This window comes from Rhinatrema bivittatum, chromosome 16 (assembly GCF_901001135.1).
Source record: "Rhinatrema bivittatum chromosome 16, aRhiBiv1.1, whole genome shotgun sequence".
NCBI lineage: Eukaryota > Metazoa > Chordata > Amphibia > Gymnophiona > Rhinatrematidae > Rhinatrema > Rhinatrema bivittatum.
In genome coordinates this window covers 28,101,488-28,242,666 of record NC_042630.1, presented here as the reverse complement: position 1 = coordinate 28,242,666, position 141,179 = coordinate 28,101,488, and the positions used below count along the sequence as shown (strand labels likewise).

The 141,179-nt window shown below is 50.9% G+C and overlaps 5 protein-coding genes and 1 long non-coding RNA gene across 10 annotated transcripts in view; 3 read left to right on the top strand and 3 right to left on the bottom strand.

Moving 5' to 3' along the window:
- Positions 1-7,480, bottom strand: part of RUSC1 (RUN and SH3 domain containing 1) — a 21,000-nt gene extending 13,520 nt beyond the window's left edge. The window contains exons 1-2 of one of the 2 annotated variants that reach the window (XM_029581078.1): positions 7,296-7,480; positions 2,719-4,971 (exon numbers count right to left, since the gene is read on the bottom strand). In XM_029581078.1, coding sequence (XP_029436938.1) covers positions 2,719-4,441 — 1,723 coding nt within the window. In that variant the 5' untranslated portion in view covers positions 4,442-4,971; positions 7,296-7,480. The remainder of the gene's footprint in view (positions 1-2,718; positions 4,972-7,295) is intronic. The other variant, XM_029581079.1, reaches the window with a different exon arrangement.
- Positions 7,481-9,867: 2,387 nt separating this feature from the next.
- On the bottom strand, positions 9,868-18,032 carry FDPS (farnesyl diphosphate synthase). 3 transcript variants are annotated; one of them, XM_029580323.1, is made up of 10 exons: positions 17,971-18,032; positions 16,186-16,332; positions 13,663-13,803; positions 13,345-13,425; positions 13,090-13,212; positions 12,633-12,721; positions 12,466-12,538; positions 11,681-11,758; positions 11,374-11,508; positions 9,868-11,210 (listed from the first exon to the last, which is right to left on the bottom strand). In XM_029580323.1, exons 2-10 carry the CDS (start codon positions 16,321-16,323, stop codon positions 11,010-11,012), a joined length of 1,059 nt encoding a protein of 352 aa, XP_029436183.1. In that variant the 5' UTR covers positions 16,324-16,332; positions 17,971-18,032; the 3' UTR covers positions 9,868-11,009. The 3 variants fall into 3 exon arrangements, with proteins under 3 accessions (XP_029436183.1, XP_029436184.1, XP_029436185.1); XM_029580324.1 differs by lacking the exon at positions 17,971-18,032 and adding an exon at positions 17,102-17,964; XM_029580325.1 differs by lacking the exon at positions 17,971-18,032 and adding an exon at positions 16,458-16,651.
- Positions 18,033-22,885: 4,853 nt separating this feature from the next.
- Positions 22,886-43,687, top strand: PKLR (pyruvate kinase L/R). Of its 2 annotated transcripts, none has more exons than XM_029580320.1 (11): positions 22,886-23,127; positions 31,225-31,404; positions 31,556-31,647; positions 31,798-31,929; positions 32,188-32,374; positions 34,172-34,442; positions 36,732-36,882; positions 37,153-37,305; positions 37,544-37,710; positions 38,237-38,418; positions 42,675-43,687. In XM_029580320.1, the coding sequence occupies exons 1-11, from the start codon at positions 22,911-22,913 to the stop codon at positions 42,779-42,781; spliced, it is 1,839 nt and encodes a 612-aa protein (XP_029436180.1). In that variant the 5' UTR covers positions 22,886-22,910; the 3' UTR covers positions 42,782-43,687. The 2 variants fall into 2 exon arrangements, with proteins under 2 accessions (XP_029436180.1, XP_029436181.1); XM_029580321.1 differs by lacking the exon at positions 22,886-23,127 and adding an exon at positions 30,568-30,706.
- Positions 43,688-52,418: 8,731 nt separating this feature from the next.
- On the bottom strand, positions 52,419-78,396 carry HCN3 (hyperpolarization activated cyclic nucleotide gated potassium channel 3). Its single transcript, XM_029581620.1, has 8 exons — positions 78,293-78,396; positions 63,085-63,514; positions 61,956-62,117; positions 58,250-58,468; positions 57,651-57,797; positions 57,052-57,292; positions 55,506-55,670; positions 52,419-53,602 (listed from the first exon to the last, which is right to left on the bottom strand). Exons 1-8 carry the CDS (start codon positions 78,379-78,381, stop codon positions 52,419-52,421), a joined length of 2,637 nt encoding a protein of 878 aa, XP_029437480.1. The 5' UTR covers positions 78,382-78,396.
- A 10,314-nt stretch (positions 78,397-88,710) lies between these two features.
- On the top strand, positions 88,711-89,992 carry LOC115077381. Its single transcript, XR_003852974.1, has 3 exons — positions 88,711-88,844; positions 88,994-89,050; positions 89,803-89,992. It is a non-coding gene; the product is annotated as an uncharacterized LOC115077381 (long non-coding RNA).
- A 6,067-nt stretch (positions 89,993-96,059) lies between these two features.
- On the top strand, positions 96,060-137,366 carry CLK2 (CDC like kinase 2). Its single transcript, XM_029581419.1, is given in 14 exon segments — positions 96,060-96,214; positions 97,727-97,896; positions 112,733-112,943; positions 114,604-114,697; positions 115,200-115,266; positions 115,797-115,913; positions 133,135-133,301; positions 133,413-133,507; positions 133,808-133,934; positions 135,535-135,617; positions 135,897-135,976; positions 136,164-136,254; positions 136,736-136,871; positions 136,874-137,366. Coding segments are annotated over 13 exon segments (1,482 nt in total). The 5' UTR covers positions 96,060-96,214; the 3' UTR covers positions 136,918-137,366.
- Positions 137,367-141,179: the final 3,813 nt, after the last annotated feature.

The window sequence follows — 141,179 nt, the reverse complement described above, 5'->3', positions numbered from 1 at the left end:
AGGGTACGGCCTATTGCGCTCAGACTTCTCCTGCCCTGCGACCCTGCCTGTGCCATTAGAAAGCCACCGCAGACCCAGCCAGGTGCAGATCTGAGGGCCTTGGAGGTTTTTATAGAAAGAGAGTGAGGGTAGAGGCTCAGATCGCATCCCGGTATATACCGCAGGACTCTCCTGCGTATGTCCGGACGGCAGAGGTCATTCCAAAGGTCACTGCTGGGGGACATTTCCCTGCCCGTTCCTGCAGCCTCGGCACAAATGTTTTAAAGGCAAGAATTAATGATGGCATCTCAAAAAAACAAAACAAAACATGAAAGGGATTCCCGGTTCTGTTCTAGGTTCTACAGAGGTTGGGGACAGGATTCGTTCAGTTCAATAAAACAATTTATCGCATGCACCCGAGAGCCCATGTTAAACAGGAAAAATCTGTAAAGCAAGGCGATTCATACAGCCCCCCCGTACCCTTGGGTTCCCCTCTGCCATACAGAACACAGCTCACGTCTATATCTCTGACCATAAACAGAAGGAAGGCAGAGAGATGCCAGCAAATAAGGACCCAATTGCCCCTGCCTGCCTCTGGTTATAATCCTACCTTCTTCTTACCATCCTGACCAAGTGCAGGAGGCTGCGCCGTATCCTGCGTCCTTAGTCGGGGCGTGGAGCCGAGTCATCCTTGGCGTGTAGCCAAATGACCAGCCACCTCCCCTACGGCAGCCGCCTGACATAACCGTCCCACTGCCCTGTGCCGGTCAATTTTGTTCTCCTGGGCATTTCCGTTATCTACACTAAAAGGCACCCTCCCTCTCTCCCTCTCCCCCCCCCCCCCCCGACTCTATCTGCCCATAGCAGTAAAGCTTCCTTCCCTGCACCTTGCAGCTGTCCTGCCTCTGTCCAGGCAGGTGCGAGGTGGACGTAGCACTATCAAAGTCTGTTCATGAATATACAGAGGAGAAGTGCTTATCCTCGCCCTCCCGCTCGGGGGGGGGGGGGGGGGGGGGGGCTCAGATCAGAAAGCAGACCGGGAGGAAGGTAGAGGAGGGCTAACGGGATCCGTGGAGCGAGAGGGTCGGCTTTGCTCCCTTCCATCCCTGCTGCCTTCTTGGGCTTCTCTGTGCCCCGCCCTTATCTCATCCCCGCACCCCTCCCCAGCATTGGCGCAGTGTAAAGATAGATTTGGCAGGATGATGTATGTGGCATTGGCACCTACCTAGACACTGTTTAATTTAATCTTGGATTGCTGATGTGAGGAGGGGGTGGGGATGTTTGTTTGGGGTTTTTTTTGCCCGTTTCCTTTAGACCGATCAGAATGACTCATGCTCCACCGGGATCCCGGAGCGGCAGCTGACTGGCACCAGCGAAACTGCCAACCGGTGCCTTCTCGCCCCTCATGTGAGGGCCCCTGCCCTAAATACCCCAGGCATTCCTTCTGCCCTCTCCTCTCCTCCTCAAACACCTGACGTTATCGGGGTCCGGGCCGAGGACCGGGAAAGGGCATCCTCCCGCGTCCTGGGAACCGGAAGAGCAGGCCCGGAGCCAGGCCAATGCTGCTGCCACTGCTGATTTGGGTGCGCAGTGTAATTCCCCAGAAGCGTGTGTACAGCCGTCTCTTGGAAGGAGGACCCACAAACCTGTTTGGTTCCCGAACAACAATGGCACCCCCCCAAAGGGGCAATGGACAGGGAAGGCAGGCACTTGTTTTGAATTTTTATCACATCCTGGCTATTAACTGAATAGCCAGGTCCTATCCTCCGATAGGACGAGCACTGGCCTTACCGTGCCCCCAGAAAAATCCCTGTGTTCCATCACAGCATCCTCGCCCAGGCCCCCCACAATAAGGTCTGTCGGGCTCTGTCCATGGGGCCCTGGCAACTTGGGGGGTGTGGGGGGGGAGGGGAAACCTCAATCAGCAGAACCCTGAGAGGGCCCTGGTTCCTGGACTTCTGGCTGCTGTTGGCTGTGTTCTTGCCCCCATCCTGCTTTCCTCCCCTCCCCCCCCTTCCCCCCCACCCCGCTGGATACCTGATCTTAGCTGGTGCCAGGGTCCCACTTGTCTCTCTGCATCTCCTGAATATTTAAGTCCACAGGGGGCTGAGAATGCTGAGACCCGGCTGTGAGTTCCACAAGCATCCGAATTCCGTTTGCTTATGACATCGGCGCCGCGGGTCCTCCTGTTAGCCTCAGCTTTGGGTCATCGGTCTGGCCCAGCGCTCGGCCGTCAGGTGCGCAGGAATGAATGATTTTTCTATTGCCTCAGGTGCCCATCTCTGAGATGAAGGCCGGCTGCCCCCCTCGTTCTCTCCGCGCTCTGCTTTCCTCTTGCTTTTAAGGCCGGGTTTGTGTTCCTTTAATGTCGCCTCAGACTGCCCTCTGCTTTCCTTTCCTGCTCTCTTCCCCTCTTTTCTGCCCTCCAAGGCCAAGGGCCAGAAGGACTAAAGCTGATTTTCCCAAGACACAAAATGGGGGGGAACCTCTTCAGTATGTCCGGCTCAAAGTCAGCTAATTTGCCACCAAAACCTCTGAACACGGGACCAATAAATCTCATTTTCCTGTAGACCAGATCTTCTGGCAAGGTTCTTACACTTCCTACCATCTCATGCAAGCCTTCCATTTGAGATCTGGCTCTTAATAATAAAACTCATCTCATCAGGCAGAAACTTCTCTGAAAGTCATTTCACACCAAAGGGAAGCACAGTGGACCAGGGAGAGGTTAGAGCTTCTTACCTTCCATACCCAGCTTGTCCCCTCCGTCTGCCTTTCCTCGCATCCAGGGACCAGCACTGGGCACCAAGGGCCTCCAATCTGGCACTGGCTCAGTCCTCTCTTTCATCCGGAGGGCTCCTGTGGCAGGCACCACCCCCCCTCCTGCTTCCCCCAGCAGGCCCTCGGTGATGGGCTTCAGACCTGACTTGCAGACCTTCCTTCTTGCTGCGTCTGCCAAATGGGCAGTGCGTTGTGGAGCTTCACTGGGGGCCCGGAGCCCCTCGGTTTCCAGAGGACTTCCCAGCTTGTATTCGACGTGTGGCCCCAGAACGCCCAGCTGCTGCTGCTGGTGCTGGTGCTGCGCCTGGCCTGGGCGGTTCACTTCTTCGGGCTTGATTTTGTACTGTAGGCCGGCGTGCTTGCTCAGACTGTGTCTGTATTTCAGCTCCTTAAAGGTGGTGACTTCCCTCAGGCTGCCTGCCGGGTCCGGCTGCTGGGGCTGGAATCCTTGGGTCTGCTGGCCCCAGGTGGAGAGGGTGAACCCATTGCCGGGGGGCAGCTCGGCATCGGGGGAGAAGATGATCAGCCAGTCACTCCTGTCTTTCTTGGCTTGTTGAGGTGCCAGTCCAGCAGCACTCCTCTTCCTCCTCTGGGCCAGCTCATGGAAAGAAGTGATGGTCTTTTTGGTGGCGTTGCTGGCCCTTGGCTCCTTACTTGCATCAAAATGTCCAAGCAAAGATTTATGATCCTTCACTCCTGGCTCCTCGGCGCCATTAAAAAGGGCTTGTAGTGTGGTAGGCCTCCCAACTCTTTCTTTGCTACTCAGAAGGTTTGCTGTTCCCCTAGCAACTGGAAGAAGGTCTTCAGAAGCACTTGGAGCAAAAATGGAATTGGGCTGGATGACGGTGTCCTGATTGGGTTCCAAGTGTTCTGATACTGCAGAAACCTGGGGAGCTGTGTATTGGGCTGCTTGGGTAGGTAGGGCATTATGGTTGGAGTCCAGCTGTTCCCAGTTGCTGCTAGTGGCTGGTTCCTTTGGCATTTCTGGAACATTTTCTCGCATTGACGTGGTTCCAGGATCTAATTCTGCAGACCCGCTGAAGAGATTCTCCAGTGTGTCCTGGGCTTGCTGCCCTGAACTACCAGACTGCCATTGATCTTGGTTCAGACAAACAGAATATCCTCCATTAGATGAGTGGTTAACAGGCTCCAACTGGCTGGAAAGCAAGATGGCATCAGTACTGTTGTCCTCTAGAGGAAAAATTTCAGGTTGACCCTCGGAGGTCTGAGAGTCATCAAGGGGGAACTTCTTGGAGTAAACAGAGACTGGGGTGTCATCCAAGGTGAAATCAGAACAACTGCTGATGGAGGAAGAGGAGAAAGAGGAGACTGAAATAGGACTTATGGCTGGGTCTGATGGGGAAGCTGCATCTTCATCAGCAACACACGGCACCTCCTTCACAATTTGCTGACTGTTCCCGGGACCCAGTTTCATCTGTGGATGAGATTCACAGCACTTGCACTGCAGGAAAGGGTTGTTGGAATTAGCATCCACTTCTAGGGTAACAGAACCCATCTCTTGGCAGTCTCTGCAACCTGCTGGCTGGTCTTCCACATCTCCAGGGGCCCTGGTGATGGGGCCCTCCTGCACCTCAGGTCGGAGGGCAAGGTGGATCCCCAGAGAAACGTGCTGAAGATGAATGTGGTTAAGGTTGGAAAGTATACCTTTTTGTGGGGACAACATGTTGCCGGCTCGTTGACGTCGGCCTCGTTCCTCAACCTCACGACAATTCCTCCGGCTTGGATATGGGGATGTTCTGGGGAATTCTGGTTGTGGTAATCCAGAGCAATCACTTTCCAGGTGGAAAGCAGGAATAGTGATATTTCAGTCAGCCCTGATCCTCTGCTGCTAGTATATTTCGGACCCCTCACAGATGTTTGATTTGCATTCTGTATTTATGACCCACTGATATTGGCTGATTTTCCTGTGGTGATGATGGGTTGCTTACAGATGATTTTTTTTTATTTTTATTTTTTAATGATTGAGGTGTTCTTCATTACTTTGCAGTGATGGGATGTCTCAGTTAGGACGGAATTTTCAGGGACTGCCCCTTGCTGCTCGTTAACCACGTTCTGTTGACTGCAAATGGTTTCTCTTGCATTTCTTGTTTTGGGCTGTCTGTCTCTGTCCACTTTCATGCAGGGTTTAGATTGGGGTTTGCTGGGCTCAGCCGAACTGGATTTGGAGCCGGTCGGTGCCACGAGCTCTGGGACCTGGAACACATTAAGGAGAAAGTCTGCAGTTCCTGCTTCTTAAATCCATGCCCCACCCCCCACCCCAAACTAAATACATTCTGAGGCACTGAGACATGAGTCTGGAAGCTCTGGGTCTCAGTCATACGGGCATCCGGGGAGGGGAAGGCCCCAGAATTTCTTCTGTGATGCAAATACTGCCTATTAAGGACATATGGACAGTCCATATAAACAAACAAAAAAACCAAAACCAAGCCCTTCCACATGTGGAGCCCACAACTCTTGCTAGAACACCCTTCCCCCTCCCAAGTTTTGGCACAGCAGATCAGGACTTCACAGCCAGGTCACAAGATAAAGGGGGTGAGGCTGGCAGAGAGAGAGCAGGAAAGGATGAGGAGGAGGCAGGACAAAGTCAGGAAAGAACAGGGGAGCAAATAAGGGGCTACGGGAAGTGAGTACTGACAAATTGTGTGCATGGGTGTTGGGGAGAGGAGGGGTGCTGTTGTTGGGAGGATTTAGGATTCCCAGCAGTAAGCCTCTGAGCAGGCAGCCTGTGATGATGATGATGATGACGGCCTCCTCCAGAGGGGCAGGCAGACACCATGAGCTTTTGTTTCAGAAGAATGGCTTTTGACCAGGCTTCTGGTTCTGAAATATTAAGGTTAAAGCTGGGCTTATTATGCCCTGAAGGATGGGGGATTCATGTCTGCAGGGAAGGTCCTCTTCTCTTCCCCCATCGCTCCTATCTGATTTCATGTCTTTTCTCTTTCCCCTGGTTCGCCTCCTTCTTTCAGCCCTTTTCTCTGATCAGTCTCTTCCCCCCAGCTCTCCACTCTCTCTCCCTCCCTCCCTCCCCTGTACTCTTCCCTGATTAATAATTCAGGCCAGAGACCTGCTGACAGGAGCGGTTCCCATCACACACTCCTGCCCCAGCCCCCAAAACAGCTCCGCAAGGCCAGAGAGAGGTTTGTGCGGCAGGAACCGGTTGGGGATCTTTGACAGCTGTCTGGGTGGGTGAGAGAAGAAAAATCCAGCGCATCCTCCCAGATGTTGCTCGCTGTAGTGCCTCCGCCCAGCAGTACTGAGCATTGCTAGAAATACAGTTTCTGATTCTGAAGTGGAAAAATTCTGGGGTGCCCAGAATCCAGATGTTTTCTCAAGTGGTAGTTTTCCAAGTTTAATTTTTTAAATACCTTTTTTTTTTTTTTTTGTGAAAAGCTCTGAGGTGAGAGGAAGAGGTGAAGCCTCTATGGGCAGCAGGGTGAGAGTTAGGAACCTGGGGGTGTCCCACTTATGAGGGGGGCAGCACTGACAGGGATCCTCCGTGCCCTCCCCTCTGGAAAGGCTGCCACTCGTGTGCTGAGATTTGACGGTTCTCTTTCTCGCTGCAATGCGGGCAGTGTCGATGCCTGCAGCACCCAGCGGATGCCCCGGGGAGGGGGAGAGATCGGTCTCATTCAGGCCTGGGCTCTCTCTATCTCTCTCTCTCTCACATACACACACCCCTGCCCTGCTGACGAGAACGGGGGTGACTCCTTCGCTTTGCATCCAAGACTGAATCCATCTAAGGGGGTGATGGGAGGGCAGAAACTGGCTTTATAAATCTGCCCTGCTCACTCCGCTGCCACCGGGACAGGGCCCAGAATGACCACACCCCACCCTGGACAGGGGAGGGTTAGCGGCTATAGGCAGCAAATGCCCTTGCTATATTGGTGCTAAAGAAATGCCCGAGCTGCTTGCATCTGAGCTTCCTGCTTCCCCGAACCTCCCTTTGGCTGCTACTAACAGCATCTACTCTCTGGGAAGGAGAATGGATTAACCCTTTTTTTTGTCTTTGTCACCCCCCCCCAGGACAGGCTTTCCATCCTTCACTCCACAGCCTTCCTTTCCCTCCACCCCTCCCGCCCCCGCAACTACACCCCAATCACCCCCCCTCCAAGATCTCAGGACCCGGTGGGTATAAAAAGCCCAGAATAAGGAGACAGAGAGACCCCAGGCAGTGTCACCTCCACCACAAAGGGCAGGCCATCCATTGTAATCCGTCCAGAACAAGTTTCACTGGATTATGCAGAATAGAAATATTATTTATAATACATAATGTGGCAGCCAGGGAGCAAACTTTGTTTTTATCAAGCGGAGGGCATGTCCTCTCCCGCTGGGAGGGATCAGAAGCACCCGCGTCGCCACCCCTATCACCGCCTAGAGTTAACCTGCCCCAGACTGTACCGAGCGCTCGCTGGAGAGCCCGGGGATGTTGTGGATAAGGCTGGGGGCGGGGGGGGGGGGGATACCCACATTATTGCTCCCCTCTTCTCTCTCCTGCCCAGCTGAAAGAATTGCCCTACCTGCTGGCTGGCAGTGCCTGCGCCGCTCCCTCCAGCATCTCCCCGCAGACAATGGGCTGCAGCCTTTCCTCCTGCTGCCGAGCTCTCTCCCAGCTCACAAGCTGCAGAGGGGAGGGCACCAGAGCCAGCATTAACCCTCGCACAGCCAGCCTGGACCCAGCCCCTGCCCGTGCTGGGCTTGGCGGGAGAAACCCAGGGCTGGAGTCAGGTTGGCAAGAGGATGTCTGCTGCCCAGCCCACAATGCCACTCCAGAATTAACACTGTCTGTGCCAGCCTCCTGGCTGTGGAAGAGGGGATCCTTTCTATGAGGTGAAAAGCTGGGGGGGCTCAGAGAACATCATGGCCAGAGTTGTCCATCTTCCTTCCCTTTATCAGAATTTTGATAGGGGTTTTTTTTTTGTTTTTTTTAATCTGTTTTATTTTACATTGTTATCTGGGCTTTTTTGTCATTTTTATTGCTGTTTCTGCTCCGTTGCCCTTTTGTCTGCTGTTATCTGTTTCTTTTCATGTTGTTCCTCACTAGGGGTATTAGCAAGTGAAAAATATGAAAAATAAATGTCTTGAACTGGGAACCATCAGGTATAAGCTAAAGAAACCCCAAGCCCATAAGAACATAAGAAATTGCCATGCTGGGTCAGACCAAGGGTCCATCAAGTCCAGCATCCTGTTTCCAACAGAGACCAAACCAGGCCACAAGAACCTGGCAAGTACCCAAACACTAAGAAGATCCCATGCTACTGATGCAATTAATAGCAGTGGCTATTCCCTAAGTAAACTTGATTAATAGCCATTAATGGACTTCTCCTCCATGAACTTATCCAAACCTTTTTTGAACCCAGCTACACTAACTGCACTAACCACATCCTCCAGCAAGAAATTCCAGAGCTTTATTGTGCATTGAGTGAAAAATAATTTTCTCTGATTAGTCTTAAATGTGCTACTTGCTAACTTCATGAAATGCCCCCTAGTCCTTCCATTATTCTAAAGTGTAAATAACTGAGTCACATCTACTCGTTCAAGACCTCTCATGATCTTAAAGACCTCTATCATATCCCCCCTCAGTCTCTTCTCCAAGCTGAACAGTCCTAACCTCTTTAGTCTTACCTCATAGGGGAGCTGTTCCATGCCCCTTATCATTTTGGTTGCCCTTTTCTGTACCTTCTCCATCACAACTATATATTTTTTGAGATGCGGCGACCAGAATTGTACACAATATTCAAGGTGTGGTCTCACCATGGAACGATACAGAGGCTTTATGACATTTTCTGTTCTATTAACCATTCCCTTCCTAATAATTCCTAACATTCTGTTTGCTTTTTTGACTGCCGCAGCACACTGAGCCAACGATTTTAAAGTATTATCCACTATGATGCCTAGATCTTTTTCCTGGGTGGTAGCTCCTAACAAGGAGCCACTGTGTAACTATAGCATGGGTTATTTTTCCCTATATGCAACACCTTGCACTTATCCGCATTAAATTTCATCTGCCATTTGGATGCCCAATTTTCCAGTCTCACAAGGTTTTCCTGCAATTTATCACAATCTGCTTGTGATTTAACTACTCTGAACAATTTTGTATCATCTGCATATTTGATTACCTCACTTGTCGTATTTCTTTCCAGATCATTTATAAATATATTGAACAGTAAGGGTCCCAATACAGATCCCTGAGGCACTCCACTGCCCACTCCCTTCCACTGAGAAAATTGTCCATTTAATCCTACTCTCTGTTTCCTGATTTTTAACCAGTTTGTAATCCACAAAAGGACATCGCCACTTATCCCATGACTTTTTACTTTTCCTAGAAGCCTCTCATGAGGAACTTTGTCAAACACCTTCTGAAAATCCAAGTACACTACATCTACCAGTTCACCTTTATCCACGTTTATTAACCCCTTCAAAAAAGTGAAGCAGATTTGTGAGGCAAGCCCAGGCTTTCTTAACTGCTTCTCTTCTGTTTATTTGATGATTCTGTCTTCAGAATATTGGAGAATATTATGTTTGAGTTGTAACATGCCTGGAGCTCCTCCCTGGCGCAGCAGCCTTATAAACACGAGAAAGAAGAGAGGAGAGACCCCCAGGCATGCAGGGGGTCTCTCCTGGCTGTGGAATCATTGGGACAGGTTTGGGAAGCAGGAGAAGGTTGCAGAGGGGCAGAGGACGCTTGTGGCAGGACAAGTCTTTCAGAGGTGTTCTGCCTTCCTTCTAGGGGTGCTGGCCCTGGCCTCAACCTTTCCTGGGGTTTTTCGGGTGCCTGCCTAATCCCCCAGTCTCCAGTCGTTGTCCCAGATGTTCCCCCTGCTGTTGGCGGATTGGGTGGCACAAGTGTCTGGGACTAGTAGCTTTATTTAGCAGTGAAGGGGCAGAGATCTCTCCCAGTACATGACAGATGGGGGGTGTACTGGTTCCTGTCTCCCCACTACAGCAGTACATTGGACCAGCTGCCCACGGAGTCCAACGCGGGGGACATGGTAAAAGCCCACTTGGTTACTAGCAGGCACGCGGTGGTAAGGATCCTCGCTGCCAGGGAACAGAGACAAACTTTACAAAAATGCAACAAGAATGCAACCATTATTTACAAAAGAAAAAAGCACCGGAGGTGGGATTTTTATTCAACAGCATTTTCACACAGCTCGCGCCTGCAGGTTCTCCTCCACTCAGGAGGTCATGCACATTCTTACCCCAGTACCTAAGGCGGGAGGAGAACGGGACCCAGACGGGGGCAAGAGGATGGGAACTGCAGTGAGGCTACGGCTTGGGCCAGAAAGACTTTAAAGCCGGGCTCTCACGCTGGCGGGGGGCGCTGCTGGGCCACGCGTGCTCTGTTATAAACCCAGATTCCTTCCCGCCTCACGGGCTGCAGAACGTCAGTGATGCTCAGGCCCAGTCTGCTTTCCAGAGAGCTGGGATGGGCGGAGACCAGGAACCAGACTGCTCCTTGCAGCCCTGGGCTGAGACCAGACCTAGGTTAGTAAGCAGAGGTTGAGCAGCTGGAACCTGGAGAGCAGAGATGTGTGCGTCCCCCCAGAGGGACAGCAAGAAGCCCCACTCCGGCCAAGGGACAGGAAGAAGCCCTGGGCCATTACCCTCAGAGGAACAATAGCACCTCTTAGCACTACGCTCTCCTCTTCCTCTACCCCACAGCTGCACTTTTATCCACAAGAGCGCAGGGCAGCATAAACAGAGCATGGCGCCAGCCACGGAAACGGCACAATCCTGTCACCCATGGCAGTGCCTGGGCCAGAAAGCCAGGCTTCCCCCGACTAAAGAAAGGCACCTGCGGCTGCTTCTAATGCCCCCGCCCCCTGGCCAGGGAAAATAGCTTTACCTCTCTCACAAAGGGCACATAGCCCTAAACCATAGCAGGCCACAAGGGTTACAGGTGGAGAGCGGGGGGATTGCTGGGAGAAGGTCCAGGCCAAAAGCTTCAAGAAGACTCAGTAACATTTTATTTTTAAAGAGAGAATCAACTTGCCTCAGAGTAACCAGGGGGGTATACGACAGGGAGAACAGTTAACAGGGGGGGGGGGGGAAGGTGTAACAGGCCTGCCCCTCTATATCCCTTCCTTAAAGGTGACAGAAGATTAGAGCTGCCTCGTGCTGGAGGGGAGGGAGGGAGTGTCCTTTTGTGAGAAAGGTTAGTCCTGCCCTTCCGAGAGCAGCCCCTGCTAAGAGACTGCTTCTGTCTTCCTCAGCCCAGCCGAGGCGCCCTTTCACTTCTGCCGCTTGTAGATCTTCTGGACTAAGTTCAGGAAGATTTCCTTGGACAGGGCGTTGGCGTGGAGGGCGATCAGCAGCTGCAGCTGCTGGTAGCTCTGCTCCTCGTACAGGTGGTAGAGAGCTGGCAGGGCCAGGTCCTCGTACAGCTGCCTCACCTTACGGACCTTGGCTGCGTCACGCTGGCCATAGTTCTCCTGAAAACACAGACAGACAGACGGGCAAGCTCTGTTCAAGAGGTGGAATTGGGACCCGGTGCCTAACTCGGGGGGCGGAGAGGGCTGGCGACAGTGCTCAGAGGAGTTTAACCACTGCCGCGCTTCACCTCAGCCGCACAGGTGATAGGCCCCCCACCCTTACCTCTAGAATCTGTCGCTGCTCAGGGCTCACAGCTTTCAAGGCCTGTACCACCAGCCAGCTGCACTTGTTGTCCTCTATATCGGTACCAATCTTTCCCGTCACACTAGGGTCACCGTAACAGTCAAGGAAGTCATCCTGGGAGCAGAGAGAAACAGACAAGACACTAACACCGGCAGCAGCGCTGTGTTCTTCACCGATCTGTGCCTGTGACCAAAGCAGGTAGCTACAGGGCTCACCTCAATACCCAGTGCATTAACATCCCCCCTCCCTCGCTTGTTTATACCCACATCTTCTGCCAGCCCCGTACCTGGATCTGGAAGAACTCCCCCATCTCCAGCAGGATGGTTCTGGCGTGCTCATGTTCCTCATCGCTGTCAATGCCAGCCTGGAGAAATAAAACCGGAAACTCTCATCATGCACAGCTTGCAGCCTAGTGACTATCCCACAGCACCTCCTGCTGGGAGAGGCTGGGACTGCAGGAGCGCTCAGCTCCCCCTTCCCCAGCCAGCATGCCCGCACCATTCCCTACAGCACCTCCCGCTGGGAGAAACAGGGGCTGCAGCAGCAGCAGCTCTGAGCTCCCACCCAGCACTGCTGCTGGGAAAAGTCACTGTAGGAGCTGAGATCTCACCCCCATCGCCAGTGTTCCTGCCCCATTCCCTATAGCAGGGTCCGCTGACAGCCGGTACATCTTCTCTCTTCAGCCACCGCAGAGCCACTGTCAGGCAACTGGTGACAAGAGCCACAAGATCGTCCCTGCGGCAGCACGAGACGAGGTTTGGCTAAACCCAACTCCTGCTGCCCATGGCGCGATGCTGTAGGCCCCAGGGTAGGTGGGATGCCATTGATCAGATTGGTGAGCGGGGGGGGGGGGGGGTTTGGTTGATCCCTGCCCGATCCGGTATTTTAAACTGGGGGGGGGGGGGGGGGTCACACTTGCCACCCTGTAGCGACAGCTATGGGCTGGGGATTCACCGCATCCCTTGAAATGCCCTGGCCGCACGCCCCCGTGAGCTCCTCCACCAGTCCCAGGAGCCCTGCATGGCTGCCAGGCCTTCGGTTTTTTTCCCAGAGGCGTCCCCACCGACTCACCATGTACATGGCCGCAGCCACAGGCAGATAGAAGGAGTAGAAAGCCGTCTTGTATTTAACGATGGTCTTGTACCTGAAAACAGAAACCAGTCAAGTTTAAAGGAGGCCGGCAGCTACCATGCAAAGCACTCGGGGATCCCCCTGCACTGGGGCCATGGACCGCTCACCTCTGCTCGGTGAATCGGCTCAAATCGATCTTTTCAGGCTGAGCTGTAATGAGATCCAGTGCCTGGCCCAGTTCCGTCTGATAGGAGGTCTTGGAGGGGGGAGAAACGGAGAGATCCTGAAAGTGAGAGGCACGGTGCCCTGAACCCTCCCCCCACCCCCCAGGAAAAACCCTGCTCAAATAGCTGCGTGCCGCACGCTGCCGGTGCCAGGGACCACAAGGACAACCCAAAACACCAGCACCCTGGAGCGCCCACCCTGATACAGCAGTAACGCAAGGCCAGCCAAGGGTGGGCAGTGGTGCCGCGACCTGGAAGACTGGCACCCTAGTCTCATGACACAAAAAATCCGAACCCCAGGCTGGAGAGCCCTGAAAACCCCAAGGCCGAACCCACAGACTCATAAGCTAAAAGTTCAAGGAGCATCCGAGGGGGGGAGGGGGGGTGCCTCCGCGCTCACCTGTAGAAAGAGCTCCAGCAGGTTGAGATAGTAGGGCTGCTCCCGGCAGTACTTCTTCAACAGGCGGTAGATGGAGGCCTCCAACAGGAAAGCGTCGTTCACTGCATCCAGCCCCACGCCTTCCTGGGGAGGGAAAGAAACCCAGACGATAGCAAGGGCTGCCCTCTACATCCCCAGCACAGATATCCAAAGAGACTACCCCCCCCCCCCCCCCGCCCTCGGTGTTACAGGTTGTGTCCCCCCCACCCCCATCACCTTCTTATACCAGCAAGGATGGCCGCGTCGGGTCTCGGAATAGTCCATGATGTCATCAGCCACCAGGAAGAAGGCTTGAAGCTAGGGGAGCAGGAAAAAAACCAAACCCAGACATCAGTGAGGAAGCAGAGCAGACGAGAGCCCCAGCTCCTCCCGGTATCTGCATCTTATTACAGACCGCGGCATGCTTCCCTGCCCCAGCACGTTCTCGCTTTCTGTGGAACGAAGGACAAATATCCCCATAGCAGGAGACTTCTCCCTGCCCCCCCCCCCCACCCCCGAGCCATTCCAGGCAGGTAAGGGGATGGCGCGTCTCACCAGCTCGATGCACCAGCCCACAGCCAAAGCTCGCTGGAAGTTTTCTCCTTTCTGTACATCGGGTCCCACCAACTCCCGGAAGGAAGCCACGACGGTTAAGCCCCGGTTGTATTTGCCCCCTGGGGTGTTGTATTCCAGCACCTGTAGGAGGAGGAGGAGAGGACGCGGTTACTCAGAGAGCATACAGGCTGCCTCGCTTCTCGGCAAGGGAGGGGGGGGGGGGGGAGAAGCACACGCAGGACCAGACAAGTTTATAGCCTCTGAGTGATCAGTCAGGGAATGATGCCTCCGGTTCAAAATGGGGCTACAGGAAACTAGAGGGCACAGCCCCCAACACAGCTCCTCTTAAGTGCCTGCTGCTCCGAACCAGTGTAGCAGGTTCTTATGTTCACATTCTGGGTACCACGGATCAGCCCAGACTCCTGTGTTTTGCCTCCCTGCCAGCAGATGGAGACAGAGAAAGTTTCACCGACATCGCCTCTTAACCAGGTGTGCCACCTGCAGTCCCTCAGTATTGACCTGTACCCAAGCCAAGATGGAAAATGTCCCCAAAACTCAGTAACCAAACATCTCCTGCCAAACGAGCAGCAGGAAGAGAAAAGCACTAAATCTGAACGAGCCTTACAACCAAAACGAAAAAGGCACGTACAGCCATCACCTGAGCCTGAAATGCCAATGGAAATACTTCAGATTATGTACAAAAACCACAGTTCGAGCGGACTCTCCAAACCCGGGCAAGACTCTGGAGTGATCTGTGGTACTGCAGGCAAGAACCTTTCCCTGGTCGTACCCGGATCAGTCCAGACTCCTGGGCTGTCCCAAAGCTTCCCTAAACCGGGTGGGATTGCGAGAGTCCCGCTCGAAGTACACGGTATCCTCTTATCTTTTTTCTTTACTCCCTTCAGTCTGCAGGTTCTGCACCACCTTTCATCTGCTGGAGACAGAGAAATACTCAGGGACTGCTGGTGGCACCTCATGTTAAGTGTCAGTAAAACTCTCTCTGTCTCCATCTGCTGGAAGGGAGGCAAAACCCAGGAGTCTGGACTGATCTGGGTCCGTACAGGGAAATATATTGTATGTCTCCCTTTCTTGATGGGTGGCACGTATCCTGAAGGCCATAAAAGAATTTATAGCTGGGGTTTCTCATTTCCCTTTCCTGAGTCCCCAAGCTGTGGGGGTGAACGCTAACCTTCTTGGCCCAGGCAGTGGTGTTCTCCCATGTATGTGCGTTACCATAGCTCTTCGGGACAGGTACACTTAAGCCAGGCAGGACTCACTGTTCAAATTAAATTTTACTGAAATGCCTTGTAAAAGAATCAATAGTTTCAAAACAAAGTATCCAGAAACTTCCAGCGTTCTCAGATTTGCATGAGACAGAATTTGAATAATTCTGTGGAAATGTCCCTCCAGGAAGGGGCTTGGAACATGGGTATCCTCCACGGTAAGGAAAGATGAGGAATCCCAACCGTGACCGGATCCCTTCCCCCAGTACCGGAGGTCCACGTTGAATCCTGAACTTCACCTGGCAGCATCAAGGGGTGGAAACTCCGCTTGGGGGCTTCCTGATGTTTCTCCCCTCGATTCCGCTTCAAAAAGACAGAAGCTGACCTCCCAGAAGCAACGGCCTACGCCGGAAACAGTTACCAACGTCTCCAGTTCAGGGGGGGGGGGGAACGAGGCCGGGGGCAGAAAAGTCTCCCTTTCCTCTAAGATGGAAAAATACAAAACTTGCAAAACCGTGAATCAAGGTCTCTTCTCACAGCTGGGGGCTGCAACCTCCTCTTATGCTGGTCAAAAAGGTGGAGAGTCCCTCCGGCCAGGAATGGACCAGGTCAAAAATGTAGAAAACCAGAAAAATATCCCTCATCCTTCCAGCTCTGTTACAGGAACTGGCAAGGCCTATGGCTCTCTGCTCCTATGTCAGCCTGGGTGCCTAACTCAGAAAGCACACATGAACACAACCTTCCCTTCTGAAAGCAAACTACATCTGCACTCCTCTCTTCTAAACTTAGCCCCCCCGTGCCTAAGGGACATCCAATTCCAGACAAACTCTGGGGGAGATGCTGTAATGAATGGGTTGTGGTGCCAGGTCTGGTGAGGAGACCAGCTGAAGTTGGAAGAAGCCATGAGCCACATACCCACGAGGACTGGGAATGTCATTCATATGCATGTCTTGGACAGTATCGGGGAGTCAATGACACTACCACCACTACCATGCTGCATGTGTAAATAATGATATAAAGTGTACACCCCCTGCAGCTGACTACCCAAGGGCTGGGACTAGGGACATCTAGTGGAGACCCCAAGGGGTTTTCCTTGTTAAGCACAGGCAACATTAATTAAAAGCCACCACATTCCTGTTCAGCTCAGGATTTTTGACATTCCTGACCCTCCTATCAGGGTTACTTTTCCCATCCCACTTCCCCAGTTTCACATCCAGTTTTTTTCGGGTTTGTTTTTTTTTTTGAGGGGGGGGTTTAGTACCATTACACCACACCACCCCCTCCCCAAGGGTGCTCTCACCTCTTTCAGCCGCGCAATGGCATCTCCCACCTCAGGGTGCTGGAGCCCATCCGCCGTGAGATCCCGAACGATCTGCTGGAAAAAAACAACAAACTCCTGCCTGTCGGCCGCAGCCTGCTGCTTCCCATCACCGCTCATCCTCGACACCTAGAACAGAGACAGCAGATGACTGGGTTACCTGGGTTGTAATTGGACTCTGGGTATACTCAGCAGCAAGGGCTCCCTTCTAGCCTCTAACAGAATGCCAGGACAGGTTAGGCTCGCTGTCTTACCTGGAGGGCTACTATATGACTTAGCCCCAGGTGGCCACATATTACATCTATTAAGAGTTCTCTGCCCTAACTCTTCCTCTGTTGGTTTCTCTGGTCAAGGCAGGACATGTCATACCATACCCCCCTCGCAGAACACCTTGATCTGTCTTTAGAGGGGGTGGGTCAGAAGAGAGCTTCAGACACAGATCTGCATGAATCAAAAATAACATTCAAGCATGGTGCAAAGAGCTAACGCAGGCAAACACGATCCAGGGGCCAGATGGGCTGGCCACAGGCAGCAGGAACCTAATATACTTTACAGGGCACTGCATACAGAAAGCCACGTGTGTACTCAGCATGACTGCGTGGGCAGGGGCGACACAATGTTTAATAGACTGGTCCCTCTTTACAACAGCCAGAGCATCAAGTCTGCCACAGCTATGACCTGTGGTGGAAAAACTCTCTGAAAACCTGGACCGGTAGCTAACAATTTTCTCCCAAATAAACTGGTTAGTATTTTTGCTTTGCTCTGTGTTTTTTTGCTTATTTTGTTGGTTTAAATTTTTTTTTATTTCTCTTATTTTGTTCATTTTTTTCACTTTTTTTGCCTTTGTTCCCCGCCACCCTCTTTCCACCCTACCCCCTTTCCTCCCCTCGTCCATCACCTCTTTTGATGGCCAGGGACGGTGGTGGCAGCAAAGTCGCTCCCCAGCCCAGGTCAGCGGTGGTGGCAGCGGTAGCAGCGGTGTCTTTTGCCAGACCTGCACCGGTAGTAGCAGCAGCTCCCGTCGGGCTCGGGATGGTGTTGGGCGCCAGGCCCCAACATCTAGGTGCCCGGGTGACCTGGCGCCTGGAATTCTTACAGCCCTGGCTATGATGATATAGGAGACTTTTTTTTTTTTCGGGGGGGGGGGGGGGGGAACTCGAGGTAGTTACAAGTTTCTTATGAAGATGGATCTCCCTATAAACCAACCACAGCTGAGTAAATGGGAGTAGGACGGAGAACTCTTACTCCCTTAGCGTTAGTATCAGAGGGGGAAGGTTAGAGGTTTCACTCCCTAAGGCAGGCCAGAAGGCTCCCAACCCCTTGAGACAGATTTTGGGGGGGAGAAGTAGTGCGATTAGAAGACTCACTCCTGGGCTACAGTTGGGTAGGGGACTCTCGCCCCAGTGCGAAGGGATCAATGGAGACCGGGGTATGGGACTCTCACGCCACCATCACCACTCCCCCGGGATGAGATAGGTGGGACAGGTTTGGGGGTACACTCTCCCCTTTCGGGATGGGATCAGAAATGAGATGGGGGTGGGGGGGAGACTCGCGCCCCGTATGATGGGATCAGCGTGGCAAAGGTTGGAGAGGAACTTTCATCCCACGAGATGGAGTCGGGGGGACTCTCGAGTCCCCCCCTCCCCCGGGATCAGAAGATACAAGCTGGAGGCACTAACCCCCTTGGGGTAGGGACCAGGGTAAGGGACTCTTGCCCCTCGGAGTGGAATCAGTGGAGGAGCCGGGATAAAGGACTCCAGTTCTTACCTCGTCCCTGCTCTGCCCACAGTTGATACTCCTCCTCCGCCCCTGCTCTTTAAAACCCTGCTCCTGCCCCCGCGCGCGCCGCGCTGGGACTTGTAGTCTACTCCTGCGCTCCTCCCTGCGCTGTCGCGCCTGTGCTTCACTAGCCGGGACTACACTTCCCACTGTGCACTGGGGCGGCCTGTCCCCGCCACAGACGTGCCTTTCGGCCGGCGTTTCGGGTAAATGTCACAAACTCCGATTGGCCAAGCCAATCGCGCGAGGATGGGCTCTGAGAGCAGCAGTCAATAGGAAAGTGATGAAGGCGGAGCTAGGGGGCAGTGAAGCAATATGATTGGTCCCCGGTGAAATTAGCCGAGTGAGATCAGGGGACGTCTGTCATCTCTACTGTAAACATGCAAAAGACTTTAGTGGCACTGATTGAAAAAAAAAAAAAAGCAGCCTAGGGACGGGCAGAGACTTGTCACGTTACAGAGAACTGCATTCCGGTGCATTTCTCCTTATGAAGCTGCTTGCTGATATTCAGTATGTTTGTTACTCAGCGCATCATTGTGCTCGAACCCACGTGCTAAGGTTTAGGATTGTCAGTGCTAGCAAACAGGGGTGATCCGGGCCTGGTTTTGCCCCGTTGCAAGCATGGAGTTGTAGTTCTAGTTATCTATGGGGGAGTCAGCTCGCGGATTTTTGGGAACAATGCCTTGAAACAGGTTCATGGGGCAATCAGAGCTACAAATCCCTGCAAAACCAGGACCGGATCAGCCTGTTTGGTTGATCTGGGATGAGTTAACAACCCTAAAGTTGGAAGTGCTCCACAAACCCTCCACCTCCTCTCTGGGCCCCAGGGTGGGATGGGGGCATCGCTCTATTGATATCCTTTAGTGGGTTTAGAATCTGGAAGCCATGTCGAATCCCTTCCCTCGCCCATCAGCCCTCAACCACCTCATTCCAGGCCTCCTTCATGCTGTGCTCAGTCAGCTCTTTGCCTGATTCTTCCCAACAGCTTTCCCAGTATTCCCCGTGCTGCTCTTCTCCCACAGGACTGTCGAGTGACCCAGTTCTAGACGGCAGATTTATTTCTGACACCTCCTTCCCATCCCAGTGCATTCTGGTACCTGCAGCAGCACCAGTTCCAAATGTGGAACGAGGGGCTACAAATATCAGAATGCACTGAGATGCAGGTTCAAAAACCAGACCTGGTCTAAAGTCTCCCTCCTGCACTGTGTCACTTGGCAGCTCTGAAATTGTGTTATTTGTGGCCTACATAATGTAAGGTACTAAACATTTCTTTTGTTTTACATTTCTTTATTTATACGTTTTTAGACTGCTATACAGCAGTTTCAACATAATCAAAAGACATCAGCCTAGGCACTGAATTACATAAGCTGGGGTCTTCTACCTCCCTCCATACTAGAGTCCCTTTGTCTCTATCCCATACTCTCCAACTTCTGCCACCGTTTTGGTTCCTATAACTGTGGCTGGAAGGCTGTGCCAGGAATAAGAACATAAGAACATAAGAAAATGCCATACTGGGTCAGACCAAGGGTCCATCAAGCCCAGCATCCTGTTTCCAACAGTGGCCAATCCAGGCCATAAGAACCTGGCAAGTACCCAAAAACTAAGTCTATTCCATGTAACCATTGCTAATGGCAGTGGCTATTCTCTAAGTGAACTTAATAGCAGGTAATGGACTTCTCCTCCAAGAACTTATCCAATCCTTTTTTAAACACAGCTATACTAACTGCACGAACCACATTCTCTGGCAACAAATTCCAGAGTTTAATTGTGCGTTGAGTAAAAAAGAACTTTCTCCGATTAGTTTTAAATGTGCCCCATGCTAACTTCATGGAGTGTCCCCTAGTCCTACTATCCGAAAGAGTAAATAACCGATTCACATCTACCCGTTCTAGACCTCTCATGATTTTAAACACCTCTATCATATCCCCCCTCAGTCGTCTCTTCTCCAAGCTGAAAAGTCCTAACCTCTTTAGTCTTTCCTCATAGGGGAGTTGTTCCATTCCCCTTATCATTTTGGTAGCCCTTCTCTGTACCTTCTCCATCGCAATTATATCTTTTTTGAGATGCGGCGACCAGAATTGTACACAGTATTCAAGGTGCGGTCTCACCATGGAGCGATACAGAGGCATTATGACATTTTCCGTTTTATTCATCATTCCTTTTCTAATAATTCCCAACATTCTGTTTGCTTTTTTGACTGCCGCAGCACACTGAACCGACGATTTCAATGTATTATCCACTATGACACCTAGATCTCTTTCTTGGGTTGTAGCACCTAATATGGAACCCAACATCGTGTAATTATAGCATGGGTTATTTTTCCCTATATGCATCACCTTGCACTTATCCACATTAAATTTAATCTGCCATTTGGATGCCCAATTTTCCAGTCTCACAAGGTCTTCCTGCAATTTATCACAATCTGCTTGTGATTTAACTACTCTGCACAATTTTGTGTCATCTGCAAATTTGATTATCTCACTCGTCGTATTTCTTTCCAGATCATTTATAAATATATTGAACAGTAAGGGTCCCAATACAGATCCCTGAGGCACTCCACTGTCCACTCCCTTCCACTGAGAAAATTGCCCATTTAATCCTATTCTCTGTTTCCTGTCTTTTAGCCAGTTTGCAATCCACGAAAGGACATCGCCACCTATCCCATGACTTTTTACTTTTCCTAGAAGCCTCTCATGAGGAACTTTGTCAAACGCCTTCTGAAAATCCAAGTATACTATATCTACCGGTTCACCTTTATCCACATGTTTATTAACTCCTTTTGAGTTTCCCTTTCTCCCTTTCCCTCTGTGGAAGAAGCCCTCATCCAGTGAACAAGTTCCTCCCCCTGTTTTCGGTTCCAAACCAAAACTCACTTTTTCCAAGGGACTTTGGATAGAGCCAATAATGCTATGAGGTCTAGATAGATAGATAGCGAAGGGGTCACAAAACTGTCATCCCTTATTAGTTGCATCGATGTCTATACAGACACTGCAAGAGGGTGAGGTCTGCGTGGAGTAAGAGTGGTAGGGATGGTTGACATTCCCCAGTGGGAGATGTAAGTGTTTTAACAAAACTCCTGCGGCCTCATGATTCAGGGCTTTTTTTTTTTATTATTTTCAAGAGCCAGGAACTGGTGAAGTGGTTTCCCCAAGGAGAGGGGGCTGCCTGTCTTGCCTGCTGTCCTGGAAAAGTGACTGGGCCTTCAGGACTAGGGAGACGTTCTCTTGGGGTCTAGGAGTCCCCTCATAGCCTGAAGATACTAGGAAGAGGTGTAAAAGAAACAGGGAAGTTAAGCCCATGCTCCTGTCCTGTCCAAGAAGGGATTTCTTTAAGAGAGATTTCAGAGAGGATTTCGCTTTGTGGAGAGTCAGGGGGGAAGGCTGCCCTGCAAGGAAGTGTCCCATTGAGTTTCTCTCTGAGAAAAGCATGCCGTCTGCTTTTATCTACTGGATTTAGGTGAGCAGCATTCAGAAGTGCAGGTACTGGTAGGGGAAGTGCCCAGGGAGGGCACTGCGATATTCAATGGACTTTGTTTTTCTGCAGGCACACCAAGCCATGCCGTGCCCACTGTGATCTTTCCTGCAACCAAATCACCAGTAAAGGGTTTTATTTTTCGAGCAACACTGGCAGTGGTGGCGGCTGTTTTGTTCTTGCTGCTGGATTTGTTGCAGAGGACCTCCAGAAACCCCCCCCCCCCCATCACCACAAAGGACTGATGTTGAAAAAAAAAGCTGAGCTCCTACATTTAGGACCTTAAGCTAGGTGCCTATTTTCAGCCGAACATAGGGCCTAAGTTTTCAGCTCAAAAAACTGACATACAATTTAGAGGCCTAAACGTTAGGCCCCTGCTATTCATTTGCCTAGATTTAGGCTCCTAAGTTAGGTGGCTAGTTCTGAAATTATCACTGCTAAGCTCCTAACTTTGTTTGCCTCCATAGCTGATTTTTAGCCTCCTAAATTTAGGGGCCTGGTGAAACTAAGAGCCTAAATTTAGGCACTCTTCCCCAATACATTTTCAAAAGTGCCAATTTAAGAGCCTAACTGCAAACGTTAGGAGCCTAAATGCTCTGAAAATTGGTCTATAAGAACCTTGACAGACTGTGCAGGAAGACCCCCAGGAAAATGACCCATGGACCTCCCACAGGCGCCCCAGTCACTGAGGGGGTTGCATACACATATATATAGATACAAACACACACAGCATATGACAAATTCCAGAGAATATACAACACACCCTGCCTTGGAATGGATAGATATTTAGTACAACAGCCATGAAATGTGTACTGAATATCACAAACTACACCGAGCACAGAATATCACCGAGCTCTTGGCATAAGACCCAGCTCGCAGGCAACATATAACAACATTCCCTATGGCCTGACAAGCTCAAGGGCATCACCAGATGTATCCAGTTTATCCGTTGTGATGTTGGCTCCAGCCAGGATCCGTTGGAAAAAAACCACAAAGGGGCTGAGGAAAGTGAGTCTTCAGCTTGGAACAGAAAGCAAAGGGATGGCAGCTTATTTCAGACAGAGAGCAAGGGGCTCTGAGAAGGCAAATGAACAAGAGAAGCTGGAGGGAGGGAAACTCAAAAGGAACAGCCTTCCAGCTCAGGTTTATAGGAGCCAAAGCAGTGGGAGAACTTGAGTGAATAGGATTGAGACAAAGGGAGGTGGAAGAGCACAGACTGAGTGGCAGGTGCTAATGGGCAGACTGGCTGGACCAGCCTTCATGTTTCTATATGTACCCTCAGTGGCTCAGCAGAGTGAGTGGGGAGAGAGAGAAGGGATACGTTGCTCCGGCTTTAGCAGCCCAGGTCTGGTGTACGTGTAATCTTTACGGATCAGTTGTCTGGACCTCCTTACTGACTAAAAAGAGACGGTTACATTCGCACCACGCCATGGAGTCGCTGAGGCCCTGCTGACACAATGGGAGGCCAGGGAGAGAAAAAGCTCAGCCCCCATTCCTCCTCCTCCTCCTTCCTTTGGGTTGGAAGGAAACGGGAGAGCCCCAGCCTGGCCCACGGCCTCGCAGGCTCCTCCTCAGCCACTTCCTGGTTTCTGCAAGCCGCCCCGCACACAGAGGAGACAGGGCTCAGAGAGAGCCCCGCCGGGTCCCGAAGAACCTCGAAAGCAAGCGCACAAGGTGGGTGCCCGGGTGGTTATCCGGGGGGGGGAGCGAAACCTGCCCTGTGCGGCCTCCTGGCTCCCTTCGCCTCGGTTCTGGCTGTGGCACAGCATCTTGGAAGTCGTTTCTTTGGCAGCCCCTGCAGCCCGGTACTCAGCCTGGCATCATCGCTGGCCTCCCTCTGCCACCCTCCTCCCCTCCCCCGCCCTGCATGGCTCCTGCTCCGTTTTGCCCCCCCCCCCCCCCCCCCGGGTACCGGCCCAGATTCTGACTGCAGTCCTTTCATCCTTTTTGCAGGAAGGGAAAGGTAGTGACTGCCAGGGGACTCGGTGGCACTCCAGCCAGATCACTGGACTGGTGCACAGCCCCCCTATGCGCCTGAGGGTTCCTGGAAAAACTGTGCTTCTGCCGTGGCCACCTGGGCACTTCGGCCCTCATTATTGTTCTTTTGCCCCATGAAAAGAAGTCACCTCAACCAGTAATGCTTTCCATAGAAAAGGAAGTTAAAATGTGACAGATTTGAGCCTTGTTCCTGGGGAGCAAGCTTTACGCTGGGCATCCTGCTCCCATACACACTGGGTCTAGCATGGTGTACGTTGAACTGAGGACAAGGATGGGGGTGGGAGATGGATTGAGGCTTCAGCCCAGTCTCTGCTGCGCTGCAGGACTTTGAGGGAGTTTCTTAAGCTTCCTGTGCTTAAGTGTCTCCTGTGGTACATCTCATCTGTCCCTGGCACAAGATCTTCAGTGCTGACTCCCCCCCCCCCCGCTTCTCTCCTCCTGCCAGCAGGAAAGAGGGAGAGCATCATGTCAGGGCGGGGGTGGAGGGATTGGGGAGGGTGGTATCCTAGACGGTGCAGGCTCAGTACGAACCTCGTGGGAAATCAGGCCCTGGCCGGACTTAATTCCTCTTTCCCATAGGTACCTACCCGGATCAGTCCAGACCGTGGGTTATGCCTTCCTTCCAGCAGGTGGAGACAGAGAAAAACTCCAAGGGCACCCTCACTTAACCCCGTGTGCCTCCTGCATCCCTTCAGTGTTTCTCTGTCTCCAGCAGATGGAGGTGGTGCAAACCCTGCAGTCTTGCCCTGTTTCTGGGGTATAGGCTATCCCTTTTAAAAAAAATTTAAAAAAAGAAGAAGTTGCAGAGCCAGGCTTTTGGCTGTCTGCAGTAAAGTTTTGAACCAAGCAAGAAAAAAAAAAAAAAAGTTGCTCAGTGGCAGTGCTTTACTATTCCCCTCTGGTGGCAGCTTCTTGGAGCTGGGGTTGGTTACCCCGCGAGGCTCCAGCCAGGTAAGGGGCTGGGGACGTGATTACCGGTGGTCCAGTCCCTCTCTACCCGTGGCCGTTTTCAGCGTTTTTTCAGCGTTTAAAAAAAAAAGAATTTTTTGGAACGTTTTCTTTTTTGGTCGGCTGCAATCGGGGACAACTCCGCTTACGTTTTGCCGCGTTTTTGTTCGATTTCGCCACATTTTTTGCCGTTGTTACGCTTACCACGATGCCGTGGCCATCTTTGTGTGTGGCCTGTGGGAAGTCCTCCTTGCGGCTTTCCCGGGCCGGCATTTGCCCCCGCTGCCTCCCTGTGGAGGGGGAGGGCAGCTCTTTTTCTGGGTCTGCAGCACTGCCAAAGCCCAGAGGGGCTCCAAAACGATCTGCTGCGTGGAATTCTCGGGCTGACCCGTTTCCCCTCAGTGCGGGGGACGGCAGCCATTTTGAACACTTTTGCTGAAGCTCAAGCACGGGCGATGGGGGCGGGGGGAGCTTCCCCCAGCGCTGTTGCCGGTCCCTGCCAGTCCTGTGGCTACTTCTGATCCGGATCCCTGGTGGGGATGATGTGGATTCAGACTCTTTTTCTTTAGATTTTGTCCTCCTAATGCAGAAAGCCTTTTTGGCTGCGCGGTCCGCCCCCCCCCCCCCCCAAGGTTGCCAAGCACACAGGATGGGCCTGCGTCTCTGCAGGTCGCGAAGTTAAAAGGCTCTTTGCCTTCGGGAGGAACGGCCGCCCTGGAGGTTCTGGGCAGTGCGGCCGCAGGCGCAGCAGCCTCTCCTCCCCCTTCAGAAGAGGAACAGAGGAAACAGGCCCCATTGGATGGGGATGATCCGAGAGTGGTTCGTCTGTTCCAAAGAGAGGAGTTGGAACCCCTTAGTCCTTCGGTCCTTGCAGAGCTGGGGGTGGAGATCCCTCCGCATGCTCCGCCCCAGGACTCGGTGGATCCGGTCCTGGCAGGGTTGCAAGTACCAACCCGGGCTTTTCCCTTTCTTCCCATGCTGGTCTGAGGGTTGGTCGGGCTATGGATAAGCTTTATCCCTTGCTCGACGAGTCGTGGGAACTTCTACGATCCTCTAAAGTGGACGCTTCCGTTTTGGCAGTTATCAAGCGGCCCACTATTCCGAGGGCTGGGTCGGCGGCTCTCAAAGGATCTTCAGGATCGGGAGCTCGAGGCCCTGCTGAAGTGCATTTTTGAGGTGTCAGCCCCGGGTATTCGAGCGGCGGTCTGTAGTAGTTACGTGCTGCGGGCCAGCCTGCGCTGGGTACAGCAACTGCTGACATCCAGAGATCTCCCTCCTGGGGAGGCAGAACAGGCGGAGGAGCATCTGGAGGCTGCGGTAGCCTATGGCTCCGATGCACTGTGTGACCTCCTCCGCACTTCTTCTCGCCCCATGTCGTCGGCTGTGGTCGGCAAGGCGCCTTCTGCGGTCGTGCAACTGGTCAGCGGATGTTTCCTCCAAGGCCCAGCTTGGGGAGCTTCCATTCAAAGGTGCTTTTCTGTTTGGTGATGATTTGGAAAAAGTCTCTGGGTGAGAATAAAGTTCATAAGTTGCCAGAGGACAGACCAAGAGCCTCCAGAGGGTTTCCGCCCTCCCGCTCTCGCTTTAGGGGGCAGCATCGGTTTCGGCAGAACCGGCCACCATCGGTGGGACAGCATCAGCCTTTGGCCAGGTCCCAGCCCTGGAACTCGTCCTTTCGCGGACGCAGGCTCTCCCGGGAGGGAGGTTCTTCCTCCTCTCTTGCCTCCAAGACTCCGCAATGAGATGGGGCCGGCCCATTCCTTGTTCCCTGTACGTACCCGGAGCAGTCCAGACAGTGGGTTATGTCCCCCTTCCAGCAGGTGGAGTCAGAGCAAAACTCGAAGGCTGGCCTCTTATAAGCTGGAGCGCCCTCTCTGTCCCTCCAGTATTTCTCTGACTCCTGCAGGTGAAAGGCAGCAGTCCCTTCGGTCCTCCATCTATCTTACAAAGGGGAACTTTTCTCTTTTCCTTCTTATTTCTATTGACATATTTATTTCTTGGATGGATCTCTTTAATTAAAAAAAAAAAAAAAGAGAACTTTATAACAAATTTTACTCTCAGCAAATTTTCAAAGATTCACTCCCTCAGCTCTAGGCTCCAACTTGCAAGCGGAGCTAGTGGTTCTTTTCTTTCTGGGGGTAAGTGCTGTTCCTTTTTTGATTACTTTCAGGTCCAGCTTTTTCTTCTGGAGTGAGTTCAAGGGCTCAGGAGTGCACGCTGGTGGTCCAGCCTCTCCCCCCTCCCCTTAACATCATAGTGCCCTGCCCTGAGAGGTCGTTGCCTCGGGGCAGTGTTTCCCCTGTTTTTTTCAGGCTTCTAAGCCTTGTCATTGCTCTGCTAGCGGATGCCTGCTTCCCGCTCCAGACAGTCGGCGGCTCTGCCAAGCAGCCATGCTGCACCCGTCTCGTTGCTGCACCTGTAGAAGGCCAGGTTCGCGCCTCTCCAGGGAGGGTATTTGCGTGAGATGTCTCCCCGGCGGGGAGGGTCCCTCACGAGCGGCTGGGAGGCTTCATTCGCGCTCGCAGGCATGTCTTGCAGCGAGGCTGGCCACGTTCCCGCCCAGTGCGGGAACGGCGGCCATTTTGGATTCCCTGCTGCCAGTTCCCGCGCAGCCAGGCCCTGACTTGGACCTCGATTTTCTGCTGAACCTCTCTCCAGTGACTCCCCCGGACCCGGAGCTGCAGCCTCCTTCAGCTCAGCCTGTGGGAAACCCCACCCCGGCGTTTGCTCCGTTGGGCCCTCCCCCTGGTCCTTTTTCCACTGATTTCATTTTATTGTTACACAGTGCATATTTGGCCAGCATGAGCCACCAGCAGGGATCTGCTGCGGGGCCTCTACCTCCCAAAGTAATTCATTGGTCAGATCCAGGCTGTGGTCAGCCTTCTGGATCCCAGGGTGACGTGGGGATCTCCCAACCGGGGGGGTACTCTAGGAGCCAGTCAGCCCCCGGTTGAGGAGACGTGGCTATCCAGAAGCAGTCATCTCCACGCTCCTCAAGACGCAAAAGACGTCCACCTCCATTTCCTATGTCCGGATCTGGAAAGTGTTTGAGGCTTGGTGCACTTCCATGGACATCTCTCCATGCTGGCTTTCCATTGCACATGTTTTGTCTTTCCTACAGTGTGGCCTGGACAAGGGCTTGGCATACAATTCCCTGCGGGTTCAGGTCGCAGCACTTGGGGCTCTGGTTCGTCATCAGGAGACAGCTCCTCTTTCTGCACATCCGGATATTGTCCGATTCTTGAAAGGAGTAAAGCATGTCAGGCCACCGATTCACCTCCTTTGTCCTTCGTGAAGTCTCAACTTGGTCCTTCGGGTGCTCACCGGCCCACCATTTGAGCCTTTGCGGAGCGCATCTCTCAAGGATCTCACCCTTAAAGCAGCCTTCCTTGAGTCCATTTGTTCTGCACGCCGGATCTCGGAGTTACAGGCTCTATCCTGCAGAGAACCCTTTTCTACGTTTTACGGACTCCGGGGTGTCCCTGTCCACAGTGCCCTCCTTCTTGCTTAAGGTGGTTTCGCCTTTTCATCTGAATCAGTCGGTGGAACTTCTTTCCTTCGCCGCTGAGGATCGGCTGGAACTTCGGAGACTGGATGTCAAACGGGTTCTTATTGGTTATCTGGAGGTCACCAATGAGTTTCACTTATCGGACCACCTGTTTGTTCTCTGGAGCGGTCCCAGGCGCAGCCACCAGGCGTCCAAATCCATGATCGCACGCTGGTTGAAGGATGCCATTGCCTCAGCGTATATTGGTGTTGGCCGTCGCCCTCCGGAAGGCATCAAGGCTCATTCGCTCCGTGCTCAAGCAACCTCCTGGGCTGAGAGCCGATCTGTCTCGCCGCAGGAGATATGTAGAGCTGCTACATGGAAATCGTTGCATACCTTTGCACGGCACTATCGCTTGAATCTGCAACCTCCTGGGTTTGGCTCCTTTGGCGATCAGGTCCTTCGAGCCGGGCTCTCCGGGGCCCACCCTACATAGGGAAGCTTGGTACATCCCACTGTCTGGATTGATCCTGGTACGTACAGGGAAAAGAAAATTGGTTCTTACCTGATAATTTTCGTTCCTGTAGTACCACAGATCAGTCCAGACACCTGCCCTCGGATTAGGAGTGGGTGGCATTGGGTTTCAGTATTTCAGGAGTCCGCGCGCGGGTATTTGGTTATTTGATTGCAGGATACTAAGAAAGAACTCTACAGATTGTTTTCAGTGTTATCCATTTACTCCTGCAATTGCTGTTCTTGCTTGATTCATTACTAGTATGTGTTATTATTTGTGATAATTGTGGGTGGATCCTTGGGCCGGTGGCAGATGACCACGCCCACGGGGAAGATCCCGAGAGGGACCACCGGTCAGGCTCAGAGGATGGAGACAGACACACACTAGTTCATTTATTAAACAGTATAGTGAATCACCAGAGGGGGCAGTAGTGAGCTGGAAGCGCCCGGCTGGGCTGTAGTCCCTCAGGCACTGGAACAGCGATCCCAGGATGACTGAGCTGTACAGAAACTGAAATATAGTGAGTAGGCAGGGTATGCAGAGTTCAGGAACAGAACCTGGGTGGTAACACTCACACAATAGTCTCTTGAGGCAGCCCAGAGGCTGAAATGGAGTAGGCCCTCGAGGAGCGAGTACCTGGTTCCAGGGAAAGCTCTGAGAGAGAGATGGTAACTCACTGGTGTTGTAGGCAGCAGTTGTATTCAATAGCAGGTCCGGGAACATGGGCCCTCGAGGAGCGAGTACCGGTTCCAGGGAAAGCTCTGAGAGAGAGATGGTAACTCACTGGTGTTGTAGGCAGCGGTGACTTCCTGGCAGAAGTTGTATTCGGTAGCAGGTCCGGGAACGTGGGCCTCGAGGAGCGAGTACCGGTTCCAGACTGCAACCTGAAAAGCAAAAGAGAGAGCGAGACCCCCGAGGAGCGGGTACCCCTGGAAAGGTCCGAGGAGGCAGAGTAGCAAGGTTTGCGGAGAGCGAATCCCGTCCGCAGCGATACCTGGAGGAAGCCCTTGTTAACTCGAATAGCTAGCAAAGACGAAGACCTTAAGTATCCGGTGAGGATGACGTCATCTCAGGGGACGCCCCTGAGGTTCGCGCCACAGCTGGTACTTGAGTCGGGGCCGCGCCACAGGCGCGCCCTTAGGCCTCAGGAGAACATGGCGGAAGGCAGCGACTCTAGCCGGTCCGGGGACGCCGGAGGAGGTCGGCAAGATGACGCCGCGGCAGCCAAAACTTCCATCAACCAAAGAGGGAGTCGCCAAAGAGGTAAGGAGGGCGGAGTGGAGACGTCGGGCAGCGACGGTTGCAGCAGTAGGGTTATTTATTATTCTGCTCGGTTATTCAATATACTGAAGGGATGCAGGAGGCACACCGGGTTAAGTGAGGGTGCCCTTCAAGTTTTTCTCTGTCTCCATCTGCTGGAAGGGGGGCATAACCCACGGTCTGGACTGATCCGTGGTACTACAGGACCGAAAATTATCAGGTAAGAACAAATTTTCTTTTCCGTGGCACCATAGTGGCCTAAGGTTTGGAGGCGTATGCTATCTCGTGGCCCATTGCACTCCAGAGGTGGCTGTGCCACCGAGCGGTAATGAAGGGGGGGTTTGGATCCCCGGTATGAACTTCCTTTTCCCCCCCACATGGACAGCAGCTCTGAGATTTTGTGCTGGAGCCCCAGTTTACTCTTCCCCCCTCCCCCACCTCACTTATGGTCAGCGACGGCGCACGCTTCAGAGCCTCACTGAAACGCTGGCATGTTGAAACTGGCTTCCTTTTAAAAATCGCTGCAGCAGGCCGAGATAAGGGCTTAACGGAAAAGGTTTTTGTTTTTTTTTCCTGAGCCAAATCAAACTCCTTCTGCAGATCTCCCCTTGCACAAACCTCTGGATTTAGGCATGACATCTGGGGCGGCCGGGCCAGTGTTCCCTCCCTTCCCACCTGCCAGCACTTGGGGATAGATCGCGGTCCTTGGGGTGGTGTGTGGGGGGGGGAGGGGGGGGGGAGGGGTGTAAATCAGTCCTAGCATTCAGGATATCCCTCAGGCCCACACAGGAGAGAGATTCACATTCACAGCTTCAATTGTTTGTAAAGAAATCTCATCGCGCTTGCTCATCAGGGATAGCCTGGCAGGCTGTACGGCTTTGAGGTCACGGGAGGCTGGGTGACTGTTTAACCAGACTAGGCCTGGCCACAGGAGCAGGCAGTGCTCCTGGACACGTGAGCGGCTGCCGGAGATCCAGGTGGAGTCGGGTGGCGGATAAAGGCTTTTAGGGACTCCGTGCGACCTCGGTGATTCCCGATCATGGAAGGTGAGTCCGTGCTAGGAGAGCAGTCACCTTCCGAAATCCTGTTCAGACATACACAAGGTGCTTTACTCTTTTTAGGTTTTGAGGGCAGCGGAGGCCGGCTGCGGACAGGTTAGGATAGAGAGGCAGAGCAACAGGACAGAGACAGCTGTCTCTGAGGCAAATGGATGCCACCTGGGCAGGAAGGAACAGAAGCAGCTTGGGATGTTCGGGAGAAATATGACAGAAGCCAGGAAGAGATTCAGCTAGCAGGAGAGGGACATAGGAGGTGGGGAAGGAAAGAGACAGCCTACTTTGATCATGGGGGCAGGCAGTGACCAAAGTGTCAACACCCAGGAGATTTGTTGCCAGGGCTGTGCTGGTGATTCATCCTCTGCCCCTGTGGGACAGGAGGCACTGAAAGTCATTAGCAGGCCGGTCACGCAGCAGAGGTAAGGGCACCCCAGGGGTATCCCCATACATAGGACTGACAAAAGAGGCCCCCAGAGACCTTGCTAAAGGAATGCCCTTGTTATCTCTAGCTGCTAGCCGGAAACTGTCGGACAGCATGGCGCAGCTCATGCAGGAGCTGGGGATTGCCTTCTTCCAGAAGCAGCAGCTGAACGCCTCCATGGCTGACACCTTCCTGGAGCATCTGTGCCTCCTGGACATCAACTCGGAGCCTCTGACTGCCCGGAATACCAGCATCATCTGCACTATAGGTAACCCCGGCCCTCCTTCTTACCCCATCTGACCTCTGACCTAGAGGTATCACTAACTCAATCCCTCGTCGGGCTCTACACATAACCTCCTATCCCCAGCTGGACAATGTTCTGCCCTGTAACGAGTTTTGTCGCCCCCTTCTGATTTCAGGGCCTGCCTCTCGCTCTGTGGAAATGCTAAGGGAGATGATCAAGGCTGGAATGAATATCGCCCGGCTAAACTTCTCCCACGGATCCCACGAGGTATGACTCTCTTCTCAGCAAGGTTCAGGGTGAGCCGCCCTCCCTCCCCCGGGGATGCCAGGAGCTTAAGAGAAGCCTTCTGCATCTGAAGCCGGCCTCCCTGCCAGTTCCTCACGCTCGCTCCCTGGCGTTTTGATTTTATTTTTGCAGTATCATGCCGGCTCCATAAAGAACATCCGGGAAGCGACAGAGAGCTTTGCCCCGAATGCAACCTTCTACAGACCCGTGGCCATCGCTTTGGATACCAAGGGCCCGGAAATCCGCACTGGGGTGCTGAGAGGGGTGAGTGCGGGAACCACGCGCGCTGACACAGAAGGGGGGGTGGCTGGTATTGCGAGTGTAAAGGAGTCTGCGAGGCGGGAGCGTCCGCAGAGACGCCGGAGGGGCGTCCCCTAGTCGATGGCGGGCTGTCGATCGGGTGCGTGGCCTTGGGTGACAGATTTCTGTCCGTCTCTGGGCCGCGCGACCGTTCCCGCTTTTGAAGTTGCGTTCTCTTGCATTTTGAAATGTCGACTCACCCCCCCCCCCCCCCTTGTCCAGGGTGAGCAAACTGAGGTGGAGCTGGTGAAGGGCTCCCGGGTGAAGGTGACCACGGATGACGCCTTCAGTGACAAGTGCGACGAGCAGCTGATCTGGGTAGACTACAAGAGCATCAGCAAAGTCCTGAAAGTGGGCAGCAGGATCTTCGTGGATGACGGACTCCTCTCTCTCCTGGTGAAGGAAATCGGTGAGCGAGTGGCCGGTGGTGGACACTGTGGTGGGTGCAGGAGTCTCTCTCAGCTCTCGCCGAGCCCGGGGGTCAGGCAGTGCCCGTACTTGCATGGACAGATGCAGGGCCCTGGGATCACACGTCCACCAAGACACTTTCTTAATTTGGTCACTGAGAAAATTTGACTGAGACAAATGTCTGTCTTTCAACTTGGTTCCGGGACTTAGGGTAATAAAGGGAGCTGTGTAAATCCACACAGAGTCAGGGGCAGAGCCGGGATTAGAACCAAGACACAGGGCGATAAAGTGACTCCCTGAGGTCACATGGAGTCAGGGGCAGAGCCGGGATTAGTACTAAGACACGGGGTAATAAAATGACTCCCTGAGGTCACACAGAGTCAGGGGGCAGAACCGGGATTAGTACTAAGACACGGGGTAATAAAATGACTCCCTGAGGTCACACAGAGTCAGGGGGCAGAGCCACGATTAGAACCAAGACACAGGGTGATAAAGTGATTCCCTGAGGTCACACAGAGTCAGGGGCAGAGCTGGGATTAGTACTAAGACACGGGGTAATAAAGTGGCTCCCTGAGGTCACACAGAGTCAGGGGGCAGAGCCGGGAATAGTACTAAGACACGGGGTAATAAAATGACTCCCTGAGGTCACACAGAGTCAGGGGGCAGAGCTGGGATTAGAACCAAGACACAGGGTGATAAAGTGACTCCCTGAGGTCACATTGAGTCAGGGGCAGAGCCGGGATTAGTACTAAGACACAGGGTGATAAAGTGATTCCCTGAGGTCACACAGAGTCAGGGGCAGAGCCGGGATTAGTACTAAGACACGGGGTAATAAAGTGGCTCCCTGAGGTCACACAGAGTCAGGGGGCAGAGCCGGGATTAGTACTAAGACACGGGGTAATAAAATGACTCCCTGAGGTCACACAGAGTCAGGGGGCAGAGCCTGGATTAGAACCAAGACACAGGGTGATAAAGTGACTCCCTGAGGTCACATTGAGTCAGGGGCAGAGCCGGGATTAGTACTAAGACACGGGGTAATAAAGTGGCTCCCTGAGGTCACACAGAGTCAGGGGGCAGAGCCGGGATTAGTACTAAGACACGGGGTAATAAAATGACTCCCTGAGGTCACACAGAGTCAGGGGGCAGAGCCGCGATTAGAACCAAGACACAGGGTGATAAAGTGACTCCTTGAGGTCACAGAGTCAAGGACAGAGACGGGATCTGAACCAAAGTACAGGGAGATAATGCGACTCCCTTTAGGTCACACATAGAGGCAGTGGCAGAGCTGGGATTAGAACTGAGGCACAGGGAGATAAAAGGGTACATTATCAGCACTGGGGGTGGGTGGGCTGCCTAATTTGTACGTGTTGCTTGCGGTTTTAAACCTGCACAAGCCAACCTGGTATTCAGCCACGAAACATCCACGTCATTTGTGCTCGGAGATCGGGCCATTTTGTGGCTTAAGAAATCCAGGCTAAACTTAACTTGTTTTAAATGAAGGGCGCAAGGCGCGGGTGTTAGCAGCAATATCAGAAATTCCCAAGCATGTGCGTGGCTTACAAACACCTCCCTCCATCCCCTGAAGAAGGCCAAAACTGCCACGAGTTGTGAACGCCCGCACGCGCCGTACCTTCAGGCAGCTGATAAGCCACTTGCAGGGATGCAGCTGATCTGCCCACGGGACCGCTCGTGGGAGGGGCCGGGAGCCCGAAGGGGCTTCGGAGAATTTTCCCCACAGTGACTTGGGCCCACGGGCCACTGCTGGGCACTTAACCCTTCCCTCTCCTTGTTGGACCAGGTCCTGACTTCTGTCTGACGGAGGTGGAGAACGGAGGCGTTCTGAGCAGCAGGAAGGGGGTGAACCTGCCCGGGGCCGAGGTGGACCTGCCGGCGCTCTCGGCACGTGACGTCCAGGACCTGTGCTTCGGCCTCCAGCAGGGCGTGGACATGATTTTCGCTTCTTTCATTCGCAAGGCGGACGACGTGCTGGCCATCCGCCAAGTGCTGGGGGAGCAGGGAAAGAACATCAAAATAATCAGCAAGATCGAGAACCACGAGGGAGTGGAAAAGTAATGCCACGCGCCTGCCTTTCTGTCCGCGCGTCCTTCCACTGTCCCTCGTCCCTGACCGTGTGTCCTGCGACTGTCCCTCACCTCTGTCTATATATCCTCTCACTATGCCTTATCCCTGCCCACATGTCCTGTGTCTGTCCCTCACCTCTGTCTATATATCCTCTCACTATGCCTTATCCCTGCCCACATGTCCTGTGTCTGTCCCTCACCTCTGTCTATATATCCTCTCACTATGCCTTATCCCTGTCCACATGTCCTGTGTCTGTCCCTCACCTCTGTCTATATATCCTCTCACTATGCCTTATCCCTGCCCACATGTCCTGTGTCTGTCCCTCACCTCTGTCTATATATCCTCTCACTATGCCTTATCCCTGCCCACATGTCCTGTGTCTGTCCCTCACCTCTGTCTATATATCCTCTCACTATGCCTTATCCCTGTCCACATGTCCTGTGTCTGTCCCTCACCTCTGTCTATATATCCTCTCACTATGCCTTATCCCTGTCCACATGTCCTGTGTCTGTCCCTCACCTCTGTCTATATATCCTCTCACTATGCCTTATCCCTGTCCACATGTCCTGCGACTGTCCCTCACCTCTGTCTATATATCCTCTCACTATGCCTTATCCCTGTCCACATGTCCTGTGTCTGTCCCTCACCTCTGTCTATATATCCTCTCACTATGCCTTATCCCTGCTCACATGTCCTGTGTCTGTCCCTCACCTCTGTCTATATATCCTCTCACTATGCCTTATCCCTGCTCACATGTCCTGTGTCTGTCCCTCACCTCTGTCTATATATCCTCTCACTATGCCTTATCCCTGCTCACATGTCCTGTGTCTGTCCCTCACCTCTGTCTATATATCCTCTCACTATGCCTTATCCCTGTCCACATGTCCTGTGTCTGTCCCTCACCTCTGTCTATATATCCTCTCACTATGCCTTATCCCTGTCCACATGTCCTGTGTCTGTCCCTCACCTCTGTCTATATATCCTCTCACTATGCCTTATCCCTGTCCACATGTCCTGTGTCTGTCCCTCACCTCTGTCTATATATCCTCTCACTATGCCTTATCCCTGTCCACATGTCCTGTGTCTGTCCCTCACCTCTGTCTATATATCCTCTCACTATGCCTTATCCCTGTCCACATGTCCTGTGTCTGTCCCTCACCTCTGTCTATATATCCTCTCACTATGCCTTATCCCTGCTCACATGTCCTGTGTCTGTCCCTCACCTCTGTCTATATATCCTCTCACTATGCCTTATCCCTGTCCACATGTCCTGTGTCTGTCCCTCACCTCTGTCTATATATCCTCTCACTATGCCTTATCCCTGTCCACATGTCCTGTGTCTGTCCCTCACCTCTGTCTATATATCCTCTCACTATGCCTTATCCCTGTCCACATGTCCTGTGTCTGTCCCTCACCTCTGTCTATATATCCTCTCACTATTCCTTATCCCTGCTCACATGTCCTGTGTCTGTCCCTCACCTCTGTCTATATATCCTCTCACTATGCCTTATCCCTGCTCACATGTCCTGTGTCTGTCCCTCACCTCTGTCTATATATCCTCTCACTATGCCTTATCCCTGTCCACATGTCCTGTGTCTGTCCCTCACCTCTGTCTATATATCCTCTCACTGTTCATTATCCCTGCTCACATGTCCTGTGTCTGTCCCTCACCTCTGTCTATATATCCTCTCACTATTCCTTATCCCTGCTCACATGTCCTGTGTCTGTCCCTCACCTCTGTCTATATATCCTCTCACTATGCCTTATCCCTGCCCACATGTCCTGTGTCTGTCCCTCACCTCTGTCTATATATCCTCTCACTGTTCATTATCCCTGCCCACATGTCCTGTGACTGTCCCTCATCCCTGACCGTGTGTTCTGAGATTGTCCCTGTGTCCAGGGGGAGGTAATTATGAAGGGTATCCACCTGGGCAGAATGACCTCACATGAAGCTGCTCCTTCTCAAATACGGAAAACGTCTGTGTTGAGTCCCACAGCCCCTGCACGGCTGCCACAGGAAGAAGAGGCATTCCTGCTGTTGTACATTTGCGTTTCAACTGTACGGCCACTATTTTACTCCCCCCCCCCCCCCCAAACTGAATACAATGCAGGACCAGAGTACATGGATGCTTTTAAAGGACGTGTGGTCAAGACGTCTGTCCGAAGGTTGCTCCTCTTTTGCTCTCTCTCAATGTATCCTCTATCAGCTCACGCCCTCTGTCTCTTCCTCGCTCTCTTCCCCATGCCCTGTCTCACCCCCTTCTCCTCTCTCTCAGGTTCGATGAGATTCTGGAAGCCAGCGATGGGATAATGGTGGCCCGTGGGGACCTGGGCATTGAGATCCCAGCTGAGAAAGTCTTTCTTGCTCAGAAGATGATGATTGGACGGTGTAACCGTGCCGGGAAGCCCGTTATCTGCGCCACGCAGGTGAGAGGTGGACGCCTTCTGCCACCAGCTCCCAGGGCGGGGGGGGGGGGGGGGCGCGTCCCTTTGCAGACCTGTCCCCCTCTATAGCAGTGACCACTGGGTCGCCAAGTCCCTCACCAGATCCCTGACTCCTGAGTTCCTCACTCTGTCTCTGGGTCACTGAGTCCCTTGCTCTGACATTGACCCCTGGGTCCCTGGATTCCTCATTCTATTGCTGACCTCGCTGTGGTCACCGGGTCCCTTCCACCTGTCTCCCGTTTTTTTTTCCAGATGTTGGAAAGCATGATCAAGAAACCGCGGCCAACCCGTGCCGAGAGCAGCGACGTGGCCAACGCCGTGCTGGATGGGGCTGATTGCATCATGCTTTCCGGGGAGACTGCCAAGGGGATGTACCCCGTGGAGGCCGTCCGGATGCAGCACGCGGTAAGAACGTCAAACGGAAGGAAGCGGCCGGACGCGACTGGAGGGGTGCAAGAGAGAGAGAGAGAGAGAGAATGTGGCTACGTGTGGGAAAGCCAGGACGGCATAGACTTAGCGTGATGAGAGCGGGGGGGGGGGGGGGGGGGGGGAGCGCAGAGCTTGTAGGGACTGGCGGAGGGGGTTGCACATCCTGGGCTCGTGCCCCGCCGCATGGCGTCACCGGGATCGTTCCTCTCCGTAGATCGCCCGGGAGGCCGAAGCCGCCATCTATAACCAGCAGCTGTTTCAGGAACTGCGTCGGCTCACCCCACTGTCCCAGGACCCCACCGAGGTGACTGCCATCGGCGCCGTCGAGGCCTCGTTCAAGTGCTGTGCAGGGGCCATCATCGTGCTGACCACGTCTGGCAGGTGAGGAGGAGAAGGTTCTCGGCAGTGCCCCCGGCAAGGTGCGCACATTCCCTGCGGTTAGAAACCTCCTTCCCGGGCCAGCTCCTGGGCCCTCCCCTGTCATTCCTAGTCAGGTCCTCCGCATCCTGGGAGGCAGCGTTCATGGCCCCTGGGGGGGGGGGGGGGGGGGGGGAGGGAGTCACGCTGCATCCTTAAGGGCCACACCGTTTGGCCAGATTTAAAGCCCATGATATGGCAGGAGCTCTGGTGTGTGTGGCCCCCCCCCGGCTTCAGGGCCCCAACTGCAGTGACCCAACTAGGAAGAGCGGGAGGATCCCATTGAAAGAGGGGGGCAAAATCTCCAGCTTTTGCCCCCGATCCTAGCCCTGATGCTGAGGTGCGTGTAAACTCCGGGTCGCTGTCGCCAGCTGATGGGTCTCTTCCTCGGGCGCTGAATTTCCGTCACGGTTCGGATGGGGGGGTGGGGGGGGGGCTGCCGATGCGGAGGCTCTCTGTGGTCACTGACTCTTCTCTCTCTCACCTGCAGGTCGGCCCAGCTGCTGTCCCGTTACCGCCCTCGGGCCCCCATCATCGCCGTCACCAGGAACGAGCAGGTGGCACGTCAGGCCCATCTCTGCCGGGGGGTCTTCCCCGTCCTGTACCGCGAGGCTCAGCAGGAGGCCTGGGCCGATGACGTGGACCGCAGGGTTCATTTTGGCATCGAAATCGGTAAGCGCCAGGGTGGGTGAGGGGGGTCCTCCTCCCTCCCCCCCCCCCCCCGAGCTTCAGCTTCCTACCCCTAACCTCTTCTCTTCCTCAGCCACCCCTGCACTCTCCTTATCAATTAAACCATCCTATCCCTGCCTCTCCTCCCCGTCCACCCCTGCACCTTCATGTCAGCTGCACTATCCTATCCCTGCCTCTCCTTCCCGACCACCTCTGCATCCTCCCCCCTCCCCCCCCCCCTCAATGAAAGCCTCTTCATCTAGTCAGACCCGGTCAGGCGAGAGGGTCATCCGTGCCAGCCGGCAAATGGAGACGGGGCCCGCTGATGCCGCTCCTTCTGTCAGTATTCTCTGTCCTCTGCCGATGGTGGACCCTGCACACCCGGGTCGTGGACCAGGGCCGGGTAGGCCTGGCTCCTGAGGCGAAAGACTAAGCTCTCCCTCCCTCGGTTCAGAAGGAATTGGCATTAGTGATGGCGGCTCCTGAGGGACACAGCCCGGGGCCCCCTTCCCTCAGCTGAGCGCTCTTTCCTCCTCCACCCCCCGATGTCTCTCTGATATTGTTTGTGGTCCCCCCCCCCCCCAAAAAAAAACCCCTTGAGACTGAGAGAAGACCAGAGGTTGTTTGGAAAAAGAAAAGAAAAGGAGAGAGACTGTGGAGGTCAGAGAGCTCTCCTGCGGCCCGTTTTCAGGTCAGGGAGGCGGCAGGGGACTCGGGCTGGTCGGCGGCAGCCTTGGGTGAGATTTTGTCGCGAGCTTTCTGCTCCGGCCCACGGCGGCCACGCTCTGAGGATGCTGGGGGGGGGGGGGGGAGTATGGCGGTCTCCGCGGGGCACGAGATTGGAGCTCCTCGCTTGCGGAGCGTGCAAACAGCTCCCGGGTCGCAGGGAGGCACAGGGAGCTTTTGCGGAGCTCCTCAGATTTGTGCACTCAGTGGGGGTGGCTTTGGAGGTGGGCACTCCCGTGGGAGAGGCGTCCATCCTAGCTCGGCAGGGAACGGATGTTTTATTGGGGGGGGGGGGGCGCCCTCCTCTGCTCTCTACCACGGCGAAGGTAGCCGGCACGTAAAAGCATAGCAGGCTTCTGTTCTCCCTGGGGTGGTTTTGTATGGGAGAGGCTGCTTGGGGGAAGCACGGCAGGAGAGCTGCACTGTTGCCTTCTGCTGAAAAGGGCATATATTAGGTGCCGGGAAAGGAAGGACTCATTGACGGGGAGTGTGTGTGAGGACTCTGCGGGGAGTGCTTGTGATCCTTCAGGAAGGACTCTGCGGGGAGTGTGTGTGTGATCCTCCAGGAAGGACTCTGCGGGGAGTGTGTGTGATCCTCCAGGAAGGACTCTGTGGGGAGTGTGTGTGTGATCCTCCAGGAAGGACTCTGCGGGGAGTGTGTGTGATCCTCCAGGAAGGACTCTGCGGGGAGTGTGTGTGTGATCCTCCAGGAAGGACTCTGCGGGGAGTGTGTGTGATCCTCCAGGAAGGACTCTGCGGGGAGAGTGTGTGACCCTCCAGGAAGGACTCTGTGGGGACTGTGTGTGATCCTCCAGGAAGGACTCTGCGGGGAGTGTGTGTGATCCTCCAGGAAGGACTGTGTGGGGAGTGTGTGTGATCCTTCAGGAAGGACTCTGCGGGGAGTGTGTGTGTGATCCTCCAGGAAGGACTCTACGGGGACTGTGTGTGATCCTTCAGGAAGGACTCTGCGGGGACTGTGTGTGATCCTCCAGAAAGGACTGTGTGGGGAGTGTGTGTGATCCTCCAGGAAGGACTCTGCGGGGACTGTGTGTGATCCTCCAAGAAGGACTGTGTGGGGAGTGTGTGTGATCCTCCAGGAAGGACTCTGCGGGGACTGTGTGTGATCCTCCAGGAAGGCGTCTGCGGGGAGTGTGTGTGATCCTCCAGGAAGGACTCTGTGGGGAGTGTGTGTGATCCTCCAAGAAGGACTGTGTGGAGAGTGTGTGTGATCCTCCAGGAAGGACTCTGCGGGGAGTGTGTGTGATCCTCCAAGAAGGACTCTGCGGGGAGTGTGTGTGTGATCCTCCAGGAAGGACTCTGCGGGGAGTGTGTGTGTGATCCTGCAGGAAGGACTCTGCGGGGACTGTGTGTGATCCTCCAGGAAGGCGTCTGCGGGGAGTGTGTGTGATCCTCCAGGAAGGCGTCTGCGGGGAGTGTGTGTGATCCTCCAGGAAGGAATCTGCGGGGACTGAGTGTGATCCTCCAGGAAGGCGTCTGCAGGGACTGTGTGTGATCCTCCAGGAAGGCCTCTGCAGGGAGAGTGTGTGATCCTCCAGGAAGGACTCTGCGGGGAGTGTGTGTGATCCTCCAGGAAGGCGTCTGCGGGGAGTGTGTGTGTGATCCTCCAGGAAGGACTCTGCGGGGACTGTGTGTGATCCTCCAGGAAGGCACTTATTGGTGGGTCCCACCATTCCATGTGTTCCCACTGGCAGGTTTGGTGGCTTCAGTGGGAACGGCGAACATTTTGATGCTGTGGGAAAGAGACGGGGAGCTGGAGTCTCCTGCTCTTCCTCCCGCGGGTTAGTTTCCAGACCTTGGTGATTTGGCGCTTTTTATGGTTCAGTGCCTGCTCCAAGGGCCCCTCTTTCTTAATCTGAACTTTGGTGCCCAGGAAATTTCGACAGCCCTGTGAGAATTCCATTCCAGGGCCTGCTGTTTCTCAAGGAACCAGAGACTGATTTTGTCTTATGGTTTCACCTTCGGGCGGGCATGGTTAGTGAAGAAGAGTTTACTACTCCCAGTCCGTGGTGGCTATGCTTAGGTGCGGGTTTGGAGAGGTTTCCAGGGCTTGGTGCTCTGGCCGTCAGGGCTCCCCTGGGGGGGCTACACTGTTCCGTTGATTCTGGAAGTTTTACAGGAAGGCATTTCTAAGGGGTTGGCTCTTAATACACTGAAGGTGCAGGTAGCGTCTCTCTCGCTCTTGCCAGGGGCGTTCAGCAGACGAGACCTCTGCTCCGGATTCCGGTTCCACCTCGGGATCCGAACTTAGTCTCGTCTTGTTCTTGGCGGGACCGCAGTTTGCCCCTCTCCAGGCCCTCTCTTTAAGGCTGCTCACGCCGCAGACGGTCTTCCTGGTCACTCTTTGTCCGTCTCAGAGGCATCGTCTGAGTTGCAGGCGCTCTCTTGTAGGGGAAGCCTTGGGTTCGTAGGAAAAGGGCCGGTGCGGTTCCCTCTTTACTTCCGAAGATCCTTTTCGGTTGCCAGTGGAATCAGTCCCTCTCTTTGCCTTCCTTAGCAGGCAGGCGGGTTCTGAAGGCTGCACGCTCCTGTTTTTAAGTCGTCTCAAGCTCCCCGGTGCCTTCGGGCACTCCTGGTCATCTCTCCGTCCTGTGTGGGGGGGACGACCGTGGAAGGGCGAGGCGGCCTCTCGGGTTTACGGCGGCGGGCCGGACTAAGGAGCTGATTACAGCAGCTTAGGTGAATCCCGGCACTCCCTTGCCGAAGCAGGTAGGGGCTCATTCCACAAGGGTGCAGGCTGTTTCTTGGGCGGAGCTGCGATTAATCTCTCCTTTGGAGATTTATAAGGTGAGGTCGCGGTGGGCCTTGCGGACCCTTTCTAACTAAGCATTGCCGGCTGGGTGTCAGGACTAGAGGGGAGGCCTCTTTCACCTCAGCGGTTTTGCGAGGGGCTGCCCTAATTTGAGGGTAAGCTTGGGTACATCCCTCTGGTCTGGCCTGGTCTGATTGGATGGCGAAATTGCTTCTTACCTGATCATTTTCCTTTTCTTTGATGCAGTCAGACCAGGCCAGGGCCCTGTTTTGCCAGTGTTTTGGGGAGTTTGTAGCTGCTGTGCCTTGCAGGGAAATCTACTAGCAGGCAGGTAAGCGGAGTTGAGGACCAGAATGTGTATGTATATATATGTCGCTACAGGTGAATTATTTCTGGTTTACTGTTGGGTGTTCTTCTTGTGCTTCTGCTTCCTTCTTCTTCTGGAAGTCGACTAATTAAAAAAAAAAGATCACTTGAGCTGACCATATGGTTGATAGTTGATGGTATTGAGCTTGATCACAGAAGGCTTATTGCGGGAATACTGGTGGGCTGGTGTCAGTACGGAGATATATAAGGAGTGACATCAGCAAGCCTGTTGCTCTCTGTCTCCATCTGCTGGTTGGCGTGCATAACCCACAGGTCTGGCCTGGTCTGACTGCATTAAGAGAGGAAGTTGTCAGGTAAGAAGTAATGTCACCGTCCCCGTCACAGACACTTCCCAGCAGCCCCCCATCACAGTTTCTTCTGTTGTTCTTTATTACAGGTAAAGTCCGGGGTTTTCTGCGTCCTGACGATATTGTGATCATCGTGACCGGCTGGAGGCCCGGCTCTGGCTTTACCAACATCATGCAGGTGGTCAAAGTGCCATAGAGGTGGCGGTGGCCTCAGCCGGCAACATCACCTCCTGTCCTCATCACCCACCACCAGCACCACCACCACCAGGGCCACCTTTTCCGGTCTGTGCACCCTTGCAGCGCCATGTCGTTCCTGCAGCTTCACGGCACCCCCACCTCCTAACACGCAGCCGCCACTCCTCTCCTGGGGACAGGAGCTCGGACACGCTCCAGGTCACCAGGTAGTGCAACCTGAGCAAAGGGCGTAGTCCTCACCCCCAGGCTGCAAGCTACAGGACAAGACCCTTCATCCCAGGAGGGCCAAAAGCCCACCAGGTGCAAGACAGTTTCACAATGAATATTCATGAGATGCATTTGCATAGACAGGAGTCTAGCACCGCCCCCGCCCCCCCATCATTACCCTTTCCTAGGTTTGATGCCTTATCCGCATGGACCTCCACCCGTCCCATCCCCTGGGGCAGTAGTAGACAGGCTCAGCTCTCTCCCTGGTGGATTCTTCCTGCTTATGCAATGAATGTTTTTTGCTTCAAGCAAGAGATAACGCTGGCTCACACAGAGAGGTTTTTCCCTTAACTGTTTGCGGAGTTGGGGGGGGGGCAATGGAGTGAAAGCGCCACGAAATCCTACCCCTGCTGCATCAGGCACGCCCTGCTTCTCATCCCCCCCCCGCTCCCACCCACACACAGTGCGACGAGGAGCTGCGCCGTCACCCAGTCCAAGGAAGGAGGGTTGGGGGCTTTTTTGTTTGTTTGTTTAACTTGAATCCCAGTGCATTCTGGGCTTTGTAGTGCCTTCTTCTCTCGTGTGACATCGGTGCCGCAGGTACCAGAATGCACCGGGATGGGGGGGGGGCTCTGTCAGAAGTCCAGGATGGCTTAATCAGGCCCCCTGGCATCTCTGATACTGCTCTCTGAGGGGGGCGTAGGGGAGGGGGGGGGTTAGGGCTGGGGGGATCTCACTTCTGTGCCTCCAGCTTCTGCCTGTGCTGCGGGGATCGCTTTTTATCATTTGTAATAAAAGCCGATGCCGCCCCTCACTCCAGGCTGTGCTTCATCCTTTCCGTGAGGAAACTCGTTCGGATCCCGGCCCAGAGATCTCAGGCCGCACGCATGGGCTCGGACATCCCCTGGCCCGAAGCGAGCGCCCCCTCCACCTGCGCCCGGTGTGTGTGTATATGTCCTCGCACGCCTGCAGCCCCGCGGGCGCCCTGATGAGGAGTCCCGCCCCCCCCCCCCAAATTCTCGGGCGCACGCGCTCCTGTCCCCCACTCCCCACCCCCATCCGCTCGCTGTCACAGCCGTGCGCGCCCCCATTCCCATGCATGCGCCGGACCCCCACCAGCCCACGCGGGCAGCCCCCTGCAGAAGGGCTCAGGCACTCCCCGATCTTCCTTCCCCCCATGTTAGGGGGGGGGGGGCCGAAACATCTTTGTCGGGCACGGAGCGCGGGGGCCGCCCGCCGGCTGGGATTACTGGAGCTCAGATGGACTGGAAAACGCAGCGAGATCTGCCTGTGCTCTCCCCACATCCCCGTGGTGGGAACGTGAGACCCGGGATGCCTTCCTGTCTGACGGCACTTGGGATGCGAGCGACTCAGTAGCGCCTGGCACGGGGAAAGGTAACCAGGAGACGGAGGGGGCTGGGGGATGTACGCCTGTCAGGGCAGCGAGCACGTGCTTCCTCCCTGGCTTTCACAGCTCCTTGCTGCATTTTGCTCTCCATTTCATCCAGGCCCCTCTTGCCTTTTTAAGATCTGAGTAAATTACTTTGCTGTTGGTGAAAATGAGATGATAACAATAGCTACCGAAAGGCAAACACTCTTCAAATCAGTGACCCTAATCTGCAGCTCCCCCACCTCCCCCACATTCCAGTATTGAGGAATGTCCTTCTCCCCTCCATTACTCGCTACCTCACACAAAACTCTGCCCATGCACCTCACTCCTGCCCTGTAGCACCCCCTGCTATTCCAGTACTGAGACCCCACACACAGCTCTGCCAATGCACCTCACTCCTGCCCTGCAGCACCCCCTGCTATTCCAGTACTGAGACCCCCCACACACAGCTCTGCCAATGCACCTCACTCCTGCCCTGCAGCACCCCCTGCTATTCCAGTACTGAGACCCCCACACACAGCTCTGCCAATGCACCTCACTCCTGCCCTGCAGCACCCCCTGCTATTCCAGTACTGAGACCCCCACACACACAGCTCTGCCAATGCACCTCACTCCTGCCCTGCAGCACCCCCTGCTATTCCAGTACTGAGACCCCCACACACAGCTCTGCCAATGCACCTCACTCCTGCCCTGCAGCACCCCCTGCTATTCCAGTACTGAGACACCACACACAGCTCTGCCCATGCCCCTCACTCCTGCCCTGCAGCACCCCCTGCTATTCCAGTACTGAGACCCCCACACACACAGCTCTGCCAATGCACCTCACTCCTGCCCTGCAGCACCCCCTGATATTCCAGTACTGAGACCCCCACACACAGCTCTGCCAATGCACCTCACCCCTGCCCCGTTCTCTGCAGAAAGAAGCAGCGGGTAGAGGGTCCTCTTCTGTAGTATTATGCTGTTGACAAATATCTACTTAGGCAATTAGCTGAGACCCAACAAACTCATTTTAATTTGGTTTTCACAGGAGGTTTGCTTTCTTGTCTCCGTTAGTAAGTTGTTCGTGCTCCAGGCTGCAACAGGCCTGGCCCATCGGGTCCATTTGGCAGAGGGAGACTGATCACAGCTGGGTGCTCCCCTCACACCACCCCGACACAACAGCAGGCATAGCAAGACACGACTCCCCATAGTGGAAGCACCTCAATACCCCCATCTAAGTACTCTCCAAGCCCTCTACCATCCGCTTCTGTTGCCATAGCAACAATTAGGAAGGATGAGAACGCGCACCCTGATTGGCAACCCCGAGTGATCCCTTAATCCCTGCGCTGAGGCCTGGATTAATTAACCCCTTCGCTCTGCCAACTGTGTCCACTTGGGCAGGGTCGCACGGAGCGCCCCCCCCCCCCCTGCTGCACCCTGGGGGGGGGGGGGGCAAACTCCCTCCTGCCAGCTGGGTGGCCACCTGCGCCGCAACCCATGCCAGCCGCTGGGATCCAGTCCTCGTGCCAGGTCTTGGCTCCATCCGCAAATTAACTCTGCTTTGCTTTGCCAGCAAAGCTCCAAGTCAGACGGGATGAGCTGACGCTGGTCCCTCTTGTCTTCTCTCCCCCAGTGCCATGCAAAGGGTTTCTGGAAAGGGGAGAAGCAGTGAAAGGGGGTAGTTCATCTTCCTCCTCCCTAATCTCTTTAAATTAATACCCACCTCAGTAATCCTGATTTCCTCTCATGCATTTCGACTCCCTGCCAACACCTGGACATGATTCTCCTGATGTCACTGGCAGTAGACAGGAACTGAAAAATGACGTTATCGCCTGGGTGGTGACACCACTACCATTCTCCAACACGGGGGAAACGTGACCCGCAAATCAGTGCAGAGCTAGACGGGGGGGGGGGGGGGGGGAGAGAGAGAGAGGCGAGCACCCACAACACCCACTACCAAGGTTCACACAGCCGCTGGCACTGCTGGGAGGAGGCTCGCACTGGTTGGCACTGACGACACCACTGCCATCCTTACTGGCACTGACAGGACGCTGTTGGCATCAGCCTTTTTGGAGCGGACACAGGCTTGCGGAGGAGGAGAAGAAATTGTAAGGACAATGTCCGATAAAACGATTATTTAATGCATCTGCAGCCAGGAACTCAACCCGTGCCCCTGGTAAAATTGCTGGCTTGCCCACCCTGCAGATGTTTGATCTGCCCCCCAGCAGGTCCTGGATGCTGGGTCTCACTTCTTTCCTTTGGGTTAATCTCCTTAAGGCACAGAGGCAATTCCCTTCCCAGCTCAGATCTTCAGGGGCGGGGGGCCCAGAAAAAAGGAGGAGGATAAACCACTAAATTGCTCCTCTCTCCCTGCTGGGTCCGGGAAGGGCCCGGACCCATCACCCCAGAGCGAGTTCCGTAAACGTCTCTTTCTGGTGCCCACCGAGTGAAAACTGCCCCGGGGAGGTCGGCCTGCAGGAGGCGCTCCTGCAGGTTACGGGGCCCGTCTGATGCGTTTCTTGCAGGAGGGATCTGCCCCATGAGGGCAGGGTGGGGAATGTGTTCTGGCCGGGTGGTCTCGTTTCAGGGGAACCGGGGGGGACCTCAGCTACGGGGTGAACCACAAATCCTAAACTTTGTAATCTGGTTTCCGGGTGCAGCCTGTGGCAAAAATGTTTGACAGGAGCCCCAGACCTAAGCCCCTGGATGTGGGGAGGATTTTCCAAAGCAGACTTCCCGTCATACGTTTGTGCTTTTATTTACATATCTGCAGTTACAAACAAATTTTGCTTTTTTTTTTTTTTTTAATTAAATCCGTTATATACAACAGTTGAAATAATAAAAAAAAAAAAATCCCATTCAAGTCTTTGCAATATGAAAAACTAGAAGCTATTGTCCACCCAATGAAACGTAAGTGCAAGGGAAGAGGGATCGTGGTCTTTGGCGACTAGGCACGTACACGCTCAGTGACACGCGCTCACGTGCCCCTGCGCGCGCTTGCTCTCACTCTGCGGGGAAACACACGCACACGCACACACGGACCTAAGCAAACTTGATCCCACTAAATATGAGCGCACACAGCTGCACCCTCTTGTTTCAACTACACCCCCCCCTCCCCCGCGCATGCACGAAAGCACACGTGCAGCTCAACATCCCTGGGCCCACTTTATGTTCATGCACACACTTGTACGCACTTGCTTCAGATACATGAACACGCATACACACACACGCATACACACTTGCTTCAGATACATGAACACGCATACACACACACGCATACACACTTGCTTCAGATACGTGAACACGCATACACACACATGTCGCTGTGCGTGCCCTCTGCAATCCCAGGGATGCACACACCCGCGGCCATGACACGTCCGTGCGTGCTTCCTCCCGCTACACGTGATGCGTGTCTCCAACCACACTCCCAATGGCGCTCATCAGTAGTGGACACATGCAATACCCCCTCCCCCTCTAGTGAGGTTCCGGGGTACACCCCCCCCCCCAATCTTGAGTGCCTCCACGCCGTGTCCCCGGAATCTCTGGTCAGCCCTCGGCACCAGGTGGACATGTGGGATGGTTTGTAAACAATAAGAAAGTGGAATGTGTTGACACTAAGGTGATCTCCTTCTACAGGCCCCTACCAGAGGGAGCGAAGAGAAAGGGAGTGGGGGCAGAGAGGCAGGGAGGCCCCCCTCCCCTCCCCCGTGTTTCAGCTCTGATCCAGAACTCTTTCCATTGTTCTAGGGCTGCAGTCTCTGTAGATCTGGAACCCAGGGGTTCCTCTATGGGGGATACTGGGAACTCACTGGTGGTGGTGGTGGTAGGTAGAGGATAGAGAAAGAGAAGAGAGAGAAACTGGGGGGGGGGGGGGGGGGGGAGAGCCAAAGACTGAAACCAGAAGGCAGTCCAAGGCTTTCTGCAGTCAGGCATGGAAGGGGTTGATCGCTGCGGCCCGAGCTACGCGCTGCCCCCTATTGAACACCTTCGTCTCTACCCTGCGACGTAGAATAAATCCCCAATATCCTAAGTCTAACTAGCCCGGCCAAGGGCCGGGAAGCTATTTACTGTCCGTTGTAAACGGCTTCTGCACGCCACGAAAGTCCTACGCAAACACTGTGGCTAGAACTGCCCCTATGATTATTATCACCTAGAGTACGAGATCTGTCTCTAATCTATAGAAGTTACAATATTGATGTCTGTGTTGCTGCCCGCTTCGTGAGACCAGGACTGGGGGGGAGTTTGAGGGGTGTCGGAGAAGGAAACATTTCCTGATGTTGGCAGGAAGGCTTAAGGCAGAGCAAGTCCAAACCCAAAGGTACCGGGTAGATTCTGCGATGTGCCCTGGCGAGGGAAGAGATACCCCCACCGGTAAAGGGAAGGCCCTCCCCCCATGCCCAGCCTTGTAGGAGAGCAGCACTCCTGAAAGGCAGAAGGTGAAAGGCTGGGGGTGGGGAGTATAGGAGGAAGCTTTGCCTTACAGCCCCTCACCTTCCTATGGGCAGGGCCTTCCTTCTGAGCAGACCCCCATGGGCTGACATTTGCTGACAGTGGTTCTTTGTGCCTAAAGTCTGTTAAGTCTTTAATTCAGCTTCCGGGACACCTCTTTTTTTTCATTTAAAAAAAAAAAACACCAAAACCAAACATGCTCGAGCCCTGTGTATCCCCGAACCTCCCTGCCAGGGTTTCAGGTCGGGTGTGCATGCAGAGGCTCTTTGCTCCCCGCTCTGACCTCTCTCGTCGCATTGCAGAAACCCCCACTGGCCAAGGATGCCTTTCTCTTTTAGCAGGGGCCAAGAGAGCAAAGAATGGCTTTTTGGCTTAAAGTGCGTCTCTCCACGGCGCGGCGCCGTGCGGGGTTCAGGAAGGGACGGGAGAGAACAAGCGAACGGGAGTTACGGGACGCAAGCTGGGGTGAGTCAGGGCACCGGCTCCTGGCAGGGTGCGCCCGGGAGACGAGCAAAGGGCGTGCAAGGCTCCCGCGCCATCTCCTAGCCGGGCCCTCCCCCCCGGGCAGGTTCTTCCATGGCAAGCAGGGAGATGTAGTCTCTGCTTTTTTTTTTTTTTTTAGGGGAGTCGAACCGCATCTCCCTGCATGCACTGGGACAAAAGCAGGACTGGATGGGCCTGGGTGAGGTGAGGTGGAGGCATCGGGGTAACCCTAGCCTCACTTTTTTTTTCTTTTCAAGCTTCAAGGAAGACCCAGGCGAGGAGGGGGGTAAGGTTCCCTCGCCCTGCGTTGCGTGCGCCTGCTCATGGCTTGCGGACCCCAACTACATCTCCCTGCAAAGGCAGGACTGGATCGCCCAGTTTGCGCTGGCCTGGGCGAGGTGGCCGCTGAGCATGCGGGACCTTCTCCCGTTTGTCTTTGCGTATTTTCAAGGGCAGGATGGGGATGGGGGTGGGGAGAATGAAAGCTGAGTCTGGGTGGCCGCGCTGGTGCCGTGCCAGGCCTGGGTGTATATACCCCGTGCATTTATGGACCTGCCCCGGTTTCTGGTGGGCTTTTATTTGGGGAGGGGAGAAAGGTTGTTTTCCGTTTTAAGAAAAAAAAAAAAATTGGAATTACAGGTCCACAGAGATGCCGAGTGACCCAGTACCAAGAGGGAGATTTCAGGCCAGCCCGATGTCTTCTGCAAACTGCGGCGCTGACTTAAAAAAAAAAATGGCAGCAGGAACTACAAATACCACAATGCACTGGGATGTAAGTTCCAAAACCGGGACTGGCCTAAAAGTTCCCTCCTGGAACTGGATCACTCGGCAGTGCTGAGATTTTCAAAGGTGCACTGGGGGCAAAGCCAGGACTGGGTCAGCCTGCTCCCGATGGTCTGGAGCAGAGGGGACCCCTAAACTGGGTCCTCAAGGGCCACAATCCAGCCTGAGTTTTGGGGATTTCCACAATCGGCGTGCATGAGATCTATTTACACACAACGGAGTCAGCGCATGCAAATCTACAGCATCTCAAGCACAGTCATGGTGGAAATCCTGAAAACGCAATCCCAGGACCGGGTCATCTGATGACTCTAGGCTGCTTAGGAGGCCCCAGGTTGGTCTCTGGATTTTGGAGAATTCCTTCCCGTTTCCCTGATGGACTTCTCGGGGACCTGCACCCAACCTCCCGGATGAGTTCGAGGGGCTTGCAGTGCAGCTTGAGGGGGACGGAGGGAGAAACTGTGCTGAAGCAGCCCAAAGCAGTGCTCCCGGCCCAGCGTGGAGCCATGGGAGCTGCAGGTCCTGCCTCCTCCCCAAGATTACGCGGCTAAAGCCCTGACGGGTAGGAGCTAAGCCAAGACTGTTGCTGGCTGCAGGGTTCTCACCACAGCCCCAGGACGGCGCCCGGAGTCTGCAGCAGGACATGGGCCCCTTTTTGTTTCTGACTTCACTGATTGTTCCTGCAAGGAGCAACGAAAACCTAGGGTGATGAGGGGGAGGTGAGGGAGAACCAGGGGAGCCAGGATTCGAATCCCACTGTTGCCCATCATTATGCTTGTGACCTTAGGCGAGTCACTTCAGCTTGCATTGTAAGTCCTCTGGGGCAGGGACCTACCGCCTACAACTGAATCCTAACTCATCTTGAGCTTGAGTTTGCAAAGAAGAAGAATTAAATCCAAATCTAGTCCTGGTTTTTACCATTCGTGCGTAGATGCATGGGGGTGGGGGAGGGGGAGGGGGAGGGCTCCTGTCACCTTTCTTAGAGAAATTGGAAGTACAAAACCATAGACACAGTGGGCCTGGGGCTACCTGGTAGTCTTGTTTTTAAGCCTACTTCCCACCCCACCCCTCCTAGGACTCGGTGTCTTCACCGTCATGTCTTATTGCACAATCCTTTTAAAATCGCTAGGTAAAATAGAATATCTTTAACAAAAATAGCGGTACTGTGAAAGAAGGCAGCAGTGTCTGTTTCCAGGGAAGAGGGAGGAAGCTCTCTGGAATGTGTCCATAGTTGGCAGTGAATGTTCTGGGCTCATGGGGTGCGGGGGAAGGAGCCCAGAGGCGAACGAAGACACTAATTATGCTGTCCCTGTGATCTGAGAAATCCCACCCCCCCTCGTGTGAGGGAGACGAGAAAGAGAGAGAAACCCCCCTCCCTCTCATTTGTCTCTAGTCCCGCTGCTGAACCCAAGCGCAACAATGATTCTGCGTCCCCGGGCCTTATCGGTGTTCATCCAGGTGGGGGAATGGGGGAAGCAGGTCCAGCGGTGAGAGCCACAAGAAGGGAGAAAGGTAGCGTTCGCCCCCGCCGACCTGCTAGATCCCATGGTTGCTGCCCTTCAGCTGAAACCGGCGCTCTGCCTGGGCTGCCAGCACCCTGGAAGGAAGCTGTGACCTCTGCCCGGAATGAAAGGTCCTCCTCGCCCGTTAAGACAGGGGGGTCACTCATCAAATTCTTTGGAATCGGCCAGGGATCCCAGTGAGTGCTTGTGCTGGCCCCCCCCCCCTCGAGGAGATTGGGCGGGTTTTGACGTTGGTCTTGCTCCGGCAGGCCTGTGCTGGATCAGGCCCCCTGCAGGCAGGGTTTTATCCTCTGAGCCAGCAGCCAGGGACCCCAGGAGACCTCCTATGGAGAGAAGTGAGGGTCTGCACGTGGTTCCTTTCAGTGATGCCTTCTTCTTTATATGCCAGGATAGAAAACCAATAAAAGGACCACGGCTTCTTCTGTGGCCTTCCCTCTCTGTCCAAAGATAGTTATTATCACCAGGAAGAAGGAAGAAGAGAGACAGAGGTCGTCCCCGTCTGCAGTGTCACCTCTGGGTGCAACCAGTGAATTAAATAAATAACGTATCCTGTAAAGTGCAAAGGAGAACGCACCAAGGCATGTACAGAGGCCGGTCCATGCTTCCCGCCCTCCCACCAAGCAGTCTGGCCAGCTTTAACAACGTCCCAGGCAAAAGCCCACCTGCATGTCCTCACCCTCTCCTGAGCTCTTTGCGTCCTCGGTGCCTGAGCCTCATCAGTTCTGGAGATGCAGGAGCTCCGGTGCCGTTCAGATGGGGTGCGAAAGGCAAGCAGCACTTCATTCTCCCTCTCTCGCTCTCTGTCTTCACTGACGCCGGTTCAAGGCTCACATATTAGAAGGGAGTTTTGGTTTCCCGACTTCCAGTTCAGGGCTGAAAACCACGGAGCCCTTCCGGGAAGAGGTGGCCTGCCTGGGGGTGGAAACAGGAGACTGGGGCAGAGCTGTTGCACTCGGTGGTCGGGTGGACAGCGCCAGGGATCCTGAAGGCATCTGCCGTTGAAGGGGCGAGGGCCCTGGGGCAGCAGGGGATGGCTTGGCCAGGAGCCCAGGCACCGAGGGACTGGATTTATGGGTGATGTTACCCGAAGACTCCATAGCCTGTTGGGAAGGATATCTCTCCAGTTGCTGAGCGACTTTATTGGGCAAAGAGGGCTGAGAGGCAGACATAAGACGGACGTCTTGTGTTAACCTCCCAATGGGCAGCCCTTGGGTGCTTTTGTGCTTCACCAGCTGCTGTGGGGTGCCAGATGCTTGCTGCATCAGCAGAGAGATGTGGGAGCCAGTGGCCCTGGACAGACTGTAGTGCAGCGTCCTCCTGGACACATGGCTTGGGCCTTGCTCGGCGCTCGAGGCTGGAGCCCCTGCTTGCTGCTGGAGCAAAGAGGTCGATGCCGAGGTGCCCCGTGATTTTGAGAGCTGCGGTTGAGAGGTCGTTGGCGGTGGCTTTGCCAGCACTGGTGGGTCCATTCTTTGGGTTGCTTGACTCATTCCTGCTGAGCCTTGGAGGGTCTGCCCCATATTGCTTTGTTTCTGACTCCCGGTTTCCAACAGCAGCGGAGACTGAATCATGGGAGAAGAAGGGGAGCCAGCGGCAGGTGTCTGCAAATGAGATTGGGCCCCCGAGGGAGAGCTGACAGAAGAGGGTCTAGAGCCTGCTAGACTGGGCTGGGACCTCCTGACGTGCCTGGTGAGCAGGGTGGCCTCGGGAGACATCGGGCTGCAGAGGGATGACGGAGGCAGGAAGATATGGGTCTGCAGGCTCTGCTGGTGGGTCAAGGCGATGGCTACGTTCGTGGTGGCAGCGGCCGTCTGCAAGGGTGCATGGACCAGGGGCTCCCAGATGACCGGTTTGTTGCCAAGGTCCCGGCCAGCTGATGGTGGCCGCTGAAAGTCCTGGATGTGGTGGGCCATGTCTCTGTCGTGCTTCACAATCTGCTGGATCATTTCGTTGTTCACAGATCCTGTGCTGTTCTCTTTCCTCTTGCGAAGCAGGATGGAATTCTTCTTACCTTGAAAAGGGGGATAATACAGACGGAGATCATAGCACACAGAGAGACGTGATAAGGCCTCGGGAGGTGTGCGATATGCACAAAAGGTATACACAGCAAAGGGTGATATGTGTAGAAGTGTGTGCTATGTATTTAGAAATGGAATATACAGTAAGGGATGATAAGCAGAGCGTGGTGGTGATAGACACAAAGGTGTATTGTGAAATGATATATGATATGCAAAACACAGAGGATTGATTCTGCATTAAAAGGTTTGATAATAGTCAGATGGCAGAGCCCAAACATGAGATTTTCCATGGAGCACAGGAAAACGGGATAGTAAAGGTGGATACTAGATCCCCCTGGTTACCCAAGGAGGAAGAAGGGATAGCGGTAGGGTGCTCTTGCCACGGGAGAGGGAAGTACCCAGGCAGCTGACCCAGAATTGCAGGGTGTTGATAGGATGGGCTGGGGAGGGGAGAGGAGAGGTACCCTGGGAGGATATGATGGCTCTCTGGAGAGACCCTCCTCTGCTCTCAGGAGCACTACTGTTACCATTTCACAGATAATACAGTCGCGTTTCAAGGCGTAACTCTGAAGATGCACCCCAGTATAAAAGGGGGGGGGGGAGGGAAGAGGGGTGACTGCTCCCCAGTTCAGGGTGCTCAAGAGTCCTGCTGTGTCCGCAGCAGGCCTTGGATCTGCATCATGGACAATCAATTAAACCTAAAAAGATTTATAAATAATACCACCAAGGATGGATTCTACAAACTGCAAGTCCTGAAACGGCTCAGAACGCTCCTACACTTCCAAGACTACCGGTCAGTCCTACAAGCAATCATTTTCTCAAAAATCGACTCTTGTAACTCGCTCCTACTCGGCCTCCCAGCTAACACCATAAAACCTTTACAAATGCTTCAAAACGCTTCAGCCAGGATCCTAACCAAATCAAACAAAAGAAATCATATTACCCCCATCTTAAGAAACCTTCACTGGCTTCCAATCAAGTTCAGAATCTCTTACAAAATACTAACAATTATCCACAAATCCATTCACAAGCTCATCCCACTGGATCTCAATATCCCTTTGCATCCACATATAACCACCAGACATAAGAACATAAGAACATGCCATACTGGGTCAGACCACGGGTCCATCAAACCCAGCATCCTGTTTCCAACAGTGGCCAATCCAGGCCATAAGAACCTGGCAAGTACCCAAACACTAAGTCTATTCCATGTAACCATTGCTAATGGCAGTGGCTAAGTGAATGGTGAGAACAACTTATAAAGATACTCTCCTCGCCCCACCCATCAAAACCTCATTAAATAAACGCTCTCTATCCACAGCGGGCCCTGCGCAGTGGAACTCTCTACCTCCAGAACTCCGGAAGGAACCGAGCCCAAGCACCTTCAAGAAGAGACTCAAAACTTGGCTATTCGGACAAGCTTCTCATCCATACCAATAACCTCACCTCAATCTATCCATATGTACACCAGGTTCCGTGACTTGTCCTAAAATCTCATTACCGTTTAGTATTCATTGTATTTCTTTCCCAAGTTTTTTCTTGTTCCAAGTTCATCTACCTGTTCGATGTATTCCCATTCTTTCATGCGTGTTTAATGTTATAATGTAAACCGAAATGATATGTAACATTGCTACATGAATTGCGGTATAAAAAAAATTAAAAGTTAAATAAATAAATCAATCATGCAGGCGACTCTTGTCACCTCTACCGCATGATGTAGACCGGGGCTCCATAATGGAGATCCTCTATAATCTCTTAATACAAAAAAATATTATGCAGAGTGCAAACGGAGGGGGAGGGGGAGGGGGAGAGGGGGGGCTGAAGAGTCAGATGGACAAGCCCATTCTCTGGCTGGGTAGTCCCAGCCCCGGAGCAAGAAGAGGCTGTGACCCTCACCTATCCTGTCCAGGCGGTCCATGGCCACGGTCTCGAAGGCCCTGCGCATCATGGGGTACTCCTCCAGCACTTCGTTAAAGTTGTCCACAGAGAGGGAGTAGAGACGGCAGTAGGTGTCGGCCCGGACGCTGGCCGTCCTCCTCCCGCGGGTCAGGAGACAGATCTCTGGGGAGACAAGGGGCAAAGCTCACCTTCCAGGCCTCTCTCTGCAGCCCCCTGACAAGCGTCCCTCATACAGATGGAGCACAAAGTGAACACCGTGGCAGTGTCTTTGCTTTAAGGCCTCTCGCTGAGTGCACATCAGCGACCACGGACATTTGAATGAAATCTCCATTCCTTTCCCATATTAACTACTTCGCACACCACCGTGGAGTTTTTCACTCAAGTATCCTGGAGTTCCTTCCTCCAAAATTATTTGCCCCTTAGCAGTGGCTCCCTGAGCTGTAACCAGTTTCATCCTGAGATTTTGCTGTAATCAGGGACCACATATCACTCAGCGATCTGCGGTTAGTCATGGGAAGGGAGGGACCTTGTGCTCTTATATGCAGTGGTCCATATGGACCGCAACCTGTAGCCCCCTATACTGATGTCCTTACATTGCTTACCAATTTTGTGGCCTGTAGGGTTTCAGACACTACCATGCATTTTCAAAGGGTTAATCTGCCGAGGGGGTCCCTGTTCCAAGCAGACCTTTACTGAAGATCTACACCCCGGTTTGAACACTTAAGATCCCTTTGGCGAGAAAGCTCCGGTTATGGGAGGCGCGAGAGTGCACGTTGGCAGTGGCTGACCCAGAGCTCAGGAACAGGAAACCCGATGGAATGAGATCTGAATGCTGCAGGGTGTCCTTCAGACAAAAGGTTAAGGGCTATTTGTTTAAACCGGCATTAATGTGTCAGAGTCCTGACTGGCCCAGTGATTTATGTTGTAGTCTGTAAAGATACTGGCTGCAGATTTTAAATTGTGGATGCGGTGTTGTTAAGGCCTGATCGGATTTTCCCCACCAGTTTTATTTATTTGAGTATCCAGCGCAGTGTATATTATGGCTGTGCTCGTACTATGCAGCTCTGATTGCAATATGCTGGCACTGGTTATTTTTCTATGTTAGGTGATTTTACCTTTGTGGTTCGAACGTTATTTATTGACTGTATTTTAGTGGGGGGTTTTTTGTTTTATCTGTAATTATTCTGAACGTTCCTTAAGCTCATCGCCTAGAAATAATTTGAAAGGCGATTTATACATCTAATAAATAGATAAAATAAATGTGCTCATCTGCCCAGGATGGTAGAATACAAAGATGTCACGAACGGTCCTGGTTAAGGAGAGATCCGTTGCGGGCTCATGTTTTGCGACAGCTGGGAGATATCCTTGCAACGTGAACAGGAATGACTGGGCAGACTGGATGAGCCAGTTGGTCTTTGTCATCCATCATCTACTATGTTTTTTTTCCCAGGGGTCCCTGAGCTAGGGGGAAGGAGCAGGAGTAGGCTCTGTGCAGGTTAAGTCCTGGAGAGCCTGGTCCCGCTCTTCTCTGGCAACAACTCACCTCCAAAATAGGAGCCGTCAGACAGCTTGGTCTCCTTGTTGCCCTTGGTGAGGATACTGACCACCCCATGCTGGATGAAATACATCTTCTTGCCCACCGTGCCCTCGCGAATGATGTAGTCTGCCGGCTGGAACACCTCAAAGCGTAGCTTGGTCAGCATCGCTGTCACAAAGTTGGGGTCCGCATTAGCGAACAGCGGCATGTTGGCTACCAGGTTCCGGCAATTGAAGTTGATGATTTCCTGGGGAGGCAAAAACAAGGGGAGCTGTGGGGGCCGGCAATGGCAGGAGCACCACTAGGGTCATGGCATACAGGGCTGCTGGAGGACTCTGACTTGGCCCCGACTTCTAGCAGAGGTTCTGAAGTTTCAGAAAAGGCATCTTAATCTAAGACAAAGCCCAGACCCCCTGAGATAGAGCTGGCCTGGCCTGGCCTTATACTCCCCGTCTTTCCTCCCCCACCCCCCAGCCCCACAAAACTGAAATGAAACACCAGATCTCAATATCCTGAATGTAAAGTGTGAGCATGTTCCTCCCCATATAGTGCACCCCAGGCGATCTTTGCTTGTCTATGGATAACCGTCTGGCCCAGGCACTTACCTCCTTCAGGGGCTCACTGAGCTCACCGAGAATATTCTCCTCATCAAACATCTTGCCCTGATAGCGGTGTTCATAGTACTCATGGATCCGCTGCCGGGTATCTGAAGGCAGCTTATGGAAGGACATGTACTGCTCCACTTGTTTATACTGCCAGAAAGATACAGAGAGGTTACCAGCCTGGGCTTTAGGCCATGGGGTGTGCTGAGTCAGGAAGGTTAGTATGTTTGGTTTTCTCGGCTTTCAACCCCCAATCCTTCTCGAGGCTGACACCCTCACTGAAAGACAACCACCCTCCTAACCAAGCCAGTTATTCATTCATATCCAGAGAGTTCGGTGTTTTCAGCATCTCAAATATCAAAATCTCTCCATCTGAGCTATTGAAAATCACTGAAATTACTGGACATTACAGGGGACATCTTTCTTAAACCCACTAGTTACCTTATCCCTCTAATATGAAACATCCTATTCTAAAGTCTGGGTAGAGCTGCGACCTGCACTGTGACCACCCCCACCCCAGATGAAACATTTCAGATTTTCTTCCTTGAGAGTGTCTGGGGTGCGACTGGTGCTGGCAGGGCGCTTTCACAGAGTGCACTCACCTTCTCCTGGTACTGGCGTCGAGACGAGTCCAGCGACTGGATGAGAGCGGTTGCATGCCCGATGAACATGGCGTAGCAGGTGGCCCCCACAATCATGCTCAGCATGGTCAGCCACACGTCGGTCATCCCTTCCGGGGCCTGCTGGCCATAGCCAATGCACAGCATGTGGCTCATGGCTTTGAAGAGGGCATGGGAGTACTGCTTCCCCCAGGACTCATTCTGGAGACGGAGACAGAGAGAAGGACAGAAATACGGCTACACACGGCACTGATCACTCCGGTTCGGCAGCTGAGGGCTGCAGGTAGGCAAGGGCCAAACCTCCTGTGGGGGTGAGGAAGAAGGCCACCGGCAAAATGATCTGTCACTTTTCTCGCTATCCCTACGCCTCGTCCAAGGAAGCCTGGCCTCTCTGCCACCTGTTCACTTTCTACTCTGCAAACCTTGCATGTGGTAGCAGGGGGGGTCCTTCTCCCCCTTCTTTCCCCCATCGCAGAGAAAAGCAGGCAAGACACTCAGCTGCTGGTGACAAGAGAGAGAGAGGGGGACGGACATAAGGGTAATCAGCTACCTCCGTGCCTCTCCCCAACTCCACCTTGAGGACAAGTGTATCACTGTCGGCAATAAGGAGCCATGTCCACCTTTGTTGGTGGTGACGCCAGGATAGAGGCCACCAATAAGCAAGCCACTTCCCAGTGAAACCCGCAACAGGGCCTTGGAATGCAGGACAAGCTGCGGGAGGCTGCTTTATGATATTGAACCCAGGGTAGGGACACTGACATGACATCACTGGTATAAAATCAAGGGAGGAAGGATCGGAGGATGAGTGACATTTCCCTTCGTCCTCTTAAGCTAATCCTCCTGGGTCCCAGTGCACTCTGTACAAAGGGAAACCAGCCACAACACAGATGCCCTGACATCTACCTCCTAATATCAAACGAGACCTTCACAAGGGGCATCCTCCGGAGTTACGGCTCTTGAGTAGGTGGGGACCGGCCATGAGTCTGGCAGGCATCTCGCAGCAGTCTCTCTCCTCCTCCTCCAAAGCAGGGAGGCGTAAGCTGAGCACCAAGGACTCTAGGGACATTTCCTAGAATATGTGCCGGAAAAAGCGGAGCCAGCAGGGACAACATGTCCAAGCCTGAGCAGGCAGAGAGAGAGAGCGAGAGAGAGAGAGAGGGGAGCACACACGCATCCGCAGGAAAGAGCGCCCGGCCTGGAAGGCGGCAGGCCTCAGTTTCCTGACGGGAGCAGGCGTGGTGCCGGCCGAGTGCACCTGGGAGGTTCTGCAGGATTACAGACCTGCAACAGCGCAGGAGCAGGTGAGATCCCCTAAGGTACCTGCACTGCAGCGACGTGCGTCTGCACCGTGGGGGGGGGGGGTGTGTGTCACTAACCGGGGAGACACGCAAGCCCGCGTCTGACACCAGAAGGCAGAGGCTTGGCCTGGCACCGCGCTGGGATGCTCGGAGGCCTCCTGGCTCCATCCCTATCCCTACGCTGCCCCTAGCACTGACCTCTCTGTGCAAGTTGGAAGATAGTTTGTGGGGAAACATCCCCCCTCCCCCCACCCCCCGACACCAGCATTTGTGAAACCCTTTCGAGCGCTGAAATCTTTTATAAAGGAATTATTTCCAGTGATATGAAAAGCACAAGGCGACCGAGGCAGCTGCATCGAACCCAACAGCCACCTAACCTTCGCCCTGCCTTGTCCTGTGGCATGCTGCACCCCACATCCTCTTTACAGAAGGGCGCCCGGCTGAAACGTGACGCCGACAGAGGTCCGTGCGCAGAGCACGGGCAGGGCGCTCAGGGCTCACAGGCCCGGGCAAAGTCCAGTCCGGGCAGGTTTGACCCGGTGACCCTGAGGTGAAAGGTCAATCCATTGAGCAGGACACCCCCCCCTCCCTGCCCCCCGCATGCCCCCAATGCAGTGTGCAGGGCTGTTCTTGTCTTTCATGCACTGTACACAACGCCTGAAGCCATTGCAAAGAGAAGACTTGTTAAATTGGAAAGAAGGTTTCTTAAGGACTCCCTTGTTGTTGGAGGATGGCCCTGTTCGCCCCCTCTTCCCCATGGTCCGTGCCTCAGGAAATTGAGATGCCTGGGTGGTCCCCCCTTCCTTCCTCCCTCTCCTGATTCCCATTTCTCCAGAGCACTTGGACCTCCCTCTCCCTGGGTCTCTCGCACACAGGGCGGACATGCTCCTGGTGCCACCTGGCATGCACTCACTATGCTTTAGAGGTGGCGTGCCATGCACAGTGGTCCCCAGGCGCCAAGTGCTCCCTTCCTCCTTGGGAACATGCTCCCTAGCTCCGGACCTGCTCCTGGGGCATTCAGCTCTTAGGTGTCCTCTGCCTTCTGGGCCTGCCCAAGCATGCACTGGCAGCGCCCGCTGTTGCATGCACCAGGAAAATCTTGCAATGATAACGTGTTACGATACCTAGAGCTGGCATTAGGAAGGTAGAACAACCTCTGAGCACCTGAGGTTTAAAAAATGTGTCTGGTTAATTCTTGCTACTAAAATACAGTGTAACTTATGCTAGAAGATGCCTCCTGTAGAGCGAACCCTGGCCTGTAACCAACTGATGTCTTCTTCTGCAAAAGAATTTCACAGTGATAGGCCCTTGGCAGAACAAACCCGTCTGGTGGATTGAGGGTGGCCAATTGGCTCCATTCTCTTTGGCGAGACTGATCAAGCCTTGGTTTCCCCCCCCCCCCCCCCAAGACAAGCAGGAACTACATCTCCATGCATGCAATGGGGCCAAAAACCTGGAATGGATCAATCTGGCCTGAAAATGCGAGGTCTGGGCGAGGATTTGAGTGGAGGCTCCAGGGAGCTGGCAGGAGGCGGAGAGAAGCACCGTGTGGTCCTTAAAGGCTCCACCTCTCTGCCCGAGGGAGACAGGTGGGGAGTTCCAGGCTCCTCAAAACTACATTTCCCATAGTGCTCTCAAGCCTGGCGCGTGCTAAGATTTCTCTCGCCCCACATGTCTGGGGGTGACACTGCCTGTGGATGGTGTTAATGCTATCACGGGATCTCTCAGCAAAGGGATTAATTATCAGAGCTATTCTGGTAAGTCGGTGCCTCTAAAAATATATTTAAGAAGTCACAACTGCAAAAACAACCCCAAAATGAAATTCAGCTGAAACCGTTTTATTTAAGAATCCTGTTTCAGGACCCTTCTCTGCCAGGATTACTGCTGCTTCTTGTGTAGGGATTTTTTCCATAAGAGCTTCCGAGAACCAAATGATCTCAGTCCTGCTAAAGAGACCTGATCCTTAATTGGGCTGGCCTCTGGTGTTAATTAACAATACATTATTCATACTGAAGTAAGTCTGCCTAAGTGGCCTTGCCCTGGGACCTTCAGGGTCACTGATACTCAGTCCAAGGTCGTGGACACCCAACCCTTTCCCCCTAGAAACCTCAGAACTCATCTCACCTCTCAGTCCACAGCCCTTGAAAGCTCCAAAGACCGTCCATGCTCTCTGCTCCCTTAAGTTATCCCTCCCTTAGGTTATCCATGCCTTCCACTCCTCTTATGTTTTCTGTAACCCCCTATTCCTCGTACCTTCTGTCTGTTTTATTTTTTCAGATACACCCTGAACGTGACTTCATGACATGGGGGGCTGCTGCTATCTGGCGCATGGACGGTGCAGGGGCTTAAAGAGAGGGATTGGTGCGTACGGAAGACGAGACCCCACTCACCACCATCTGGTTGATGGAGACCCAGCAGTCCTCTGGGAAATCCTGCAGCATTGGCACCAGAAACTGGAGGCAGCCATCCCAGTGGCAGAGGAGCAGCATCATCCCAATCAGGTTAAAGATCCTCACCACAGCGCTGGCTAGATCATAGGTCATGTGGAAAATCTAACCAACGAGAAAAGCAGAAAGCGGAGGCGTTAGCATGATGGCAAACTCTCCGCCATGCCAGTCTGCAGCCTACCTGTCTCAAGCCTGACTGAGATGACGTGAGGGTAGCTTTGCGCATGCAAACATCTGTCCATGTGCAGGCATGCGTGTATGACCGTGCGATTGCATGTCTTCACGTGTGACTGCGTTTCTACACGATTGCATGTGTGATCATGGGACTATTTATATTAACCTGCGTCATCCCAAGGTTTGAGGTGGGGAACACTTAAACCTTACATAGGATGAAAACATCTAAATCAAAACAACATTGAAATAAAGCCCACTCAAGGCCACACCCCATTATCCAGCGTTGGCATACATCTGCCCACAGAATAATTAGTTCAGCACCGTAACTGCTCTCCCAGGTTAAATGCGCTGCAAAGCAAAAATGTTTTCCATGCTTTTAAAAGGCCCCCTCTTAAAGGTCTTTTTTAATGCTCGAATGGAGGAGGATAAAGAGTTCCATAACGTTAGGGCCCGCCACAGAGAAGGCCCTGCAGGCCTGGTCACACCATTACGTGGCCGATCATGCAATCGGTGCATCTGACTGCATTGTTTTACTTAAAGCTGAGGGATTTTTTTTTTTCCAATCACTGGCACAGAGCAGGGGCTTCTCAACCCAGTCCTCGGGACGCACCTGGCCAATCAGGTTTCCGGGATATCCATGTGCATGAGATAGGCTTGCATCCAATGGGGGCGGCGCATGCAAATCCACCTCATGCAGACCCCCCTGATTGGCTTAGGTTGTGCCCAGAGGACTGGGTTGAGAAGCCCCCCCCAGCACAGAGAGCAGGTAAGCTGCTTCCAGTACAGTGCAAGCAGGGGGTCTGTAACCTGCTGCCACCTCCGCGGGGATGAGGGGGGCACCCCTCCAGGGTCACTGTGCTCAGGAAGAGGAGGTGGGGGGTGCGCAGGCGCCTCTTACCTCCTCCCACTGGTGAATGTAGCGAATCAGCCTGGAGAGCCGCAGCAGCCTCAGCAAACTCAGGATCTTGGTGAAGCGCACGATGCGCAGGGCTCGGGCCGTCTTGTACACGTCCGAGTCCACCTGGGTCTCCAGGTCCACGATCAGGAAGATGTAGTCCACCGGGATGGAGGAGATGAAGTCCACCAGGAACCAGCTCTTCAGGTACTTCGTCTTGATGGTGTGGGGGTCCAGGATGATCTCCGTGTTGTCCTCCACCACGATGCCGGTCCGAAAGTTCAGAACCAGGTCGGCCAGGAAGAAGGTGTCCGAGAGGACGTTGAAGACAATCCAGGGAGGGGTGTTCTCGTCTTTGAAGAAGGTGATTCCCACAGGGAGGATAATGAGGTTCCCCACCATGAGCAGGAGCATGATCAGATCCCAGTAAAACCTGCGGGTAGGGGGGGGGGAAGGGCAATGGATGAGAGAGCCAGCAAGAAGAGGAGATGGGCGACAGAGAGAAGGACGGCAGAAAACATGAAGGAGAGCAGAGGAAGTGGGTGGAAGAGGAGGGAAAGGGTACGAGATGACGTTATAGGTTGGAGACTAAGAACGTTGCGCTTATTCTTTGAAATCCACCCTCCCATGCCAGTGGTTGAAAAAAAGGTTCGGACAGGTCCATTAGCAACTGATAAGTCGGACAGGCTTGGGGATTGCACCTCTTATGCCAGGAGCTGGGCCTGAGCAACTAAGAAGGGACCTCGCCACTTGGAGCGGCCGGGTACTTTCCCAGAGACCCGGACTGGCTCTGACCCAGCCTGGCCCGCCTTGGGCTCTTCTGTCATAAGCACAAATCTATAAAGGCACATCCCGGCCCCCATCCCATTGCCTGGGGGACTTGAAACCCCTGCAGATGAACTCCTCAGTCGCAGGGGCCTCACCTCACATGCCTGACTCCATCAAGCACTCTTATACCACAAGAGGCATCGGGCGCACGATGGAGTAACTCGCACCGCGCCTCATGTGATCATTAAATTCGTACAAATCCTGAACCTCATCAAACCTCAGTCTAACAGATCCACCCACAATTTAGGAGCGAAGACACAAGAACTGATGGAATAAAAATTAGCGGGAATAAAACAAATAAGAATTCAGGAAGGAGAGACACCCTGAGGTGTCAGGTCGTGATAATCTAAGGTGGAGGTTTGACTTTCCTGTCTGGAGCCACAGGAGCTGACAAACCACGAGACACTGAGGAGAGAGAGGGAGGGGACGTGGATAAATAGCAACGGGGAACAGTCTGGCTGCCTTCCCCAACGCCCGGACCCTGAGCCGCATTGCCGGGTCAGGAGAGGAAGAGTACGAGCGCGGACAGCATTTTCAAATCTCCACGAGAATTTTCCCTGCAAAATCCCCCAAAGCAAGAGCAAGCGAGGGGCCGAGGAAAGCACAACTGCACTTCCCATGTCAAACCATGGGGCAAAATCCGCAGGGTAAAACGCACCCCTGAATTTAATCCCAAAAGAAACAGTTTGAGAAAACCCTCTTCCCCCTCAGGAGTCCATATTTCACACACTGACACACATACACACATACATACACAAACTAACACACACACAAACATACATACACATATACATACACACACTGACACACACACTGACACACATACATACACACATACAAACAAACATACACACACTAACACACACAAACATACATACACACATACATACATACATACACACACTCTCACACACACAAACATACATAAACACAAACATACATACACACACACACAAACATACATACACACATATATACATACACACACTAACACACACACTCTCACACATACAAACATGCATACACACATACATACACACACTGACACACGCACATACAAACATACATACACACACTAACACACACACTCTCACACATACAAACATACATACACACATACATACACACACTGACACACATACAAAAATACATACACACACTAACACACACATTCTCACACATACATACAAACATACATACACACATACATACACACACTGACACACACACACTCTCACACATACAAACATACATACACACATACATACACACACTGACACACACACATACAAACATACATACACACACTGACACACACACTCTCACACACACAAACATACATATACACATACATACACACACTGACACACACACATACAAACATACATACACACACTCTCACACACACAAACATACATAAACACAAACATACATACACACACACTCTCACACACACAAACATACATACACACATATATACATACACACACTGACCCACACAAACATACATACACACATACATACATATATACACACACTAACACACACACAAACATACATACACACACTGACACACACACCCTCACACACACAAACATACATACACACATATATACATACACACACAAATATACATACACACATGCATACACTGAAACACACAGACACACAAACATACATACATACATACATACACACACACAAACATACATAAACACAAACATACATACACACACACTCTCACACACACAAACATACATACACACATATATACATACACACACTGACTCACACACTCTCACACACACAAATACATACATACACACATACATATATACATACACACACTGACACATACAAACATACATACACACACTGACACACACACTCTCACACACACAAACATACATACACACTGACACACACAAACATACATACACACACTGACACACACACTCACACTCACAGACATAAACACATATATACATACACACACTGACACACACTCTCACGCACACAAACATACATATTTATACACACACACACAGACACACACAAACTCACACACCCAAACAGGCTTGATTAACACTGGGTGCCGCACAATGAGGATTTCACTTCCACTGCACAATTTATTAATCCATAAGGAACAGCAGACCTTATTAGCTCATAAAATTAGGTCAAGCTTCCACCCTCACACTGTATGTGAGTGAGAACTCATCTCCCTGACACCGCTGTCCCACCCTCACACTGTCTGTAACTGAGGATTCATGTCCCCGACACTGCTGTCCCACCCTCACGCTGTCTGTAACTGAGGATTCATGTCCCCGACACTGCTGTCCCACCCTCACGCTGTCTGTAACTGAGGATTAATGTCCCCGACACTGCTGTCCTGCCTGCTCGCTGTCTGTAACTGAGGATTTATGTCCCCAGCACTGCTATCCCACCCTCACGCTCTCTGTAACTGAAGATTTGAGTCCCCAACACTGCTGTCCTGCCTGCTCGCTGTCTGTAACTGAGGATTTATGTCCCCAGCACTGCTATCCCACCCTCACGCTCTCTGTAACTGAGGACTCATCTCCCTGACACTGCTGTCCCATCCTCACACTGTCTGTGACTGAGGACTCATCTCCCTGCCACTGCTGTCCCACCCTCACACTGTCTGTGACTGAGAACTCATCTCCCTGACACCACTGTCCCACCCTCACGCTGTCTGTAACTGAAGATTTGAGTCCCCAACACTGCTGTCCTGCCTGCTCGCTGTCTGTAACTGAGGATTTATGTCCCCAGCACTGCTATCCCACCCTCACGCTCTCTGTAACTGAGGACTCATCTCCATGACACTGCTGTCCCACCCTCACACTCTCTGTGACTGAGGAATTATCTCCATGACACTGCTGTCCCACCCTCACACTCAGGCCGATACAGTAAGGACACGTTAGAAAGAGTGCGGCAGTGCCGGGCGCACCCTCGTTTGCTGCGCGCACAGTTCGGATCACATACCGCTCGATACAGTATTTAAATTAGACGCACATGCACGCCGCGTCCAAACTGCATCCATGAAGCGGTAGGCTTGAGCAATCCATTTTACTGTATAGAGCGCTATACAGCGCCTATACAGTATCCTGGGTGCGCTGGTACCTGTCATTTCAAATGTCATTTGAAATGACAGGTACCAGGAAGTGGATGGTTCTCCTACGCTCGGGCATCGGGGATCGCCAATCTTCTCTCCCCCCCTCCCGAAGCAAGGCGCACGGCGAAAATCGACTCGACATGTTATTAAAGCAAATGTGAATAAAGTGCCACAAAAGTAAACTTACTGCATGTGAATGACAAACAGTCCTCTCTCCCCTCCTTCCGAGGCGCGCACCGCGGCTCCCCTGCCTCCCGGGGGCAGCCGGCAGCGAAAGCCGCTTCCAGCAGCCCCCACCAGCGAAGGTGCATGAACGCACACCTGTACGTGCAATTTGGGCGCTGAAGGCAGCAAACTGCATGACCGAACGCCATGACGTCACGGCGTTCGGTCATGCAGTTTGCTGCCTTCAGCGCCCAAATTGCACGTACAGGTGTGCGTTCATGCACCTTCGCTGGTGGGGGCTGCTGGAAGCGGCTTTCGCCGCCGGCTGCCCTGGGAGGCAGGGGAGCTGCGGTACGCGCCTCGGGAGGGGGGGGGGAGAGAGGACTGTTTGTCATTCACATGCAGTAAGTTTACTTTTGTGGCACTTTATTCACATTTGCTTTAATAACATGTCGAGTCGATTTTGACCGGAGCTTGTTATTGCTGTCTCTCTCTGCCGGGGCTTGCCTGACGCTCCACATTAACGCAGGGGTAAGGGTAGGTGGTAAATTAGCAGGTTAAACGCGTGGCAAAACTACAGGTTAAAAAGGCGATAATCGGGGCGCACGTTACTGTACGGGAGGGAATAGCTAATCCGATCGTTTACATCTCATATACGTGCCGCGGGCGGAAAGGGTTACCCGTTGATTTATAGAAGCGGTAAGGATGGGTTAAAAGGGATAGTGAATCGCGGGTTGGACTAACGCGGCTAAATTGTGGGTATAAAGCGGGTTAGAAGCAGGGTAACCGCGGCCGCGCTTTACTGTATCGGCCTGACTGTTTGTGGCAGAGGACTCATCTCCCCAGCACTGTGGTCTCACCCACACACTGTCTGTGACTGAGAACTCATCTCCCTGACACTGCTGTCCCACCCTCAGGCTGTCTGTAACTGAGGATTCATGTCCCCGACACTGCTGTCCCACCCACCCTGTCTGTAACTGAGGACTCATCTCCCTTGACACTGCTATCCCACCCTCACACTGTGATTGAGGACTCATCTCCCTGACGCTGCTGTCCCACTCACACACTGTGACTGAGAACTCATCTCCCTGACATCGCTATCCCACCCTCACACTGTGATTGAGGACTCATCTCCCTGACACTGCTGTCACACTCACACACTGTCTGTGACTGAGAACTAATCTCCCTGGCACTGCTGTCCCACTCACACACTGTCTGTGACTGAGGACTCATCTCCCTGACACTGCTATCCCACCCTCACACTGTGATTGAGGACTCATCTCCCTGACACAGCTGTCCCACTCACACACTGTCTGTGACTGAGGACTCATCTCCCTGACACTGCTATCCCACCCTCACACTGTCTGTGACTGAGGACTCATCTCCCTAAAACAGCAGTCCCACCTTCACACTGTCTGTGACTGACAGCTCATCTCCCTGACATTGCTGTCCTATCCTCGCACTGTCTGTGACTGAGGACTCATCTCCTTGACACTGCTGTCTCACTCTCACACTATCTGTAACTGAGGACTCATCTCCCCTGACACTGCTGTCCCACTCTCACACTGTCTGTGACTGAGGACTCATCTCCTTGACACTGCTGTCTCACCCTCACACAGTCTGTGACTGAGGACTCATCTCCCCTGACACTGCTGTCCCACTCACACACTGTCTGTGACTGAGGACTCATCTCCCTGACACTGCTATCCCACCCTCACACTGTGATTGAGGACTCATCTCCCTGACACTGCTGTCCCACTCACACACTGTCTGTGACTGAGGACTCATCTCCCTGACACTGCTATCCCACCCTCACACTGTCTGTGACTGAGGACTCATCTCCCTGAAACAGCAGTCCCACCTTCACACTGTCTGTGACTGACAGCTCATCTCCCTGACATTGCTGTCCTATCCTCGCACTGTCTGTGACTGAGGACTCATCTCTTGACACTGCTGTCTCACTCTCACACTATCTGTAACTGAGGACTCATCTCCCCTGACACTGCTGTCCCACTCTCACACTGTCTGTGACTGAGGACTCATCTCCTTGACACTGCTGTCTCACCCTCACACAGTCTGTGACTGAGGACTCATCTCCCCTGACACTGCTGTCCCACTCACACACTGTCTGTGACTGAGGACTCATCTCCCTGACACTGCTATCCCACCCTCACACTGTCTGTGACTGAGGACTCATCTCCCTGAAACAGCAGTCCCACCTTCACACTGTCTGTGACTGACAGCTCATCTCCTTGACACTGCTGTCTCACTCTCACACTATCTGTAACTGAGGACTCATCTCCTTGACACTGCTGTCTCACCCTCACACAGTCTGTGGCTGAGGACTCATCTCCTTGACACTGCTGTCTCACCCTCACACTGTCTGTGACTGAGGACTCATCTCCCCTGACACTGCTGTCCCACTCTCACACTGTCTGATTGAGGAATCATTTTCTTGGCACTGTTGTTTCCCTCTCGTGCAACATGCTAGTTTTCCAGTATATGGACTTTGTTCTGACCTTGAAAGCAGACTTCTAAGAATGACATCTTTAAGTATCTCTGTAACATTAAAAAAATAATAATAAATTTTATTTCAATTCCTCCTTTCATGACTGTTAGCTACTTCAAAGTGGATTATATTCAGGTACTGTAGGTAATTCCCTGCTCTACAGGGCTTACAATCTAATGATCCAATTTACTAAAGATTTTCTTCCGTTCTGTGTCTATGGGGAAAAAGCTTAGAAAATAGAGTCCCTGAGACAATGGAGGGTTAAGTGACTTGCCCATGGTCACAAGGAGCAGCAGCAGCATTTGAGCTCTGGCTTCCCTGGCTCTCTAACTGCTAGGTTACTCCTCCTCTTTCCATGGACCTGGTGAGGGTCCAGCAATACTCATGCTGGAACCTGCTAAGGCTTTGCAGCAGACAATGCAGTTATCTCACTGCGTTCCTCTTTCACACATTTTCTTCAATGCAATTTCCTTGGGATATCTGCTCCGGCACCATTTCCTCTCCCTGGCTGTGCCTGGACAGGCACCAACAGGCCCAGCATGCTGCCAGACGCTTCTCATTGGCTCTGTCAGTGCAGCCGCTGCTTGATCTTATGACCAAAGGTCAGGAAAGTGAGCTGGAAGGTGGCGGAATTATCCAAGGCACAAACTCTAATATTGCGCCATTGAGTGAAAATCTCCTATTTGCATGGAGATGAAGTTCCGTGTAACTTGCAATTATCATCAAGGACTTTTTATTTTTTTTCAGTTTGGAGGAAAATGTCTCTAGGATAGGAATGAGCAGAGAGCATGGTGGCTTGCTTGAGATGGGTCTCCAGTTTGTTTGTTGAGCCACATTATTCCCACCCTTGAAAAGTGTGCGTGATACGATCCTGCTCGCAGACCCCCATCCCGCGAGCAGGTCTTCACTTACCGCCGGCACATGTCTTCGCGGCCTGGGCCCGCTCCCGGACCAGGCCGCTGCCGCAGACTTCCTCCTATGCGGCCCTGAGGCCGCTGCTGCTGCTCCCGTCGCCCTCGCTGGGACCTTCCGCAGCAGGCCGCCGCTGTCGCCATCTTTATGCGGCCTAGGCCACGCCAGTCACCTGTTCTTGCGGTGCGGAGCCGCCACTGGCATGGTGCCGCCGCCTCTGTCTTCCATCCTCGCGATGGGAGGCCGCCTGGCTCCTTCTCCCCGAGCGGCAAGGGAAGCCGCTGCCGCTCCGACGCCATCCTGCGGCCTGGAGGCTGCTCCCGATGCCTGCCTGCTTTTGTGTTTATCACGCGGCAGGGACGCCGCTGTCCATGGTGCTGTCTTGCTTCCTGGGCCCTCCTCTAGGTGCTGGCGCGCGCCTCTCCATTTTATTTAAAGGGCCAGCGGCGGGAAAAGCCCGCGGCCCCACCGGAAGTCAGCCTTCACTCAACTTCCTGCTTCAGCCCTATAAAAGGGCTCAGTTCCTGTTCCTTGGGGCCTTTGGATCCAGAATTCACAGTTGTCTGTGTTCCTTTTCGGGTCAAGGTCCTCCGTGGTCTTCATTTGTTTAGATGGCTCTTCGTTCTGTGTTCCTGGTCTCCTTGTCCTGATGCTCCTGGTCTTGTCCTTCATCGGAACTTCTCTGTTGCCTGTTTCAAGTCCTGATGTTCCAGATGTCCTGATGTTCCATGGTTCCGTTCCTGAAAGACCTGATGTTCCAGATGTTCTGTGTTCTGATGTCCTGGTCCTGATGTCTTCATCTTTGCCTCTGCAACCAGTTCCCAGATTCCTTGTATCCACCTTTCCTGGCGTGCCACCGTCGTGGTTCATGACTAGCCCATGGGGGGGCTGTGTAGGGCACTTCGTGGTACAAGGCCTTCTTCTCGTCTGCAGCACAAGCCTCCAAGAGACTTCTGTTTTTAATGCCTTGCTTCTGAGAATCCTGAGTCTTGAATCCTGAGTCTTGAATCCTGTCCCGATCTTTGGAGTCCCTTGTGTCTGCTTCCGTCCATGCCTAAGACTCTGCCAGAACCTTGTCTGCTACCAGCCATGGGCGGCTGTGTAGGGCGCGCCCCGGTGCAGGCCTCTACTGAATCTTCATCATGTTTCAATCTCAAGTTCCACTTCCTCGCCTGGAGTCTGCTTCACGTTCAGCGTGGTCTGCAACTAGCCATGGGCGGTTGTGTAGGGCATGCTGTGATGCAGTTCTCACCCAGTACTTTCATCTGAATCCTGAATTCTTGCCTGAGACCTTCTGAGAAACCTGAATCCTTGTCCGAGTCTTCTGAGTAACCTGAATCCTTGTCCGAGTCTCCTGAGTATCCAAGTCTTCGTCTGAGTATCCTGAGTATCCAGAGTCTTCATCTGAGTCTTCCGAGTAACCTGAATCTTCGTCCAAGTTTTCCTAGTTCCTGAGTTCCTGTCTTGTTTTGTTCCTGCCCTCAGGCTCCGTCTGGCCTCACGCACTCGTTGTTCCCAAACGGCGGGTCTGAAAGGGCTATCGAGTGGCCGGAGGGCTACTCTCGTGACCAGCATTGCGTTGCTGGGTCACACTGGTGAGTATAGGTCCAGTGGAGGGCTGATCCTGCTTTGTTCCTGCCCTGAAGTTCATTGCCTTGGTTCCAGTACTGCTTTGTTCTTGCTCCGCCCGTGCTTGCATGCTCTCACCTCCCACGGTGTGCCTTGAGGCTCCTCCCTGAGTCATGCCGTGATTCAGGGGCTCATGATCTCCCATGAGCTAGCGGCCACGTCTGCATCAGGATCCGTAGTCCGCGGTCGCAACAGAGAGTGGAAAGGAGAGGGAGAGGATGTTCTGCTATGTGACACTAATGGGCAGTGGAGGACAGCGACGAAAGTTATTTGCAAGCTGAAGTTAGCATGACTGGACAAGAGGTCATCCTAGAGTTATAGAAAGGGACTTCAGGAGGTCATCCTAGAGTTATAGAAAGAGACTTCAAGAGGTCATCCTAGAGTTATAGAGAGGGACTTCAGGAAGTCATCCTAGAGTTATAGAAAGGGACTTCAAGAGTTCATCCTAGAGTTATAGATAGGGACTTCAGGAAGTCATCCTAGAGTTATAGAAAGGGACTTCAAGAGGTCATTCTGGTGTTATAGACAGAAAAGGCTGTTCCAGACAGCTTGTTCTTTTAAGATTATTTTTTGGGGGGAGAGGGTGGTGCCCATAATGTATTGATGATCAAAACAATCATTGCCTAAGGGTGATGCCTAGTGGCTTTTTTTCAGGGCTCATGCTTCTGGGTCATACAAGGAGCCCCAGTGCATGGTTCCTGGCCCAGGACCATCACTGCAGTACTGGACTAAACATATACTAGAAGGGGAGATTAAGGGGGGTGGGGGGGGTGGGGGAGAACAGAATTCCTCAGATAGTTGCAAATGAAGACTTAGGACCCTCAACCCCAATTTTGCTCCTGACTGAACTACAAGTACAAAGAAGTAGCTGGAAAGTCGTGGGTCAAAAGAATATATACATACATGGCCCTCAGCCATTTCTCATCTCATGGGTCCTGAAGGACAGCCACTTCTTAGGGGTGGGCAGAGCCAGAAGAGAGTGGCACAGTCATCTGCTATTGAATGAGGCTCCTCCTCCTGGCCTGCACAGCCAGGTAAAACAAAAAACAAAAAACAAAACTAGCCAGGACCTCAAAGGGGGGGGGGGGGGGGAAACACCCTGGCAATTAAAATGTCTTTTCACCACAGGAGTCATGAGACCTCATCACCCCTGCAGCGCATACCAGGGAGCCCTGTGCCACTGCTGCAGCTTTCTCATTGGCTCTGTAGGGGGTCAGAGAAAGCGATGATTTTGCAGAGAAAAAAATAACATTTGCTTAGAAATAAGAGGCAGAACCTGAATGGAAGAAAAGTGGAAGGGAATCTCAAGATTTTGCATGTTATGTCCAGCCAACAGAATTATCCACAAATATAAACAAAACCTTGGCCAGTAGTGCTGTCAGAAATTCCTGGGGAGGCCTGGTCACTGCTTGCAAAGGAAAAAATAAACCAGGACTGCAGTGGAGCCTGCTTAAATGCTGGAAAGAGGACAAGTTTCAGCAAAGAACATATTTTCAGGCTGGTAGGTGTTTATGCTTGAACATGTGTTCCCATGCAAACAAGCATCTGTTGTAAGATGCAGGAGGGAAGGTAAACTCATCAGAATAACGTGCATGTACAGAGAAGGAAGACATGCTGCCCTATATTAAGATCTACTAAAGAGAAAGGAGGAACCAGCCTCAGCTCAGCTGCTGCTCTTCAAAATGCTGACTACTTCAGCACCATCGAGGTTCAAGTGGGTTTCATAGCACTGCAAGTGTCTTCATCACCTTCTGCTCAGATCCAACGTCGTTGCACAGCTACGTAAACCCTTTCATAAGCCTTCTGCCAGCAGGCTGGCTTTATTTTTCAGCTCTGGCTAGCAATATCTCTGAAGAGCCCTGATCCGACGTGCAGTGCATCTAGGAGTAGAGGTACCAGAAGGCTCCCAAGTCCAGACTGGGCTAGGAATGGTTTCTCACGTTATTTGTAAAGGTAAATTTCCAGTAGCGCATCTACCTGCAGAGTTCAGCTCATAATTTCAAGCATGCATAAAACCCAGCCTGATTTACAAACGTAAGACAGACGCACAAGTTGATTTTGAAGATCAGGTCCCTGTGTGGCAATAACTTTGCCTGTTGCAAAAGGGGAGCAGAATTCTGAGCTTGCTATTTACATTCATAATATTATGATAAAAAATGTTTTGTGTGTAAATCCTTAGCACGTTCCTGAAAATCCTCCCAGACCCCCACTTGTTTGTGAGGATGAATGTATGTGTCTAATGAACTTTTGCATGCTTTTTGAGATGACTAAAATCCCACTATTTGCACATATGGGCTGACTGCAGCCTAATGGCTCATTCTAGGCCAGAAAGTCCAGACTAGGTTGTTGAAAATGTACTTGTCACTAAAGAAAGCAGAACATCAGGTCCAGGTGGACAGAGAGAGAAAAGATAGTCATATCTGAGGATCTCAAGGTGGCCAAACAGGTAGACAAGGCAATGGCAAAAGTCAGAAGAATGCTTGGATGCAAAGGGAAGAGGGATAGCCAGCAGGAAAAAGGTGGTGATATTACCCCCTTTATACAGTAAGTCCCTGATGAAACCTGATTTGGAATACTGTGTACAATTCTGGAAATTACAAAAAGATTCAAACAGGATGGAGTCAGTCCAGAGGGTGGCTACTTACATGATCATTGATCTTTGTTCTAAAGCATATGGGGACCAACTCAAAGATCTGAACAAGTATACCCTAGAGAGGAAAGGTTAGATGTGATAGAGACTTTTAAATACCTCCAAGATTTCCATGCACAGGAGGCAAGCCTCTTTCAACAGAAAGGATGCTCTGGAAGGAGGGGTGACATTGGATGAGAATGAAAGGAATTACCTAAGAAAATATTTCTTTACAGAAAGGGTGGTGGATGCATGGAACGGCCTCCCTGTGGAAGTGGTGGAAACAAGGTCAGCATCTGAATTAAAAAAAAAAAAAAAGCAGGAGGCAAGCACAGGGGATCTCTGAGGGATAGGAAGGGAAAGGTGAGCAGGAGCTGTGGATGGGCAGACTGGGTGAGCTTGTATGGTCTTTATCTGCCATTGTGTTCCATGTTTCTATGTTTCAAGTCTCACTCAGTCTTTCCCAGATGACCTGGAGACAGCTGGCAACCCCCAAAACTCATATTCATGTCCAGAAAGCGGTTCAGACAATATGCCTGTGTTATCAGTTCCCTACTTCAGTAAACCGCTGCTGCAGGGTAACCCTCAATGCCCTTTCAGTGTTATGGGTGCAGTGTGTGTACCTTTTCAGTGTTAGGCTAAAAAACATTGACTTGAGGTCTAATCCTTGCTACCGCTACAGCCTGCACACTACCGGGATGGGGCTGGCAGAGCACAGAGATGTGAAAATTCAGGTTCCAATCCCACCACCACCATATGACCTTGGGGAAGTTTAGGTAATTATTTCCTATTAAATCTTGAACTTTGATCTTCTGGGGCAGGGATCGGGGCTGGAGTGGTCACTGGAGCACTGGAAATGTTGCTGCACACCTTCCTGCTATAAATGTCTCTTTTTTTTTTTTTCTGATTAAACTCTTCATACACTTCTTGCTTGCTGGCTTGTGGCAGCAGGCTGGGGAGAGGCAAAGTCTTTCAGATGGGACTTGTTGGCAGTAATTGACTGACACTGGATAATGAATGGAAAACCCTTCATAGCCTTATTAACTGGAAGCGACAAGATGTGCACCATTCAAGGCGCTGAGTGGATAATGACCCTGAGAATGGAACATCCTGGTCTACCTTGACTCCCAGAATTTGAAGGCAGAATGAGTTAATTCACTGCTTCTCTTTATAGGTTGTTTGAAAAAAAAACCCCAAACTAAACCTTTATTCTTGCTTGTGTCCTTGTAGGCAAGCATTTCCCCCTGCCACATGCCAGAGGTATTGTAAGCCTAATTGATGAGTTTCCATATATATATATATTTATCTCAGAAAGGACGGTAATCAAACACTGTCAGCCTCCTTTTCAATGGCTTAGCCACCAGGGTTAAATATTCCTACAAACTTTTGGTAATGCAATGAAGCAGTCTGCATGATGTATGGCTACAGCTCTTGGGTGGGGAAAGGGGGGGGGGGGAGATCATCTCCAGTGGATTTCAGATACACCCCCAGTACCACCCTCCATGGTGAAATGATCAGTAATTCACTGTGCCCAGTGGGCTAATGAGATACCTCACCCTGGAAGGGAATGGGATACCTCACCGTGGAAGGTGTCGCAAAACTGTCAAGTGAGCCCTATCTCTTTTTGCTTCAAAGAAATATAATTGTGGGGCTGAGAAACAGTGTTCTTTGGGTGTAGTTAAGCACCAGCAAGCAATTACTGATCCGATTTGTTACCTCACACTATTTAAAAGCTGCCAGGGTTTGTCATTTTTACAATGCATGAACCTGATTCCTGGTGCCTGCATATCATAATCCATAGATGTAACCTATAAATTATTTTTTTTCACAGCCGCCCTACAATAAGGTCACAGCTGGATGGAAAGATTCTGGCAGCCTGCAACCCATGAAACCTGAGATAATGGATTGCGATGTGTGAACTGCCCCAGATGAACAGAAAAAGGTTTCCAAAGAAATCCTGGTTCAAATGCTCCAAGCCCTTTCCATCTCTTTGTTTTGGTTAAGCCTCTTCACATTCGGGCCAGACTGCGCCCTGAGATCCACCACAAGCCACGGGAGGGTTTAGAAGGGAGTAAAGGGTGGCAACTGCACCCCCCCCCCCACCCCCCAGGAGAATACACTCGCCTCCTCTCTCCCCCCTCCCATTCTGGCTGCAGATGCTAACATGGCTATTTTTGACTCCCCCCCAGGACTAAGCCTTAACTCAAAAGCCCGTCGGAACCCGAGACCTGGGTCCCAGCTAATGGGGTTGGGGCGGGCGGCTCCCTCCCTACCTGGACTGCGCTTCAGCACCTTGGACAGCGGCCGCAGAACGCTCGCTCCCTCTGCTCTCTCCGCAGGCGTCTCGACCCCCCACTCCCGCGGGCACTCTGTCCAGATGTGCTGCTGCTAGGAGGGGGGGGGGGGGCTCCTATTTTGTGTTTATAGGATAAATACCCAGGGTGTCTGTGATCATTAAAGGAGCAGAGCCCAGGAAAGAAGGAAGGCTCATTCCTCCAGGTCCAGAAGAGAGTTGGGAGCTTTCTCCCTGGCTGCCAGGACTTGGGACAGTTTCTTCCTCCTCGTTTGGGTCAATAAAAGACCAGGTTACCTCCCTGAGATCCGGAGGAGCAACGGCCCCTGGTGGGTTACAGCTTTGGGGTTTTTTTTTCGGGTCCCTTGCCGAAGGCGTAGAAAGGAGCAAGTTTCCGGGAATGCTGTGGTGGGATGCACTGGACTTTTACCTTTTAAAGATGGCTTTTTTATTATTATTATTATTATTATTATTATTATTATTAATTTTTGAGGAGATGGGTGGGTGGGGAACAGGAAACGCAAAGAGCTGGTCCCACTCCCTACTTTTTTTTTTTTTTTTGCTGCGGAGTAAAACCTGAGAAATCTGCTTGCAGAAGTTAGGGGGGGGGGGGGGGGGGGGAGGCCACCCTCGATTCGGGTCTCGTGTTGATTCCAGCACTTGTTGCTTTCTCTTTGGGAGGTGGTAGGGGAAGAGGGCAGAGGGAGGGTCCCGACGGGGAAGAGAGGAAAGGGCTGCAGGGGAAGCCACGTGTTTTGCGTGGGACGTGGGCATTTCAGCAGGTGAATCTGCCCATGATTAAGGCTCCACCACCCTGCGGTGCAGGATAAAGCGGGAGATGGGGAATTGGAAGTGAGGCGGGGAGGAAGGGCACCGCGGCAACCAGCTGTCAGGTCCTCTGGTTTTCCTGCCAGAGACGTGGAACAGGACCCCCCCCCCCCCCCCCCAGGAGTCGGTGCAAGCCCTGGAGAAAGCACTTGACACCCCCCCCCCCCCCACTCACACACACACACCTTCAAGAAACCAGGTCAGTGCCCCCAGGCTGAGCCTTCCCCGCCCTTTGGCTCCTCCAAAATGGGCTCGGTGGGGGGGGGGAGAGACGCTCCCTTCCCTTACCTGAAATCGCTGTAGGGGTGGATGATCCAGAAGCCGGCCGACTTGACCCTCTGCTGCTCGATCTCCACCGCCTTGTGGCTGCCGAACATCCGCAGGGAGAACTTGTTGACGGCCGGCTGCAGCAGGGCGGAGAGCTGGCGCTGCAGGAAGGTGAACTGGGCGGCCTGCAGCTCCTCGGCGTCGGGCAGGATCTGCTCCGGGGTCTCCGCCTCGGCGAAGCCCACCGCCTTCTGCTGGCAGGCCTGGCCGGGCGAGGAGCCGCCGGCCGCCGGCGGGGGCCGCTGGCTGCGCCCCGACGCCGAGCTGCGCTCGCTGGCCAGGGTGCTGGCGTCCTCCCCGCCGTCCGCCATCAACTGCTTGGCCTCCAGCTCGCTGTCCTGGGAGCTCCTCTTGGCCAAGGACGGGAGGCTCCCCTTCAGCCTTCTCCCCTCCTTGGAGGCGCTGGGCTTGGGATCCCTGGCGGGCTGGGAATCCATGCTGGCCCCCTCCCCACCTCGTGTCCTTTAAAGGTTTCGGGAGAAACGACCTTCGGGGGATTTCATCAGGTTTCCTTCAGATGTCCTTGCCCGTAGGTCCTCCTCATCCTCCATGGTGACAGGCGCCGGGATCGGCTGGCCGGAGACGGCATCCCAGCGCCGAGGTGAAAGCAGAAGAGGAGGAGGAGGAGGATCGGGCTGCTCGGGGGGGGGGAGCTGATCACCTCGGGGCGGGGAGGAGGGAGGCGAGTCCCGGAAGGCAGCCGGAGCCCCTTCGGGCGTCCATGGGCGGCTCACGGCGCCCGGCGGAGCTCCCCCGCACCCCGGCAGCCTCCCGCAGCCGGTGGCAGGGCCGGGCTGCGCCGGCTGCCAACCGGCGCACACGCAAGGCTCCGGGGATGGGGAGGAGGGCAAAAGCGGCAGCAGCAGCTCCGCTCTGGCGACCGCCGGAGGAGCGAGAGAAAGAGGCAGGCAGAGGCGCTTGCTGGGCTCTGGGCGAGGAAGGCGGCTGCAGCGACGGCTGGCAGCGGGGGCACTGCTGCCCTCCAGAGGCGGCCAGGGGCATGCACGGGGCCCCAGCAGCACTTCGGAGCCCACCTGCACAGGGCAGGGCAACTGCCCACGAAATCTCCCAGCCCCCCTCCTCCTCTCGGGCACCTGCTCTGTAGGGCCCTGGGCAGGGATAAAGGGCAGCGGTTGAGCTCTTAGAGGAGAAAGGGGGTAGATGGAGGTCACGGCGGGGGGGGGGGGGGGGGGCGCTTTCATCTCCTGTCAGTCGGGGAGTGCCTTGAGCCCTCACTTGCAGAGCCACCACCCCAGCAGGCAGAGTTGCCCACCCATGAAACAAATGTTTGCCAATTGCCAGATTTGTACTGCCGTCCTCACTTTCACGGACAAACGTTTCCATCAAGAAAAATCCTGCAAAATAAACAAACAAAAAAAAATTCATAAGGTGGCCCAGCTCTGTCTGCTGCTCTCACTGCAGACTTGTTTTCCCAGTCAGCGAAGTCCTCCTGTGTGCGGTAACACCCTTAGACTGCGTTATTAGTGCCGCGGTACAATGAGGCACTGTATCTCACTCTTCAATAAATGAACCCCAGTGTCTGGCACACCTACAGACAAATAGTGATTTAAAACAGTGGGGGAGGAACGCAGGCCATGTTATTACCCACATGACTGCAGTAAGTGTGGTACATGCTCTTAGTGTTATCAGTATAATATACACACACGAACATGTGTACACTCACATACATACGCACACACACAGAAACATACATATACTCACACACACACACACCATGCATGCACACACACATGCACGCACACACTCACACATGCACACAATCACATACACACACAAACATATGTACACTCACACAGAAACATACATATACTCAGATCTATTAACAATACGCACGCACACACACACACATACATATGCACACACACAGAAACATACATATACTCACACACGCACACACTCACACATGCACACACATACACACATGAACATATGTACACTTACACAGAAACATACATATACTCAGATCTATTAACTATTCACACACACACAGAAACATACATATACTCACACACGCATGCAAGCACTCACACATGCACACACACAGTCACACATGCACACAATCACATACACACACAAACATATGTACACTCACACAGAAACATACATATACTCAGATCTATTAACAATACGCGCACACACACATAAATATGCACACACACACACAGAAACATACATATACTCGCACACGCATGCACACACAGAAACATACATATACACGCACACGCATGCACACATGAACATATGTACACTCACATACATATGCACACACAGAAACATACATATACTCACACACGCATGCATGCACTCACATACACACAAACATATGTACACTCACATACATACGAACACACACACAAACACACATAAATATGCACACACACACAAACATACATATACTCACACGCATATACACACTCACACATACACACACACATGAACATATGTACACTCACATACATATGCACACACACAAATATGCACACACATGATCATACATATATACAGTGACACACACAGAAACATACATGCATGCACACACTCACATACACCCACACACACAGTCACACATCCAGACACGTACTCACACACACTCACACACACATTCTGTTACTCCATTTCCCGAGTGCCCTCCCTCCTCTAGCATCAGGTGGGAGGAAGGCGGGGGAAGCACAGCTTTGCTTTCTCGGTGCCAGACACAATCTTGATTTCAGAAGCCTTTGGATAGGAGGTGTGGAGACCTGAAAACGAAGTCCCCTCTGGCATACATGCGACTGTACCTCCGGGTGAAGGAGAGCTGATGCATTACCGCCCTAACTTTGGGCCAGGGGTCCAAGGAAGATGCTTAGCACCTGTGGCCCTCCTGGTGAAAGGGAGAGAAATCTGTGTGCCGGGATGCCGGTCCCTTACAGCCTTGTTTTATGTTGTTACTCTGCTGGTAACAGTAGCCCTTAGATCCAGTCCTGTATCCATTACCCTGCTCAGCCATGAGATCGGTTTCATGGAAGAAGAGTCAGCATTTACTACCCAGGGACTGAGGGAAGGGAAGAAAGAACAGATTACACACGCAATGACTCACATGCACAGGCATACGAGACACAGTGACACACACACACACACACACACACACACACATGAACACAGAGAGGCCCAGGACCTGCAGAGACGGGAGGAGACGGGGGAAAGACAGCCCAAAGCAAGGCTCTGGGGGGGTGCCAATGCAGTCAAAGCAAAGCTGAAAGCAGGGCTGGAAGTAACTCCGGGTCCCCAGAGCTGCAGAGCCCAGCTCTCTCCTCCCAGAGCTGGCAAACTGCAAACCCCAGCCAGAGCTAGTTGCCTGCCCACTTACCCTGGGGTAAACAGGATCCGAAGGCCTCCAATAACACCACGGCCGCAGAACTGGGAGGTATGGAACCGAATAGCACCATCGGGTCCAGCAGTAAGAAAGGCGGGAGCCTTCCGCCCCTACGAATTGACTATTCAAAAGCTTAGTTTACTTTTTTTTTTAAATGTATACAATTCAAGATACTGCAAACAAAATATTTGCATGTATAGAAAAAAAAGAGGGTCATTCTTACAAATACAATAAAATCAAGCAACAACAACAACAACAACAATCCCTACCATTCTGCCCACAGGCACCCGACAGAGGGCATTATCATGCAGCAAGAACAGAAAACTGCCCAGCATTTTAACCACAACAACCCTAATCATTGTTAACAACTCCATCACTTCAATGGGAAGACCCAGAAAGAATCTAGAAATAAAAACCCGACTTGTTCAGGGAGACAGAAAACATACTTGAGCTTACAAAAGAGAATGAAACATTGACAGGGATAATGCAAATAGAATTGGGCCCCTCCAACCCCCAGTTTCTGATCTCATGGGCAGAAAACGGTATCCTTGTGTCTGTGTGGCTTTAATAGCATCGGGGTAAATCCAGAGTCTCTCGCCACAGCTTTCTGAAAGCGCGGTCTCAAAAAAAAAAAGAACTGAAATCTTGCTGGAAAACAAATTTCACAAGCAGAGTAGCTTGCCCTTGTTTCTCCAGATCTGATTGCGCTAAGGCGGGCGGACAAATTCAAGCTATCCAAGCAAGCTGGGGTAATGTCTGCCCCCTCCCCTATTACCTCCCCAGACTTCCTATAGGGGAGGCAAAAGATCTTACCAACTGGAGGTACGGATTCAAGGGGCAGCTCTAAAATCTCTATTAAGACTCTTCCTTGAGTGAGGGATTTGAAGGACAGAGTTGAGAGCTTGGAAAAGGAGGCTAAAGATTTTAAAAAATTGGCTAATTCTAAAATAATACAAGATCGGTGGTTTTTCCTGTAGGGGATCTCTTTAAAAAAAAATTATACAGTATATATATACTGCGTTATTAGTGCCGTTATTTTTTAAAGAGATCTCCTACAGGAAAAACCATCGATCTTAGAAAATTCAACAAACACAAGTGTAAAGATCCAGTACAATCTTCAAATTGTTCCATTTTCTGCTGAAGAGTTAACTTATCTTGTATTATTTTAGAATTAGCCAATTTTTTAAGCCTTTGGCCTCCTTTTCCAAGCTCTCAACTCTGTCTTTCAAATCCCTCACTCAAGGAAGAGTCTTGAGTTGAGCTTGGATAATCTTGTCAACTCGCTGAGTCAGGGGATTCAGATTTTTAGAGAATCTTGCACAGAGCCGGCTCGAGCAGGGGGCTCTTTCTTTCCACATGGGGCCAAGAGTGGCTTTAATATCGCTTGAGCACCTTCCACAAGTTAATCCCCTGGGTCGCTTCCAGCGCCCCCTCCTTCTCCCTTCATAAATTCTATACTCACCCCCACCGATTTACTCCAACTAATTCTACTGGCATAGCTTCTTCCAGAGGGCAAAGAAGGGAAGTGGGTCTCTCGCTCCACTGATCTGGCTCTCCTCAGTTCCTCCTGCGCCACTGGTGATGCTGCTTCACTCTCCAGTCTAATCACAGGTGGTGGTTGTGGTGGGGGGGGGGGGGGGGTGGTCAGGAAGATGTTGGCCTCAAGAAACCTGAATGCTCTCGTGTCCGAATTTCCAGCAGAGATCGCCACAACCTTTTTCTCCACCAGAGTCAAGGCAGCAAACCTGGTGATCTCCCACTGGCCCAGTTGGGATCGCATGGGCTCCAAGGCTTAAGTCCAGACCTTTCCCTCGCGTTTAGGAAGTGTTGTTGGAGAAATGTATACCAGCACTCAGGGATTGCTATCTGCCTCCATCTTAACTCCTTCTCCCATAAAAAAAAAAACTTTTGGTAGCATCCTCCATTCTTGGATCATGAATTGAACACATCGAGTTCGCCAAGAAAATGTGACAGACTCCACGCCACCCGAATTACAAATCCCTCCAAGTTTATAGTCCTTGTTCAATGTAACTTTCTTGCTCTCTTTCTGATTATAACTTATTGTTCCGTTTTTTGTTACAAGTTTCTATCCCTCGTTCGATGTAAACCGATCTGATATGGTATTCAACCATGAAGCTCGGTATAGAAAAATGTGAAATAAATAAATCAGGATCCAGCGAGGGAATATTTCAAGAAGATTTCCGTCACCTCTTTCTTCTGTCTTCTTTTGGGGTCTGACAGTTCAGTTGGGTCTGGGGGCCCAGCACCATGAGCCTCCATCTGCACCCACCCAGGGATTTCCCCCCCCCCCCCTGTTATATTCCCTTCCCAAATCAGCTGGAACAGTCATTGCAGTGACAGTCCTCCACCTCTGGCCAGGCACCTTGCCATCATGGACCCTAAACCCGGCCACTTGGTGTGGTTGATGCAGGATGATTGGGAGTCCTTCCCCCAGGTTCTGCGAGCACAGCTTCTGTGGTATCCCAGTAGCGGAAGAGCTGAGCCCACTGCACAGCTCTGCCAGTGCACCCCCTGAGCTGGCTCGCCCTGAGTACTATTAACTCCTTGGGCCATGGATTCAACCTTAATTCCAGAGTGCACCGGTGGAGCGCACTGTTAACCGGCATTTGGACGCGCGTTTTTGACGCGCTAGCTTTACCCCTTATTCAGTAAGGGGTAATAGCGCGTCGAAAATGTGCATCCAACCCCCCCGAGACTAATAGCGTCCACAACATGCAAATGCATGTTGATGGCCCTATTAGTCATTCCCGCGCGATTCAGTAAGTAAAATGTGCAGCCAAGCCGCACATTTTACTTTAAGAAATTAGTGCCTACCCAAAGGTAGGCGTTAATTTCTGCCGGTGCCGGGGACGTGCACAGAAAAGCGCTAATTTCTGAAAGTAAAATGTGCGGCTTGGCTGCACATTTTACTTACTGAATCGTGCGGGAATAACTAAAAGGGCCATCAACATGCATATTAGTTTTGGGGGGGTTGGCCGCACGTTTTCGACGCGCTATTACTCCTTACTGAATAAGGAGTAAAGCTAGCGCATCAAAACGTGGTTAACAGTGTGCTTGGTTGGAGCGCACTGTACTGAATCGGCCTGTATGAAAGTGCTGCACCGGAAAAGCACTGGCATCACAATCAGGAGAATACTGAAGAGGATGACCTGGGACATTCCTATTCCAGCCAATAAAAAGCTCCATGCAAGAAATGTACTACAGTAAAGCAGAAAAACTCAAGAGTGGCACTGTCAGTCCCCAGCGACTATTTTTGTACAACAGAGAGCGAGCGAGAGAGAGAAGATCCTCGAGTATCAACAAATGCAATCAGAGATCAAGAAAACGCAGCAAAAGATACAGAACTGGTCCCGATTGGATTGGGTGCCATGACCTGATTAAAAAGACACTCCAGCCACTACAGATCGGTTAGCCTGACTTCAGTGCCAGGAAAAATAGTGGAAAGTGTTCTAAACATCAAAATCACAGAACATATAATGTAACAAAGTCAGCATGGCTTTACCCAGGGCAAGTCTTGCCTCACAAATCTGCTTCACTTTTTTGAAGGCGTTAATAAACATGTGGATAAAGGTGAAACGGTAGATATAGTATACTTGGATTTTCAGAAGGCGTTTGACAAAGTTCCTCATGAGAGGCTTCTAGGAAAAGTAAAAAGTCATGGGATAGGTGGTGATGTCCTTTCGTGGATTGCAAACTGGCTAAAAGACAGGAAACAGAGAGTAGGATTAAATGGACAATTTTCTCAGCGGAAGGGAGTGGACAGTGGAGTGCCTCAGGGATCTGTATTGGGACCCTTACTTTTCAATATATTTATAAATGATCTGGAAAGAAATACAACAAGTGAGATAATCAAATTTGTAGATGACACAAAATTGTTCAGAGTAGTTAAATCACAAGCAGATTGTGATAAATTGCAGGAAGACCTTGTGAGACTGGAAAATTGGGCATCCAAATGGCAGATGAAATTTAATGTGGACAAGTGCAAGGTGATGCATATAGGGAAAAATAACCCATGCTATAGTTACACAATGTTAGGTTCCATATTAGGTGCTACTACCCAAGAAAGAGATCTAGGCATCATAGTGGATAACACATTGAAAATGTCGGTTCAGTGTGCTGCGGCAGTCAAAAAAGCAAACAGAATGTTGAGAATTATTAGAAAGGGAATGGTGAATAAAACGGAAAATGTCATAATGCCTCTGTATCGCTCCATGGTGAGATTGCACCTTGAATATTGTGTACAATTCTGGTTGCCGCATCTCAAAAAAGATATAATTGCGATGGAGAAGGTACAGAGAAGAGCTACCAAAATGATAAGGGGAATGGAACAACTCCCCTATGAGGAAAGAATAAAGAGGTTAGGACTTTTCAGCTTGGAGAAGAGACGGCTGAGGGGGGACATGATAGAGGTCTTTAAGATCATGAGTGGTCTAGAACGGGTAGATGTGAATCGGTTATTTACTCTTTTGGATAGTAGAAAGACTAGGGGGCACTCCATGAAGTTAGCATGGGGCACATTTAAAACTAATCGGAGAAAGTTCTTTTTTACTCAACGCACAATTAAACTCTGGAATTTGTTGCCAGAGGATGTGGTTAGTGCAGTTAGTATAGCTGTGTTTAAAAAAGGATTGGATAAGTTCTTGGAGGAGAAGTCATTACCTGCTATTAAGTTTACTTAGAGGGAGGCGGGTGAGAGAGAATAAGATCTGTTTGCTGAAAATCGTCTTCCTTACCAGCTTGACGAGAAAGAAGGGGAGAAAGGGGATAGCTTAACCCCTAAAGAACTTTTCTTCGGCTCCAACAGTTCCGGGAAGCGCCGACGTCATCTAGGGGGGACTGGCTAAGGATAAAAGCCAGCCCCCTGCGGCGCAGAAACCGAGGCGGGTGAGAGAGAATAAGACCTGTTTGCTGAAAATCATCTTCCTTACCAGCTTGATGAGAAAGAAGGGGAGAAAGGGGATAGCTTAACCCCTAAAGAACTTTTCTTTGGCTCCAGCAGTTCCGGGTAGTGCTGACGTCATCTAGGGGGGACTGGCTAAGGATAAAAGCCAGCCCACTGCGGTGCATCGCCGAAGCCGCGCGCGCCAAAGGGGCGCACGGCTTAGCTGGAAGTCGGGATCATTTGCCTTTCTAAATATCGGAATTACCCCTCTGAAATTATAAAGGAGCCGAAACTGTAAGTTACTAACTTTATTTTATTGCTTATCTCTCACCTTAACCTTCATTCAAGAAGTGGAAAAAAAAAAGAAAAGATTGGGAAAAGAGGTGAAGGTCTAGAGTCTAATTGCCTTTTTATCGATATGCCTCACACAAAAAGGAAGGCAAAGATAAAGGAAATGGTAACTTCATCTCCCATTTCTGAGCCTTCACAACCTCAGATCCAAGCCTTTTTCCCTCCAACATCTAATATTCATCCGGTGAGCAGGGCCATTGAAGATTCGGGCACAGAGCGGGGGTCCTTTCTTCCGGCCGAGGCATCTCTGAGTCCCGGAGTCCCTAGCACTCCTCCTCCACCTTTGGGAGATGGAGACAAGAATGGGGAAGGGTTGCAAGTATCCAAAAATCAAAAAGAAAATTCTTTGCAGTCAACTAAACCTGCAGAGGTAACGATGGACTCTATCTGGTCGGCCATTAAAGCCCTTGAGTTAGCTATAGTTAAATTAACAGAATCTATAGAACTATCAAATCAACGATTCAGCAAAATCGAGACTGTATTGAATAAAACGGAAGGGGAGAAACATCAACTTAAACAAAGAGTGGAAAAGATGGAAGGTTGCTATCAGAGGTTTACGAAGACTGAAATATTATATGATAAAAGGCTTGAAGCTATTGAGAACTCTCTGAAATATTTAAATTTAAGAGCTCTAAATTTTCCCAAACAGGATTTAACCCCACCATTACTAATGTTTAAAGAATATCTTTCTCAAGTTTTACTAATGCCTCAAGAATCTATCCCCCCAATTGCAAAAATATATTATGTTTCACCATGTGAGATAACACATCAGAATCAGAAATTTCTTTTCTTTGAAGAAATGCAATTAAGATTGTTTTTGGATTCTTTACCCCGAGAACCCCCACCCTTGGCAACAGGGGCAGAATAAATAAATAGAATATATTAGATGTAATCTTATTTCAATTGTTATTTGGAATTCAAATATTTGCCTTTAAACCGCTTTGTTTCTATTCTACTTCTCGTTTATTTCTTCTAAATGTACTTTTTGTAACAGACAAATTTATTACTATATCACTGTATATGATTTTTATTGTATTCCCTCTGTATTATTACAAGATCTGTTATTTCGATTTCTAAACTAAAAGCATAAATAAAATATTTAAAAAAAAAAAAAAAAGTTTACTTAGACAATAGCCACTGCCATTAGCAATGGTAACATGGAATAGACTTAGCTTTTGGGTACTTGCCAGGTTCTTGTGGCCTGGATTGGCCACTGTTGGAAACAGGATGCTGGGCTTGATGGACCCTTGGTCTGACCCAGTATGGCATTTTCTTATGTTCTTATCTAGACATCTTGCCTGTGCATATAACATCTCATGGACTCCAGGAGGAGGCGCTCTTTTGCACAATGTAAGTATTAGGAAGGGCATTAACAGTACACCTGAGAGACTGAGATCAGACTCAGCATCCCCCAGCCTAAGAGTGAGGCTCAATCATGTCACCCCTAGGCCCAAAACAAACTCATTTGGGACACTCATGTAAAAGGCACACATGCAGTCACACACGATGGCATGGCGACTCTGACCTGAGAGAGACACATGCAGTGGCAAACAAACTCACAACCATACACACACAGACACTGCACACATTCTCTCCCTCCATTCTCAGTTTTGCCACAAGCAGCTGACAAGCAGTGGGGGCGGAGCCTCTGATCAGTCCCGCCCAGGCCTGTGAGGGCGTTGCTTCGTCTGGCCCCTCCCCCGGTGTCGTGTTACCGCCTTCCGGTCGCGGTGTCCCCGCCCAGTAGTTCGAAAGCGGGAGCGCGGGAAAGAGCTTTCTCGCAGGAGGACTGGTTGATCCTCTGGACCCGGCAGCGGCGATGTCAGGGGAGAGGCTGGAGAGGAGCTTTCCGGGCCGGGGAGACACGCGCACGTGTAGCCTCGGAGGTGCTTAGTAACTTTTTGCTTTGCTGTGTTCTTGATCGGGGGGGGGGGGGGTAGAGCTCTCTGGGACAGGGACAAGACGCACCTATGGGCTGGGGAAGGAGGAGGTGCTCAGTAAGATAAGCCCCCGACTCTGCTTTGCTCTCTTCTAGATCTGGAGGCTGCAGTTCAGGAGCTGGAGACAGACGATTTGTGCCTCTAATAGCTCTGTGCGTAAGCCGTATTTTCAGCGTGTCTTTCTGCACACATTTTTCTGGTTTGCGTGCCTTTTTCAAAGCTTCCAATGTACAAAGCATACCATTGGCTTACTGCGTCAGGAGTGTTAGCACGTGAGGAAAGAAAATGCATGCTGAAGGTCACCGCACATGTTTTACTGACGTCTTATTACATCGGGGCTTGTGTCAGCCATGGAGCAAAGTGGGTTTTGTATTTTTGACTTCCCAAGATTCCGCGCCCTCTCCTGCTCATCCACACATGCAAAAGAAATGCAGCTTCTTTTCTTTTGGCTTTAATTTTTTTTTTTGTCAAAAAATCAGTCTGAAGACTCTTGGGAGGTTCGTGGAGCATTGCGTGAGCCCCCTGACCTCTGCCACCTCTCCGGGACCTGTCGCGGTAGCCACTGAGCAAGCCTCTGAACCGCCCGCTGGCAGCAGGGCTCCCCTGGCCTCCGGAGCTCAGGATCTGTCATCCTTCCCGAGCTTGGCCATCGTTTTCCCTGTGTGAAATCGCAGAGCAGCAAGCACAGGGCCAGCCCACACAAGTCTCCTCTGCGCAAAATGCAGCGAGATGGGGAACACTCCAGATTGTGTTGTGTTTCTCTGGACGCTACTCGAGATGAGTTAGCACCAACCACCCACTCCCACAGGCAGTGCAGCCTGGACAGTGATTTGGATCCCCTGCTGGGTGCTTCTGAATCCCTGAACCTCGGCATTAACCCTTCTCCTCCTCTTTGCTCTTGCAGTGCTCCTGGATGGAGAATATTGAGCAGCTGACTCGGCATCGGAGGCAGCGAAACCCTGCTGTGGCTTCCGGCAAATGATCCTGAGAGCTGGGCTTAACCCCCCTGTGTGGAGGGGCACCTACCAGACTGTGAAAGAGCTAGCCACTCCTTGACACTCGCACATTCTTCCTATGAATGTACATAAGGAAATAAAAAGATTATAGCTCAGATTTTTACCTTTGGTTATGCTCTTGCCTGTGCACAAGTTGGTCAAGCCTTTTACGGACCTGTCCCCAGGGACAGCCAAGAGGGACTTGTTGGTTTTTCTTCTAAACCAGCAGAGTGCAGTACTGCATCGCCCCTGCATCTTCATTATTAAAACGAGCTGCGGAGAGGAGGATGGCTGAGAAAGTTGCCTGGCTCTGAATTGTGCTTTGCACGTGCATCCAACGCATCGACTATTCCTGCTTTGAATCTTAAGAAGTGGGGAAAGCTTTCAAAATACCAGGGAGGCCAACACAGCGTTGACCGGCATTTGGGCTCGTCGCCTGCCGTGGGGGTTGGTGTCTCCTTCGGTTCCAGAGACCGCCCCACCCCGAAGCAAACGAAGATCCGAAACATCTGTCGACTTCAGGTCCGTCTACATGGAGAGTCCGCAGTAATAAGGGCTCCATGTACAGGAGGTCTAGCAGCAAAGACCGTGCCGACATGCCAGCGATGGAGATGCATTGTGTGTTTATTCACGCATGCCGCGTGGTGGAACGGACCCTGGTGGACAGATGCGCTTTCAGTAGGGGATACAGTAAATAAGAGCAGTTACGCAGGCACAACAGGCAATGTCCCTGGCCTTGTAAGGTCACTGTCAGTGCCTAAACGTGGGGCCGATGTAATAAGCCGTGCGATGAAACCGAGCACTGAAATTAACACCTAAATTTAGATATCTAAAAAGGGGGGAACAAAGTTAGGATTTTTTGACTTTGTTTTTAGCACCAGGCACCTAATTTAGGTCCCAAGGTTCAGAAAATTCAATGTAATTTCAACGCCCGAAGTGTAGGCAACCTGAGGGAAGCACTGAGCTCTTTGACAGCCCGAGCCCTGAAAATGTAACATGATTAAATTTTAGAGAATCCTTCCTCTAACGCTGTCTCTCCTTGAAGTCCTGGTTTATAAGGATTTTTTTTAAACTAATTCTTTCAAACACACACAGATGACACATAATTTTTACTGAACCCTCGATTATACACAGAGACACGAGCAATGAAGAAAAGGAATCGGAGAGATGAAGCTTGACCTGTTAGTAACTATGACCCTTGTCAAATGTGAGTTGAGTGCAGTGCCAGAAGAGAGGGAATCCATAAAGAGAGAATAACTGCTTCATTCAAATGTGGTCAATTTCAGCTCCTCCTTCCTCGAGAGTGCCAGGTAGCAGCCCAGTTTTCCATACTGCCCTGTACTGCATGTGTTAATGCTCATTGCATGCCACTCCAGCTACGTCATGCCACTGGCATTGGCTTTGAGGAGCAGACCTCCAAAAGAGAGCAAAGCGTGAGCCACGGATTCACGGATTACCTGCTTACTCCAATGTAGCACAATACTGTTTTTTGTTTTGTTTTTTTTTAATCTGTCCCAGGGGGGCTCACAATCTAACCCCTAGATTCATCAAAATGCTATAATTTCGCATGGATAATGCCCACTATAAGAAAACGGGGCTCGTTTATGAGGGAGAGGGGGTGACAGAGAGAACACCTCTTTTTAAAAGGCCTTCATTAGTAGTCGGCTATTTATATCACTACAGGAGGGCCAGTTAATAACTGGAGGTGAGGTTTTGGTGGTGGTTTAGGGGCCAGTTTGACGTGCAGAGTGAGACGTATGAACTGCACCGTCCACCTCAGTGAAGAGCTGATGTCATTTAGAGAGAGGAAAATCTCCCAAAGGTGAGATTTCTCGCCTTAGCTTGATGGACTCTTAGAGTACTATCAAGCTAGGGCGAGAGAACTAATCGATAAATAGTTGAATGCTGTGAAAGCCTCCCCAGAGGTTCTCTCCCTCTCCTGCGTTTGGGGCATATTGTATAGATTAATCCCCTCCCCAATCCCGCCGTCATGAAAAGTTTGCATTTGCGCAGTGCGATACCATTAATATCGCATGTGTTATGGTGTTATCACCATAACGCATTTTGATGAATGACCCTGTACGTCTGTACCTGAGGCAATGGGAGGGTAAAGTGACTCGCCCAAGTTCACATGGAGCGACAGTGGGATTTGAACGCTGGTCGTCTTGGTTCATAGCCCACTGCTCTAACCACTAGGCTAGTCCTCCAATCCGATAGCCCAGTGGACAGTGTGGGAGATAGGGGAAGACCCAAGCCAGATATACCAATTCTAGTTTAAGCTGTGACCAAAATTCTTGAACACTGTGACAAGCAGATCCAGATTTAGGCATAGGCAACTGCCTAGGGCACCAGATTTCGAAGGCACAAAAGAAGAGCCTCCATCAACTTCTTCTAGGGCCATATGCCAGCACAGCTTGCAAAGGGCGGCCGCCATGGCACGCTGCCGGTGGGTGCCAAAATCTTAAATCCAGCCCTGGCAACAGGCCCACCACATAGAGAGATAGGATCCCGCAGGCCGCATCCTTCAACAGAAAGGACTGGCATTGCTAAATATGGAGTAGTATGGCGCATATTTGTAGATTCGATGACGTAGCCGATAGATTGGCTCTGTTTATTTATTTGTATGTTTCTAGCTCATTGCCACAAGCAAGTCAATTCCACCAGCTCCACTCCAAGCTCTGCTCCATGCATCCAGCTTAAATGGCATCATCCTGAAGCACAGTATTTAGAGTGTGATTGATCCAAGCTCTTTAAACATTTTAGTTATGATTTTATAAAACACAAGCATAACTTGCTACAGAAATAGCATTTGAATATTGTAATATTAACAGGAAGGATAAGCAAACACTGATTACAATCAATCGCTAACAGACCACCACAAATTGGGGGAGTCACCTCCTTCCCAGGTATTGCTCAAAGCTTCCTGCTCCAGATGCTCTGGCGAGGGATGCATTTTCCATTTCATGGTCAGGTCCTCTCATGTATGCCTTTCTGCCTGTACCTCTCATCATCAGAGCTCTTCTGAGTTTGCGGCAACAGGGCATGAATCATATCCATCGATCTGGCGTAGCCCCGTCAACCTTGGTTTTCTGGCTTCGTTGTCTATCCATGGCCTCGCCAGTTCCTCTGCTGCTTCGGCCAGACCTTCTCACACAGCATGACAGTCTCTTCCTCCATGCAAACCCGGGCCGCCTAACCCTCATAGCTTAACTTCTCTATGGCAAATGAGTTGGTCTTCATTACTTCCTCAATCAATCCGTGATGTTCTCCCAGTGGCCTGCGAACCTTTTACTGGACGTTCTTATGAACATAAATGGACGGGTTTCTCAGTCTGATGTGCGCACCTCATAGTCTCCAGCCTATGGACTGCACTTCTCACCTTCTTTGCTATCTCCTTCACCTTTCCGATGCTGAGCTGCCAACTTTTTCTCTGCGAGTACACCCTGCAGCCCTTGCGGCCTATCGTTCTCATGTTCATTGTCTTGCAGTTCACGAAAGGCCTGTTTAACCTTGCGCCTCTGAGTTTGTCCTTTGGCTCGATGGAATCTCACTTTTGTTTTGGACTGTATCACTCTGTCTCCATTTGAGCCCTTTGAGTCAACTCCACCCCATCACCTAGCGTGGCAGGTTGCTTTTCTCGTTGTAGTAACTTCAGCTTTGGTGGTCTAACCCTCCCCGTACTTCCCTTTTTTTTCCAGACAAGGTGGTTCTTTGGACTCAACTCAAGCTCCTGCCTAAAATGATTTCTCGATTTCATCTTCAACAGTCCATCGTGTTGCTTACCTTCTCGCCCCTTGTCTCATGCAATGCAAGAGGCTGAGAGGATGCACAGCCTGGACTGTGTTCGTGCCCTGCATACCTGTTTCTAGCATACCCAGGCCACTTCCCAGTGCTCTCAGCTCTTTGTGGCTTTATGACCCTAACAGGGTTGGTTTGCCAGTCCTCAAGTAAACTATTTCTTGTTGCATTACTTTTTTTTTTAATATCTCTTTTATTGAAACCACAGAGAAATTCAGGTCGAAAACAATAACAAATAGTTGACTCAGCAAGTACCAGTAATGGTTTTTACGGACACAACCGATATCAATGGTGACACTCATCTCTTATGTTTCATTTTCCTTTTTTCCAATAAAGTTTCCTCCTCCCCCTCCATACGCACACCATACATACACACTCACACACACATGTAGTAGTGTGGCTGCTTTCTTCTACAATAGGAAATAGTCCTTCAACAGGAGCAGGCGCTTGGGTTGATGGATTTGTTGAATTACTTCTTGTATACACGTCTGCTGTCTCTTCTCTTGGCCATGTCCGTGCATGGGCAACTACTGCTGCTTTCCTGAACTCTGCTCCTCTTCTTGATATCTGTAAAGTGGCTACGTGGTCCTCCGTCCACACTTTTTCCTGCCACTACTGCGACAGGCACTCTGCCTTTCATTCCTGCTTTGGCTCTGTTGTCCTTCATACTCTTTCATGACTCTGTCATTTAGCAGGTCTTCTCCATTTTGGACTTGTTCCTGAGCTAGGGAGTCCCATCAGTGTGACTGATGTCCTGCTTGTTCACAGAAAAAATGAAGTTGCTCACCTGTAACTGGTGTTTTCCAAGAACAGTGGGACAATCAGTCACGTTCCCTCCCTCCTCCCCTTCAGCAGCCTCTACCTAATTAGGCTTGTTACCTGTTTGGTGGTTGTTCTTTTCTTTGCAGCTATTCCAGTGAGGTGGGAGGAGTAGAGAGTGTGTAACTGCTATTGGTGCTAACTTACTGCACATGTGCGGGGGAGATTCTTGAAAATTCACCTGCAGAAAAGGCCCAATTCGATGCCATGACCCATCAGTGTGACTGATTGCCCTGCTGTCCATACAAAACACCTGTTACAGGTGAGCCACTTCACTTTCCATCTCATCTAAATCTCTTGGGATCCAGCCCTGTTTCCTGTGTGAAGAGGGCTGCCTTCATCTGCAGATATAGCTAGAACACGATAGATCATGAAATGATTTTCTATGTTGTCCTGAGAATTGTAATCCATTCTGCTGCCAAATACTTGTATCTGGGGTGAAAAGCATCCAAAGCCCGTGATGAGTTATGTAATAGCGAGATGGGACTAACTCATGTGTTGGTTTAGAGTAAGTGACATATTGTGCTATGTACTAATTGTATGCACAATCATCAGATACTGCTCTCACAGCCAATTGGAAGGGCAGGAATGTTAGGAGACAGTAACCAGGCTGCCTGATCCCATGAATAGTTGCCAGCTGGTGCCAGATTCGTGCACTAGGGTGAATCCAGTCCTGGATTTACCCAGGGCTGGCGCATCCCAATAGGTGACCAAAGCGGTAGGCTGGGTGCCAGACATTAGGTGGTGGCAAAAAGCATCCATGTAGGGTTGCAAGTGAAGCCAATCCCCCTCAGCAGGCCGCGAGCAGCGCCCATCCTGCTCATGGCTGAAAAAAGCAGAGACACAGGCTGCGAGCAGAGTGTCGGTGAGCCACAAGTGGCGCATTTGTGTGTGTGTGTGTGTAGGAGAGAACAATGGTGTTAGTGAGAGAGAGGGAGGGAGCCTGTGTAAGGGTACCTGCATGAATGAAACAAGGAACCTAAGTGTGCATAAAAGGAGAAGGGGCCTGTCAATAAATGAAGGTGGAATGGGAGCCACGGCTTGGACTGAAGGGGGGTGCCAGGCACAATGTTCGCCTAGGGCGCCTAATACCGTTGCACCGTCCTTGGATTTACCCCCCCCATACACAGGGTGTTTGCAATTCTGATTTCCTTGCTGTCCTCCTTCAGAAAATAACTACGTCCTTGCAGTGGAGCAAAGGCAGGAGCGGAATCTCCCTCGGGGAACCCGATTCATATCGCACTCATTCTAGCATCAGCCTTAGCTGGGTTTAGAAAAGGCTTAGCTAGCCCGATTCCTAATGCCTACAGCTGTCACTGGAGGCTTCGCCTTTTCGGCTTCTCTTTCATTCTCAGGGGCGCTCACTCGCCAAGTGATGGAGGCGGAGTCCTGGCGGCAGCGGTGGCTTTGTGACTCGACAGCATAGGCGGAGTAATTTCGGGCGGCTTTGTGACGCAATTCGTGGGCGTGGTCTGGCGGCAGCTCTATGACGTCAGGAGTGGGCGGGGCCGCCGCCGGCTCTGTGACGGCGACGTGGGCGGGGCCAGCGGAAGGTACGTGCGCGCGCGCGTGTCCCTGGGAGGGAGCGCGCCGGTGGGCTGAGGGGGAGAAGTCCCGGAACGGGCGCGGCGAGGCCGGGACACCACCACCGCCGCCAAGACGGATTTCCTGTGGGACAAGCGGACGGGCCTCGCTGCGAGAACGGTGAGGAAGGTCGTTTGGGAGCGGGGGTGATTCCCGGGGTGAGGGGGAGAGAGCCAGGCTGCAGGCCCTAGTCGCCAAGATGGCGGCAGCGAGGGGATGGGCTGAAGAAACTTTATACATCTCCGCACGTAAAATGTCCGCCGCCTCTGTCGAGGGAACCGGGGGGTGGACTCCTATCCCCGCTTTGTGGAGGAGTAACGCGCGCTCTCCCCTCCCCCACCACACAGTCTGGGGAGGGGGTGCACACCCTGATAATAAACAGGGAAAATGTTCCCCTGAAATGGGGGTCCTAGCATCAGGAGGCGGACGATCAGAGCTGCCTCCCAGCAGGGGAGCCCCAGACCTCAGGATCATGGGACTCTTGAGGGAGGATCCAGCGCTGCTCTCTTCTCCCCCCCCCCCCCCCCCCCCCAATGTGCAGGAGCAGCGGGGCTGAGAGCCAGGGTTCACATGCTGCTGATACCCCCGTGACCTTGGCCAAGTCACTGCACTCTCCGTTGCCTCTGGGGACAGAGCCTTCAGTTGGGCTCTGCAAAAGCGAGTAATTCAATCCAGAGCCAGGCAGTGCCCCCCGCGTGCACATCCTATTGCAGAGCAACCCATGCCAGTTTTTGTAGGAGGACAATTATTTGATGCCATTTCCTTTTATGGGAAATAATGTAATCGCACGATTGTTTTCTCTAATGGTGCCAGAGCTGTGCGAGTGTACAGATCGAGGGATTTTTCTCCCCCAGTTGGATCCAGCCTGCGCCACATCCTGCAAGCTGCAATATGAAATGTAAAAGCCACGGGCGTGTTCAGAAGTACCACGGCAGGGAGCACTGAGCAGAGCTCTTAGATCTGGTGGCTATATAGGTCTGCGCAGCTGTTGCTTTGTCTGCATTGGATTCAGTTTACTAAGTCTTCAGATGAGACTAAGTGGGGTTTGTCTACCTCCTACTGCAGTAGCAGTAGTGCACTACAAGCAGAATTAAATTATCAGGTTTGTCTTTTTGTAGCTTTTCACATGACTGGTGTTTTGACTTCCAAGTAAGGTGCAGGTGAGTCGGAGGCTCTGTGATTTTGTTACCCTTGAGTGAAACAGGGCTGGCTCAATAATAAGCAGTAGATGCTCTGCAGTGCCTTCTGCCTCTCTCATGCTGGTCCACTGAATTTTGAACTTTTCTGTAACATGAGTATGGTGGACATGAAGCACCTGTATAAGATAGTGTGACACATGCATCCCAGGCAAATGAGCCTTGAAGCTATGACCCTTTATTTGCTTGTGTTGCATGATATCTCCAAAAGATGTCTGAGCTAGCTGGAAGCACTGTGAACATGCCCAGTTTGCCACGTAGGTGTTAGCCTGTTCCAATAACATTATTGGCAAACTGTTGTTTTCTCCTTCCAGTAGATGTGTAAATTCCTCAGGCAGGATTAGTGCTTGTTTGCTTTGAATCTTGTTTAGTTTTAAACTTGTGTGTCACGCTGGCAGATCCTCATGTGTGCACTGTCTTCTTTTTCTTCCTTCAGATGCCTCACTCGAGAAGGTACCGCTCTTCGGAGCGGGGGAGCAGAGGCAGCCTTCACGAGCATTACAGAAACCGCAAGCACAAGCGCCGAAGGAGCCGGTCGAGCAGCAGCGACAGAGACCGGGACCGGCGTCACAGGCGTGAGGACAGTTTCCACATCCGTTCCCGGAGGTGAGAAAAGGCACGGCATATGGGGGAGTGACTTTCATTCTCCCACCATCTGCACTGCTAGTAACAGAATGTTGTGTGCAGATTGGCCTTTGGAGAAAGGAATGAATCCAAACCTCACTGCCCCCATTCACCATTCTTGGTGGTTATCTGTATCCATTTGTATAGTTTTGTGGTGCTGTGTGCCTTCTGGGAAAGGAAGTGAGAACCATTTACTACCTTATTTTTTCCCCAGCCTGATGATTTGTTTGAACCACCTGTTGAAATGTCCCTCTGATGTATCTCTTGTTCTCCCATTCTCATCTTCCTTAATAGTAGCTGTTCTGCAGACTCTCAGGCTGATTCACTTAAGGCTGATAGTGCTTTACTCCCACCCACATCCCCTTTCCTATGTAGATCTGGCTCCCAGACAATTGGATTTTTTTTGGTTGCTTGTTCATTGTTTTTTCATCCTTATTTTTCATCTTAAAAATATGGACTAGAATAAACTAGATTCCCCTGCATGGATACGGATCTGGTAGTCCGAGTTTGATCTGCTGGACTGGCAAGCTTAATACCCAAAATGCATATTGAACTATATAGCAGAAATCCCTATCAGAAGAGCAGTGTTCTAATTTTTAGACAAGTAAGTGCTCTGAACTTTGGAAAGCTTCCCTTAACTCTGTTAGTATTCTTTGTGAGGCTGGAAAAATCACAGGTGACCTGGCACCAGACAGAAGAGATGTAGGCAGGGCCCGAGCTGTGGATCTGCTACTGGCAGGACTCTCTTACTGGGCTGAGAGGAGGCAACTGGAAGGGAGTTGGGTAGGAGAAAAGTGCTTGGAAACATTGGAGGGTGGGAGCACAGTATTAACCCCCCCCCCCCCCCCAAAAAAAAAACCCCCATAGATAAACCATTTTTAAAAACTCTAAAAATAGAAAATGAATAAAATAGCTTAAAATGTGACCCTGTCTCCTGAAAATTTTTGGCTGGTACCTAAGTTTTGTACCAGCCCACTTTTCATGCAGTCTTTGAGACTGCATGAAAAGTGGGACTTCTGGCAAGGAAGTCTGGAAACAGCTTTGGGGATGGCTATAATAAAACAAAGGCAGGTCCTTTAGCCTCAGAGTGGTCAGCTGCACTGTCAGATAATATTGTGCAAGTGCTTAGCTAGTGGCTGCAGTGATAATCAGTGGTGCATGCCAGCATAACGTGGTAGTTCTTGTTCGTACCCTGGATCGGACCAGACAAGTGGGTTTATGCATCCCTACCAGCAGATGGAGGCAGAGAATAAAAACTTTGAGGCACTGCTACATAATCAAGAGTGCCCGCTGCAGTCCCTCTCTGTCTCCAGCAGATGGTAGAGGTGCAAACCTGCAGCCTGGACTTGGGAAAAAAAAATTCTGCTCCCTGAAGTGTTAGGTTCCTTCGTGAGCCATCCCTCGGGAGGAATAGAACATAAGAACATGCCATACTGGGTCAGACCAAGGGTCCATCAAGCCCAGCATCCTGTTTCCAACAGAGGCCAATCCAGGCCATATGAACCTGGCAAGTACCCAAAAACTAAGTCTATTCCATGTTACCATTGCTAATGGCAGTGGCTATTCACTAAGTGAACTTAATAGCAGGTAATGGACTTCTCCTCCAAGAACTTGTCCAATCCTTTTATAAACACAGCTATACTAACTGCACTAACCACATCCTCTGGCAATAAGTTCCAGAGTGGGGGATTGGTAACCTCTGTCTTGACTCTGCCCTCCTTGGCGGGTGGGGGGGTTGATAGCCAGGGGTCCTGGTTCTCTGGGCCCTTCACTTCGTCAGTCTCCTCAGTGGGTGGCCTCCAGAAGCAGGGAAGTACTTCTGTTCTCTTTCTGTCCTTGCCAGAACAGGTTTGTGTCTTTAAAAAAACAAAAAACCAAAAAGGAGCAAGAGAGAGGCAGGACTGAGGTAGCGGGTAAGTGCCTTTTTTTCTACCGGGAGGGAGTGGGCTGAAGTGCCTTTGGGGCCGGGTACAGAGTATTTCAGCACTGGACAGTGTCAGGGAGTGCTTGAGTCTGCAGTGGCTATTTTTGGCCCTAACCGCATGTGGGTTTGACGTTTGGGTTTGGCACAGCTGCGGTTTGAGGCAAGCTTGCCTCAATTTGCCCTTGTTTTTCTGCAACTGTGCCTTGGGGGCGGGACTTCGGCATGACCCTGGGGGTGTGGCAAAAATGTGAAACCGGCTGGGCCACCTCTTTGGGGGGGGTGTCAGAGGAGCCAATGGCTGTCTTCCGTTTTGACAGCACATGCTGAGGTGCAGGCTGCCATTTCTGAGCCCCAGGACTCCCCTCCCATGCTTTTTCCCGTGGGAAAGGACCCTGCTGGTGGCAGGGGACGGGGAGGGGCTCAAGCAGGTCAGGACTCTTCCTCCTCTGATCCGAAGGCGTTTTCCACAGGTTTTGTTCTTCTCCTCCATAAGGCTTATTTGGCCAGAAAGAAGTTAGGGGCAAGGAGACCCTTACCCAAGACGTCCCAGACAGCCAAGAAGGCTAGAGGGCCAGTGGAGTCAGGATGGATCCTGCACAAGTTGGGAATCAGATGGGCCCCGGAGGAGGAAGATTCATCGGAAGGTACGGATGATCCTGATCAACTGCCAGGGGGTCTGGTGGGGCCGGAGAAGGACCCTGTTGGTGCCCTGGGGGATCCAATGCAGGATCTGGACTAGGATCTGATCCAGTGGATGCATTGGGGGATCCAATGCAGGATCTGGATGTGGTTCTGGTCATGGAAGTTAATGACTGCAAGTGGTCCGTCTGTTCAAGAGGAAGGAACTGGGTTGGCTGATTAATCCCGAGTTCCTCCAGCACCTGAGGAAAGTTGCCCAGGAGGGCTCAGATAAGGAAGGAGTGACTCATGGCGGGATTGCAGGGGCCCCCTTCTGCATTTTCGTTGCCAAAGCAGGTGAAGTTGGTAGATCGGGAGTGGGAATCTCCTGAGGCGGGCCTGAAGGTAACAAGGGCTATGGGGAAGTTATATCCCTTGCCAGAGCAGACCTTGGAGTAGTGGAGGATTCCCAAGGTGGATGCAGCTGTGCCTGCGGTTACTAAAAAGATGTCCATCCTGGTAGTGGGGATGACGGCCCTAAATGATGTCCAGGATCGGAAGCTGAAGCTTCTGCTCAAGCAGCTGTTGAGGTTTCAGCTTTGATTCTTCATGCAGCGGTGTGCCTAAGTCTGATGCGGAGGGCCTGTTTGTCCTGTGTGCAGAAGGCACATGACAAGCGGTCAGAAGCGGTGGCTGAAGCGGCGCAGGCAGCTAGCTTAGAGGTGGGGGGTGGCCTATGTGGCCGATGCTCGGTATGACAAGGTCCGAACTGCCTCTTAGGAGTATGGTCTCTATGGTGGCGGCGCAGAGGCTACTGTGGCTGCAAAATTGGAGACGTTTGCGCACAGTGATAGCGATGGTATGCAAAGGGGAGTTTCTAGTGTCACTGGACTTGACAGAAGCCTATCTTCAAATCCCCATTCAGACCAAACACCAGAAGTTTCTGAGGTTCATGGTTGTGGGAGAACATTTCCAGTTTTGAGATCTTCCCTTTTAGGTTAGTGATGGTGCTGTGCACGTTCGCAAAGATGATGGTGGTAGTGGCGGCAGCACTCAAGAAGGAAGGTATGCTAGTACACCCGTATCTGGATGATTGGTTGATACGGGCAAAGTTGGAGGTGGATTGTGGTCGCTCAGTCCAGTAGGTGATGCAGCTTCTGGAGTCGTTGGGCTGGGTGTTGAACCACGCAAGGAATCATTTGATGCTGGCCCAGTCAGAGTATCTGGGAGCACGCTTCGAACCCTGGCTGGGGAAGGTGTTTCTGACTGTGGAGGGAGTACTCAAGTTAGTCAGGTTGGGATTACCTGCAAGTCCTGAGTTCCATGGCATCTATGCTGGATTTAGTGCCATGGGCTTTTGCTCACATTGTTCTCTGCAGGGGGCTCTGTTACCCCGTTGGAATCTGCTATCGGAAGAATTTCAGCTTGCTTTACCGTTGCCGGATACCAGGTCCAGCCTTTTGTGGTGGCTGTCTTGGCGCGATCTGGAAATTCCCAACTGGGTGCTAGTGACCATGGATGCCAGTCTCTGGCTGGGGGGCTGATTTGTCAAGGGAAATTAGCCTAGGGTTGGTGGTCGCCGGAGGAGGCGACCTGATCTATCAATTGACTGGAAATCAGGGCAGTGCACAAGGCCTTGTTGGCATTTCTTCTGCTCGTTCAGGACACAGTGCAAGTTTTCTCAGACAATGTGATGACAGTATCGTACATCAATTGTCAGGGTGGTACAAAGAGTTGTCTAGTGGTGCTGGAGGCCCAAGAACTGTTCGTGTGGGTGGAGAAACATCTGGTGAGAATAGCTGCTTCTCATGTGGATAATGGGCAGGCAGACTTCCTCAGCAGACAGCGTTTGGACACAGGGGAATGGGAGGAGTTGGTGGAAGCCTTCGCCTTACTTCAGGCAAGGTGAGGTAGACCTTATGGTGACTCCAGCAAATGCAAAAACGGATCGGTTTTTCAGTTGCAGACAGGAGGTCGGATCGAAGGGCATTGACACTCTTGCTCAACCGTGGCTGACGCATCTGTTGCTGTATGTGTTTCTACCGTGGCTTATTGTAGGTCAAGTGTTGTGGCACATTGAGCTTCATCTGGGCAGGGTGATTCTAGTGGCACCCAAGTGGCTGCATCGGCTGTGGTTTGCGGACTCTGGCAGTGGATGGTCCTGTTTACTTGGCTCATCTCTCAGGGTTGTTACAGCAGGGACCCGTATTTTCAGACTGGGAGGATCACGTCGGTCTAGTGGCTTGGCTTTTGAGAGGCTTGAAAGGTTGCTCAGAGCCTGTGATTGCGACTTTGCTTCAGGTGAGGAGACCTTCCACTTCATTGGCTTATGTTCGGGTGCGGAGAGTTTTCGCATTTTGGTGTTTGCAGAACAGGGTGCGGCCTTTAAAAGTGAACATTTCACAGATTCTGGCCTGTTTGTCGAGTGGTTTGGCTAAGGGGTTGGTATATTCCTTAGGGTCCAGGTGGCAGCTTGGGTTTCCTTCATGGTAGGATTCAGGGAAGACCGCTAGCGTCTCATCCGGATGTGGTTTGTTATCTAAAAGGGGCAAAACATCTGCGTCCTCCGGTGCGGAAGATCTGTTCGGCATGAAATCTGAATTTGGTTCTTTGGGTACCGTGTGGCCCTCCCTTCGAATCATGTGGAGGGTGTTTTTGAAGGATTTAACCCTGAAGACTCTCTTCCTAGTAGCCATCTGTTTGGCTAGGTGAATATCTGAGCTACAAACCTTGTCATGTAGGGGCCCTTTCCTCGCTTTTTGGAGGATGGGGGTTTCTTTATGTGCGGTTCCTTTTTTATCGAAGGTGGTGGCCTCTTTTTCACCTTAATCAGGTGGTCAAGCTTCCAGCTTTTTCGAACTTCACAGTCGATACTCCAATGGCTAGGGAGCTTCATTTATTGGATTTATTTTTTTATTTTATTTAAGTTTTTTTATATACCAACATTCAAGACAGTAGTCCCATCATGCTGGTTCACAAGAAACAGGGGTGCAATAAACTTTACAATTTGAACAATGGTGCAGAAAAGCAGTTACATGTAACAGGGAATCAATAACTAGGAGTAAGAAGGAAAATGAAGATCAGATAATTATATATATATATATATATAATAACATTATAAGAGGTGGCTATTAATGGATGCGTGTTGAGTTCTTTTGCAATATCTCAAGTTGACAAATGCCTTTCGGAGATCTGATCATCTGTTCTGTTCAGTCGAGCAAAGAAGGGAAATAAGGCTTCCAAGGGCTCTATTGCTCGATGCTTAAAAGTTCACTGTTCAGAATTTAGTTGCTGTTTATTTGGACAGTGGTTATTTCAGTTCCTTCTTTGATTACTTGATCCCTCTGTTTTTAGTCTCTCTCTTTTGGGCTTTGTTAGTCTAGTTACTGAGAGCTGTTACAGGGGAGGCGTGGTTATATGGGTCCTCCCCTGGGAATTTTGTGTTCTGACTCCATCTGCTGGACATGGAACATAACCCACCGTCTGGAATGATCCATGGTATTACAGGAACGAAAATTAGCAGGTAAGGAATAATTTTCTCTTTTGTCCAGCAAGTACATTTTGAGTGGTAAGCCTGTTTGTAGGGTTTGCACTGCAGCCTTGTGTCATTCTCTGAAATGCCCCCATCTTCTCAATGTCCTTATGAAGGTGTCTCTCAAGTGACCTAAAGAGCCAGTATTGCCTAGGATTGTTTGGTAGTTTGGGCTAGTTGATTTCAGTTTGATACAGAGAATACCAGCAGTGATTGGTGATAAACCTTGGGTATTGTGTATGCTGTAAGCTGCATCGCTTCAGAGCAGGAATTGGGTGAGCATGGGTGCAGGAAGGTTATTAAAGGTTTAAATCTTAGGCCTGATTGTCTGGTTTTCTTTAACCATTATCTTTCTTTATCCATTATCTTTCTTTATGAAATGCCCCAAGTCTCTTGTCCCATACGTTTGTCTTGTTAGATTGTAAGCTTTATTGAGCAGGTACTGTCTTTTTTTTTTTTTTGTTTGTTTGTTTGTACAGTGCTGCGTGTCGTGTAGTACTGTAGAAATGCTAAGTATTTATATAAGCATCCAGCACTTCATATATGCAGACGACATACAGATACTCATACCTATAACAGACGCTATCACTAACACAATGAAGACTTGGAAATCTGCTTTGTCTGACATAAACAAATTACTCACTGACAACTTTCTGGCACTCGACACCAACAAAACTGAACTACTCATCCTCTCTCCCCCCCCAGCATTCCCACACTCAGCCTTTCTTCCCCCTCGCCACCAGGCTGCCCCCCCACCCAATTCGTCCGCAGCCTAGGCATATGGATAGACAACCACTTTAACCTCAAAAAATTCATTTCTAACACCATAAAGAGCGGATTCTTCAAACTCCACACCTTGAAGAGAATCAAACCACTCTTACACACTTCTGACTTCCGAACAGTACTGCAGGCCATGATCCTATCCAAACTGGACTACTGCAACGCTATCCTACTAGGCCTCCCAAAAAATACCCTTCAACCGTTACAGCTCTTACAGAATGCTGCCGCCCGCATTCTCACAAATACTCACCGTCACGAACACATCACCCCAGTTCTTCAATCCCTACACTGGCTCCCAGTAAACTCCAGGATAATCTATAAATCCCTCACCCTCATACACAAAGCCATTCACAACCAAAACATGCACTGGTTCCCTGAACATCTCCACATCCACAACACAACCAGACCAACTAGAAAACAGCACCAAGCCAAACTCCTGACACCTTCCCCCAAAGTCATCAAACATGCCACGATCAGAGAAAGATCATTCATTATAGCAGACACGTCCCACTGGAACAAAATGCCACCCCATCTACGCCAGGAACCCTGCCATAAAAAATTCAAACAGAATCTGAAAACCTGGCTCTTCAAACTAGCATACCCCGACTAACCAACCACGCCCAAATCTACATACCCGACCCTCACGCCCCTCCCGACTGACACGCCTCTACTGAACTTAACAACCATGACCCCCCCTCATCCCTGCCCCCTCCCACAGCCCCATCCTCCTCCTCCCATTTCAACAGCCCCATCCTCCTCCTACCCCTCCATTTCCGCCCTCTTACCTGTCACTTTGTGAATAGTTAAAGAACCTATTTTTTTTCTACCCTCCTAAAAATTACCTCTCCTTACCCGCCCATATTCCAATCACCTTTTCTCTTCTACTCTTCTTATGAGTTTATCACGTAACAGCTGATAAACCACCTATCCCAAGTTGAACAGTTGTCATAATGTTTATCTATTCTAATCTATAGTAAATCTAAATAATGTTTATCTATGCTTATCTATTCTAAATTATTGTAAAGCCTGTTGCTACGGTACGTTACATTGTGAACCGGGGTGATGTTTTTAACGTGCCCCGGTATATAAAAAAAATTCTTAAATAAATAAATAAGTAGTTGTATTGAGTTACTGCTCAATGCATGAACAGGTTTGTAGATATTTTCCACACAGTCCAGTATCTTCTATTCCCTGTACGTAGCAAGATCAGTCCAGACTCCTGGGTTTTGCCTCCCTTCCAGCAGACGGAGACAGAAAAACTTTTGCTGACACTGCTAATAATGTGGTGTGCCACCTGCAGTCCCTCAGTATTTTTCTGTCTCCAGTAGATGGTGTAAAACCTGCAGTTTGAAACTAGGTTTAGGTTTAAAAAAAAAATTATTTGTTTCTTGGAGATTTCCTCCTAGGTCCTGGTGCGGCCACCCCTCCTGGTTCTGAGTTGGATGAGCAAGGGGTTGGGGATCCTTATATTTCTTGTTCGTAGAACCTGCTGCCTGTGTTCTTCAATTATAGGGAAATGGTTTTGTTTTTTGTCCTTTCTTGTAAAGTGAAAAGAAAAGAAAATTAGATGTCTATTTTGTTTTCCCTATTGAGCGGTTCTGTGGGAGAGCTGTGCTGAAGCCTGACTGGCTCAGTTACAACGGCTCTTGTGTTTTGAGCTCCTCAGGTGGCTGACTGCACTTGCGGTCCAGGCAAGCTGAAAGTATACCGCGCAGCGCATGTGCAGCAAGTGCGGTGATGCGCACACACGCAATTCTCTCAAGGCCAGCTTTTGTTCCTTATGCCTCTCTGGGGGAGAGGACAGTTCAGGGACAACAACTGTGGCTGCGTCAGGAAGACAACATGGGCCTTAGGAGGTGCTCCAGTGTGACTGGGGGAAGCAGGGGGTCCCTTCCCGATGAACGCAGGAAAGGCAGCCTTTTTGACTTCCTTCGCAGCTGCTTCAGCGGATGCAGGGAGGGGGATCTACCTCCACAGCTGTCCCCGGCCGATCTGAGCTCCTTAGTGGAACGGGGGGCCCAGGGAATTAAGTCGGGGGAGGATGAGGACCTCCTGGAGGAGGCTTCTGATGATTCTCCAACATTCTCATCAGATTTCGTCATGTTGCACAAGGCTTATTTGGCCAGGAAAGCTGTGGGGTGCTGGTTCCAAGAGAAGGGCATCATTGCTACTGGGGCTACAAGGATTCAGAGACTCCTTGAGATGCCCGCACAGGCAAACACAGTGGACAAACTCTGAAGGATTCGGAGGATGGAGATCCACCTGGAGAAGATCCTCTGGAGGTGGATCCTTCTCTAGCAGGACAGGATCTGGAAGAGGGGCTGGGAAAAGTCGAGGTTCATCTTTTCCACAGGGAAGAGTTTGGAACCCTTGATCCCCTATGTCCTTGTGGAGTTAGGATTCCTCCCGCGGAACCTCTATCCCTATCAGGAGGGCATGGATCCGGTCATGCATGGTTTAAGAGGTCCAGCGAAGTCTTTTCCTTTCCATAAGTCAGTTTAAAAAGTTGGTGGTCAGGGAGGAGGAGACTCCCGAGACTGGCTTGAAGGTTGGTAGAGCAATGGATAAATTATATCCTTTGCCTGAGGACACACTTGAACTGTTGAGGGTTCCAAAAGTGGATGGCCTCAGTGTTGGCAGTTACTAAGAAGAGGCTCTCTCCTGCGGCTGGTTCTGCAGCACTGGAGGTTCTGCAGGCTAGGAAGCTCAAAGTCCATCTCAAGATTTTTGAGGTGCCTGCGTTAGGCATACGTGCTGCGTTGTGCAGCAGTTTTATGCTGTGGGCTGGGGTGCGATGGGTGCAGCAGTTGCAGACGGACAAATCCATGTCCGTGTCAGAAGCAAAACAGGCGGACTGGCTGGAGGCTGTGGTTGCCTATGGAGCCAATGCTTTATATGACCTCATTAGGACTTATTCTACAACAATGATATTGGCGGTCTCAGCCAGGCGGCTTCTTTGGTTGAGAAACTGTTTGGCGGATGTTTCGTCCAAGTCTCAGGAACGTTACTTTTCAAAGGAAAGTTGCTCTTTGGACAAGACTTGGAGGAGCTGAATAAACATCTGGGAGAGAATAAAGGATATAAATTGCCTGAAGATAAGCCAAAAGGGGACCCTGTGTTTTTGGTTCAGAGGGAATAGGTGTTTTCGGCAGAACAGAGCTTCATGAGGGCCTAGATACTGGCCTTGGGGAGGCAGCAGTCCTGGAACCAGTCCTTTCAAGGTCGAAATCCAAACATATGGCTCTGGCCAGTGGTGGTGGAGCCAAATCCGCCCAATGAAGCGAAGCCAGCTCAATCCTCAGTTCCGGTCATAGGGGGTCGGGTGACTCTTTTTACGAGGAGTGGACCAAGATCATGTCAGACCAGTGGGTCTTAAGCATGACAAGACAAGGTTACACTTTAGAATTTGCTTGTCCACCAAGAGACTTATTCATGGTCTCCCTGTGTGCTTCCGTGGGTGGTACAGGAAACCCTCATCTAAAGATGCTGGGAGCCATTTTTCCCGTCCCCATAGAGGAACGAGGGACGTTATTCCATTTATTTCATGGTTCCAAAGAAGGAGGGAACTTTTCACCCAATTTTGGAGAAGAGATTAAACATGGCTCTCAAGGTTTCTCGTTTTCCGATGGAGACCCTACGCTCTAATTGTGACAGTGTGCAATGGAGAGCTCTTGGCTTCCCTGGATTTGACAAAGGCATACTTACCCATAGGGATCCGGCCTGACCATTAGAGATTTCGTCGGTTCATGGTCCTAGGGCACATTTTCAATTTTGCGCCCTTCCGTTCGGTTTGGTATATGCTTCAAGAATCTTCACCAAGGTGATGGTTGTGGTGGCGGTGGCTCTCCGGAAGGAGGGCATCCTGGTTGACCCATATCCGAACTACTGGCTTATTTGAGCAAAGTCATAGAGCCCTTTTGCAGGCAGGCAGTGGACTTGGTGCTGCAGTGCTTGAATTCCTGGGGTGAATAGTAAATCTGTTAGTCATCTTTCCCCTTCTCAGGTGTTGGAGTTTCTGGGGGTACGTTAAGATACCAGGTGGATAAGGTTTTTCTCACCGAGGAATGCATGGCAAATTGCAGATGCAAGTTCATAGGTTGTTGGAGAAACAGGTACTCAGGGTCTGGGAGTACTTGCAGGTTCTCTGTTCCATGGCATCCACTTTGGAACTGGTTCTTTGGGCGCTTGCTCATATGAGGCTTCTGCAGTCAGCGTTGCTTTCCCGGTGGAACCCGTTGTCAGAGGAATTTCAACTTTCACTACCTCTTAGAGCTAACCAAGTCCAGTCTCTTGTGGTGGCTTGGTCGGGACCAGTTGTGTCACGGGGTGGACTTTGAGTTTCCGTAGTGAATGACTGTTTCCACTGATGCCCCACGGATGGGGAGCTGTATGCAGTCAGTGCAGGGCCAGTGATCGGTGGAGGAAGCGTTGTTGTCTATCAATCACTTAGAGATGAGAGTGGTGCAGTTTGCGCTGCATGCGTTTCTACCTTTCTTGCGCAGATGACCAGTAAGGATCTTGACAGACAATGCAACGATGGTGGCTTATATCAACTGGCAGGGTGGAAGCCCAGGAGTTAATCCGCTGGGCCGAGCAGCATCTGGCGCTACTAGTGGCTTCTCACGTAGCCAGGACAATGTGCAAGCAGATTTTCTTAGTCAACAGCTGGATCCCGGAGAATGGGAGTTGTTGGAGGAAGCAATGCATCTTATCCATTGCAGATGGGGCAGACTCCACATGGATTTAATGGCAATTCAACAAAATGCCAAGGCGCCGCGCTTCAGTTGCAGAAGGGAACGCAGAGCAGAAGGGTCAATAACATTTTTCTGTATGTGTTTCCAATGTGACCGCTGGTGAGCAAAATATTGCAGTGTGTGGAAATTCTGGGAGAAGTAATTCTAGTGGTTCCGGAGTGGCCTCGGCGACCTTGGTTTGCAGATATGATCAATCTAGTGGTGGATGGGCCATTGTGATTTGCTAATATACCAAAGCTTCTGCACCAAGGTCCCATATATTAAGATCAGTCGGTTCACTTCTGTCTCGTGGCTTGGCTTTTGAAAGGAAATGCTTAAAGGAAAAAGGATATTCTGAGGATGTCATTTCTACTCTTGCAAGCTAAAAAGACTTCCTCCTCCTTGGTGTATGTTAAGGTATGGAGAGTTTTTGAAACGAGTGTGGACCCTACTAGGTCATCTGTGGCACATATTCTGACCTTGCAGAGAGGTTGTTGAAGGGCTTGGCCTTTAACTCCCTCAGAGTTCAGGTGGCAAAGTGCAGAGAGTGGCTCTAGCTGCACATTCGGATATGTTTTCTTCGGGGTGGGGGGGAGCATTTGCGTCCTCTAGTTCAGAAGTTGTGTCCCTCTTGGAGCCTTAGCTTGGTCCTTAAGGGTATGTATGGGGCGCCATTTGAGGCCTCTTAGAAGGGCTACTATGAAAGATCTCACTTTAAAGGTGATTTTCTTGGTGGTAATTTGTTCTGCTGGAAGGATCTCGAAACTTCAGGCCTTGTCATGTAGGTATCTGTTTTTGAGAATCTTGTTGAACGGTTTCTTCCTTCCGAAGGTGGTGTCATTTCAATTAAGTCAATCTGTAGAGTTTCCTGCCATTCCTAATTTGGATGCTACAGCACCTCATGCAAGAGAGTTGTGACACTTGGATGTAATAGCTTCCAGTTTTGGATCATCTTTTTGTGCTGTGGAGTGGTGCAAAAAAGGTCTGGTTAGTCTGACTTCAGTGCCAGGAAAAATAGTGGAAAGTGTTCTAAGCATCAAAATCACAGAACATATAGAATGACATGGTTTAATGGAACAAAGTCAGCATGGCTTTACCCAGGGCAAGTCTTGCCTCACAAATCTGCTTCACTTTTTTAAGGAGTTAATAAACATGTGGATAAAGGTGAACCGGTAGATGTACCGTAGTATACTTGGATTTTCAGAAGGCGTTTGACAAAGTTCCTCATGAGAGGCTTCTAGGAAAAATAAAAAGTCATGGGATAGGTGGCAATGTCCTTTCATGGATTACAAACTGGCTAAAAGACAGGAAACAGAGAGTAGGATTAAATGGTCAATTTTCTCAGTGGAAGGGAGTGGGCAGTGGAGTGCCTCAGGGATCTGTATTGGGACCCTTACTTTTCAATATATTTATAAATGATCTGGAAAGATACGACGAGTGAGGTAATCAAATTTGCAGGTGATACAAAATTGTTCAGAGTAGTTAAATCACAAGCAGATTGTGATAAATTGCAGGAAGACCTTGTGAGGCTAGAAAATTGGGCATCGAAAAGGCAGATGAAATTTAATGTGGATAAGTGCAAGGTGATGCATATAGGGAAAAATAACCCATGCTATAGTTACACAATGTTAGGTTCCATATTAGGTGCTACAACCCAAGAAAGAGATCTAGACATCATAGTGGATAATACATTGAAATCGTCCGTTCAGTGTGCTGCGGCAGTCAAAGCAAACAGTGGTGGGAATTATTAGGAAGGGAATGGTGAATAAAATGGAAAATGTCATAAAGCCTCTGTATCGTTCCATGGTGAGACTGCACCTTGAATACTGTGTACAGTTCTGGTCGCCGCATCTCAAAAAAGATAATTGCGATGGAGAAGGTACAGAGAAGGGCGACCAAAATAAGGGAAATGGAACAGCTTCCCTATGAAGAAAGACTAAAGAGGTTAGGACTTTTCAGCTTGGAGAAGAGACGGCTGAGGGGGGATATGATAGAGGTGTTTAAAATCATGAGAGGTCTAGAATGGGTAGATGTGAATCAGTTATTTAGTCTTTCAGATAATAGACTAGGGGGCACTCCATGAAGTTAGCATGTGGCACATTTAAAACTAATCGGAGAAAGTTGTTCTTCACTCAACGCGCAATTAAACTCTGGAATTTGTTGCCAGAGGACGTGGTTAGTGCAGTTAGTATAGCTGTGTTTAAAAAAAGGATTGGATAAGTTCTTGGAGGAGGAGTCCATTACCTGCTATTAATTAAGTTGACTTAGAAAATAGCCAGCGCTATTACTAGCAACGGTAACATGAAATAGACTTAGTTTTTGGGTACTTGCCAGGTTCTTATGGCCTGGATTGGCCACTGTTGGAAACAGGATGCTGGGCTTGATGGACCCTTGGTCTGACCCAGTATGGCATGTTCTTATGTACTTAAGGTGTCGAAATCCACAATGGGCAGTGGTTGAAGGAAGCCATAGGTTCGGTGTACATCTGTCAGGGTTGTCCTGTCCCTGAAGGCTTAAGGACTCGTTCTCAGGCCGCTTCCTGTGCCAAATGTTAACAGGAGATTTGTCGGGCGGCTTCTTGGAAGTCATTGCATACATTTGCTAGGCATTATCGTTTGGATGTCCAGAGGCCTAGGACTTTGGTGAAAGTGTACTTCGAGCAGGACTCTCGCAATCCCACTCCATTTAGGGCAGCTTGGGTACATCCCAGGTAACAGGGAAAGGAAAATTGGTTCTTACTTGCTAATTTTTGTTCCTGTAGTACCACAAATCAGACAGTCCCGCCCAATCGAATGGGGAGATTTGGAGAGTCCGCTCAATGTGTTGTAAGTAGTCTGGCACAGGTTTGGTTTAGTTCTTCACGATTTTAATGTTGGTAAGTTTTATCTATTATAAAGTGTTGGTGTTTTTTGGTATCTTGACTTGGGTACTTACCAATACTGAGAGACTGCAGGAGGCACACCAGGTTATGTGACAGTGGCAGCGAAACTTTCTCTGTTTCCATCTGCTGGAAGGGAGCCCAGGAGTCTGGGCTGATCTGTGGTACTACAGGAACGAAAATTAGCAGGTAAAAACCAATTTTCCTTTCCTTCCTAATATGCTGACACATGAGAGGGAGGTGAGGGATAAGACTTTGGGAGAAAGGAATGAACAGATTGCCTCATTAGGCAGTGTTGCTGGGATGCTTTGCAACTTCTGGCTCTTGTAAATGACCGATGTTTCTCATTTCAGCCGCGATGGTCACTCATCAGACAGGAGGGCCTTCGACAGACGCTTCTGCGATGGCTACAGGCAGAACGAGCACAGCCGCGACTGTGGTGATGCCTACTACGACACAGAGTACCGGCGTGGCAGGGACGACAGCCACAGGAGCTGCAAAAGCAGTCGGCGTAAGCACAGGCGGAGAAGGCAAAGAACCAGGTCATTTAGCCCATCCTCATCGGTGAGTATTCAGCCCGGTTGCACCTTAACGATAAGTCACTTTTCTGTCAAAGGTTCTAGAAGATCTGGTAAGTTAAATACAATGTTTTGTTTTTTTTTGTTTGTTTTTTCTTTTTTAAAAATCTGTTCCTGAAACATTTTACAAGCTTGTAATGTGTTTGCAGTATTTTGCATGTGAATTTAAATACTGTGACTTGATTTTCCTGAGTGGTGCAGTTTAGTGGTTTAACCAGGCTCCTGGGCACCTAGCAGTGCATCTAAGAGCAGTTCCTTGCCAAGAGTAAATCCCCTTTTTCTCCCTCGCCTCCCACATTCCCTTTTGGCATCAGACATGGCCCTTGTGCAATCTTCTGGGGCATCGAGAGCTCTTTCAGAGGGTCACAGGATACACAGCCATCAGAAATAGGGCCCTGATCTTGTCCTCTTTAACTTTAGATTCTGTATCGGCTCAGGTCTGCTAGTGATGAAAAGATCTCACAGCCTTTCTTTAGGTCCTGAGCATCCCCTTTAATCTCGGGTCTGTAATGGATGAGGTTGTGTGTTGATCAAAACATTTGGCAGCCTCCTTTTGTCAGACCCCCAGGGTACACGTGCTGGAAAGGTTCCAGAGCATGTGCCTTGAGAGGTTATAGAAAGGTAGGATGAATCCTGTGGGTGATTACACATTTACTATACCCACAGGGGGCGAGACGTTAATCCTGCTCTGTGGTGTCAGATGCTAATTCAAGGTTGTTAGTTAATATGGGCCATTGGCAGACATCTCATACACAGAAGTGTCACTACAAGCTGCAAATGGTGCCATTCATAGGAGGCACCACAAGTCAGCAGATATTTTATTACAAAGCACCCTAGGCTTCGTACATTTGTAGGCTCCTAACTTTAACTTTAAATTTTGTTTACCTTAAAAAAAAAAAAGTTCAGCTACCCTTCTCCCCCCTAGAGGGCCTGTCTGCAGTCTCACCGCAGTAGTATTAAAGGCAGGGGGTGGTTCCTGGTAGTTTAATTAGCTGAATGACACCCCCCCCACTTGCTTTACACTTACCACAGTAATACCCTCAGCCCTGTGGGGCCTGCTGCCTTGTGCTGCTTTCTCAGGCAGGACTTGCTGTGTACCTGTGTGCACGCGGCTCTCCCTGCATGGCGGTGCTAGGAACACTAATGGGGACATGATTCCACCCCCCCCATTCCTTCTCCGGCTGGTACGGGACACCAGGGGGAGGTGTCGCCCTATCATACTGACGCACCTCTTTGCAGTGACTTGGGGTGGGTCCTGTTTACAGGGTTTCGTTCCTTGCCTTTGCCTTTTTGTTTTTTGGTTTTTTTTTTTTTTTTTAATTTTTTTGCTTCTGTTTTGATTTTACGACAAAGAGAAAAGGCAGAATTGTTTTCTTTTTTTTTCTTTTTTTTAATTTCTGAGTTAGTGTATTGTATCTTGACCTGTTCCCTTGCAATATCCCCTATCGTTATGTATTCCTATGTGCCGTATGAATTGGCTGGGAATCTACCGCACACCCTCCTCTTCCTCAAACAACCATGTGAATTTCCAAACCAACCAAACGTGACCGCTGGCTACGGCGCTGGTTTTGAAAATCTGATTGGCTGGCGATTGCCGAATGTCCTGGTTTGCCCGGAATGATGGGGGGCCCCCGGGGGACCAACAGCGGAGTCGGCAGAGCAGCAGGAGGGTCAAGAGTGTGGAAGACGACGAGGAAGGTCATCTGGTCTATCACATCGGCGACTGTCTGCAAGAAAGATGTACACAGCCAAATCGTAACATTAATTTAGCTCTTTAGTTAAGATCCCAAAGAAAAAAGCAAAAAAAAAAAAAATGTTGCCGACCTATCTGTAGTTTCTTTCTTTTATTCTTTTTTAAATTTTTTTTATAATTTCTCTACAACCTCTCCACACCCCGTTCCCTTCCTTTGTCCCTTTTTTTTTCCTTTTCTTTGAGCATAGCTTGTTTTTTAATGTTTGTATTTTGTGTAGGTACAGGAAGACGTTGAGCAGTTCACGCAGCAGATGGCTATTTTTTTTTTTCTCTTTTGTGCCCTCTGCTCGAGACGTGCATTTATGTCACTGGCAGCCGTGACGTTTCACGTTGTTGGACGCTGCTTAGAAACCTTTGCTGACTTTATTTTTATTTATTTTTATTTAATTTTTAATTTAATTTTAAAATTTTTCATGTTTTATAGCCGCATTCAAGTCCTCACTGCCAAGGCAGAGTCTTATTCTCTCCTTTTCTTCTTATCCTCCTCAGATGAGATCGTTAGTACCCTCGGGGAAGGGACTTTTGGAAGAGTGGTTCAGTGTATAGACCGCCGCAGGTAAGGGGGAGCAGCAGTGTTTTCTGTGCCAGTCTGGGAGGGTGAATGCATGCGGAAGAGCAAGATGTTGATAGCATTCATACATGAAGGGGAGCTGGATTTAATTTCCGTCTCAGTTTCCAGCTGCTTCTCTGACTCTTCTGATAATGCAAGCCGTGGTGATCCACAGAGCAGCAGTGACTCTCTCTCTAGAGAGTGGCCTCTCCCATGAAGATGCTGCATGATACTGCTGGTCATGCCCTCGTGCCATTACTATGTCATTTTGGACTGTTGCTCCAGTTTCTCAGAGGGCTCGACAGTTCCAAGAGGCTTCTTCTCCAGTTGCCTTGTTTTTCTCTCATGATGACCTCCATAGCGCTTGGTGAAAAGTTCAGGTGTGCCACCATGCGGTTTCCTTGAGCTGTTCGATAGTGTATTTCACTGTATTCACAGTGCATTGGTGTTCTGTGAGACATGGTCTATGTCAGCCTGCTGGACTTCAGCAATATGAAATATGCCTGTTTTTCCCTTCCCCCCCCCCCCCAATTCAGAGGTGGTGCACAAGTAGCCTTAAAAATTATCAAAAACGTGGAGAAGTATAAGGAGGCAGCTCGCCTGGAGATTAACGTGTTGGAAAAAATCAACGAGAAGGACCCTGAGAACAAGCAGTAAGTGAAAGTCTCCCCTCTGCCCTGGTAATCAGCCTGGGTTTTCTCATGGTTGGTTCCCTAAAAGAAAGTCTTAGTAAGGCATGGGTTCCATGTACATACTTCAGATAACGTCCTGCATGGCTCACTCTGAATTCTTATTTTTGGGAACACCCCCATGCATGTCCTGTCTTTTTTAGCTGTGGTTTCTTTAGGTGGGTACAAGCTTTGACAGCTCCTAGGCCTTGTATAAGAGGCTTGTGTCATTCACAAACCCGTGCAACACCTGAGCTGGCACAGTGTGTAGACAAAAGAAAAACAGGGATCTAAAAGAGGGGGTGGGGAAAGGGACAAGCAGGAAGAAGGTTGGTGATTTCCTAGTGTGTAGCCAGCCAGCCAGATTCAGGACCAATGGGTTTATGCTCCCTTTCCAGCAGGTGAAGACAGTCAGGTTTCAAAGCTGACATCCTAGATACACCCCTGCAGTGACCTCAGCCCTTCAGTATTTCTCAGTCTCCAGCAGATAGAGGACGTGCTTTCCCTATGGGGATCGCTGTACCTTTTTAGAAGAAGAAATTCTACTTTTAAATTGGAGAAAAGATTGAGCCTCCTTCCCCTGCAGTGATACCTAAAGGTCCTTCCCCCAGTTGAGAATTCCTGTGGTGATTTCTGAGATCTCTGAGGTGTGCCTTGGTCCAGTGGCTGGTTCCTGGTGGGAACTTAGCTGCTAAGGCAGCGGGTGCAGGAAGCCGAGCGTGGCGGTGACAGCCAAAATCCTCTCCCCTCCACAGCCGGAGACAGTCTCTGTAATCAGCCGGTAAGCGCTGAGCCCAGGTAAGTTTAAAAAAAAAAAGCGGAAGAAGATTTACCTTATTTTATTTAATTATTCACTTTCTATATATCGATATTTGTAGAAGCTTCATATCGGTTTATATCATAAGACATATTAAAATCCAGAGTATATAACATGATAAATAGGTAAAACGAACTGAAATAACATGTAATATATTTTTACAATAAATTGCAATAATACCATCAATAAAATTTAACAAAAGAAGAGGGGTTTTGGTAAGACTTCCTCCAGTCTCTTTGCTTAGCGTGCTGTACCAACGACTTTCCCAATCCCCTTGGGAGCATAATGAAGTGAGCTTACAAGCGGGTTGAGCAGCCCTCCCCCAGTGGACTAGGCCCTGCTTTAAGCTCGGTCAACAGACCGCATGTAGGCTGCGGTGGTGCGCATGATAGATGGTTGAAGTCTATCCTTAAACAAGCTCTAGATGCAATAGCAATGACCTTACAAGATTGCTTCTTCTTGTGTCCTGGTAGCACATTCGTGCCTACTTCTCTCTCAGGAGGTGGATGACTCGGGGGTGAACCCAGAGTGACTATGGAACTCGCTGCCACCTTTTTAGCAGACATGGGCTCTGATTTAGTTTGTACTTCAGCCAGAGAAGTGGCCTCAGTGGTAGCGGCCAGAAGACAGCTGTGGCTGTGGAATTGGTCAGCCGACGCAACCTCTAAAGCCAACCGTACAAAGATGCCCTTTAAAGGATCACACCTATTCGGAAACCAATTGGAAAAACTGGCCAATAAATGGGGCAAATTTCCAGTCCCCTGACTACTGGAAGATAAGAGGAAGCAGTTGCAGTGCCCCTTGCCTATGAGGGGGCCCAGTCTAGGGGCTCCCAACATTTCCGCCCCTACAGAAACTCGACAATTCAGAGGTCTGCCCTTTTGAAGAACTCAGTGCTTTCATAGTCAACAACCCAAGAGAAGGGCAGGTTCGGGTTCAAGATCGTCCCGACCCAATGAAATTTTACCGACTCATCTTTGGAATGAGGAGATAGGGGGCCGAATGTCTCTCTTACAAAAGGTGGGTCAAGATCACTTCGGACAAATGGGTACTGGAAGTCATATGAGAAGGATGTGTGCTGGAATTTCGCAGCACTCCCCGGGACACATTCATGATGTCTCCCTGCCACTCCCAGCACAAAAAGCAGACAGTGGAGATTACTTTTTTAAGGCACCTCAGGATTAGGGCTGTAATCCCAGTACCTACGCCCCAGGATAATACAGGGCATTCCCTGTACATACCCAGATCCTGGGTTTTGCCTCTCCTCCAACAGATGGAGACAGAGAGAGTTTTAGTTTCACTGCCACTTAAGACTAGGTGCCACCTGCAGTCACTCAGTATTTCCTAGCATGTAGCCAGATGGACTCAGAACCAATGGGTATTGTGCTCTTCTGCTAGCAGATGGGAGACGGAGTCAGATTTCAAAGCTGACGTCACTCTAGATATACCCCTGCAGTAACCTCAGCTCTTCAGTATTTCTCCATCTCCTAGCAGATGCGGACACTATCCCACATACTAGAATAGTGTTAAGAATTACAGAAGAAGAAACAAAATATACCTTAAGGAAGATCAAGCCCCGCTTTCCTGCGGTGATACCTAAGGGTCCCTCCCCCAGTCGAGAATTCCTGAGGTTGATCTCTGATATCCCTCAAGGTGTGCCTTGATCCGGTAGCCGGTTACCGGCGTGGACCTAGCCCCCCAGTGTGGCTGAAAGGCAGCGGGTGCAAAAACGAGCGCGGCGGTGAAGGTAATTCCCTCTCCCCCCACAGCTGGAGACCATCCGTCATACGATCGGTAAGCACCGAGACCAGGTAAGAGAAAATCTGTAAATTCAGGTCTCCAGTCTCCAGAGCTTGGATTGCTGTTCCGAATCCATCCTTGGCAAGGTTACAAGGGAGCACCGATCGAGTTGAGCAGTCTTGGTGGGCTAGGCCCCGAACCGGTGCAAGGGTCCACACACATGGAGACCCTCGGGGCTGCTGTCGGCACCATCTTCCTTCTCGACCAGCGGTATGCGCCGGACAGCCAATGCGCCTAACTTGCGTGCGTCCTATACAGACGCGCGCCTAACTGCGCGCATAACACAACTGAGCGCACCCCATGCGCACAGCTGAGCACGCCCGGGCACATATCTACATGCACAGCCGCGTTTACAACTGCACGTATCGCAAACACACAGTGACAATGGCACCGGCACCCAAGAAAGTCAGAAGGCACTCTTTGCACAGCCTGTCACATAAGAGCCGCGCAGTCTGAATTGGAGTCCTGCCTGTGTCAACACTGCGAAGAAGCCCAGGGGGAACCAAAGCCCGGCCCCTTACTGTCGGGAGATGGCTCTGGAACTACTGACGATAGCTTCCCGGACCTATGCATCTCCGAGATGGCTTCCCCACAGGAGGGCACCTCGGGGGGGGGGGGGGGCCCTACTCCGATCCCCCCTGGGGTTAACATGGACCCAGGAACCTTCTCCTGGTTGGAATTTTTCCAAGGGTTGCAAGTCTTCGTTCAGGCACAATCAGCCCCAGCTGCACGCCATGCTCAACCCCTGCCGGAAGCACAAGATCCTCCCGGCCCAGATGCCTCGCTTAACCAAGAACTTCCCAGGCACCTCAGATGAGTGACTCTCTGGAAGAAGGAGAAATCCCTCCAGGAATGGAACCATACCAAACCATGCTTCGCTTCTTGTACAAAGACTAATTACCAGCCCTTGTTTCCCAAACTCTGAAGACTCTGGGTATTCCTAGCACGGTCCCTATGGCGGAACCAAAGAAGAACCCCATCTTGGTGTCCCTTAGTAAGGCCTCATGCTACTTTCCAATGATAGAAGCCATACAGGAACTGATTGACCTGGAATGGGATGCCCCGGAGGCCAGCTTCAAAGGGGGTTGGGCCTTGGAAGCCCTATACCCTCTAGAACCAGCGACCAAGGAATACCTGCATTTCCCGAAAGTGGACGCTATGGTCTGTGCCGTCTCAAAGCGAACAATGATTCCCATTGAGGGAGGGGGCTGCATTGAAGGACACTCAGGACAGACGATTGGAATCCATCCTTAAGCAGGCCTTCGACGCAACAGCAATGACACTGCAGATTGCTTTCTGCTGCGTACTGGTGGCACGTTCCTGCTTGCTCCTCTCGAGAGAGGCAAAGAACTCCGGAACGTATACCAGTGAGACGATGCAACCTGCAGCAGCCTGGACGAAAGCTCAGACCTGGTGTGCATCTCAGCCAGGGGCGTTGCCTCGGTAGTGGCAGCCAGAAGACAACTGTGGCTATGGAATTGGTCTGCGGACGTGACATCTAAAGCGAATCTCACAAGAATGCCTTTTAAAGTATCTCTTGTTCGAAAGCAAATTGGAGAAGTTGGCCAGCAAATGGGGCGAATCCTACCGGAAGATAGGAATAAAAGATCTCAGCATCCCTCCCCCAGAAGAACCAAAGGCAAGGATCGCATCGCTTTAGACCCTACAGGAACTCGCAGTTCCAGGCACCTCGTCCCTCCGGAAGGTCCCAGCCCTTTCGGAACAGACAGACCAAGAGGGGAGCAGACCTGGGGGCAGGCTTCAGCTGTGCTCCACAATAAGAATGGGCTGACCCATCCACAGGAAGAGGATATAGGGGGTTGACTTGCACTCTTCTACCAAAGATGGGTCGAGATAATGTCTGACAAATGGGTTCTAAACATCATTCAAGAAGGTTACTCTCGAGTTCCCCAGCAACCCTCGAGACAAATTTATGATGTCACCCTGCCACTCCCATTCCAAGAGACTGGCAGTAGAAACCACTCTAACAAGACTACTCAGTCTGAAGGCAATAACTCCGGTTTCCATGCCCCAACAAAATACGGGGCACTATTCCATCTATTTTATCATTCCCAAGAAGGAAGGATCTTTCCAGCCCATCTTGGATCTCAAGAACGTCAAGTCATCTGTGGATTCTACACTTCCGCATGGAAACTCTTGCTCCGTAATAATGGCAGTACAATCGGGAGAGTTTCTGACCTCCCTGGACCTTTCCAAAGCCTACCTTCACATCCCAGTCCATCAGGATCCACTAGCACTTCCTGCACTTTGCGATACTGGGTCACCATTACTAGTTCCGAGCACTACCCTTCGGCCTAGCAACTGTCCCAGAACCTTCACCAAAATCATGGTGGTTGTGGCGGCAACACTGAGGAAGGAAAGGATCTTGGTACACCCTTACCTGGACGATTGGCTCATCAGGGCAAAGCCTTCAGAAGAGAGCCGGCAGGTGACCAGGAGAGTCAAGAGCCTACTGCAGGAACTCGGTTAGGTTGTGAACATGGGCAAGAGCAGTCTGCTGCCCTCTCAATCGCTAGAGTTCCTAGGGGCCCGTTTTGACACCAAACAGAACAAAGTCTTCCTCCCTCCCCCAAGGAGAAGGAAACTGATGGAACAATTACGACGATTGATGACAATGCATGCCCCAAGGTATGAGAACATAAGTCCTTGGCCTCATGGCATCAACCCTGGATGGAACCCACTGTCCCAGGACTACTCAATTTGCCTCCAACTACAAGCAGAGGTACCTTTTCCGCTCCATTGGTGGCTACAGGAAGACCACCTAAGCAGAGGAGTAAGCCTATCCCCACCGAAGTGGATCTTGCTCACCACAGGTGCGAGCCTGCGAGGGTGGGAAGCCCACTGTCAGGAACTCAATGGAACAAGGAAGAGGCGGAATGGAACATAAACCACCTGGAAGCTTGAGCAATCATTCTAGCATGCCTGCAATTCAGCCACAGACTTTGAGGCAAAGAAATTAGAGTAATGTTGGACAACACGACCGGTTGCTTACATCAACCGCCAGGGAGGAACCAAGAGCCAGCAGGTGTCTCTGGAGATAGACCTTCTCATGGCATGGGTGGAGATAAACCTACAAGGGATCTCGGCCTCCCACATCACAGGAAAAGACAATGTCTCTGCAGACTTCCTCAGCAGAGTGAGCCTGAATCCGGGGGAAAGGATGCTGTCGATGATAGCCTTCCAACTGATAGTAAATCGCTGGGGCCTCCCAGCCATGGACCTACTGGCCACCCGTATCAGTGCCCAAGTCCCCAGGTTCTTCAGCCTTAGACGAGAGCCGCAGTCCCAAGGAATCGATGCTCTCGTCCAGACTTGGCCAGAGGAAGACTTACTGTACGCCTTCCTCCCCATGGCCACTACTGGGCAGGGTCATCCGCAAGATATAACATCACAGGGGACTATTCTACTAGTGGCCCCGGATTGGCCAAGACTACTATGGTATGCAGACATGCAAAGACCCCTTGCGGGGAATCCTCTGTGCCTACTGCCACACAGGGACCTTCTCCAGCAGGGCCCGATTCTCCAGGCGAGTCCTCTCGAGACAGATCTTCGTGAAGAAGCACGGTTACTCAAAGGCCGTGATTGACACCCTGCTCCGAGCGCGCAAGTTCTCCACATCCCTGTCATACATATGAATCTGGAGAGAATTCGAAGCCTGGTGTGAGGACCGTGGGATTCTTCTGCGGAGAGCCAAGATTCCTATGATTCTGAAGTCCCTATAGGACAGTATGAAGAGGGGGTTGTCACTCAACTCCCTCAAGGTCCAAGTAGCCACACTGGCCAGCTTCAGAGCAGAAGTGGATGGTATCTGGCTATTAACCCATCCGGACTTGTCCAGCTTCCTGAAAGGGGTTAAACAACTCTGACCACCCCTAAAGTGGCCGATGCCTCTATGGAATCTCAATCTAGTATTAGACTTCCTAGCTGGGGCTTCCTTCAGACCACTACACAGTCTGTCACTACACCTCTTAACATTGAAGGCGGCATTCCTTTTTTTGTCATAAACAATTTTATTGGTGATAGCATGAAGACATACTACATGAACAGTGAACAATAAAGAAATACATGCACCACACCATGGTTTTCCATTTCTTTCCCTACAGACCCCCCCCGCCTCCCATTCCATCCATCTATGATACCGAAAAAGAGTCCAAGTTGCAAAAAGAAAAATAATAGAGAAAATGTAGGTGTACCTACAGAAAGAACAATTGTACAATTAAGTGTCCCAATGAGCACGCCAATGTAAATATGGGTCCCATGTGAGTTGGAAAGAGCGCAGTGTCTGTCTTTCTGCTGTCAACTTGTTAAGGGTGCAGACTTGATCAGTCGCCGAAGAATCGCAGCAAGCGTGGGGCTGTCCTCCTTCTTTTTCCAATCTTTAGCAATCTCCAGTCTGGTTGCAATACATGCTTGAATACAAAAGGGATGTACAGAGAAAGATGCATCACATACATCAGTATGTAGCAAAGCATAGGCCTAAGTCAACGTTATAGATATAGACAACACTTGGACTATGAAATCTGCTACCTGGGTCCATAACGGTGATATGCATTCCCCTGACCACCACATATGAATAAATGTTCCTATAGCCTTACAGACTCGCCAACACATCCCATCACAACCAGTATTAAATTTCTTGAGTCTTTCTGGGGTGAGGTACCACCTAAATAAGATCTTGTATCCATTTTCGATTATGGAGGAGGATATCGATGCCTTACATATATTCTGGTAAATCTCATCCCAGGTGTCTAAGGGGATGTCCCTTGCTAATTCCTTCTCCCATGCCTTGATATGGGATTGTGGGGCCGCAAGTCTAGTATTCAAGAGTTTATAAACCTTAGAGATCAGACCCCTTGGTTGGTTTGAAGGCGCATTCCTGGTGGCAATATGTTTAGCTCGTTGCATCTCTTTGGGAACCGTTCCTCAGGTTCACACCTGGAATCATACAACTGCGCACTGTCCCCTCCTTCCTTCCGAAAGTGGTTTCAGAGTTTCACTTGAACCAAACCATCTCGCTACCAGCTGTGGATGAACATAAGGACTCTGAAGACTCACACCGCCTTTGCCACCTGAATGTTGGCAGGCACCTGGTGCGATACCTGGGGAGATCGGAACCTGTGCGCAAAATGGATCGCTTGTTCGTTCTTCACAGCGGGAAGAAACAAGGAGAAGCGGCCTCGCGGGCGACCATAGCCCACTGGATCAAAGAAGTAATCGGCAACCTACATAGAGGCAGGAAAGCCCTTACCTCTACAGGTTAAGGCTCATTCTGCGAGGGCCCAGGCAGTCTCTTGGGCAGAAACCAAGCTGCTGTCGCCCACCGAGATCTGTCTGGCAGCGACGTGGTCCTCTATACACACCACCTCCAGGTTCTACCACCTGGATGTTCAGGCACGGGAAGAAGCAGCCTTTGCAAGGGCAGTATTAAGTTTGCCACGGGCAGCCTCCTGCCCTGTCTGGGAGTAGCTTTTCTACATCCCATTGGTCCTGAGTCCATCTGCTACATGCTAGGAAATGGAGAAATTACTTACCTGAAAATGTCATTTTCCTTAGTGTAGCCAGATGGACTCAGCATCCCACCCATGGCTGCCCTGGAAAAGGAGAACCTTGGATAACAAACCTCGAGACTAAGCAAATACGGGTAAGCTGCAGCCTACCCCCTAGTTCAAGACACCCACAGGTTGTCCGGTGTCGGCGTTAATTGGATGAGTGCACTGGCGGTCTCCAGTTTGGAAATTAGTTGAACCAGTTCAAGTTTTACTCAAGTTTAATCAAGTTATTTAAGCAAAGATATATCCACAATGGCTTTTCGAAGAGAATACTGAGGAGCTAAGGTTACTGCAGGGGTGTATCTAAAGTGACGTCAGGTTTGAAATCTGACTCAGTCTCCCATCTGCTAGCAGAAGAGCACAATACCCATTGATACTGAGTCCATCTGTCTTCACTAAGGAAAACGAAATTCCCTGTACGTGCCCAGATCAGTCCAGACCATGGGTTATGCCTCCCTTCCAGCAGATGGAGACAGAGAAAAACTTGCAGGGCACCCTCTGATAACCAGTTGCTCCCCCTGCGCCCCTTCAGTATTCTCCTGTCTCCAGCAGATGAAGGAAGGCAGAACCTGCGGTCCCGCTCTTGTGACAATTTAAATCTGGGGGTTGGAATTTTTGGGGAAGGTTTTGATTGCTCTGTTTCCCTCTATATTTCCTTCTCCATCTGAATGGATCAACTTTAAAAAAAAAACCAGTATATGCAAAGTTTTTTGGTTTTTTTTGTGGAATTTTGTTTACTACTTTTTGACAAGTTATTTTCTATCACTGCCTGAGGGTTAGGAAGTTTGCATTTTCACCCAGTTTGCAACTCAGGTAGGTGTTTGCTAGCGTAGCAGTTTCCTGGCTCGCGGGGTGTATGCTGGTGGTCCAGCCTCTCCCTCTGCGCTGCAACCGGCTGCCCGGAGAAGTTTTGCCTCAGGGCAGTGCTGGCTCAGGCACAGCTTTCCTCAGCCAGTCCCTGTTTGCCTCGCTTACAGGCGGTTGCGCTTCTCTTTTTTGGAGCGGAGGTTAGGCAGTTTTACCTGCTCCTGCCAGGCTTAGGGGGAGCACGGTCGCAAAATCTAGCGCGGTGCTCGACTCCCAGCGCGATGCTCCGCCTGTGGGGAGCCCAGGATGCGGGTCTCCCGCGAAGGGATTTGCTCTCTGTGCCTCCCCGGGGGGGGGGGCTCCTCGAGAGTGGAGGAACGACAGGCCTTGCGGTCGCATACGCGACTATTGTCCGGCGGGTCGGCCCCCTTCGTGCCGAGCGCAGTAGCCATTTTGATTTCCGGAGACGCTGAGGAAGCGCACTCAAATGGCAGCCTGCAGGGGGATTTCTTCCCGGCTCCTCCTGTATTGACTCCGGAGGACATCCCCGCGGTAGGGGGACGGTCACAGGGCCCATTCCTGTTCCACTTCACTCGGGAGCCCCTCTTTCCCCCCCCCCCCCCCCCCCAGCATTGAAAAGATTCTTCCCTTGGTGCGCCACAGGGCAGCATGGATCCTGTCAGACAACGCTACCACGGTGGCGTATATCAATTGGCAAGGAGGAACAAAGAGTCGTCATGTCTCTCGGGAGACGGACAAGCTCATGGCCTGGGCAGAGCAGTACCTAGCCCGCCTCGCAGCGTCTCACATCGCTGGCTTGGACAATGTGCAGGCGGACTTCTTGAGCAGACAACGCATAGACCCCGGAGAGTGGGAACTATCCAAGGAAGCAATGTCGATACTGGTCCACAGGTGGGGGGTTCCCTATCTCGACCTAATGGCGACGCAGCGGAATGCGAAGGCTCCGCGCTTCAGCCGCAGACGGGAACACGGTGTGGAAGGAGTGGATACTCTGGTTCTTCCTTGGCCTGGGGACATTCTACTGTACATGTTTTCCCCGTGGCCCCTAGTCGGGAAAAGTCCTGCATCGGGTAGAGGTGCATCGCAGCCCGGTGATCCTGGTAGCTCCGGAGTGACCACGACGGCCATGGTTTGCCGATGTCGTCGACCTCGCGGTGGACGGCCAAGTTCGTTTGAGTCACCTTCGGCAGCGTCTTCGTCAGGGTCCCATATTTTTCGACCAGGCATACTACCCCCAAATGAGCTTCAACGATGGGCAGTCCAGGTGCTCTCGGACAACTCTACCACCGTGGCTTATATCAATCGCTAGGGGGGGACCAGGAGTCGCCTGGTGGCCCTGGAAGCAAGTCAGCTCCTCGCGTGGGCAGAGCGACACCTGGAGTGCCTCACGGATTCTCACATCACAGGCAAAGAGAATGTTCAAGCTGACTTTTTGAGTCGTCAGCGTCTGGATCCAGGTGAGTGGGAGTTGTCCGGCACCATGGTCCTGATCATCAGCAGGTGGGGTCCTCCGCATCTGGACTTGATGGCAACCCTGAACAATGCCAAGGCTCCCAGGTTCTTCAGCCGCTGGAGGGAGCACTGCTCGGAAGGGGTAGATGCTCTGGTCCTTCCTTGGCCGCGCGATGTCCTTCTGTACATATTTCCTCCTTGGCCCCTCATAGGGAAAGTGCTCAGACGGATAGAGCATCACAGAGGTCCGGTCATTCTCGTAGTTCCCGAGTGGCCTCGCAGACCGTGGTTTGCGGACCTAGTCAACCTCGCATCGGATGGTCCTCTTCGTCTCAGCCATCTTCAATACCTCCTCCGACAAGGTCCTGTATTTTTCGACTAGGCGGATCGCTTTTGTCTTGCGGCATGGCTTTTGAATGGCGGATGCTGAGGCAGAGGGGATATGCTGAGGACGTCATCTCCACTATTTTGCGGGCTCGCAAATCTTCTACTTCCCTCGCCTATATCCGGGTTTGGAAGGTCTTCGAGCTTGTCTGCGAGGAAGCGGGTGTTATGGCACATTCAGCTCCAGTCTCGATAAGTCTTCTCGTTCTTCAGCGCGGCCTCTCCTTCGACTTGCTCCGTGTACAGGTGTCTGCCCTCTACTCTCTCTTGGGAAGCCTTGAAGGCTACGCGGTTGCGTCTCATCCGGATATTGTCCGTTTTCTCAAGGAGGGTCAAACATTTGAAGCCGCCGTTGCGTCCCACTTGTCCCTCGTGGAGTCCTCCGGGCTCTCTCTCTCAGGCTCCCTTTGAGCCCCTTCGCCGTTCTACCCTCAAAGATCTGACGCTTAAGACAGTGTTTTTGGTCTCTATTTGCTCTGCCAGACGGGTGTCTGAGATCCAAGCATTGCCCTTCTTACGTTTCTCGGACTCCGGGGTCTCTCTTAAGACTGTCCCATCGTTCTTGCCGAAGGTTGTGTCTTCCTTTCATGTCAGTCAGTCGTGGAGCTCCCCGCGTTCTCTCCTGCAGACATAGCAAGCTCTGGCAGGGATGATCTACGCCGTTTGGATGTGAAACGCGTGCTCATGCATTATCTTCAGGTAACTAATGATTTCCGAGTGTCGGATCATCTTTTTGTCTTATGGAGTGGCCCCAACCGGGGGCAAGCAGGCCTCTAAGACTACAATATCTCGCTGGTTGAAGGAGGCGATCTCGTCTGCTTACATCTGTCAGGGACGTCCGGAGGGGCCTTAAGGCTCCTTACTTGCATTCTCAGGCTGCTTCTTGGGCGGAGAGCCAGTCTGTCTCTCCGCAGGAGATATGTAGAGCAGCTACTTGGCAGTCTCTGCATACTTTGCTCGACATTACCGCCTTGATGTTCAGGCACCAGTATTTGGTTCCTTTGGTCAGCAGGTACTTCGAGCAGGGCTGTCAAGGTCCCACCCTATTTAGGAAAGCTTTGGTACATCCCATGGTCTGGACTGATCCGGGTACGTACAGGGAAAGGAAAATTAGTTCTTATCTATTAATTTTCGTTCTTATAGTACCACGGATCAGTCCAGACGCCCTTCCCTTTACTGTCTTCTTTTCTGCTCGAAGCTTCTTAAACCATTCCTCAAATGCTGTATTCCACATGATTCTTTTTTCTATGTGTTCATTACTAAGAGGCACCGGAAGCATCTATGGGCCTCATTTTCTAAAGTATCGCAGGCCTGCGATACTTTAGAAGATGAGGGGCGGGGGCCGAAATGGGCGGGTTTCGCACCCAATAGCGCCACTATAGGAGGTGTAGCTATTGGGTGCGGAAAAGGCAGTTACCTTTTCACTGTCGTCGCGGAGTCTGCCCCGACGACTCCTCTTCCGGGGCCGACTCCGCCCCCATTTTGGTATCGCGTGCGAAATGTCCCTTACCGCGTGTGATACGTTTGGAAAATAAGGCCCTATGTGATGGTTGTGTGGGCATTCATGCAAGAGTGTCCATACACAGAGTTCATTCACTGTTTGTACTTGTTCAAAGTTTCAAGAGTTCTCTTGTTAATTGCTCGAGTTCTTCTGTTACTTGCTTGTTCCATGGTGTTTATCTTCATGTTTTTCTGCTCTGACAATGGTTATACTGAAGGGCTACAGGGTAGGCTCTGTCCTCATATAGGATACCCTTTCAGTTTTAGTCTGTCTCCATCTGCTGGACAGGAGGCTCAACCCATGGTCTGGACTGATCCATGGTACTACAGGATCGAAAATTATCAGGTAAGAACTAATTTTCCTGTTCAAATCGAATGGACCTGGGCAGAAAACATGCCACTGTAAGCTATGATGTGGCAAACTAGGCATTCCTAGTCCAAATCTAGCCCCCACCACTAGGCACACCTTGAATGTTTGCCTGGAAGCACAAATTGGTAGGCTTTGCTTCTTACTTTTACTCATCCTCTTTTTAACACCACTTTCTCCCCATGCACACACACCCTATCTTTTTCTGAATGGAAAGCTAGAGGTCTCACAGGTGGACCACATCTTCTCATATGACATATGGTCTCCCCCACTCCGAATTCTTATCCTATCTTCAGATTAACCACTTCCTAGCTATTATATGGAAGAAATCGCTATTATCCCCTCAGAGATCCCTCTTTGAGGGATATTGTTCCCGACCCCATTGGTTAAGGGCTTGATATCTAAAATTTATAAATTGTTAGATACCCAGATAAAGAACAAGCCTTCCCACATAGTTGCTTGGGAATGGGATTTAGGCACATCGCTCTCTGAAGAACAGTGGTCTCTGATTTTCTTGAGGACCAAGTCTGCCTCAATTTCTTCCTCTATAATTGAGCATAGCTATAAAGTACTCTTTAGGTAGTATCTGGAACCTCTTTGACTAAGCAAGTTCAATCCCAAGATCAGTGAGATGTGTTGGTGTAATAGTTTGTTGCCAGGTTCCTTTCTCCATATGTGGTGGGACTGTAAACATATTTAACGCACCTGGCAGCGATTATCCATTCTCATTTTAAAAGTTCCTATCCAATTAACTATAAAGCAAGCGCTCCTACATATGCAAGATGAAGCTCTCCCATCTTCCACTCAAACTTTTATTCAGCACTGCTGTATTGCTATGAGGACAGAGATTGCTGCCTCTTGGAAAAGACCATATCCCACTACTATCCAAGAAGTTTTGAAGAGATTAGACAAAACCATAGGCTGGGCAAGTTTCATTTAGTCTGGACACCTTACTTAACCTGGAGATAGGCACACCCTACATATAATACTCCTCTAGCTTACTACCCAGGGCATTTTCTTCATTCATGTTTTTCGCACACCTATTAGTTTATCACGAGTGAACTCCTGTGTATATTGATATTTACATTAATTTATGTAGCCTGATGTTTGGAACTGCAGCACGCCCGGGGGGGGGGGGGTGTCAGGGGATTTCATATGTAGACTTTAAATGCTGTCCTTGATACTTGTTGGTGTATAATCTTTGGTGATACATTACGCATCTTATTTTCAAGGATTGCAATAAAAATTATAAATTAAAAAAAACAAAACAAAAAATGCTTCCTATGCCTTGCCGTACTGGGTCGCCATTATCAGTTCTGGGCACTGCCCTTTGGCCTAGCCACCACCCCAAGAACATTTTCCAAGATTATGTTGGTCGTGGCGGCAGTATTGAGAAGAGAAGGAATCCTGGTACACCCGTACTTGGACGGCTGGTTGATCTGGGCCAAGTCCATGGAAGAAAGTCTCTGGGTGACCAGCAGAGGGACCTCTTTGCGTGAGGAACTCGGTTGGGTACTAAACCTGGACAAGAGCAGTCTCAAGCCTTCCCAGTTGTTGGAGTATCTGGAAGTCCAGTTTGACACCAGGCAGGGCAAGATCTTCCTCCCGAACATATGGATACGGACTTTGATGCCCCAGATGCGTCACTTTATGAACACAATACACCCGATGGTGTGGAGCTATCTCCAAGTTCTCGGTTTGATGGTGGCAACCTTGGAAGTAGTGCCATGGGCAAGAGCACACATGTGCCCACTTCAGCGCTAGCTGCTGTCACTTTGGAACCCGCAGTCTCAAGACTATTTGATTCGGCTCCACTTACCCCTGGGAGTCTGCTCTCACCTCAAGTGGTGGTTGCAGGAGGCTCATCTGAGCAGGGGGATGTCCCTGTCCTCTCCGAACTGGCTGGTTCTTACAACGGACACGAGCTTCCGGGGCTGGGAAGCTCACTATCAGGAACTCACGACCCAGGGGCATTGGACGTAGGAAGAGGCCCTCTGGAAAATTAATCACCTGGAAGTCCGGGCAGTAAGGCTGGTGTGCATGCAATTCAGCCACAGACTCTAGGATCAAGCGGTCCGCATAATGACGGACAACTCAATGACGGTAGCCTACATCAACCACCAGGGAGGAACCAAGAGCCAGCAGGTGTCTCAAGAGATAGGCCTCCTTAGGGAATTGGCGGAAATACATCTACAGATGATCTTTTCTCGCACATCGCAGGAAAAGACCATGCCAGAGCAGACTTTCTAAGCAGGGAGAGTCTGGATCCAGAAGAGTGGGTGTTGTCGGCCGAAGCCTTTCAACTGATGATAGATCACTGGGGCCTCTTGTCCATCCACCTGCTGGCCGCATCTCACAATGTGAAGATTACCCGCTGCTTCAGTTGCAGAAGAGATCCGTGGTCCCTGGGGATCAATGCTTTCGTTCAGACCTGGCTGGAAGAATAGTTGCTGTATGCTTTCCCTCTGTGGCCCCTGCTAGGCAGGATCATTCACAGAATCGAGTATCACAGGGGATTAGTCCTACTAGTAGCTCCGTGGTATGCAGAGACTCCTGGTGGAGACCCCTCTGTGCTTCCCATCGTACAGGGACTTGCTACAGCAGGGACCAGTCCTTTACGAGGATCCGACTCAATTCTGTCTCAGTCTGGCCCTTGAGGGCTCGCTTGATGAAGTGAGGATATTCTGTGGCGGTAATTGCCACCTTACTCCGGGCTCGGAAGGTCTCCTCGTCCCTGGCCTGTCTGCGGATCTGGAGAGTTTTAAGGCCTGGTGAGGGGAACGTGGTGCCCCCCCCCCCCCCCCCTCCTTGGGTGGTCAGAATCCCACTGGAATTTTTGCAGGACGGCTTGAATAATGGTTTGGCCCTTAACTCCTTGAAGGTTCTGGGAGCGGCTCTCTCCTGTTTCAGGGGCAAGGTGAACGGAACCTCCCTGTTGGCTCATCAGACGTGGCCTGTTTTCTGAAAGGGGTGAAGTACCTTCGGTCACCCCTATGAGGCCGGTTTCCTTATGGAATCTTAATCTAGTATTGGAATTTTTGGCAGGGTCCGTCTTCCCTTGCATTTACTAGCCCTGAAAGCGGTGTTCCTGGTGGCTGTATCCTCGGCACATCGCATCTCTGAACTGCAGGCATTGTGTCAGGAACGATTCCTCCGAATGACTCCAGAAGCATTACAGCTTTGTACCGTTCCATCCTTCTTGCCCAAGGCAGTCTCAGAGTTTCATTTGAATCAGTCCATTTCGTTGCCTTCCCTAAATAAGTGCAGGGACACAGAGGAATATCGCCTCCTCCATCATTTGAATGTGTGGTATCTGGAAGTTTCAGAACGGGTCCAAAAGACGGACCCGCCTATTTGTCCTTCACAGTGTAAGGAAGCAGGGCGAACCAGCTTGGCGGGCTACCATAGCTCGCTGGATTAAGGAGGTGGTCACAGGAGCCTACGTGGAGGCAGGAAAGCCATTACCTTCCACCAGGGCAGATATTAGACTGCTGTCCCCCATTGATACCTGCCGAGTGGTGACTGGGTCCTTCTTGCACCCCTTCTCCAGGTTCTATTTCCTGGCCGTACAGGCCTGAGAGGACGCAGCCTTTGCAAGGGTGGTGTTAACCAGACCACGGGCAGCCTCCCGCCGTGATCGGGAGTAGCTTTTGTACATCCCATTGGTCCTGAGTCCATCTGGCTACGCGCTAGGAAATGGAGAAATTACATTGCTGATAATTTCAGTTTCCTTAGTGTAAACAGATGGACTCGGCATCCTGCCCCTGTTTGCCCAAGAACGGTGCCAAGGATTCACCCTGAGTGGATATCTATTTCAAGAGATTACGGGTAAACTGTCATCCAGCCCCTAGATCAGGGCATCTATAATCTTACTGGGGTTCAGTGTTTGTGTGGTTGAGTACAGTTGTGGTTATCTGTTTTTAATCAAGTTTTTTCCATACTGGAGGGCTGAAGTCACTTCAGGGGTGTATCTAGGGTGATGTCAGCTTTGAAACCTGACTCCGTCTCCATCTGCTGGCAGGGGAGGATAAACTCATTGGTCCTGAGTCCATCTGTCTACACTAAGGAAAACAAAATTATCAGGTAAGTAATTTCTCCAATATGTCAAACCCCAGGGGAATGTAGGAAAGTTTGGGAGGGGAAATTGGGCTGCAGTCCTAGTGATAGCCAACTTATACAGGGATGGAAAGTGCCTTCCAGGGCATGGCTATGAATGGTGCAGTTGGAACTGAGACTTGGGAGGCCTGGCCCAAAATTTGCAGTCCCAAGCTACTCTGGCAGCTCCCAAATGTGCTGAGAGTTTGCCTTCCGGCAGGGGGCATTACTGCAAGGACCTGGCACGGACACAGCCAGTGCTTATGCTGGAATAATGAAAGGATTGTAATGTGATCCTGGATGGATCCTGACTGCAGTATGGCCTCGGCCTTAACTGCTGCTGCATCTACTGACGTCTGCGCTCTCTCTCTCTCTCTCTCTCTCATATCTCAGCTTGTGTGTGCAGATGTTTGACTGGTTTGATTACCATGGCCATATGTGCATCTCCTTTGAGCTCCTGGGCCTCAGCACTTTTGATTTCCTGAAAGATAACAATTACCTGCCTTATCCTCTCCATCAAGTGCGGCACATGGCGTACCAGGTGTGCCAGGCCGTGAAGTGTAAGTATGCCCTTCCCAGGCACCTTTTTGCATTGTTTTCAGCTCGGCATGGCTGGACTGGGATGTGTACTTAGGTTTGCCTGATTTTATTTTTTTTGTCCCTACCTTCAGTCCTTCACGACAACAAGCTCACTCATACAGACCTCAAACCAGAAAACATCTTGTTTGTGAGTTCAGATTATGAGCTGACCTACAGTCTGGAGAAGGTGAGCAATTTCTGCTTTGTGGCAGTACTAGTGTGAATGACCAGCATTTCTCTCAGGATGTGTAGAATGGCTTTCTGTAATTCTCTATTCACAAGCTGCTAGTGGCACAGTCTTTGGGCAGAAAGTTGCAGCTAAGGGATAACTACCTGCCTTTAGTTTCTGATGTGTAGGAGGGGCACCTAGAAACGCAAAGTGGAAACTGCCTAATTCATGCGGTTTTTTTAATCTTTTTTTTCCATTGTGTTCCCCAATCCCCACTTATCCCCCACCCCCATTTCACACCCCCTTGCCTGCAAGAAGAGAGATGAACGAAATGTGAAGAACACAGCTGTCAGAGTAGTAGACTTCGGCAGTGCCACATTTGATCACGAGCACCATAGCACAATCGTTTCCACAAGACACTACAGAGCCCCGGAGGTGATACTGGGTATGTACCCCCGAGGCTGTTTATATCGTGTCCATGCAAGATGTTCTGGGCTGCAGGGCCCCAGAGAAGATAGGAAGCACATCTCAGTCAGGCCTTCCCCTAAATTTCATTTCATCTCCTGGGGGCTCGGTCATAAGACACATCACCAAGCACAGCCAGAGCGTTACCCAGAGACCTTCTCTTCCATAGCACTGGGGTCCTGCCCCAAAGCATCTTCCACTTTCCCTGATTCGTAGAGCTACCATTCCTTCTACTATCCCAAAGGACAAGCCTACCCTTGATACCCTCATAACCCTACATCCCTCAATTTTTCACAGTCCCTTACTGTACCATGCAAAGCTTTGAATGTTCTGATTTATTTGTAAAATGTAAATTCTCTTGCTTGTTATGTATTATTACTTATTCCAGTTCATATCTCCTGCGTGTTACCAGTCTTACATATTCCGCTCGACATTAGTATCATATACCTACTGATTGTACATAATTTTAAGACGATTATTGTAATATATATATATAATATATATATATTATATTATTATGTAATCTCTTGCTACACCTCTCTCTCTATTTCTCTCACTTATATGGTTTGATATGTTATTAGTCTCTCTCATTTACTCAGGTTCCCTTTGAAGAGACCCTCAGTCACTTTTTTTACTTTTCCTTTATTTTATTATTTTATTTTTATCTTTATTTTATTTTTTTTTATTTTATTTCTTTCCTTTTTATTGGTTCTTCCGCTATTCTCCGCTCCTATTTCTACTTATCTTCTTTCCTTCTCCCTAACTAAGCTTAGTACAAGGACAACAAATTGTTGGTTTATTCATTTGTTAGACTTTATTACTTATGACCTTCATTACTGTGTTACCCAATTCTTATTTACCGTGATTACTATGTAATTCAAATTGTATACTTGGTTTTTCTTCTCTTTGACTATGTTACTTAAAGTTGCATAAATGTTCATTGTTTCATGTAATGCCATCAGGCAAGTTTCTTTTTGTTCTATGTAAACCGGTTTGATTTGCATCTAATGTAGGAAGATCGGTATATAAAAACAAAAAATAAATAAATAAAATATCCCTTAACACCCCTATGTATTTACAGCTTTCCCCCCCCTTGCTCTCATGGTTTCGTCCCTTCCCTCTCCCTTCCTACACTAATCCCCCCCACCCTTTATCTCCCCCTTCCTACCTCCTAACATCTTTTATTTAGTATCTCCCCTCCCCGGTTCAAAATCAGTTTTATTGTAAAGCCTTCGTGCTGCATTTTTGTTCTATGGAAACTGATGTGATGTTGTTAACGAATGTTGGGATATAAAAATGTTAAAATCCCCAACCTTTTTTCTATGCCCTCTTGTTTCCCCTTGCTTATCAACTGTGCACTACTGAAATGGGAATTTGACTTGAATGCTGATGGCAGTCTGCCTTAAGATTAGCTTAGAAAAGCAGAATATCAAATTCAGGTTGGAACTTAGGACTGCAGCATCCCAGAGGGTGCTGGCAGTCGTGTCCTCGAGGTTTGATCAGTTGCTGCCGTGAAGAATGGAGAGATTATGAAGAGGTGCAGGATTTTCTTACAGAGCAATTTTTTTTCTCTCTCTCAGAGCTGGGATGGATGCAGCCCTGTGATGTCTGGAGCATTGGCTGCATTGTATTTGAATACTATGTTGGCTTTACCCTGTTCCAGGTGAGCAATCCTGTCCATTACATTCTTCCATAGTGGGATGGTTTGGTTTTTTGGGGGTTTTTTTTTTAGATCTCTTCCTACCCTTTCCCAGGGATCGGTCTTGGGGGAGCCCTTAGATGTTTCTCAGGCCCAGCATTGCCTGCCATTAGCTGATGTGAGCTGGGTAGGTCACGCTGCTATCGTTTCCAGTACCTTTTTCTGCCAGGAGTCAGCAAAAACTGTGACTGATGGACGTGGTGAACCCTCTTCTTCTACTCCATCCTTCCATCTTTCTTTCAGACCCACGACAACCGAGAGCACCTCGCCATGATGGAAAGGATCCTGGGTCCCCTTCCTTCTCGGATGATTCGGAAGACAAGGTGAGTGCGACGCGCGCTTCCCTTCCACGATTAATCTTTAGTAAGGGATATTTTTTTTTTTTTTTTTAATCTTGATCAGACATGGAAAAGTTTTTTTTGGAATTTGATTGTTTCATCTGGGTGGGTGAGGCTTACTTTTCAGTCCGTCCATTGTGGAAAAATTCCGGTTCTCTTTCTTCCCTGGCAGGAAGCAGAAATATTTCTATCATGGTCGTCTGGACTGGGACGAGAGCACCTCCGCTGGCAGATATGTACGAGAGAACTGTAAGCCCCTGCGGGTAAGAATATGTGGCCATGAAGTGTTGGCAGGAGGCCTGGCCAGCCTGCATCCATTCCTTTACGCTTTCTGGGGAGTTTGGGTGAAACTGGGCAGGGAGGCTGCTCTGACCAGGACCCCAGGGAATGGGATATTGGCTTCAGTGTGCATTCTGTGGATCTCAGGGGGGGTGCAACGGAATGAGCTTTGACCCAATTAACACTGGATGGTGCCCAGAGTACAGAAGCTGGCACAAGGGTGGGGTGCCATTTCTTTTGTTTGGTGTTGCTTCCTTTTTGAAGGAGCAGAGCACTAGAAGTCTGACTTAACACGGAGATTTTTCAGTACGTCTAAGGTGAATCTTGAATTCCTTCCCGAATTGAGATTTGCTTATGCACCTGAAGAGGTTACGGTTTTCTAGGAATAGCCATTGTCTGTGCTGCTTTGAGAGCGTCGCCCTTCAGGGCTGTTAACACCCCCCCCCCCCTTCTTCCTTCCTGCAGAGGTACCTGACATCGGAGGCAGAGGAACACCACCAGCTCTTTGACCTGATTGAGAGCATGCTGGAGTACGAGCCTTCCAGGCGCATCACGCTGGCTGAGGCCCTGAAGCATCCTTTCTTTGACCAGTTAAAAACTGAACTGAGCACAAAGTCTGGGACACTAACCGTGACATCAGCCGGTGACACATCCCTTCGTGCTGGGCTACACTAGTGAAGGAAAACCTGCCAGCTGGTATTAGGATTATGGTGCTTTTTATATATATATGTGTGTGTGTATATATTATAGATATACACACAGATATATACACACAAATTGTAAAAAAAATTGCTACCTTGTACAGCTGTTAATATGTGAGATATTATAAATATGTATTATGTAAAGATGATACATTTCTTGAGGCTGGGGATTGTACAGTGGGTGTGTTGTAAATAGACGAGAATAATTTTGCTTGTTGACTTACATGTGAACGTCTCCTGCCATTAGGCCTGGACACTGCCCCTTCAGATCGTGCTTTTTCTGTATAGTATCAAGTTTTGGGGGCCTTGGGGGGAATGGATGCCATGTATCTGCCCACACCATTGTTTTATAAACATTTTGTACAGTCTTTGTGAAAGTAAACCTGATAACATGACTTCCTGTGTCTGCTTGTCGATGTGGGCTTTTTTTTTTTCTTCCCTGAAGCTCAGCGTAACCAAATCTTCTCTTAAGGCAGGAGAGCGCATGCCTTGGAGTCTAACCAGTTTAATTTGTTTCCAGTCACCTGACTGCTGAAACTATTTTAACTGGGCTGGTTTGCCTTGAAGACTTAAGCAAAATCTGTTTCCCTGGTATTTAACAACGTGACTAATCCCATCTGCCCCTGGGCTGTTTTTGAGACCTGGTATCACCATGGGACCCTGCCTCACCTGAGGGTGTATGGTGCCATGAGGAGTGGGTGGGAGCGTGGCAGTCTACCACACTGCCTTAGGTCTGGCCTAGTTAGCAGCTCAGGAGAGCCCTGGGATGCTAGAATGTATTTAAGAATATCTTACAGGTGGAGTAGGAGCTTGCTGACTATAATGAAATCTACACATCTTCTATTCTTTAAAAAAAAAAAAAAAGAAAAGAAAATGACCAAAATTAAAGAAGACCTAGGCAAAAGACTACATAGGAAGAACCAGCCATATCCACAGGTTTTCTCTAGGGATCACCTCTGCTGAAGTGCCTCAATGCCCCATTCTCTACTGCAGCTTAAGTACTGAGTTGGAGGAGGATCCTTAAGGTACTTCTGCCGAGAGTGCTGTATCCCCTGTGTCTTTGCCAGGACAGAAGTGGCAGCGACCTTAGAAGAGCAGCAATGAATTTACAGCTAATGCACCCATGTGGTGAGGAGGCAGGGGTAGAGAAGTGAGACGTGGGCTTACGGTAACACCCACCATTCAGTTAGGGAGCAGCCATTATACAGCTGTTCCTGTTCCATACCCCACATCAGTCCAGACAAACAGGTTTTGCATTCCTACCAGCAGATTGAAGCAGAGAACTAAAAACTGAGGCACTGCTACATAACTGAGTGCCGCCTGCAGTCCCTCAGTATTTGTCTCCAGGAAACGGTAGAGGTGTGCAAACCTGCAGTTAAGGAAGAAGGGACAGAAGAAAAGACGCTCCCTGAGCTGTTAGGTTTCTTAGTCTGCCATCCCTCAGGTTGAGCTGTCAGCGGGAGGGGTTGGTAATCCCTGTACACATACCCAGATAAGTCCAGACTCCTGGGTTTTGCCTCCCTTCCAGCAGATGGAGACAGAGACACTGCCACATATTGTGGTGTGCCACCTGCAGTCCCTCAGTATTTCTCTGACTCCAGCAGATGGTGGAGGTGCAAAGCTGCAGTCTGAAACTAGGTTTAAAAAAAAAAAAAAGTTGGAGATTTTCTCCCAGGAGGTTGGTAGGTCCTGGTGGGGCCATCCCTCCTGCTTTTGAGGTGGACGAGCAGGGGGTTTGGGGACCCTTAGTATGCTCGATCCTTCATAACCGGACGCAGAAAGCTAGTGGAGCCAGTTCCCTCTCCTCCAGAAGGGATAGTGAAGCCTGCTGCCACTCTTCAGTGCAGGGAAGTACTTATTTTGTCAAAGTTTAAAGAAAAAGGTGTTGGTATGTATACCCTGTCTTATGGGGGCTGTATTCCGCAGGCTCTCATGTTTCAATCCCTTAGGCGACAGCTGGCTCTTGTGGTCTCAGCAGTCGGAAGCATGCCACACGGTTGCAAATGCACCGTGTGATGAGTTGCACGTGCGACTTTCCCGGACCGGCCTGTGTTCCTTCTGCCTCTCTGGGGGAGAGGGCAATTCGGGACCAAACGCAGCAGCTTCTGAGCAACAGCGTGGGTCTGGCAGGCCCTTGGCTGCATTGGGGGAAGAAGTGGAGCTGTTCCTGGTTACCGTGGGAACAGTGGCCATCTTATCTTTGTGGTGGGGGGAGGGGGATCTCCTTCCACTGCTATTCCCAGCCAATCTGAGTCCCTTGGAGGCCTTGGCGGGGGAAGGAGGTGTCAGGGGAGGAAGAGCGCCTCACACAGGATATCCTGCAGTTGCTGGTATTGTTGAAGGTGGATACTTGGGTCTCGGCGATCACCAACAAGACTATTCTGGTTTTGGGTTTGTCAGCATTAAAGGACGTGCAGGACTGTAAGCTAGAGATTCATTGGTAGACTATGTTTGAAGGCTCGGCGCTGAGCCTGCGAGCAGCGATCTGTGGAAGTCTGATGCAGAGGGCCTGTTCACGCTGGGTCCAGAAGTCTTCAGCAGATGTTGGTGTTAATAGGCAACTCAGGTGGAGGCTGCGAATGCATATGAGTCTGATGTGCTTTATGACCTGAGCTGGACTTCGGCCAGGAATATGGGTTGTGGCGGTCTCTGTGCGACGTCTACTGTGGTTGCAGAATTGGTCAGCTAATATGTGGTTCAAATCTCAGCTCTGTAATTTCCCCTTTAAATGAAGGAAAATTGTTTGGGGAGGAACTGAAAAGGAAAATTAGTTTCTTACCTGATAATTTTTGTTCCTGTAGTACCAAGGATCAGTCCAGGACACCTGGGTTGTGACTCCGCACCAGTAGATGGAGACAGAGCAAGACCTGTCGGGCTTACCCATATATGGTCACTCGCCTGTCACAGCCCCTCAGTCTTACGTTATGTCAAAGTAGGAACGGATAGGGTCCCATCCCCAACGGGGAGCAACTGCAAAGACCCCCAACTGGAACAAAACTATCAACCGAGAAAACAGAACAATAAAATACCGAAATACTGCAAAACAACGAACGGACTCTCCGTTTCTTCCAAACAGCACGGGTGGGATCCTGGACTGATCCTTGGTACTACAGGAACGAAAATTATCAGGTAAGAAACTAATTTTCCTTTCCCTGTACGTACCAGGATCAGTCCAGGACACCTGGGATGTACCAGAGCAAACTTACCGAGGGTGGGAAGCAGAGAGTCCCGCACGGAGTACCCTCTCTCCAAAACCCCCGGCAGTGTCCTGAACATCCAGCCGGTAATGCCGTGTAAAAGTATGCAACGACTTCCAAGTAGCCGCCCTGCAAATCTCTTGGGGCGACACCTGAGAAGATTCCACCCAGGAAGCAGCGTGCGAACGGGTCGAATGAGCCCTGAGACCCTCAGGCACCGGCTTCCCCGGTACTATGTACGCGGAACTGATGGCCTCCTTGAGCCATCGTGCAATAGTAGTCCGAGAAGCCGTGCCCCCACGCTTTGGACCTGAGAACAGAACAAAAAGATGATCCGTCACACGGAACGGATTGGTGACTTCCAGATAGCGAAGAAGTGTTCTCCGAACATCCAACCTTCGCAAATCCCGCATCTTTGGCTGCGACGCATCCCGGACGTCGAAAGCAGGAAGCTCAATGGACTGATTCAAATGAAAGGCCGAAACCACTTTGGGCAAGAAAGAAGGGACCGTTCGTAAGGAGACCCCGGAATCCGAGATTCGTAAGAACGGTTCCCTGCAAGATAGCGCCTGCAACTCCGAAACACGGCGCGCTGAGGCAATAGCCACAAGGAAGACTGTCTTCAACGTGAGATCCTTGAGGGTTGCCCGCTTTAAGGGCTCAAAAGGAGACTAGCACAACGCAGAAAGTACCCAATTGAGGTTCCAGGACGGACAGGGATGACATAATGGAGGACGGAGATGTTTGGCCCCCCTCAAAAAACGTGCAATGTCCGGATGCAGTGCCAAGGAGCCCTTTCGCCCCTTGTCACGCAGACAACCAAGGGCCGCCACCTGGACCCGAAGGGAACTACATGAAAGACCCTTAGCCAAACCAGCCTGTAAAAACGACAGGATATCTGTTACGGGAGCCGAGGTAGGATCTACATTGCGCTTCGCACACCAGTCGTCAAAGACTGCCCAGACGCGAACATACGCCATGGAAGTAGACTGCTTTCTGGCCCGCAATAAC

Coding starts and splice junctions, on each gene's coding strand:
- FDPS (XM_029580323.1), bottom strand. CDS start 16,323: ATGAGCGGTGATGGGAAGCAGCAGGCTGCGGCCGACAGGCAGGAGTTT. Junction 13,804..16,185: donor CCATTGCGCGGCTGAAAGAG/GTGAGAGCACCC, acceptor CTCCTCCTACAG/GTGCTGGAATACAACACCCC. Junction 13,213..13,344: donor ATCCTTGCTGGTATAAGAAG/GTGATGGGGGTG, acceptor TTCCCTCCCCAG/GAAGGCGTGGGGCTGGATGC.
- PKLR (XM_029580320.1), top strand. CDS start 22,911: ATGGGAGGCCAGGGAGAGAAAAAGCTCAGCCCCCATTCCTCCTCCTCC. Junction 31,930..32,187: donor GCACTGGGGTGCTGAGAGGG/GTGAGTGCGGGA, acceptor CCCCTTGTCCAG/GGTGAGCAAACTGAGGTGGA. Junction 38,419..42,674: donor TCATTTTGGCATCGAAATCG/GTAAGCGCCAGG, acceptor TCTTTATTACAG/GTAAAGTCCGGGGTTTTCTG.
- HCN3 (XM_029581620.1), bottom strand. CDS start 78,381: ATGTTCGGCAGCCACAAGGCGGTGGAGATCGAGCAGCAGAGGGTCAAG. Junction 58,469..61,955: donor TCTCCATCAACCAGATGGTG/GTGAGTGGGGTC, acceptor CTCCGTCTCCAG/AATGAGTCCTGGGGGAAGCA. Junction 57,798..58,249: donor GACGCCAGTACCAGGAGAAG/GTGAGTGCACTC, acceptor TCTTTCTGGCAG/TATAAACAAGTGGAGCAGTA.